The sequence below is a fragment of the Camellia sinensis genome, chromosome 8, assembly GCF_055761805.1.
Source record: "Camellia sinensis isolate YWXY chromosome 8, ASM5576180v1, whole genome shotgun sequence".
In the NCBI taxonomy this organism is placed as follows: domain Eukaryota; kingdom Viridiplantae; phylum Streptophyta; class Magnoliopsida; order Ericales; family Theaceae; genus Camellia; species Camellia sinensis.
Window position 1 is genome coordinate 39,205,622 of NC_138968.1, and position 142,309 is coordinate 39,347,930.

The 142,309-nt window shown below is 39.0% G+C and overlaps 2 protein-coding genes and 2 long non-coding RNA genes across 5 annotated transcripts; 1 reads left to right on the forward strand and 3 right to left on the reverse strand.

The window, feature by feature from the left end:
- Window positions 1-15,190: 15,190 nt before the first annotated feature.
- On the reverse strand, window positions 15,191-119,479 carry LOC114293359 (uncharacterized). 2 transcript variants are annotated; one of them, XM_082882506.1, is made up of 2 exons: window positions 119,104-119,473; window positions 15,191-15,244 (listed from the first exon to the last, which is right to left on the reverse strand). In XM_082882506.1, the coding sequence occupies exons 1-2, from the start codon at window positions 119,426-119,428 to the stop codon at window positions 15,228-15,230; spliced, it is 342 nt and encodes a 113-aa protein (XP_082738632.1). In that variant the 5' UTR covers window positions 119,429-119,473; the 3' UTR covers window positions 15,191-15,227. The 2 variants fall into 2 exon arrangements, 1 of the variants encoding a protein (XP_082738632.1); XR_014337591.1 differs by lacking the exon at window positions 15,191-15,244 and adding an exon at window positions 115,151-115,353 and having other exon boundaries at window positions 119,104-119,479.
- Window positions 26,518-27,773, forward strand: LOC145796899 (uncharacterized). The gene is made up of 2 exons (XM_082882505.1): window positions 26,518-26,725; window positions 26,807-27,773. Exons 1-2 carry the CDS (start codon window positions 26,654-26,656, stop codon window positions 27,542-27,544), a joined length of 810 nt encoding a protein of 269 aa, XP_082738631.1. The 5' UTR covers window positions 26,518-26,653; the 3' UTR covers window positions 27,545-27,773.
- On the reverse strand, window positions 62,566-65,307 carry LOC114301520 (uncharacterized). The gene is made up of 2 exons (XR_014337587.1): window positions 63,206-65,307; window positions 62,566-63,094 (listed from the first exon to the last, which is right to left on the reverse strand). It is a non-coding gene; the product is annotated as an uncharacterized LOC114301520 (long non-coding RNA).
- Window positions 65,476-69,246, reverse strand: LOC114301223 (uncharacterized). Its single transcript, XR_014337588.1, has 2 exons — window positions 68,985-69,246; window positions 65,476-66,696 (listed from the first exon to the last, which is right to left on the reverse strand). It is a non-coding gene; the product is annotated as an uncharacterized LOC114301223 (long non-coding RNA).
- Window positions 119,480-142,309: the final 22,830 nt, after the last annotated feature.

Sequence of the window (142,309 nt, forward strand, 5' to 3'; positions counted from 1 at the left end):
TAAACATGGCATATGAAATGCTACAGCTAACAGGTATTCAATTTGGAATTGAAAATACAATACAGTTAGTATGATGCGCCAAGCCCGGTGCATGCAAAACAGATGAATGAATGTAAACATGCTATCATGCTGTATGCTAATTGAAATATGCCCTAATCTAACCATCATAAGCGGGTAAATAAAAGGGAAGAAAGACGTGGGGTTGGAAGACATACATCACACGCACGCACACTTATTACAATTATGCCCTCGCGCAGAGGATCCGAATAAATAATACAGCCCCAAATGAAAGAATAGTACAGTCCAAATATTACAGTCCAAATAATGTACAAATTCCTAATTAATTTACAAATTAACTAAGAAAGCTGTAAACTGGCATGCAAGCCAGGGACTGCCTTGACTCTGATGAATGATGCATGCCCGGGTTGCCTTTGCGCGAAAATCCATGACGATGCCCCAATTAGCCTTTGTTTGCACCTATTCTTGAAATGTGTGCCAAGTTCCGAAAAGTTACTGATTCTTCATTTTGCTGCAACAGAGAGCAGGAAAGGAGCATGGCAATGTATTTTCACAGATATATGCATGCCTCGATCCTCGTGCCACCAATCATGCATATCGATGCATGATGACCGAAGGGTCGAATTGTGCAATTCAATGTAGAATGAATGCACATATAAACACAACAAGAACCTAACTCCATCATGGATAATCCGGAGTGTCGGTGACTGGGAATTGAGACACGTTCCGTCACTCGGAGTACGAAACGTACCTCGTTTCTCGTGCCCGGGCTAACTCCTATCCCGAACACGATGCAATATGCATGACATGCATGAAATGCAACTAAGATACAATCCTAACATACACAATGTTATGGAATGGCATACACGCTACACGAGATAATACACAACCGAGCATACACAATGCTATGGATGAAATGGCATACACAATGCAATAATGGGCTTACACCAACATGAGAGAGCCTCAGCCACACTCACATAGGAGGCCATCAGATGAAAACAAGACAACTCGAAATGCGTGCACGCGTGCACGCAAACCGAGGACCGACCCTCAGGCACCGAAATGCCACTCTAATGAGACATGGCAAAGACATGGAATATGATATGCAAACATGCAAAAATCAGTAGCAAAATGAGGGGAAAAACAGCCCCGAAACAAAGCGAAATGATACCCGATGCATGGAATTTCTCCCGAAACATGAATTTTGGCGCATGAAATGGCCTATAGCTATGCAATGCATGCATAATTTGAACATGAAGTATGAAGAAAGAAGCTAGGCAGCCCCAAGACAAGCATGTTTACAGTTTAAAGCATGGCCAAACAGCAAGCACAAATAGGGCAAAAATAGCACGCAAAAATGGCCCTAAATGCAAGATAAAGAAGCAACTCACAGCTGTCGACCCCAAACAGATTAGGGGCCTTCTACAATATTGAAGAGGGGCCAAAAATATGATATTTTACAGTTGATGGCCAAGCCTAAATCAGTATACAAGTATGCTCAAAATGCCATGCAAGATAGGGCCCAAAAGAGGTCAAAACACAAAGTATACAAAACATTCATCAAACAGCCAAAGACCCATAATGAAACATGAATATGGGGCAAAATAAGACTGTTTTCAGTTATGTAAAATGACCAAAAACAGAAGCATAATAGGCTAATAGATCATGCAAAAATGGGGACCAAAGAGGGATATAATGACAAGTGGCACATGGAGGTCCCAAACAGTGATGAGCCCTTCTTCAATGTTGAAGAGGGGCTCAAAATAAGCCTATCTACAGTTTACACCATGCTCCAAAACAGATCACACACAGGCCAAAAATACTATGTAAGATAATGGCATTCAAGAGGGTATTGAAGCAAGTGCAATATGGGGGGGCTCAAACAGTGTTGAGCCCTTAATGAAATAATAAAATGAGCTCAAAAAAAATGACCTTTTCAGTTTTGGTCAGAGCTCAAAACAGTAAGAAAAGAGGCTAGAAAAAAGTTGCAAAATTGAGCTCAAAAGAGGGGAAATGATGCTTACCCTTGAAGACTACCCCCTGGATGCTTCTTGGCTTGAGAAGTGATACCTCCTAGCTGCTGGAAAGCTCCCCAAACTGCTGGAAATGGAAGTGGTGGAGTGGTGCTAGGTGATGGTGTGGAAATGGGATAGAATTTGAGTGTTTTTTAAGAGCTCTTGGGGAAATTTTTTGTAACCCTTCTCTCAATGCTGGAGGCCAGCTTTGTAGACCAAAGAGGGGGGAAAAGGAGGGAAAGAAATGGGGGGCAAACAAGCCAAGTTTCCCCCCAAAAAAGGTCCCCTCCGGATACAGGTTTTTGGGGGGGAAAAGTGTACAACTGTAACAAACACAACCTGAGGATCATGGCCGGCCCCTTTTTGGAGATGCAGGTGGCCGGCCGGCCACCCCCCATGGCCGGCCGGCCAAGGGTCAAAAGGGCCAAGTTGAATTAGTGGCCGGCCACCACAAATTGCTATCCTCCCAGGTTCCCTCATCACAACCCTGTGGTTCAAAATTGCAAACTGTAAAACAGGAGAGAGAATAGGCCATTTTTAGGAGGGGTTCAAAAGGGTCAAGCAACATTAGGGGCCGGCCACCAACTTTTAGGGTCCTCCCATGTGTGTACATCACAAATATGTGGTTAAAAGTTCAAGAAAATGGCCCAAGGGTGTTCAACATTGGCTTGGAAGTGAGAAAAACGGGCGTCGGAGGGCGCCGGAGGATATATAACTGGTTGCTGAAACAATTGCTGGCCTCCCACCCTTCTACGGCCTTCCTAGTGATAAAACAGAGGTACCTGCCAAAAATGAACGAAAACCGATGCAAAACGAATGTTCGGGGGCTAAAACGCGCAGTTTGGGGCCCCGAAAACTGCCTGTTAAGCACCGAAAGTGGCACTCGACCACGAAGTGGGTCTCTTAGACCTCAGTGTCCCTCAAAAGGGAGTAAATAAGATGCACGCCAAAAACTGGAGCAATAGGAGATGGTTAAGTGGTCCCGAACCGAGGCACACGGCCTGACGGCTCCGAAAATCGAGAACCGGGCTCCGAAATGGGAAAAATGGCCCACAGCCACAAAATGTAGCCCACGGCCACTGAGAGATGGTCTACGGGACCTCTCCCTCCCCTCAGGAAAAGAAACAGAGAAAACCGAGTCTGGTTCGCAAACCGAGGCAAGGCACAGAAGAGGGTTCGGAAATCCGGAGGCAGGGCTCACGGCCGCGACTCTGAGACTTCTAAACGAGCATAATATGCAGTATCACCGAGCGCTCAACTGGTGATGTCTGAGTCTTAAGGTCGGTCAAAAATGGGGTGTCTACAATATGTCAGTAACACAAAAAATAGAGTTGATCTAATAATTTTAATTTATCACATTTATCTCTAAAAAAATAAATAAATAAATAAATGTAACATGTCCAATTTATCATCAAATAATTTGACTTATTTATTATATCTTGTTCGGAAGAGTTTACATAAAACACATTCTCACTTCCTCTCCAAATGGCTAAAAACTTACATATTGAAACATAACTCTTAAACACAACATCATGTAGACATTATTAATATTTATGATTGTGGAGAAGTGGTTTTGGAAATACTTTTCAAATCCTGGGAGACGCTAGTGATCCTTAGCTAGTCACCTGAAAAGACATAAACACTCCGGTCGGGGGTGCCTGAATTAGCACTCCGACGGACAAGTTAGTTTAGACACTCAAAATAGCTTCTCTACTAAGTTTTTTGAAGTGATTCTTACATACCTTTCTAAATCTGTGGTTCTTGTATTTATACTTGCTTTTTGGGCCTCGGGGCCTGAGCCTACTTTTATCCCATTTCCTTTTTATTCATTCGGAGCCACTGACCTCCGTCTATTCGGTTTTCCTAACGTATTCGGCGTCCTAGTCACGTAACATGAAGCCGAATAGTATTTAATTTCTGGGGTATGCATCTTCCGATTGTTCTACTTATTCGGCTCCCACAATTGCCTCTCAAGCACTTCACCGACGACAGTTGGGTGGAGTGCTTGGTTTTGAATTTTGAAAAGTCGGAGCCAAAATTCGGTGGTTGGCCTCATCCTCATGCGGATATCTAATCGCACCCCTCTTGGTTGTCGTGTCGACCTCCCGCCCCCTCGTACGTGTCTATTTATTGCGATTTAAAATTTTGACGTCCTTTCAAGTATGTATTTTATGACACTCATCGCTGGATTGCCTTTTGAATCGTCCCTGAAACTCTCTTCTCCGATATCCTCTTCGTCCTTTGTAAGTTCTCTCCTCCCTTGCTTCGAAGACTCTTTCTAGTTTATTCATTCCTTGGCATATCTTCATAAATTATAGGGTATGGCGAAACATTTAAAAGACCTCCTCTCGTCAGATCGAATTGCTGGCTTTAAACGCCATTTCTCCATTCCTGATGATGTTTGTCTGTTGCTTGTGGCAGACGGCACTCTTGATATAGAGAGGGAGGACAAAACCACGATTGTCTTTCCTCTTTTGTCAATTGCAGAGGGTGGAGTCCGTTTCCCCCTTCACCCGTTTCTTAGGGCTGTGTTTCGCCATTGGGGTTTAATCCCTTCCCAACCTAATGTGAATTTCTTTAGAATCATAATAGGGGTTATAGCGCTCAACCGTCGCCTAAGAATTAACCTTGGCATTCCAGCCATCCGGCATTGTTATGCCTTGACTAAGTCTTCTGGTCAGCACGGGCGTTTCTTCCTTAGGGCCAAGGATATCGACCATTAGCTGATTACTATGCTTTCTAGTTCTAGAAAACGAGTTGATGATGTTATGGTCGTTATCCAGGGTAACTGGGAATTTGGCAATGGGGAGGATCACGTCGACCCTATTCCTAGACGGAGGAGCGAGCCAGGTGGCTGATTGCCTTCTCGCTTTTATTATTTGTTCGTTTTTGTTATAAAGCCTCTTCTTTGAAATGTTACGGCTTGGCTTGTGCAGGGAGCAATTTGAAGAAAGTTCTGTCTTTAACTGACGGCGCCGTTCTTTAGGGTATCGAAGTCTCGCTCAAATATTTTGGCCGTCGAAGTCTTCAGAAACAAGGCAAGGCGGCCCACATTCTGCTTCGTTACGAGCCGACATATACGACCTTCTTGGCGGCGAAAAATATCCCGGTTTTGGAGGGTGAAGATTCTCTCATCGCTCTTATTTTGTCCGACTTAAAAAACTTGAGGCAGGTTGGTTTTGGAGGGTCCGATTCGGAGCGGGATGTAGCTATTGTTACCGAATCAGATCAGTCTGAAATCAAGTCTGACACGGTATTGAATTCGACCGATCCCCCATCCACTTCGGGTCGAGGGGATCTTTCACTTGACGGCGTTTTTCACGGCTTAGAGGATATTCTCACTGCAGACCCCGAAGACATGGTCGGGTTAAGCCTGACAAAACTTGCCAGTAAGGTGAATGCGAAAAGGTTGGCCACGCGGCGAAAAGCGGAGGCCCTTCCGTCTGAAGTACCACCCGCCACCGAATCTCAATTCTCCCTGCCTGTTAGCGAATCAGAGTTCTTGCGCATTGAGGTGGGGATGGTGAAAAATCAAGATACCGAATCTACGTTGATTGTGCAGGCCGACCAAGAAGTTGAGGCAGAGAAACGCCCTGTCGGGTTTGAGGTCGGCTCAGAAGAACACGGCGGCAAACGTCCTTGGTTAGAGGGATCGGACGTGATCGTTCTTTTTGTCATTCAGTCAATGATAAAAAACATGCTGGTTTTTTCTAACGTTTCGGTGCTTAAAGATCTAGAAGTCGCATTCAGCGTGGCTACGTTCGTGTCGTTGCCGTCTGACAAGAAGGCTTTCCGGGTGGAAAGAAATCTGAATACGACAACACTAGCCGCCCAATCGGCACTTTTGGTATATATTCGAAATTAGCTTCATTTAATCCAAATACTGTTGAAGTTATGGTTTTGAATTCTTGTTTTGCAGACCGTCGGATGGATAGCCGATATGGGCCGTCGCCATGGCGACGCCGTCAAATAGATTGGTCATTTACACAAGGAAGTTGAAAGCCAGAGGAGAAGGGCCAAGGTCGAAGCTTTGAGGGCGAACAAGGAAGCCTCAAGGGCCGACGCCGAGATGGAGAGGGCTCGTTGTGCGGATCAATTGAGATCGGGTGCCGAGAAGAAGGCGAACACGAGCGAAGATGCGCTCAAATTGGCCCAGAAGACGATCTCCAAACTGGAGGCTGAGTTGGCTGAAATGAAGGCGACGAAGGAAGCAGCCGACTCGGAGTCTTCCAAAGTATTCGAGGTCGGGAAAAATGCTGGATTCGCGGAGTACGTGGACCAAGTCCCCAAGTTTGAAAATCGGGGATTCAAACATGGCTGGCACAAAGCCTTTGCTGCTGCTAATGCTTCATTGATTATGCCAATACCATATGAGCAAGTGGATGTTGAGCCATTGGGGTCTGATTCCGATAGCTGAACCAGCCGACTGAAATAGTTTTTAGGATGTCGAATGTATTTTTACAGTTTTTAATTTAGTATTTTTTATCTGTTGCTACAGTCATAGTTTTTTGCTAGGCATTTTTATGCGGGCTTGTAGCTTTTTGTTTGGTAACTTGAGTATATAAAATTTTATGAGTTGTGCTCAACCGGCTAAGAAAAATGTTGATGAATGATATTGCTTTCCGTTATGGTTAGATCGGCTGCTTAGCTTAGCTATTTGGCCGATCAGATTAGTAAATCTGCCCTTGCCTTAGCCAGGACGCGAGCTTGGGAAGCCGAATGGGCGTAACTCGTGGGCTGGCTGAGGCACAGATGGATCGACGCTTGCGCTTGAAAACATGGCCGACTAGATTAGTAAATCTGCCCTTGCCTTAGCCAGGGCGCGAGCTTGGGAAGCCGAATGGGCGTAACTCGTGGGCTGGCTAAGGCACAGATGGATCGGCGCTTGCGCTTGAAAACATGGCCGATCAGATTAGTAAATCTGCCCTTGCCTTAGCCAGGGCGCGAGCTTGGGAAGCCGAATGGGCAGCACAGATGGATCGGCACTTGCGCTTGAAAACATGACCGACCAGATTAATAAATCTACCCTTACCTTAGCCAGGGCGCGAGCTTGGGAAGCCGAATGGGCGTAACTCGTGGGCTGGCTGAGGCACACATGGATCGGCGCTTGCGCTTGAAAACATGGCCGACCAGATTAGTAAATCTGCCCTTGCCTTAGCCAGGGCGCGAGGTGGCCCAGCTCGTGGGCTGGACAATTGTCATCCGACTGTTGACGTTTGGGATTACTGACGTTGCCTCGGGAGAGCTGCAAACATTTGAAGGATAAATAGGGCGGGTGCATGCCAGAGGCCCTACTTATTTTCGTTCAGGCAACTTGGGAGGGACGAAGATTGACTGAATCAGACGCCGCAATGAGTCGTACTAGCGAGCCTACGTGCATGGGAAGAAGAATGTCCAAGGATCGGGAAACACAGCAGCTTCTTAGTCATCGAAGCAAATCGCCCCAAAAGGACAAGGAACAATGGGGAAATTCTCCGCGCCCGCGATTGAAAATTGAGCCTGATGCGACGCCACGACCGTTGAGTTTTGTAGTTTTTGTGAGGAATAGACCAATGACGGAGGCAGATTCTATCATTAAAGACCCAGATGTGGCAGTCGAGTTCACTCGACAGATATTCCTGCCGGAAGTCCAATAATCGATGGTCGGACGTCGAGATTTCGAAGTATTTCGATACGACATACATGGAGCCGTAAAAGGACTATATACTGCTTACGAAGTCGGCATGCGTCTGCGAGAAGCGCGTCGTGAAAGTGAGAAAAAGGACGAAAGGAATCGCAGTCTGGAGATTCGCGCAGAAAAAGCTGAGCGTGAGCTTCGGGAGCTGAAGAATGTTCAAACGAGCGCATCGGTGGCGGCCGGTCAATCTAAATTGGTTGTTGCGGAGGGAGTGACCAAACGGACGTCGGGTTATGAAAAGGGATTTTAGGATGGCCTGAAGGTCGGGATAGAAAAGACCAAATAGGACCTTGTTGAGGAGGTCTGCCAATGTGAAAATCGTAGATTCAAGCACGGCTGGATCAAGGCCCTTCAAACCGGGGAAGCTCTCGAAGCCGTTGGCATTGATTCGGCCTCGCCCCTGTATCATCGCCACTACTTTCCTTATTCCAATTTCGACATTGAGAAGAGCGACGATGAGGGTGCCAAATGAATAGACTTCGCGCCGAATATCCACAGAATTTCTTTTATTTTCAACGTTTGTATTTGGTCTTGAAATGTCATGTGTTTAATTAATCGTATTATTTCAACTTACTGGCAAGTTTTATGTTGTGTGGCCTAAATGTTTAAACATGCATTGACCGGCTTGAATTAAGAACGATTCAGTGAATATTTATTCAGCCAATGAAGTGGTCCGAATGCATCTCTCAAAAAGGCCAATCCGGATTCGGAGCCTTAATCGGCTCTAAGGTGTCGTGCACCAAAAGGGGCTTCGAATCCGGAGGCTTTATTTTGGCCAATCACGATACCCACGAAAGGCGCTCCGAATTCGGAATCTTAATCGGCGCTAATGTGTCGTGCACAAAAAGGGGCTTCGAATCCGGAGACTTAGTGTGGCCAATCGTGATATCTACGAAGGGCGCTCCGAATCCGGAGGTTTAATCGGCCCTGAGGTGACATGCACCAAAGGGGGCTCCGAATCTGGAGACTTAATCGGCCCTAAGGTGACATGCACCAAAGAGGGCTCCGAATTCGGAGGCATTATTTTGGCCAATCGTGATATCCACGAAGGGTGCTCCGAATTCGAAGTCTTAATCGGCACTAAGGTGTCGTGCACCAAAAGGGGCTCCGAATCCGGAGACTTAGTGTGGCTAATCGTGATATCTACGAAGGGTGCTCCGAATCCAGAGACTTAATTGGCCCTGAGGTGACATGCACCAAAGGGGCTCCAAATCTGGAGACTTTATTTTGGCCAATCGTGATATCCACGAAGGGCGCTCCGAATTCGGAGACTTAATCGGCCCTAGGGTGACATGCACCAAAAGGGGCTCTGAATTCGGAGACCTAATCGGCCCTGAGGCGACCTGCACCAAAAGGGGCTCCAAATCCGGAGACTTAATCGGTCCTAAGGTGACATGCACCAAAGGGGGCTCCAAATTCGGAGGCTTTATTTTGGCCAATCATGATATCCATGAAGGGCGCTCTGAATTCGGAGTCTTAATCAGCACTAAGGTGTCGTGCACCAAAAGGGGCTTCGAATCTGGAGACTTAGTGTGGCCAATCGTGATATCTACGAAGGGCGTTCCGAATCCGGAGACTTAATCGGCCCTGAGGTGACCTGCACCAAAGGGGGCTCTGAATCCGGAGACTTTATTTTGGCCAATCGTGATATCCACGAAGGGCGCTCCCATTTCGAAGACTTAATCGGCCCTAAGGTGACATGCACCAAAAGGGACTCCGAATCCGGAGACTTAATCGGCCCTGAGGTGATATGCACCAAAGGGGGCTTCGAATCCGAAGACTTAATCGGCCTTGAGGTGACCTGCACCAAAAGGGGCTCCGAATCTGGAGACTTAATCGGCCCTCAGGTGACATGAACCAAAGGGGGCTCCGAATTCGGAGGCTTAATCGGCCCTGAGGTGACATGCACCAAAGGGGGCTCCGAATCCGGAGACTTTCTTTTGGCCAATCATGATATCTACGAAGGGCGCTCCGAATTTAGAGACTTAATCGGCCCTAAGGTGACATGCACCAAAAGGGACTCCGAATCCAGAGACTTAATCGACCCTGAGGTGACATGTACCAAAGGGGACTTCGAATCCGGAGACTTAATCGGCCCTGAGGTAACCTGCACCAAAGGGGGCTCCGAATCTGGAAACTTAATCGGCCCTGAGATGACCTGCACCAAAGGGGGCTCCGAATCCGGAGATTTAATCGGCCCTGAGGTGACCTGCACCAAAAGGGGCTCCGAATCTAGAGACTTAATCGGCCCTCAAGTGACATGCACCAAAGGGGGCTCCGAATTCGGAGGCTTAATCGGCCCTGAGGTGACCTGCACCAAAGGGGGCTCTAAATCCGGAGACTTAATCGGGCCTGAGGTGACCTGCACCAAAAGGGGCTCCGAATCTGGAGACTTAATCGCCCCTGAGGTGACATGCACCAAAGGGGGCTCCGAATATTTTGGCCTTGAGGTGACCTGCACCAAGAGGGGCTCCAAATCCGGAGACTTAATCGGCCCTGAGGTGACATGCACCAAAGGGGGCTTCGAATCCGGAGACTTATTTTGGCCATAGAAGGCTTAATTGGCCCTTAAAGGCTTGGGGCCGAACTTGAGAAAACGAGAAGCTTTGTATTGCAACGGTGGAATATGTACAAGTATCAAGCCCACAAGTCGGGTCAATGATAGAATTAACGTAAATGTGTTAAATTCCAAGGCCGTGGTAGGCTTCTTCCTGACATGTCTGAGAGCCGATATGCCCCTGTTCCTGCGATGGATTCTATTTGATAGGGGTCGTCCCAGTTTGGAGCCAATTTTTCATCGGCCGGTCTCCGGTCGGCTGAAAGTACTTTCTTCAGGACAAGCTCCCCTGGCGTGTATTGGCGTAACTAAACTCGCTGATTATACGATTTGGCGAGCTGCTGCTGATACCGTGCCATGGATGCCAGAGTGCGGTCTCTTCACTCTTCGATCAGAATCAGATCCAGGGCAAGCATCATGTCGTTTCGGTCCATATCAAAAACTTACGATTTCAGAGTTGGGAGGCCGATTTTCAGGGGTAAGATTGCCTGGGTTCCAAAGCATAGAGCAAACAGCGTTTCTCCAGTAGATCTCCACGGCGTAGTACGATGAGCCCACAATACACTCGGCAATTCTTCGACCCATTTGCCTTTAGCCTTTTCCAGTCTCTTTTTGATGCCGTCCAAGATGGATTTGTTAGAGGCTTCGGCTTGACCATTGCTTTGGGGGTAGGCTGGTGTCGAGAAGTAAGGCCGAATGCCATATTTGCTGTATAACTCTCGATATACGCCACAATCGTACTGGGTGCCATTGTCTGAGATGAGAGCTCTCGGAATGTCGAATCGTGTTATGATGTTTCTCCATACAAAGCATTTAATGTCGACATCTCGTATATGTGTTAAAGCCTCCGCTTCGACCCATTTTGTGAAGTAGTCTGTCGCGACGATTAAGAATCGCTTGTTCTCTGGGGCCCTGGGCAACGATCCTACGATATCAAGTCCCTATTGAGCAAACGGCCAGGGGCTGGTGATAGAGTTCAACTCTTCAGCAGACAAATGGGTTAATGGGGAGAACTTTTGGCACTGTTCGCATTTTTTTACATAACTCTCCGCGTCAGCTCTCATTGTCGGCCAATAGTATCCTTGTGTTATAGCTCGATGGGCCAGGGAGCGTCCGCCAGAATGGGCACCACAACTGCCCTCATGTATCTCTGTCAGAAGCTCCTCCACTTTGTCGGGGTGCACGTATTCCAAATATGGACCAGAGAGGACCTTTTTGTAAAGCCCTCCTTGCGGATCCAGATAGTATCGCAGGGCTTTATTTCGCAGCTTGTGTGCTTCTTTTTTGTCCTCTGGGAGTTGTTTAGAAGAGAGGAATGCAGCAATGGGGTCCATCCAGCTTGGTGCGGATTCTATAACGTTGACGTGGATTTCCTCCAAACGGCCAATACTTGGCTCTGGGACGAAACCTACTTTGATGGCCCGTTTGATCTCAAAATTGATGGCGGAGGCTAGGCATGCTAAGGCATCCGCGTGTGTGTTCTGGTCGCGTGTTATTTGGTTCAGTTCGTGATGGTCAAATTTTGCCAGCAAGGAATTGGCCGTTTTCATGTAGGCCGCCATACGGTCGTTTCTTGCCGTGTACTCCCCTTTTAGCTGATTGATTACCAATTTTGAATCACAAAACACAAGTAGACGTCGAGCACCGAGAAGGTGCGCATTCCGCAGACCGGCTAGAAGGGCTTTGTATTCGGCTTTGTTATTTGATGCTTCGAAGCCAAGCTTGACGGCTTGCTCAATTACTGCGCCGTTTGGAGACATGATTACAACTCCGGCGCCACTGCCCCTTTGGTTAGATAATCCATCACAGTATAATTGCCAAATATCCCCGACATAAATTCTCCAGTTCGGCTTTGGTAGAACTTCAGCCTTTGGTCGAACTTTATCAGGTTTGAGGCTGGCAAGCTCGCCGGTGAATTTGGCAACAAAGTCGGCCAACACCTACCCCTTGATTGCAGTTTTAGGTAAAAATTGAATGTCGTATTGGCCGAGTTCAAGAGCCCATTTTGAAACATGTCCTGATGCTTCTGCACTCCGTAGAATTAATCGGAGGGGATAATCTGTTAGCACCCTAATGCTATGTCCCTGGAAGTAATGCATCAGTTTTCTTGCCGCCATGACTAGGGCTAAGATGAGTTTTTCCAGCGGAAGGTAGTGTGTTTCGGCGTCAACCATTGCCTTGCTCACATAATACACTGGCCGTTGCTCCCCCTCCTCATCTTTTAACAGTACGACGCTGACGGCCCTATCGGAAACTGCTAGATATAGGATGAGCGGATCACCAACAGCGGGTGTTGTCAAGAGAGGTACTGAGCGGAGGTAGGTCTTGTGTCCGTTGAAGGCTGATTCGCATTCGGCGGACCATTCAAAAGCCTTACCCTGCTGTAGTGTCTGAAAGAATTGTCGGTAGCGATCTGTAGACCGACTGATGAACCTGTTGAGTGCAGCGGCCATCCCCATCAACTTTTGGACTTGTTTTACTGAACGGGGGGAGCCGAGTTCCAAGATTGTTGTGACTTGCCTCGGGTTGGCTTCGATTCCTCGGTGATTGACGATGTAACCCAGGAATTTGCTAGAGCCGATTCCGAACGCACACTTGGAAGCGTTCAGTTTCATTCTGTATTTGCGTAAGATGCTGAATGTCTTTTCTAGATCAGCTATATGACTCTGTTCTTCTTTGGACTTGACCACCATATCGTCGATGTATACTTCTATAGTGTGGCCGAGTTGCTCTTTGAACATGGCAGTGACCAATCTTTGGTAGGTTGCCTCTGCATTCTTTAGCCCAAAGGGCATAACTTTGTAGCAATAGGTTCCTCTTGGGGTGAGGAAAGTAGTTTTGTCCTGGTCATCTGGATGCATGGCGATTTGATGGTAGCCTCTGTAAGCATCGAGGAAGCTCATGCGTTGATAACGTGCCGTCGCATCGACGAGCTAGTCGATTCTAGGTAGAGGAAAACAGTCTTTGGGGCAAGCTTTGTTCAGATCCGCGAAGTTGACGCACACTCGCCAAGTCCCATTTTTCTTCTTCACCACCACTGTATTGGAGAGCCACGTAGGTAAGTGACTTCTCTAATTGCCCCAGTGTCAAGTAGTCTATTTATCTCCTCAACAACGGCGGCAGTGTGCTCCGCGGTTGACCGTCAGCCTTTCTAAATGATCGGCTTACGTTTCGGATCGACATTCAGATGGTGCTGTGAAACGAGTCTATTCCCGGCATTTCATACAGAGTCCACGCAAAGACGTCACAGTTGTTGAGCAAGAAAGAGATCAGCTGCTGCCTGTCGGCTTGATTCAGAGAGGCGCCGATCATGAAGAACTTTTCTGGGCTGCCATCAATGTCAACTCAGTCTAAATCTTCCATGGCCTTCTCATTTGGATATCGCCTAACATCGTCCAGGATCTCCCGATTCGGCACCTCAATGAAGTTTACTAGCAGTTCCTTTGGCGTTCTGGCGGCAAGGAGATAATATGCTTGTGCCGATTTCTGGGATCCGCGGATTTGCTCAATGCCGTGTTCTGTTGGGAAATGTAACAGTTGATGATAGGTGCTTGGGACGGCCTGCAAGGTATGCAACCACGATCGCCCCCTGATGAGATTGTACGGCGATGGTAGCCTGACGACCAAGAATTCCACGTCCACCGTTCTGGAACATGCTCAAACGGGTAAGCTAATCTTTCCCAATGGGTACTCTGGAGTGGCATTGAAACCGAATAGTGGATAAGAAGACGGAGTCAGGTCTGACTCGCTGAATCCGAGTTTGGTGAAGGTTTTATAATCCATAACCTCCGAGGTACTGCCCTGGTCGATAAGAACGCGTTCGACGGTGAACCGGTTTACGCGCAGCTCAACAACCAACGGATCGATGTGAGGGAGTGTTACACCGATCAAATCAGAATCGTCAAAGGTGATAATTGGCGTTTCTTGGGGCCGCTTTGCTGGCGTGAGTTGCTGTTGGGGGCCTGGATGTGATTGGATCGCATGCAGGCCAGGGCTGCTGGCAGGCTGTATATCATGTGGACGGTGTCAAGACGAAATGCATCATTCGGACGGGCAGGTGTTTCGACCACACTCCTCCGGACGCACTGGTGGAGACGTTCGTCCTTTGCCAACTCCTCAAGATGATCTGTTGAAGCATGGCGACCGTCAGTTTCTTGCTGTCGGGTCCGAGATCGTTGATCATCTGCCCTCGGGGGTCTCTCAGAAGCTTGGCGCACCGTTTGTTTGGATTTTGCTATTTCCGAGGCTAGATCGCGACGAAGGCGTTCGTTCTCAGTGATGATGTTGTCCAACCTCTGTTTGGTTTGCCTAGCTTGTGCCATGGTCGCTTGTATTGTCTTTTGTGTTGGGTTTGGAGATGAGCAGAGGTCCGAGGCAAGTCTTGCTGCGATGGTTTTTGGTCCAAGCGAGTTCGCTGGAATGAGGTCACCTCTCTGTGCGGTCTCGTCAGTGGCTATTGGAGGATCTTCAGTCACGCCTGCCATGAATGTATTGGAGTATTCCCACAGACGGCGCCAGTTGTGGAGAAGTGGTTTTGGAAATACTCTTCAGATCCTGGGAGACGCTAGTGATCCTCAGCTAGTCACCTGAAATGACACAAACACTCCGGTCGGGGGTGCCGGAATTAGCACTCCGACGGACAAGTTAGTTCAGACACTCAAAATAGCTTCTCTACTAAGTTTTTTGAAGTGATTCTTACATACCTTTCTAAATCTATGGTTCTTGTATTTATACTTACTTTTTGGGCCTCGGGGCCTGAGCCTACTTTTATCCCATTTCCCTTTTATTCATTCGGAGCCACTGACCTCCGTTTATTCGGTTTTCTTAACGTATTCGGCGTCCTAGTCACGCAACATGAAGCCGAACAGTATCTAATTTCTGGGGTACGCATCTTCCGACTGTTCTAGTTATGCGGCTCCCACAATGATCACATATATTAATCGATTATGTGGGTTCCTTCTCATGGCGTGGTCACACCTGCATAAAGAAAATACTTAATTAGTGAGCCAATCATATATACATATACATCAAGAGGAATGCTATATAAATATAATTACATAATTATATTGAAATTTATTATTTAAAAAAATATATGCATCAAGATATGTTTGTTGGAAAAAAAATAAATTAAAGTTATCACCATATTATTTTTCTGAAAATTTATGAATAAAATTTTAGTAAGAATATAATTTTCCACAAAGAATATATATTTCCTTTATGCATAGAAGATTAATTATATTTTTAGTCTCCTAATTATAATTTTAGTCTCCAAATTATGTTATTGTGTCATTTTGATTATCAATGTTTGAATTGTGTCAATTTAATCCCAACTTAACTTTGTCAACAGATGTTGATAAAATTAAGGGGTGTTTGGAATGACCTAAATAAGTGTACTTTTTGTTTTTTTACGAAAAAATGTACAGAAAAGTAGAGAGGTGATGTGATGAAAAAAAGATAAAAAGATAAAAAGATGGGTTATTTTGGTGTTGCCAAACTTGACCTAAGAATAAATGTCAAAAATTAGTTAAAATTCACATTTTTAGTATTTAAAATATGCAATATGTGTCACTACGGCGAAAACACACTTCAAAAAAATTACATTTTAAAAGTATGGGGTTTGTGTGATTTTAGTTTCTAAAATTACACATACTCTTATGTGTAAACCGCTTCTATTGTTGGCAACGATAAATCCACAGAAAAAATGTTTCTGTGTCCAAAAGAAAATGATAAGTATTTTTTATTTTTTTATTTCTTTTATCAAATTAATTTTAAATTTTTTTAGAATTTTTTTTTAAAACATGTTTCTAAAAATCAAATCAAATATGGCGATATTTTTTAAAAGTGTTGACGTAATAAGTATTCTTTACAGAAGTAGGAGATAACCCCATAATCTTTTCCTAATTCTGTATCTGTGAGAGAGAGAAAGAGAGAGAGAGAGAGAGATTACTTCCACATTTGAAGTTGTGAGGGACAGTCCTCCCACAACCTTCAATCTTCTTGATGGTGCGTTCAACTCCAATGATGGCAGCTAACTTGGGAGTAACATAGGGGCAAATGCACTCGAAAGGAATATCCCTAACTATACTGCAACAATCAGCTGATGGGTTCTGCCCAAATATCACTGGCCTACACAAGCTTGTCAGCTGCTGCCTCTGCTGCTTGCACTGGCTAGGACTGGTGGCACCACTCACAACTGGAACCTCCCAAACAGTCACCACTGTTGCATTTGTGTTCTCAAAAATTAATTTGTTGACTTTATTGACTGACTAAATAAATTACTCTCTCTCTCTTTTGGTTAGTGTATGTTGCTTTTGTTGTTTTTGAGAAACACCAACCCATGTGTTTGGTGCTGTTTGGGAAGAATAGATTGAGGCTATTATAGTCTCAAATAAAAACTTAGTCAAAAAGTTCACTGTTCAAATCTTTTTTTAAAATATATATAGACTGCACTGTCGGCAGTGTAGGCACAACCTACACTGTCAGCTACACAAATTGTTTCAACAATGAGTAAATTACGATTTTACCCCTTTACATCAATTTAAAAAAATATATTTTTAGGAACAAATTTGTCATTTTAACTTTAAACATCATTTAAACACATTTTTCAATACAAAAACTCAAATAAAATTCATCTCATCTTTCCAAACACAAAAATTAAAATAGCTTACTAAAATAGTCAAAAAATTAAAAAATCTCTAAAATAGCTACTTCCCGGACGAGGCCAGAGTGGGTGGGTGGGTGGGAGCTGGCATGTTTAGATTTTCCATGGCTGCATAGACTATTTTGTGCATGTCTTGGTCATGGACCAAAAGGTCTACACCAACCTCTTAAGCGTTCAAACTAGAGGAAAAATAAAAATAAAAATAAAAGTTTAGTGTAATGGGGAAGATCTAAATTTGGTTTAATTTGGAAAGATTTACATAAGCAACGTTAGCTATTAGTAGAGAATTACAACTAGACAATCATAATCTAACTAATATATAAATCCAACAAAAGTCCCACAATTAAAGAAGAAATTATCAGTATTTGCATTTAGTAAAGATTGATTCTTACCCTGTTGATGGAAGTATATAAGAGTGACCAACTGAGCTAGCCCAATTGATTTATTACTATTATTAGACTTACTGCATTATTTTTGGTATTTATTCAATAGTGATGGGATATTATGACCTATTTTGAAAAGTGGTTTCTTTTTGGCTTAATGATTTTTTTTTTTTGAAAAAACGTACAAAAAAGAAAAAAAAGAGAGGTGATATGATCCAAATAGGCCAATAAATTGACTTTTTTCCTAATTAGCATTGTCTACATGATGCTTCCATTTAATGGGATAATGTTGACTTATCTTTGTTGCATAGTTGAGAGACAAGTGTATTTTGCAGCAGTAATACTATAAATTTATAAAAAAATACTCAAAAAAAGTACTAAGAAAAACACATCTATGGATCACAATCATTCTGAATGAGGCCACATCATACCAATTTTTAAAAAATGGATAGCTATTATGTTTTTAAAAATGGACCATTTATTTTTTTTAGGTAACAAATATGATAAATTGAATAGATTACGATTATTGAATCGATTTATTTTTTTTGTAGATGATATATACTAAGTATCTTATGAAATAAACAATTCGAATCATAGAAATGGAATCTATGATGTGCCCCATAAACCAATAATGCGCTCTCCATTTTAGATTATAGGCCGGTGGGAATTCACAACCCTAAATAATTTGCCATACATAATGACGAAGCAGTATATAAAAAATAATTTTCAATCCTGAGCAGTAGCCAAGATGGGAACTGAATCAGGATTATATGTAATAAGTCTCATGTTTATTTGGTATACTACCTCTTTACTTTCTTAATTTTTCTATGGGCAAATTAGATTGGTAGTTTTAGCTCTTTGTTTTTTTATATCATTTTAGTTCATATGATTTTAATTAATTTAATTTTAAAATTTATATCATTTTAATTCATTTAAAAACAAATGTTATAGTTTTGGACGAAAATATACATGTGAATAGCACATGACCACTTTTTCTATTCCCCCCTTCCTATTCGCCGCCATAAACGCGGCCATCTTCCAGCCACACAAACAAGCACTCCCACTAGTAACCTCGACCCTCCGATTTATTTTGGTAACACGGTTAAAATTCAGTTTTTTTGACTTTTTTATTTTTTTTTAAATTATATTATCTCTCTATTTTATTATATATTTTTTAAAAATAAATTTAAAAATAAACTTTTAACTTAAAATAAATTTAAAAATCAACTTTTAACTTACTTCTCAAAATAGACGCTAACTTAATTTTTCTTTTTTTTCATAGAGAAAAGCATATTAGAAAAGTACCAAAATAAAAGTTAGTATTTTTCAAGCGCACAAGAAAGAAAAAACAGAAGACAAAGTCAAAGATTACAATATAAATAGAATAAGGGGTTAAGTTTTTATTTTATTTTTTATTTTTTTATCCACGAAAGTTAATAATTAATTGTTAGATTAGCACCTTTGAAGAATTGAACTATCACTCTCTCTTTGCAAGTACTTAAATTTTACCCCTATTCTACTCTTAAATAGTGGAACTCAAAACCTCCCTTAAGAGAGATTTGATAGCCAAAGAGCTAGCCACACAGGCTAGACCTCCCCTTAAGTTACGCATAATTGCTCTGTTGGTTTAGTTTCTATCTTTGTCTAATCAAATTGCTCTTGGATGTCCTTTTGTTGTGATGGTGGCTTTTAGCTCTTCTTTTGTGTTGTAATTTCTTTTGGGTATATTGCTTTATCTTTCTTGGCACCATTGAGTGATTTGTACTACGTTGAAAAAGGGTTATCAACTCTAAGCTGGTCACTAGATGACTATCGAAAGAAGAAAAATGCAAAGGTATTGCGATGGATGAAGACCTTAATCATGACAATTGGAGACATCCATTACCACCTGATATGTTTCTCATTTAGACCCACTTGAAGTAGCTCTAATCAAGGATACTCTTGACGAGGATTTTAATTTTGATTGGGACTCGGCTTTGCGGAATCTTAAAAACAGAGATTTAGATGGTTTAGATGTCAATATATTTGATTATGTCCTTCCCCAAAGCAAAGCACAACAATGCCTTGGTCTATACATTTTGGTGTTGATTATGATAAGAGAAGCCCATCATGAAACCAAGATCTGTTCGATGGTAGTAGTAGTAGGATTGGAGGAGATATCCCGAGTGGTAGCGGGATTGGAGGGGGTATATTGAGTGACAACGAGATTGGAGGGGATACATCGACTGGCAGTGGGTTTGGAGAGGGTACATCAAATGGTGCTAAGTTTAAAATGGATGGCACGCATAAGAAAAAAGTGAGATTGGGCAATAGCTTCCTCCTCATTGATTGTAACTTACGTCAAAATCTAAAAGATATTGATACATTTCAGTTCATACACTCACAGAGCTTGTCAGTTGTTAAGGTTCAAACTAAAAGGCCCTTTGAGACTGACATGCAAGTTGACATGTTGCATGTTCCAAATATTGAAGTTCAGCCTATCACACTCATTTCTTGTGAAGGTACACCTCCATTGGTGTCGTTCTTAATTCATGTTTGATTCACAAAATAAATAATGAAGTATTAATAATCTTATTAAATTAATGTAGTATTCACTATCTAATTGGATTAATATCCATTTGATTAATAAGCTCACACATATCCCATTACTAATAATCCTACAAATTTGTTGGATTAATTATCCATTGAATTAATAATCCTAAACCAAAATGTTAAACAAACATAGGATAATTGGGCCCATGACTTAATAATCCCAATCCCATGCTTTAATCCACCCAATCAAACATGTCGGGTGTGTTTGTTTTGAAGGATTAAGGGGTGGGATTGAACTATTAGTGGGGTGAGATTGAACTATTAGTCCGGTGGGACTAATAGTTCATTGTTTGTTTCATTTGTTTTACTCCGGACTAATAGTCCCCCCGGACTATTAGTCCCACAAATATGGGACTATCCTATCTCATGGGGAGGGTGAGATAGAAACCATGTGATTGGTATTCCATGGGATTATTTTGTGAAATGTCCATTTTACCCGCCATGCTATTACTTAGCAAACAATTAGAAAAAGAAAAAATAGTTTTTTGAACATTTATAAATTATTTTTTTAATGTTGTTAATTTAAAATTATATATTAAATAAAAAATTTTAATTATAAATTATGGCCCTATAAATTAAATTTTTTTTAGTGTTGTTAAAAAATTAAATATACATAGTTAAAAAATTAAATTTACATATTAAATTAAATTAAATTATTTTTTTAGTGTTGTTAATTTAAAATTATATATTAAATAAAAAATATAAATTATAAATTAAATTTATTTAAAAATAATAAATTATAAATTATGACCTTATAAATTAAATTTTTTTAGTGTTGTTGAAAATTTAATTTATATATTAAATAAAATTATTTTTTATTGTCGTTAATTTAAAATTATATATTAAATAAAAAATATAAATTATAAATTTAATGTAATTGAAAATAATAAATTAAAATAATTAAAATATTGTGCAAAAAATAAAATAAAATAAATTTTTATTTAATCTAGTTAAAAATAATTAAAATATTAAAGCTATGCTTAATATTGCTATTATTTAGTAAATAATTGAAAAGGATAAAATAGTCATTTGAGCATTTATCTTTCTCCATAATATCCCAAACAAACATTAGATAATTAAAAATAGTCTAATCCAGACATTTAATCCCATGACTAAATAAAAATAAGATACAAATTTAGTCCAACTAAATAATTTCGAGACAATGTATTCCAGAATTAATAGTTCGATAAATTACAATCCTCTCTTATCTAATCCGTCCAAATAAACGCACCCTTAGCGTCTCAGGCTCTGGAAGAGCAATTGCAGCACAAAACTACCCGGAGGAGCAATTGCCAACACAAGAATCCCCGGAGGAGCAATTGCAAGTATTGAACTTTGAGCAAATCGTACATTTTTTGCGGGCGACTCTAAGCAAATTCAAGCTCCTAGGGTTAAGCGAGCTCAAGTTCCTAGACAATGCTTTTAAAGTCAAAATGAATTGTCCAATACTGTTGAATGCCTGCTCCATGCCTCAATGAGGGCCGGCCTTGGGCATGGCCAACCAGGTCAGGGCCTGGACCTTCAAAATAGATTCAAAAAAGGGGTCCTTTTTATTATATTTTAGTATAATATATTAGGTATATTTTAAGTTCAAAAAAAATAAAAAAATATCCAAATTAACTTAAAATAAATTGATCTATTAAAAAATTAAAAGACTCATTAAAAAAAATTGACATTATTATCCATTGAAAATAGAGGAAGGTCCAAACTAATTTAAAATAATTGACTCATTAAAAAATTAAAAGGCCCATTTAAAATAATTAGTATTGTTATTCATTGAAAATGATTTTGCAAAAAAAAACTAGATTATTCAAGTATGTTTGATTTATTTGTTTCTAAAAATGCAAGAAAAGCGAGAATCAAGTGACACTAAGTATTTTTTGTGATTTTGACACAAATTTTTTATCTTTTACATTATTTTTTTTTTCATTTTTTTTTATTCAATGAAAAAAAAATGTGAAGGGTCTCAAAAATTTATTGGTTGATTATCGACTTTGGACCCTGAAAATTTCAGGGCCGGGCCTGGCCCAATTCATGGCAAACAGAAGTGAGGGTCGCAGATTGAAAATAGCATCAACAACCCAAGCCTTTTTAAACCATCTCGACTCCGAGCTTTTTGATCAAACATCTCGAATTGTTCTAACCTTTTCTACTTTAGTTTTGTGTTTTCAGGGTAAGTTGTGTTTGCTAGTTGTGGTCATGGCTTTTAGTCTAGTGAAAAATGTTTGAGGGCCACAAAAAGTGTGGCTCAAATGGCTTAAAATTGTCAAAATGATGTCGTTTTGGCAGTGCAGCTCCCCATGAGGAGATCACTAGGGTGTTCTGTTGTCCGTTCCGAGTAAGAGACTATAACCTGGAAGCTTGTCCCGACCTCCCAAGGCAAGTCTCGATTTAGTCAGGACTCGCACAGCGGAGAGCATTAAATCCACACCAAGTAGCTGATTAGCCATCCTTGAGGTCCAACCTCTTAACCAACAGTGCTTCGTCCAAGAGATTGGCCCAAGAGAGAAATTGAACTTGTGACCTTGGGGCTTAAACCCCAAGACCTTACCACAATGCCACAACCTCTTGAATTTTTTTTTTTTGTGGCCCTCTACCATCTAGTCTAGTTGTCTACTGTATAGATTTTGCCGGTATCTTCTGTCTGTCAGTTGTGGCTTGATGTAACTCTCTGTTATTTCTCTTTTAATATAGAATAATGCTTGGGACCCCCTTTTGGGGGTCACCTCCTCACCCCCCTTGTCACGTGGCGGGTGGTGATTGGAGGAGTAGGAAAAAAAAGAAAAAGAAAAAGAAAATGTAACCAATGAGAGAGAGAGGGGGTCAAAGGGGGTAGGGGGAAAAGGGGGGATGAATCATTGTTGATATATATCATGTTTGACCCAAAAAAAAAAAAAAAAAAAAAAGGAAAAAAGATTGAACAATATTATCAATCTTGAACAAGAATTGAAAACTAGTTTATTTACGTAATTTTCACATGAAAGACAGGGAAGATCTGGCACCAATACTGTGGTAATAATTTAGTGGCTGTAAATTGATTTTTTTTTAATCTTGGTTTAAAATTATCTTTTATAAATATATTTATGATTAATTCTCTTATTTAGCGATAATTATTAAAGAATTAATAAAAATAAATAATACCTCATAATGTAATCTGTAGTAATACAAAATGATAAAAGAACAAGTAATATATATGTATATAGTAGTTGTTACATAGGAGGTGTTTGGTGGAGATTATTTTAAGTTAAAAGTTAATAATCAGAAAGCAAAAGTTATGAGTATCCCTCACCTTACTTCTAAAAAATTACCTTATTTAAGTTATTTCTACCTAATAAGTTATAAGTAGAAGTTATACCAAACAATTTAACACAAACACCTATATTAAAATAAGTTATAAGCAACTTCCATAATTCTCACCAAACACCCTCATAATCAATTGCCATGATCCATGTTCTCCATTTGACTCAGGAGTGTTTGCCATGAAAGATTTTGGTTAAAATAGTCCATAAAGATTAAAAAATATGTGTACGGGGAGGAAATAATTCTCCTCGTATAATCCTGTTGACCAAATCCACGCTTCTCCGTACGACGTCGCTTTGTCACCTGAAAACACAAACGTGAGCTAGCCGGCGGATGTGTGCCGGAAACCTCTCCGATGCCTAAGTCAGAAAACTTGACAAATAGACAAAGTTCTATGTTCTCAGAAAGATTGTGTTCAATTACCTCCTCCAAGGTGATGTTTGTGGGCTTTTATAAGTTTCATACGGCACAATCCTAGTAGGACTTGTATTTCTCCATGCAGAGTCCTTCTAGGATTCATTCTCCTAAGGATAATGCTTATCCTTTTACACCCTCCCCCACTGCTTAAACCAAGTGGGATGGTTTTCTTTATGGCCGAACTTCCATTTGACCGAAGTAAAATTGGCTTTTCTGAGCCACAGAGGGCCGAACCATCCTTAGCTCGGCCTTCTGCTCCAACTTTTTACTTCGGCTGCCTTGTTCAACCTTGATGTGCTTACTTCAAACTTCCAAGTAACAAGTTCTGACCGACCTAACTATTGTAAGTCACGACCGGACTAACTCCGAAACCGGCCTTCTCAGCATTTACCGTGACCGGACTAACACTGAGACCGGCCTAATCTGTGAGTTACCTCCAGACCGGATTAGCTTTATTCTTCCGAAGGCCGAAGTAAATATTTCTTCTTTGAGCCGGAGTAATCTCACCTCCTTGGGCCGAAGTAACCTTGCCCACTGGGCCGAAGTAACACTACGGCTTCTCATCGATGTCTTCACACTTTGGGCCGCAAGGCCCAACTCACAGCTCGGCCCAATTCTTTCCCAAAAGTCACCCTCTCAATTGCCCCTTAATTCCATCTGCATAGCATGATTGGGATTACTTGTCCAACAGCCGAGCTGGCGTCGTTTGAGGCTTTTCCGGCCGAACTACAAACTCTTGAACTTTCAAGCCGAGCTAATTTTACTCCGGGCCCCGTTTTGTCCGGTCAAAAAACGTCTTTCCAATCATAGCGTCTGTAACGCTTCCCATTCCAGTGACACGTGGCAGGTTCTGATAAGCCGTGGCCAACTGTTACGCCGTCCTGCAGAAATTTCGTACAATTCCCGCCTCTTTTTGCCGCCTTTTTTCTCTCTCCCTTTTCACAAAACAGCCTTTCTCTTTCTTGAATCACTTCACCTTCTATTCTTCACTTTCTCTTCTCCCCAGCTTCCTGAGTCTTTGAGTTTGCTGTGTTCGTGCCCTCATTGCCGCCACCGTTTCCGCCTCCAGTCTCCTTTCTCTCTTTTCTGGTAAGTAAATCCATTCTCTTCTCCTGTTTTCGCTTATGTTGCTTTCCATGCTTTTGCAAAACATTTCTTCCATTTTTGCTATACTTCTGTATTTTTACGAAAAAACTAGTAGAACTCATGTGTATATTAACTATTTTGTAGGAAAAATAGTCTTAGATCCAAAATCACCCAGCAACCAGACTAGGATACTGTTTGTGTTATGTATGTAGATAGATTCAGGAAATAACCGAACTAGAACTTGTAGGAATGTCAGTAACCCACTCTAGCCAAGATAGGATCCCCGAGCAAGATTGCACTCACTGAACTAGGTACTTCGGTCTGTAACCGAGCTGAGTTTTTTGGGGCCAATCCGGCTTTCTTAGTTTTAAACCGAACTCAGAAAGCCGCCCCTAAGGGCTCAACCGAAGTAATTTTCCTCATACTGTAACCGATTTAGGCCTTGGGACTAAACCAGCTTTCTTAGTTTTTTAGACCGAACTCAGAAAGCTGCCCCTAGACGTTAAAACCGGTCTAAAGTGCTCAAAACCGAGCTGACAAACCTTCTGAAGAGCCGAGGTAGAACCAGCCCACTAAGCCGAAGTAGGATTTGTATATCTTGCTTATAATTTGTAGCGCGGTCCAATCGATCTGTGCTTAACCCCTTTGTTTTCTACATTGCAGACTTAGGTTGCCCAGGCACTCCTGCGTGTGCTCAACCGAGCTACTGAGCCAAATTTTTCTACCGAAATAATTTATTCGTAATTTACACAACACATGGGTAAGTATAGATATTTAGTCGAAACCCCTGGTGGCATGGCCGAATTTAGGCAAGACTACCAGATCCCTGACGATGTCCAACTGGAGTTGGCCAAGAAAGATGCTACTCCCTGGGACAATGAAGGCTTCGTCCCTTTTACCCTTCAATCAATAATAGAAACCGGATTACGGTTTCCTGTCCAACCGCTAATCTGCGAATTTCTTAGACAGACTAGGTTATGTCCTACCCAACTGTCCACCAATACATACCGTATTATAATGGGAATAGCCGCATTAAATAACCAAACCGGACTAAATCTTGGTCTAGCCGAAATATTCCATCAGTATTCCATCGGCTCAAAGAATGCTGGGTGGGTCTACTACCTCAGAATTCGCCGCCGCCGAGAGAAGATAATTAAGCACACTCCGGACAAAGATCTTAACGATGATGATTTCCTTTGGGTCTCTGGGAATTTTGAGGATTTTCAAGCTCAAATTCCTGGCCGACCTATAAACTGGAAAATGGGAGAGCCTGGTAATTTTACTTCGGTCTTCTGCTTTGTGCGCTATCTCGGTTGTTAAGTCTCTTAGCCGAACTAATACTTGTCCTTTTTTGCAGATTTCGCCCATCTCCATTCCTTGTATAGCTATCCCAACCTCGGAATCTTGCGAGCTGCATTTCGGGTTAAAGAAAGAGACTGGGCCAAGCTTCTAAATTTCAAACCGACCTACCGTTACAGCGGCCGACGGAAAGCAAAGGTAACCGATTTTCTTCTCGAGGAAGACCCAGAGCCGGACCCAACTTTGCCCGAGATAAGACTTGTCCCACTAACCGCTGAGGAAGAAATGGCAAAGAAGAGCAGGCTCAGGGCCCTTCTAACTTCAACAACTAGAGCCGAAGTAACACCAACTACGGAGGTGCAGCCCGCCGTCGTGGCCCTTCCTTCACAACGGCCTTCTTCATCTCGCCCTTCAAAACGTGCCCGATCTACGTCAGCCGAACAACAACTTGTTGGTGAAGTCGAATCCGTCCCCCAAAGTCCTTATCCTGCTTCCCAACCAGAGCAAACTGACCGAGCTCGATCTCCGAAGTGGGCTCCGCCTTTGATCTTTAATGACCGAAACATCAAAGCCACTGACTCGGTCGTGGCTGAAAAAGACCACCAACTGGCCTTTAATCTGGCCAAAAGTGTGTGCCTCCCTAAGGACATGGAGCACCACTTGAAGCAACTGAATACCGAAGTGAAATCAATTCGGTCTGCTTCCAAGTCCATGATCTTGGTAAGTAGCTCGGTCTGTCTTTTCCTGTCTAAATTTTTCCCAACTTTTACTTCGGCTGAGATGAGATTTTTGTTTTGCCAGGCCTTGCAAAAGAACAATGTCACTTATAGGAAAGTCCAAGAACTCCGCAAAACCACAAGGCAGGCGATGGCGGAAGCCGAAGCAAAGTCGGCCGAACTATTACAAGCCGAAAAGAGAGTGGCCGAGCTAGAGGCGGAGAACGGCCGTCTTGCTGGTCTAGTTAATTCGGCGGAAGCGGAGAAGCAGAAAGCTGCCATCATTATGAAGGACAAGTATTTGCGGGAGTTGTTGAAGCTTGAGAAGAGAAAGGACGCCGAAATAAGCGAGCTAAAAGAGAGCATGGAGGCGGTCGACAAGGGGGGGTACAAGCGAGGTTTCAAGGAGGCAGAGGTGGCCTACGTCAAGCAATGCGATGCCGCAAAAGAGCTTTTCTTCAAGTGCGGCTGGAGGGCGGCTGTGGAGAAGCTCGGTCATGATCAACAGACCGAGGTCTTCAACCCTCCAGAGTACTTTATACCGAAGTCCCTTGCGGGGTTCGCGGATGCCATGCAGCAGCAATTCCTTGAAGGTTCAGACACTGACGAAGATTCTGCTTCTGAGGATACTCCGGTTGAAAACGTGGATCAGATAGATCGGCCGGAGTCCAGAGTTGAAGATCTGACTATTGAACAGCCAAATGAAACTGTGGCTCCGGTCGGTGCCACTATTGTGACTGAAGGAGTCCTGCCGCCAGAGACCGGTCTTCCAGCTGACACTGACGCGGCCTTTGATGCCGAGATAGATGAACTTTTCTCTTAAATTTGTACTCTTTTTTTTGTAACCGAACTAAGCCCCCTTGTACTGACTTCTTTTTGAATGAAAATTTTACTGCAACTCTTATTCTGGTTATTGTGTGTATGCTTGCATTTTTACTGTCTTCTATTACTCCAGTGTTGTTTCGGTTTGTGGTTGGTTAAACTTATACTTACCAGCCAACCACTCCTTAACCGACATAATTATTTCGGCTTAGGAGTACTAGGTGTTGTTTAATCCAGCCAACCACTCTTCAGCCTTACACTTACTTCGGCTGAAGAGTAACAAGAGTTGGTTTATTCCAGCCAACCACTCCTTAGTCATGCACTTACTTCGGCTAAGGAGTACAAAGTGTTTGGTTTATTCCAGCCAACCACTCTTCAGCCTTACACTTACTTCGGCTGAAGAGTAACAAGTGTTGGTTTATTCCAGCCAACCGCTCTTCAGCCTTACACTTACTTCGGCTGAAGAGTAATCAAGTGTTGGTTTATTCCAGCCAACCACTCTTCAGCCTTACACTTACTTCGGCTGAAGAGTAACAAGAGTTGGTTTATTCCAGCCAACCACTCTTCAGCCTTACACTTACTTCGGCTGAAGAGTAACAAGAGTTGGTTTATTCCAGCCAACCTCTCTTCAGCCTTACACTTACTTCGGCTGAAGAGTAACAAGAGTTGGTTTATTCCAGCCAACCACTCTTCAGCCTTACACTTACTTCGGCTGAAGAGTAACAAGAGTTGGTTTATTCCAGCCAACCACTCTTCAGCCTTACACTTACTTCGGCTGAAGAGTAACAAGAGTTGGTTTATTCCAGCCAACCTCTCTTCAGCCTTACACTTACTTCGGCTGAAGAGTAACAAGAGTTGGTTTATTCCAGCCAACCTCTAAGTTAGTTTGTCCAGCTAACTTCGAATAACATGTTTGCAATATACTTAAGTCTTGAAAGCTAACTTTTTCAAAGAGTAATTTGTGCCAAAAAGAATTTCTTATTTTATTGAAGGAAGAGAAAATTACATGTTTGAAAAAGAAAAGCTAAAAGTAAAATAACTTGAGATTGGCCGTATTCCATGGCCTAGGGATTGCCTTGCCATCCTTGTCTTCTAGGTGGTATGCCCCTTTGCCTGCTAATCCAACCACCTTATAAGGACCTTCCCAATTTGGCCCTAACTTGCCATCTCCTGGGATTAAGGTGTTTCCCATTACTTTGCGTAGTACCCAATCCCCAATCTTGAATTGTCTTGGATGAACCTTTTTGCTGTATTTTCTGATTAACTCTCGTTGATATGAGGCGATGTGGACTAGCGCTCTTTCTCTTCTTTCTTCTGCAAGGTTGAGTTCTAAGGCTATGGCTTCTCCATTTAAGTCTGGATCAAAATTTTCGCTTCGAATTGTGGGGAGGCCAACTTCGAGTGGGATTACTGCCTCCATTCCATAGGCTAAGGAGAATGGTGTTTCTCCAGTTGATCGCCGAGGTGTGGTGCGGTAAGCCCATAAAACATGAGGAAGTTCGTCCGCCCACTTGCCTTTTGCTTTCTCTAGCCTTTTCTTTAGTCCATCCAAGACGACTTTATTTGATGCTTCAGCCTGCCCATTTGCTTGAGGATATGCCGGTGTGGAATTGTAGAACTCTATCTTGTATTCTTCACAAAAGCTTCTAAAGATCCTGCCGTCGAACTGAGTTCCATTGTCTGAGATCAGTGCTTTTGGTATGCCAAACCGAGTGATAATATTCTGCCAAACAAACTTCTTCACATCTTTCTCTTTGATTGACGCCAATGCTTCTGCTTCTACCCACTTTGTGAAGTAGTCTGTTGCTGCGAGAAAGAATTTTCTGCCCCCTGGTGCTGTTGGGAGTGGTCCTACTATGTCCAAGCCCCACATTGCGAAAGGCCATGGGCTAGTTAAGGGTAGGAGTTCTCTTGCTGGTTGATGTATTTGGTGCGCGAATTTCTGGCATTTTTCACACTTCTTCACATATTTCTCTGAGTCTGCTTGCATATATGGCCACCAATATCCTTGTGAAATAGCCCTGTAAGCGAGCGACCTTCCCCCTTGATGACTTCCACATACCCCTTCATGTATTTCGAATAGGAAGGCTTCTACTTTGCTGGGATGAACGCACTTGAGGTAAGGCCCAGAGAATGACTTCTTGTATAATGCCAAAGATGGAGATAGCCAAAATCGCTGCGACTTTGCCCTTATTTTGTTGGCTTCTTTTTTCTCTGCTGGTAGGATGCCGTCTTTTAGGAACAGGATGATGGGATCCATCCATGAAGGGCCTAATTCGGTGCAATATACTTCTTCTGCTTCGGGGTCTTCTATACTTGGTCTTGGTAAGAAGTCGATGAGTAATGGATGAGGGATTGATGTATCTGCCATTGAGGCCAGGCCTGCTAGCTCGTCCGCTTGGCTGTTTTCCTCCCTGCCAATTTGTTCTATCCTTACCACATCAAACTTCTTGATCTCTGTTCTGACTAACTCTTGGTATTTGGCCATTCTGTCGTCCTTTGCTTCGTATTCGCCAGAAATTTGGTTTACCACCAGCAGAGAGTCACTGTATACCATTAGTTCGGCTGCTTTCATGAAGTGTGCTGACTTGAGTCCTGCGATAAGCGCCTCATACTCCGCTTCATTGTTGGATGCTGGGAAGCCAAGGTTGATTGCTTGTTCTATAACCAGACCGTCTGGAGAGATGAGGACTATGCCAAGCCCTGCGCCATGTCGGTTGGATGCTCCATCCACAAAGAGCTTCCACATCTCTCCAACGAATAATTTCCAGCAAGTGGAAGGATCAGATGATGTCGTGAGGTCAAGAATAGTGTTGTCTTCAAGGTCCATGTCGGCTATCTGTCCTGCGTCCTCTGTTTGAACTGTGGGTGAATCTTTGTTTGTCTCTTCCTTGTTATCCTTAGTATGGTCTGCCTTGGTGCTTGATTGACTACCTTCTACTAGGGGTTGCGCTTTTCCGGCGTCAACTTCCGTCCCTAGTTCGGTTGATGGACTACCTTTCACTAGGGGTTGCGCTATTCCGGCGTCAACTTCTGTCCCTAGTTCGGTTGATGGACTACCTTTCACTAGGGGTTGCGCTATTCCGGCGTCAACTTCTGTCCCTAGTTCGGTTGTGTTAGTCAGGTCGACTGGGCAGATATGATGACTTCCAGGGGTGAACTCTGCGACGAAGTCTGCCAAGGATTGGGCTTTTATTGCGGTTTTAGGTTGGAATTTGACGTCGAATTGTCCCAATTCTACTGCCCACTTCAAAATTCGCCCACTAAAGTTCGCCCTTTCAAACAGAGCTTTTAGTGGAAAGGCTGTGAGGACGATTATGGTGTGGGCGTGAAAGTAATGCGCCAACTTTCTGGATGCCATCATTAATGCTAATGCTAGTTTCTCTAAGGGCAAGTACCTTGTTTCGGCTCCTAACAATGTCTTGCTGACATAAAAGATGGGCAAGTGTTGTATTCCTTCTGCACGAACCAACACTGCGCTAACTGCGTGCTGAGAGACTGCCAGGTACAAAAAGAGTTCTTCACCAGGTACTGGTGTAACAAGTAGTGGTGGGGAAGACATGTACTCCTTCAAGCTTTCCAGAGCTCGGTCGCATTCTTCATCCCACTCAAACTTAGTTTTTAAGGCTTGGAAGAATGGTCGTAGCCTGTCTGACGACCTGCTTATGAACCGGTTGAGTGCAGCCGCCATACCAGTGAGATGCTGCACTTCTTTGACTGAGTTTGGTCTCTCCAACTCCTGGATTGCTTTGATCTGGGAGGGGTCTGCTTCTATACCTCGGTTGGTCACCAAGAAGCCCAAGAATTTGCCCGATCCAACTCCGAATGCGCATTTGGATGCGTTGAGGCGCAGCTTGTGTTTCTTCAGGATCTGGAACATCTCGCCTAGATCTTTCAGGTGGTCATTCTCATCCTTGCTTTTGACCACCATCATGTCGATGTAAGCCTCCATTGTTCTGCCTAACAATGGTTCAAACATTTTGGTGACCATCCTTTGGAATGTTGCCCCTGCGTTCTTTAGGCCAAAGGGCATGACCTTGTAGCAATATAACCCCCTTGGTGTTGTGAAGGATGTGACCTCCTGGTCTGGTTCATGCATGGCGATCTGGTGGTAGCCTCTGTATGCATCCAAAAAGCTAAGTCGGTTATGCCCCGCCGTTAAGTCCACCAGTTGATCTATCCTTGGTAGAGGGAAGCTATCTTTCGGGCACGCCTTGTTGACTGTTTTGTAGTCGACGCAGACACGCCATTTACCATTCTTTTTTGGCACTACCACTGTGTTGGAGATCCATCTTGGGTAGTGTACCTCTCTTATTGCTCCTGCCTCCAGCAGGTTGCCTACCTCTTCTGCCACTATTTTGGCGTGGTGGAGTGCCGATCTGCGTGTGCGTTGAATGACTGGTCTGGCGGATGGGTGGACATTGAGTTGGTGACTGATAAAGTTTGGATCAATACCTGGCATATCGTATGGCGTCCAGGCAAACACTTCGATATTAGAGGTCAAGAATTCAAGGACCTCTAACCTCTCAGCGCTGGATAACGACGAGCCAAGCAGGAAGAACTTATCCGGGTTCTTCTCATCTATCTTCACCTCCACCAAGTCCTCTACCGCTTTCTGATCTGCTGCCTTTCCGACGTCTGCGAAGTGTTCATTACTTTCTGGTTCTTCTACCGAATGAACATATCCTTTGGCAGCTCGGCTTCCGTTTGCTGTGGCGAAGCATTGTTTTGACATGATCTGATCGCCATAGACTTCTTCAATTATTCCGGTGTCGTTGGGAAATCTCATCACTTGGTGGTAAGATGACGCTACCGATCGCATGGCGTGCAGCCATGTTCTGCCCAGGATGATGTTGTAAGTGGAGGGGACCTTCAATACCCAGAACTCCACTTGTTTTGTTACACTCCCTGCTCTGACTGGAAGGATTATTTTGCCGACAGGCCATTCTGGCATGGAGTTGAATCCAATCAGGGGAGAAACTGCAGGCGCTAAGTCTTTGTCTTGCAGCTTTAGTTGCTTGAATGTGTCGTAATACATGATCTCACATGAACTACCCTGGTCAATCAGAATCCGCTTGACGTCAAAATCCTTGACTCGGAGAGTGACAACCAGGGCATCATTATGGGGGCAGTAAATTCGGTCCAAGTCCTTATCCGAAAAGGACATGACATTTGTGGCCTCTGTCTTTCCTTTCTTGTTGGCTGGTTGGGCGCTTCGTACTTCTTTGAAGTGCTCAGCCTTTTTGATCGAACCTCTCAGCTCGCATACATGCTCGGGTTCTACAACTCCATGTATTACATTGATGATACCTTGTGGAGGGGCGTCAATTGGCATTCTGTTGGGATGGTCATTATGATCTTGGGGGGCCGGTTGCGCTCCTCCTTCAATGTATTTGTCCAAGTGGCCTGCTGCCACCAATTCTTCCAAGTGCTGTCTTAGTGGCGTGCAATTCTCAGTTCGGTGCCCCTTTTCTTTGTGGAAGGTGCATCGTGATCTGTCGTCGTAATTCTTCTGAGCTTCCCCAAGCTTGGCTGGCCACTCGACGAAAGGCTCATCCTTGATTTCGCTCAGAATCCGATATATTGGTTTTTTGAACACCGTGGTTATGGCAGTGCGGATTCTCAGCCATCTTTTGTCTGGGTCTTCTCCGTTATCTCGTCTGCCACGCCCGTTTTTGTTACTTCGGTCCACCGTATTAACCTTTGCTGAGGTTTTCTTTTCCGGTACCGCGGCCGCACTTGATTTGGCCTTGGATCGTGCGCCATCTTCTTCTACCCTGATGTGCTGATGCACTCTCTCCATCAGGGCCTCCATGGTGAGGGGTGGCGTCATTGTAATTGAATCCCTTAGTCTATTCCCTACTGGTAGGCCTCTTTTATACTGTGCAATGGCCAGATTGGTAGGGCAGTCTCCAATCTGGTTGAAAGTTTCCCAGTAGCGACTGTTGTAAGATCTGAGGGTCTCTTTTTCACCCATGTCAATGGAGAGCAACTGATCTATCTCCACCGGTGTTTTAGTATTCGTCCGAAACCTCGTTACGAACGCTTCTGCCAGTTGGGCCCAGGAGGCTATGCTGCCCTCTGGGAGCTTTTCGAACCAAGTCAAGCCTAGGTCGCCAAGACTTGACGGGAAGAGTATGCACATTAAGGCCTCGTTTCGCCTGTACACAGCCATGACTTGGCGAAAGTGGCTTAGGTGTGAATACGGGTCCGTCTTCCCTTCATATGTATTGAATTTCGGCTGAAGGAAGCCTGATGGTAGGGGTGCGTTTTCGATCGCTGGGACAAACGGCGAAGTCTGTAGTCTTGCCAATGCCTTGTCCGCTGGTTCGTAGGCCGGTCGCGGTATTGGCATTCCAACCTCGACGCTTCCATGCGTCCGAGGAGCCAACCGTTGTAAGGCCGAAACTCGGTGTGGATCTCTTGCCCTGGCATCCTCCTTGCATCGTGCTTTTTCTTCTAGCACGGTTCGTAAGTCGGATGACCTGGGCAGCTCTGTTTGTCTAGATCTGGTTCGGTGTGAATGTGAAGGCCAATACGTGCTTCCTTCAGTGTACGATCTTTCGGATCTCGTCCTCTCAGACCTGGAGTGACGAGTCCTTGAGGATAAGGAGTGAGTGTCGCCTGTCCTGAGGCTTCTGCTCTCTCCTTGGGAAGGTGTAGTATTCCTACTACGATTCTCTGAGTGGCGAGGGGGCGTCTTGTGCTTGCGCCCCTCTCCTGTCGCCACATCCTTAGTCTTCATCTGGCGTTTCAAAGCCTCCATGTCCGCCGCCATCTTTCGAATTAGTTCATCTTGTTCCTTCACGCGATCTTCCAGGGCTTGAGGATCAATCCTCCTCCTTTGCCTGTCAGGACTTTGAGAGTGACGAGGGCTGTTAATCCGTCTTCCCCTGCCACTCCTCCTGGAGTTATGTTGTTGGGACTCCAGATTTGCCATAGGAGGGACAGAGGGTAATCCTTCTCGCCTTGCACCCCCGTCTGGAGTTAGCCCGTCGACGGCGGACTGTGGTGGTTCTTCAATGTGTGCCATTGATTGAGAAAAGGAGAAGCTTAGTCAAGAGGTTTTTGTTCTTGTCTGTTCTTCCCACAGACGGCGCCAATTGTACGGGGAGGAAATAATTCTCCTCGTATAATCCTGTTGACCAAATCCACGCTTCTCCGTACGACGTCGCTTTGTCACCTGAAAACACAAACGTGAGCTAGCCGGCGGATGTGTGCCGGAAACCTCTCCGATGCCTAAGTCAGAAAACTTGACAAATAGACAAAGTTCTATGTTCTCAGAAAGATTGTGTTCAATTACCTCCTCCAAGGTGATGTTTGTGGGCTTTTATAAGTTTCATACGGCACAATCCTAGTAGGACTTGTATTTCTCCATGCAGAGTCCTTCTAGGATTCATTCTCCTAAGGATAATGCTTATCCTTTTACACCCTCCCCCACTGCTTAAACCAAGTGGGATGGTTTTCTTTATGGCCGAACTTCCATTTGACCGAAGTAAAATTGGCTTTTCTGAGCCACAGAGGGCCGAACCATCCTTAGCTCGGCCTTCTGCTCCAACTTTTTACTTCGGCTGCCTTGTTCAACCTTGATGTGCTTACTTCAAACTTCCAAGTAACAAGTTCTGACCGACCTAACTATTGTAAGTCACGACCGGACTAACTCCGAAACCGGCCTTCTCAGCATTTACCGTGACCGGACTAACACTGAGACCGGCCTAATCTGTGAGTTACCTCCAGACCGGATTAGCTTTATTCTTCCGAAGGCCGAAGTAAATATTTCTTCTTTGAGCCGGAGTAATCTCACCTCCTTGGGCCGAAGTAACCTTGCCCACTGGGCCGAAGTAACACTACGGCTTCTCATCGATGTCTTCACACTTTGGGCCGCAAGGCCCAACTCACAGCTCGGCCCAATTCTTTCCCAAAAGTCACCCTCTCAATATGTATTTATTAAAATAATTAATAAGATAAAATGTCACATTTTACACATTAATTAATTATTTTTTTGTCTTTCAACTATAAAAATAAAAAAATAAAAAAATTCACAAATTATTTTGAACACAACCATTTTTTTTTTTATTTATTTATTTATTTTTTTTTTATAAAAAAGTTAAAGAGCCAACTAAAATAGTTAAGTTCTCAAAGAAGGCCTCCATTTCATACTATTGGTTACAAAAGTGTTGTATCAACAATTTTTTTTAGTACTATTTCAAATTAAAAATTAATTTAAAACTCACAATATTTTAGAAGTTTAAAGACAATTCATTTTTAATTTATTATTTTTCTGGTGATTATATGACTCTAAATAGATGCAACTAAATTAACTACCACATTTGACTTAGTAGTTGTGTTATACATTTTGTAATGTGAGGTCTCGGATTCAACTCTTATAGAGAAGAGTTTTTTTTTTTTTTTGATAACCGAGTGTCTAGCCTAGTTTACTCGCACCTCAACTAATCTCAGGGAACCAATCCCACCGCTCACTTGCGGAGGCCCCATTTAAAGTCAGGGAGAACGCCTTGTATGGACATGGTCCTAAGGAGCTTATTGCTACTAGTAGTGGCAACTTCAGAATTTTTTTTTTCAGGGTGTTCGTTGTGGGTACATTAGGAATTTTTTTTAGTATAGACAGTCAAAAAATTAGGCAATGTTTGGTTTAGTTTTAGAATCATGATTTGAGAATAGAGTTGTATTTTGAATTTGTGAGTTGTTAAATCATGATTTGAAAAGAAAAAACTTGTTTGGTTATAAATTTTGAAAAGAGTTTTGAATTTTTGAAATGTGTTTTGAAATAAGAAAAGTTGTTTGGTTATGAATTTTGGAAAATTTTTTCAAAACTTAATTCAAAAACTTATAACTCATAACCAAATACACAACTCAAAACTCTATTGAAATTCTATTCAAAACTAATAACCAAACTCTTTTTAAAATTCAATTAAAAAAAAATCACTCTTTTTTTTTTTTTTAAATTACTTTGACAAATTAATTTTTATTTTAATTTTTTTTTTGTTAATTTTAAATAAATGGCCAAATAATTTGTCATTTTGGTCTAAACAAATAATTTTTATATTTAAAAAATATCAAAAACAAATATAGTTTTTTTGTTACAAATAATAGGTGGCAACTGCGCGGGCGCGCACACACACACACACACAAAACCTGTTTTGGTCAACTGCCTGGACATCTGGGAGGATATCCGAGCGGATGACCGAGTAGACCCAAAAATTGAAAAACTGTTCGGGACGATGTCTGGGCGAACAACTGGGTAGACCAAAAAATTCAAAAATTCTCTGGTTACCAAACATGTTGTGAAATGGGTTTTGAAATGTAGGGTTGGAATCAATTTTTGAAAACTATATCCCAACAAAAGGTTTGCATATCAGGGTGGTATTATGATTCCAGCCCAAACACAGCCTTAACTGTTTTAAACTTTTCAAATCACACACAAATAAATAAATTAAATTAAATTCTAATATATTGATATTATTGTTTCAAAAATAAAATGTATATGTTTTTATCACTGACATGATCAAAAAAACGAAAAAAGCTCCTTTAATTTAAATTGAGAAGCTATAAAACTCTTGATCAATGTTAATATTCAAGCGGTATACTTATTGGGAATTGTAAAATTACACAATTTTGTCAAAGAGATATTTTGCACAAGCTGAGGAAGAAAAATCCAAAACATGATATGGGTTCACTTCACAAAGTATATATATTACATATATATTGATTAAAGGGTTATGGGTTGGATTGGATTGAGTGGTCAAGAAAGTAGACTTGGGTGGGTGTTCAAGAAGATGGGTTAGAGTGTTCAACCAAAAGTTTTGGACTGCATATATGTATCAAATAAAATAAAAAATTTCAAGGTGTTCAAACACCCAATGGTAGTTGTAAAGTTGTCCCTGGCTGATAGTGGATATTGAACCTGAGATTTAGAGGGAGCACACCCTCAGATCCCAAGTTTTGTCTACTAGACCAACCCCTTGAGGTTTATGGAGAGAAGTTTGATAAGCTTTATTGACATTCTAATTATCTTAAATTAGTAATTTATTTAATGATATAAATATTTATCATATTTATAATTACTCTCTAATTGATTGATTTTTTTTTTTTTTAAAAAAGATGCAAATAAATTGTTGGTGACTTTTCAGGTTTGTGAAGTCTCTCTTGTCTAGAGAAGTCAATGAAGTGTTTTTTGGGGGGTAAAGTCTTTGGTACTGTAAGAATTTCTGCATAATCTGTATATTCAACTTGTGTCTATTTACAAAGAGTTCATCAGTTTATATAGCCTAAACCTACAACTGAAAAAGGAAATACAAAAAAAAAAAAAGAAATTGCCTAATTCCTAATAGACACAAACATGCCATATATACAATATATATTCTCACACCCTCGCTCAAACTCAATGTGTTTTAACAGAAAACACTGAGAGCTTGCTAAGAAGAAACTGAAACCGAGCAGTAGTGTGAGTCTTGGTGAAGAAGTCCGCAAGTTGCAAAACCGATGAGACAAAAGGAAGCGAGATAGAGCCAGATTGCAGATGTTGGCGGACAAAGTGACAATCAATTTCAATATGTTTCGTCCGTTCATGGAAGACAATATTGTGGGCAATCTGAATAGTACTGCGGTTGTTACAATAGAGGGAGGTCAAAGAAGACTGAGGTACACCCCAATCAGAGAGAAGACAATGAAGCCAAACAAGCTCAGCAATAGTGTAGACACCTATTTTTGACCGACCTTAAGACTCAGACGTCATCGTCTGTGCACTCAGTGATTGTGCATGTTTGTGCTCGTTTCGAGTTTCCGGAGCCTTCAGCTGAGCGCCTTGTCTCGGGACCTCTTAACTTTCTCTTCTTGGCCTGGTTTTTGGACCATGCCTTGCTGCCTTTGCCTAGAGGGAGATAGAGGCCAGTAGGCCACTTTTTGTAGCCGTAGGCTACCTTTTCCTCTTGTAGGCCGCTTGTAGTGGCCTATAGACTAGTTTTCGGGGCTTCCGGCTGAGTGCCTTGCCTTGCGGACTCTTGTCTTTCTTCCTTTTGGTTTGTTTTTGAACCAAACCTTGTTACCCTTTGCCTGGAGGGTAGAACAGGGGTGTAGACCAGTTTTCCCCCCTGTAGACCACTTTTCTTCCCTGCCAACCACTTTTGATGGTCAGTCAGCTAGGGTGGGTGGTTTGTGGACCACCTAAGGTGGTCGGCAGCCTGCCACCACCTTCTACTCTCTCTGTAGACCCTCTTCCTGCCTTGCTGACCAGTTTTATTCCCTGTAGACCACTTTTGGTGGTCGGTCAACTAGGGGGAGTGGTTGGTCGACCACTTTAACTGGTCGGCGGCCTTTTTGCATTTTCTGCAGATATTTTCCTTACTAGCTGTGCCAGCTGTTGAGCACAGAAGGCATCCTCCATATACGTGTATGGAGGGATTGCACCAAGCCTCTAGCTTGTCTAACAAGCTTGAGGCATGGAATTCTATATAAGGGAGCTTCCTCCCCCTTGTTTAAGGTTCAGAATTTGTTTAGGGCTAAACATATCTCTCTCTCTCTATATTTCTTCCTCTTTCTCTATATTTGTACTATTTTGTGCCTTAAAAGTGAGTTTTGTTCACACTTTTGCACTAAACACCTAGTGAAACACCTTCACTCTTGAGCTAAGGTTCTTGGAGGTTGCATTTGAGTGATTTTGGCTTGGTTTTGCCTCAGAAGTTGCTGTTCTTGTTGTTCTTCAAAGGTGAGTCCTTTTTTCCCTTTTAAGCTTTACTTTGATTGCATGTTTGGCCACCTTTGCATGTTTTTTTTGGCCTAAGTTTCAACTACAAAAAGTTCTATCTTTAAGTGTTTAAAATGTTTGTTTAAGGCCTAGTTTGAGTTAGGGGTGGTTTACCCTCTTTGGTGGCTTGTTTGGCCTTGCTTTGTGCCATCTTTTAAGGCCTTTGAGGTCATCTTTGTTTGGCCTTTTAGCCACTGAAATCCAGTGGATTTTTAGTGGTAGAAATGTGGTTTTGAGGTCCAAAATGAGAGTGGGTGGTCCCCTCTCCTCTTGTCTTGTTTGCTTGCCTTGTTGGCCTAATGATTGAGCATGTTTTTCTAGCATGTGTTGGCTTGTTCTCAACTTATTTTTGGCCTTATTTTAGCATGGCACAACATTGTTTTGGCCTAGTTGGGTCACCTCATGCATGCTTTTTACACTTGTAGTGTAATCTTGCCTTTTAGCCTTACATGCTTGTCACTTTGGCCTACCATCCTAGCATGTTTTGGCTCCATTCCAGCAGGCTTTTACTCATATTTTGATATGCCTTAGCTCTGTTTTGGGTGGTCTTGATCATTTAGAACTTGCTTTGTATAGCCATAGTGCAATCTTGCTCACTAGTTTTGAGTTTCAAAGTATCTAGCATGCTTTACTTGAGCTGTTTGCATGCTTTGGCCTCATTTCTAACATGATTTCAGTGTGTAGTGTAGTCACACTCTCGCATGTTTCACATATTCAATGCTTTTGGAGAGTTGTGCCTTATGTCTTGAACATGGGCTAATTTGTATGCAAGCTTGCCTAAGCTTTTGGGCTACCATCTCAGTGTGTTTTTGGTCTTATTTTGCCATGATACAACTCTGTTTTTGGTTGGTTAGAGCATCCCTCATTTGCTTCTTACACTTATAGTGTAATCATGCTCATTGGCCTAGCTTACTTGGTGTTTTGGCCTTTTATTCTAGCATATGTTGGCTATGTTCAAGCATATTTTTGGTCTTATTTTGACATGTTTTAGGACTGTTTTGAGTGATCTTGGTCCTTTGGGGCTTGCTTGATATGGCTATGGTGCAAGTGCCTTAGCTAGTCTTGAGTTTTGAACCTTCTTGCATGCCTTATTTGTGGTGTTTATGTGATTTGGCATCATTTAACACTTGATTTCAGAGCATATGACATTGCCATATTCTCATGCATATCACTGTTTGATTGTGTTTGAGAGTTGTGTTGAATGCCTAGTTTGCGAGCCATTGCATGAGCATGTTGTGGTAGCTCTTGGTGCTTTATTTCCAGCATGATTTTGCCACTATTAGGCATGGTGTAGGTCTATCCATAGTTGGTTTGACCTTTCGAGATTGATAGTGCATGTCTCATGTGTAATATGTTTCATTAGCTTTGATGCCTTAGCTTTTAACATGCCATGCATACATTGCTTACATGATAGGGCCTTGCGCATGTCATTTTAGCATTGAAGGTTGATCATCTTGTTTGCGTTGCATGTGTTTGGATTGGACGTTAATCTAAACACGAGGAATGTTGCACGTTTCATACTCAAAGCGATGAAACGTGTAACATTTTTCGGTCGCCGACCCTCTTGATCAAGCATGATGGAGATGGAGGCCCTTATGTGTTATTTGTGTGCATTCATTGACATTGAATTGTGCAAACTTGGCTTCTCGGCCATCGTGCATTGTGATGTTCGGTTGGTGGCCCAAGAGTCGAGTACCGCACTCCCTTGAGCTTGAGAAATGATAGGGAGGGTGGTTGTGCACACATATCTTGCAAATACACTACTATGTCCCTTGTTGTTCTCTATTGCAATAAAGCTGGAGTTTGGCAAATTAACTAGTCGACTGACCTATAAGGGTGGTCAACCGATCAGTTTTTCTGGTCTACAACCATTTTTTCTGGTCTACAGCCCCCTTTTCTGGTCGGCAGCCCACCAGAAGGTCCCCATGTTTGAGCAGAAGCAATCTGGAAGTTAGTACACTTTTCAGAGATCAAATCAAATGCAAACAGAGGCAATTCTGGGCATAGCAATGGATTTTCGAGCGAGGCGATAGAGCATGCATGCACCCCTCGCCCCGAGGACCTCTTTTAACTGCTTTAGCTGTTTTACTTAGTTAGCTAATTTGTCGGTTTTGTACTTAATTAGTTAATGTGCTTAATTAATCGATTTGTTTTGTAATAATTAGTTAGGTAGGAATAGTTAATTAGTTTGGTTTGTAATAATTAGTTTAATTAGCGTAGCTAGTTAGCTTATTATTCGGACCCTCCGTCGAGAGGGCATATTGTTGTAATAAGTGTGCGTGTGTGTGTGAATGTCTTCCAACCCCACGTCTTTCTCCCTTTTACTTATCTGCTTTCGGTGGTTAGTTTAGGGCATATTCCAATTAGCATACCTTATGCTTTGCATGTTTGCATCATTCATTTGTCTTGCATGCACCGGGCTCGGTGCATCATTCAAACTCTATTGTATTTCAATATGCTTCTTTGAATACATGTATCAAATGTCGCATTCATATGCCATCTTAGATAGCCGAGCCTACTTAGTTACATTTTGCATGTGTTGCATTAGGCATTGCTAGCATAACTAGGATCATGCATGATTACTAACTAGTTTTGTTTTGGCTCGGAGTACACTGTAAGTGTTTATGCTTTAGTATCCTTGCATGTGTGTAAGTGACTGCCATGATAGCATGCTTACCATGAGGCTAACTGCTTAAGTGTTTAACTGCATGAATGCCTGTGGATGAAGGCTTCATTGCTTGAATTGGAACAATTCATCAAATGTGCGTTTTAAGCCCACTTGAAGTGGCAAATTATCATGTTTTGAGCCCACTTGAGGGTGGCAAATCCGCATTTTAGCCTACTTGAGGGTAGCAACTTCAAACCATTTTCGACAAACAAACATGAGACGTTTTGTTCCAATTCTTGCGATTGAGTCTATACTTGTGTGCTTGCGCATCACGTAGTAAAGTTAACTAATAACCGGAATAAGAACACATGTGTTTTCAAAAACAACATATCATGCTTAGTAGAGGCCGATCTTTGATCAGGTGAGCGGGGGTGCTCATTTCATGACCTTCCCCCCTCGTACCCAAGTTCCCGAGTCGAGGCAACTTTGGTGATGACGGACACGTGGCCTTAGGCACGAGTCAGGGTTTCCTAAATTTTCCAAAATAAAATATTTAGGTGGCGACTCTGAAATCTGGCAAAGCAGTCCATGTTTGGCACTTCTTGATTAAAATCGATTTTCCAAAACGATTTGCCAGATTTGGACTCTTTGGTGATTTATCAGTCTTACATTGCACTTTGTGAGATTAGATTTAGAACCATGACAGGAGTCTGAACTGTAGTAGCTATGAACCCAATTCGCGCCCTCGTGTGCGGAGCGGAGTTCGGGCGGTCTACAAATAGCATGAGCCGTAACACGGTACTCAGCTTCGGTAGTAGAGCCAACAACAACAGTTTGTTTCTTGCTCTTCCAAGAGATCAAGGAATTGCCAAGAAACATACAAAAAACAGAGGTGGACTTGCGATCATTAACATCACCAGCCTAATCAGAATCAGCATAAGACAACCGCAAGCCCTGAAAGATGGTACCTCGGAGATAGCGAAGAATGCGAAACCAAAGCAGTCTAATGGGTAGAGCGAGGAGCAGAAACGAACTGACTAACCATATGAATAGCATAAGTAAGATCAGGGTGAGTGACAGTCAAATAAACTAAACAATCCACTAGCTCGCGATAGACCGTGAGATCATCCAAAGAGACACCATCAGTAGAGCTGAGCTTCACATTAAGCTCAATAGGTGTATCAGAAACCTTAGTATCAGTAAGACCGGCACGGTGAATAACCTTATTAGCATACTTGGCCAGAGACAAAAAATAGCCCTTTGGAGAAGAGGCAATCTCAATACCAAGAAAATACTGCAATGGACCCAGATCCTTTATTTCGAAGGTGCAGAAGAGATATTATTTGACCTTAGAGATAACAGAAGAGTCAGAGCAAGTGATGATCATATCATCTTCATAGAGTAGGAGAGCAACAAAACCAGTCGAGGTATATCTCAGAAACAAAGCAGAGTCGAAAGCAAAGGATGAAACCCAAGCTCAGTAACGACAGTCTGAAAGCGATCATGCCAAGCACGAGGAGACTACTTCAAACCATACAGAGCACGCCAAAGATGACACAAACCTGCCCAGAGGAGTGGAGAAGACCAGAGGGAGGACGCATGTAGACCTCCTCAGTGAGATGACCGTTAAGAAAAGCATTCTTAACGTCCATCTGAAAGAGAGGCCAATGTTGAACAACAACAACAGAAATCAAGGTACGAACAGTGGTCATCTTGGCAACAGGGGCAATTGTCTCCTCATAATCAATACCATACTCCTATGAGAAACCCTTGGCAACCAAACAAGCTTTGTAGCGCTCGAGAGAACCATTAGAATAAGTCTTAACTTTATAGACCCATTTGCAACCAACCAGATTCTTGCTAGCAGGTAAATGAACCAACTCCCAAGTGTTAGTCTTCTATAAGGCAAACAACTCATCCTCCATAGCTTGAACCCAATTAGGATCCTAACAAGCCTTCGTGTAAGATTGTGGTTATGAAAAAGAATGAATAACAGAGAAAAAAGTACGATACGAAGCAAAAAGATATGTATTAGACCAACCTAACCTATTTGGAGGACGACGCTCACGAGTAGGATATCGGTGTGCAGCAGGATCAGAGTCGTCAGAAGCAGAAGGAGCAACAACAGGCGTAGAGACCATTGGTGGTAGGGGAGCTTGGTGACAAGAATAGACTAAAACTGGTGGAGAAGAAGATGCTGAAGGAGAGCCAAGAGTGACGCAGATGGAGAAGTAAGAAAGGCCGTAGGAGGAACAGTGGATATGTACTTATCAGGCGGGACCTCAGAAGGAAATGGGTCAATGTTAACCAAATCTTCTTTGGAAACGGGAGCAGTGAGAGGGGGAAGATAAAAGTAAGACAGACGTTCGAGAAAGACAGCATGACGAGAGACATAAAGGCGATGAGAGATAGGGTCACAACAATGGTAGCCTTTTTGAGTAAGACTGTAATCTAAAAAGACACACAAGACAGACTAGGCACTGAGTTTGGTCATATCTTTATGGGGAAGGAGCACAAAACAAGCAGACCCAAAGACATGCAGCAGGGAATAATTGGGAGGTCGGGAATATAGAGCCTTATAAGGGGATTGACTGAAGAGTAGGGGAGTCGGCATGTGATTAAGGAGGAAAGCAGCGGTACGAACTGCCTCACCCCAGAAGGATGCCGAAATAGAGGCAGAAAGAAGAAGAGATCGAGCTGTCTCAAGGAGGTGACGGTGTTTACGCTCAATATGACCATTTTGGGCAGGGGTATCAGTACAAGAGGTTTGGTGAATGGTGCCCAACATAGCCAAATACTCACAAAATTCAATTTTAAAGTATTCCCCACCCAAGTTAGACTGAAGGATTTTAATTGTGGGCCCAAACTATGTAGTGATCATAGACTGAAAGGTACAATATATCTGGTTGAAGTCAGATTTAGGAGCCATAAGATAAACCCAGGTATAGCGGGTACAATCATCAACAAAAGACACATAGTACACAGAACCCCTTTTAGTGAGAATAGGAGAAGGGCCCAAGACATCAATATGTACAAGAGAAAAAGGGGAAAGCAGAAATAAAAGTACTGTTATTAAAAGGTAAAGCTGTCATTTTAGCAAGTTTACATCCTCGACACTCATTAATTTGACTAGGAGAAACTTTACCTAATAATCCTAACTGAGTTAAAGACCGCAAGCGGTCAACAGACAAATGACCTAAACGAGAATGCTATAAATAAAACTAACTCGACTGAGAATCTAACTGAAAAGATGAAAGGGCAACAGGGGAGGTAGACAGAAGAAGATACAGACTTTTCACCACATAGAGATCTCCAACTCTACGGGCGGTCCCAATCTGCTTCTTGGACACCTAATCTTGCACACAACAGACACAAGAAGAAAAGATAACATCAAAACCAGAAGCATCAAGCTGAATGATAGAAAGTAAGCTAACAGACAGTTGATGAACATAAATAACAGAGGGAATAGTAACAGCAGACATGACAGAGGATAAGATAGACCCAATAGATTTGACAAACATACCAGACCCATTAGTAGTATTAATAGTAATAGAAAATGGAAGGGGGACATAGTTTTGGAGTAAGGAAAGGTGAGGAGTCATATCATGAGAGGCACCAGAATAAAAAAGCCACACAAAGAAAGAAATACATGAAGAGGACCAAAGTAAACCTAAATGAAGAGAGGTAAAAGCAGAGGCAGATAAGGATGACTGGGAGGTGGACAGAAGATGCTGAAGCTGAGCCATCTGGGCACGCAAAGAAGCGAAGTCAGGATCAGAAACTGGAGCAGATGCAGTATAAGCAGCAAGAGGGCGAAACTATGACTGAAACGGCTGAGAAGACTGAGCAGACTGACGTCCCTTCTTGGGACAGATATACTTCCAATGGCCCTTCTGTGACAACCCTCACCTCTGATTAAGGCTAAACTGTAACTGAGAATGATAAGTAACTGACTAGAATGAAATCCTAAATTGATTGTAGGAGTGTATTGTTTAAATGCATTTCTATCTGTTTGATTTCTGAATGAATCCGTTCATGTTTTAATTTCGAACTGCAAATTGAAGGCCTTATCGGCGGTCGAATCAGAAACTGATTAGTGTTTTGTGCTAATTAGAATTTATGTGATTTTATGGTAGGTTTAATTGAAATTTGATTTGGAATGACTAAATTAGATTAAATGATGTTAAATTACAATAGTTTGAGTTTATTACCTTCTTGCCATTGTAGTGGGCCACTTTGTTAAACATTGTTTGGAGCTTAGTTTCATATCATTTGCTCATCTTTTGAAGACCAAACCGTGGGTGAGAGGAGAGTGAGAGGAAAGAAGTTGAGTTCACCTAGATTGGCTTGAAACTTAGAGGAACTGAAGGAAATTTGCATATTTGAGCTTCCACATCTTGAATTCAAGGCATAAGGTAGAGAAATCATCTTTTTAATTGTGAATTTAAGTTGTTTCTTGCATGGTTCATGGTAAATTAGTGATCTAAGTCAAGAATTGGTTTAAAATGTTGAATTGAGAGTTAATCCTTGCATGCATGTACATGTTCTTGGAATTTGAGGTTGTTTTTAGAAAATCCTCACATGCATGTCCATTTTCTAAGTTGTAGTTCATGAATTCATCATGTTTTTGACAGGATTGACTCATTTGATCATGTGTTAGAAGTTTTGAATTCAATTGAGCACATGCATGTTAAACGTATATCTTGTTCTTGAAGTTTATTTGAAATTCGTGTCTAATTGACTTACCCTTGGGCTTTGATTTTTCAAATTGATTTTCAAAACATGTTATATTATGGGTTTAAAGTGTTTTTCCAGAAAATTAGCCCAAAAGGATCGAATTTGAGGCTTTTAAAGTTGAGTTTTGTGCTTGGGGATGAATCTGGAAATTCCAGATTTTGGACCCACGCCCGAGCGTAGGACTTCACGCTCGAGCGTACACTCTAAGTCGTGCATCTCGACTCGAGCGTGGAAAGTCATGCTCGAGCATGAAATGCATATGCCTAGAAGTTCATGTGCTTTATAGTTCGCTTGAGCGAGGACCTGAGTCTCACGCTAGAGAGGAGGTCGAGCGTCCATCGAACGTGAATTGCATGCGTCCAGTACTTTTCATGAAGTTTGCAGTCCGCTCGAGCGAAGGAAGTCACGCTCGAGTAGAGCTCCTTTGTCTGCATGTCCGCTTGAGCGTAGAAATCCACGCTCGAGCGAGACCCCTGTTTTCTGAAAATTTTGAAAAGTGTTTTAAAGTGCATCCTTGCATCCTTTTTCCATCCTAGGCATTCCTAAGCCATGTTTAAGGCATCTTATTGAGGATATTGATGTAGAACCACACCGAGTCAAGATAGGAACTAAGTTGTTGATTCCCAAGTGTGTAACTTAGTGTGTGTTCGTTCTGTAACTGTGTAGGGTTGGCATCCGAGGACACTCATTAGCTGCTTATAGCCCAATGCTTTGTGAGTAACAATGTTGTAAAGATATGTCCAATCAGGAATATTTTCTGAATGATCAACTGTACTGCTTTCTGAAAAGATATTTCTTACTGAATGAATGTTTGTCCTATTTGTGAACTGTATTCGTGGCATCCACAGCAAATTACTGTTACTATACTGCTACTGCTACTGTTACAGAGATCTCTGTCGGTTCCAATGTTGAAACCACTGCTGTTTATTGTTATGATGGCCATCAACTGACTGTTCGGTCTGTTAAGACCTACTGTACTGTTTTGCTATTGGATGTACCACATATGACTGCTATGGTTTCTAAATGACTGATATGACTGTTTAATTACTGAAAGGACATTCATTCTTAACCTCTTTACACAACTGTTATTCACTGGGCTTTAGCTCACTGTTTATATTTATATGTAGGTGTCTAGGCACCAGATCGGAGCTAGAAGCGTCAGGTTAAGCTCCCGTTTTGTCAAGCCAACCGTTGTGACTCACCTCGAGGTTCCTAGTTCATTCAAGCCAAGGCTGCTTTGGGGTGTTCAGGACCACCCTTTTGTCTCTGTTTTGTAATAAATGAATAAGTTTTGACTGTACAGTTATGTTGAAGGGACTTGGTCCCTAACCTGGATGTTATGTATATGTCTGATATGTATATATGTTTTGTTTATCAATGTGACTTGTGCATAAAGTTTTTTTGCATTCAGACTGTCACAGCTCATTGGACATCTTTTATTTACTGTTTTGGCTTCCGCCAGCCCTTTTACTCTGTATTACTGTCATTACTGTTAAGCAGGCCTTCGGTAATCACGAATTACTGGACGGTTACGGTGCTAAACCTATAGGGGCGGGTTTGGGTCGTGACACCTTCTGATGGCAAAAAACACACTCATTAGAGGCTAGTGGCCCTTTATTGGGCTTCAAAGTGATCTGAAGCTGATGATGTAATGAGGGTGACAACAGAGGAGGCTAAGTAGGAGCTAAGAAGACTGATGGGGACAGAGTCTGACTGGCCATCTTAAGACGAGTTTCCTCGGAAAAGAGCTCACGAATAATAGTATCCATAGAAGGGAGAGGAGACCGATAAAGAATGCCACTACGGATAGCCTCATACTGAGGTGAGAGAGCAGTTAAGAACTGCACTAAATGACCTTGCTCTCGAAACTCAACATAAGCGTCAAGTGCCGTGAGGCTAGATGGTTCCATGAGAGCTAACTGATCCCAGAGGCCTGTCATTTCAATGTAAAAGTCCTGTATAGATTGATCCCGCTGACGAACACTCTAAATAGCTGTTTCCAACTCATACTACTTGGAAAAGTTGAACTGCTGATACACACCTAATAAATAGTCCCACACCTCCTTAGCAGTATTGTATTTGGAAAATATCATTCCAATACGGTCATCCACAGAATTACGAAACCAGGTAAGAACTTGGGCATTATCACAATCCCAAGTGTCACAGGAAGTTAGATATCCTTATTCTTTCGGGTCCAATGAAAGAGGAATAGAACCAGAAACATAGTCCCATTTTTTCTGACCAAGAATAAAATTCTTCATAACACTAGCTCAATAAGCACAATTGGCACCAGTGAGTTTACATCTGACAGCTTGGATTTTGGTGTTCGTTATTGTAATAGATCAAAGAGAAACAGGTCGAAGTATAATAATAACTAACAAGGGGGCCAAGCTGGAAATAAGGGTTTTTTTTTTTAAATCAAATAATCAGTACTAATAATTAAAACACAGAGAGACAAAAAGAGAGTGAACCAAGGGTCATCACCAAACCACAAAGATAGAGAGAGAAATGTATGATGAAGTGCCGAGATGAACCGAGAGAGTCGCGATGCACATCAGATGGGGTGTGATGGGGTACTACCAAGAGTTGCGATCGACGAACAGTGCGACCAAGAGTTACGATCGACGAACCAGACGAAGAACTAGATGGTTGAAGAGTCTTCAAACTAGACGAAACCTTTGAATCAGATGAAGAACCAGATGGAGCAAACCCACTACAACGACTAGGGTTTTGATTTTGCAAGCTAGGGTTTCAAACCTGGCTCTGATACCATGTAAGAGTTTCTGAATAATTTGTATATTCAACTTGTGTCTATTTACAAGGAGTTCATCGGTTTATATAGCCTAATCCTACAACTGAAATAGGAAACACAAAGAAAAGGAAATACACAAACATGCCATATATACAATATATATTCTCAAAGGTACCAGAAAAATGTTGAAAAATTTGTAAGAATTTTAGATCTAGTGTATATTTCAAGTTCAAGTGAATTTTGATCACTGATGTAAAATTTTGAGTATTTTTTTGATTTTTTTTTTTGTGAAATCTTTTTTTTTTTTTTTTGACAGAATATTTGGTGGTTATATCTCCAATTAATAATAGAGGACATATCATCTTTTTTCAAAAGGAAAAAAATAAGAATAAAGTGAAACTTAAAAAAAAAAAAAAATACTAGAGATCTTAAAAAATTTATCAAATATTTTATATAATACTCAAATAAGTATGTGTCGCATATAGTGTGGATTTTACACCAATGTAAGTATTGAATAGAAAATATAGTAATTTGTTTGGTGTCCTTATCATTTTTCAACTTAAATAGATATAATTGAATGAATACACAATCACGCTGTTGTTCTTGACTCGCTTAATAATTTCTCTTGTATGACTTTTTCAAGGTTTGGGTGCCCGTGTGTGTGTTATCACTACAACAAATTGCACTTTTGGAGACGACTGTTGGCGATTAAAAAATTTTTGGTCGCCAAAAGTGCAATTGTTGGTGACTAAAAATTATTTATGTTGGCGTTGGCTTAGGATACAACTACTAAAATATTTTAGTCGAGAAATATTACTTATTTGGCTACTTAATTTAAATTTAGTCTGCAAAAATTGGACTTTTAGCGACTAAAAAGCATATTAGCCGCCGTTAGTCCACATTTTAGGCTACTAATTTTTTATTTAGTCGTCATATATCATTTTTTGCCGACAAAAAAAAAAAAAAGGTTAGTCGCCAAACAATAAGCATATTTTTATGGTCACTCTTTGGCGACCAAAAACTGTTGTCGACAAATATTAGGTTTCGGTGACAAAAAATAAAATTAGTCGGCAATATTTCTTTTATCAGACAAAAATAAAAACCTATCACGAAATAGGACTTTTAGCAGCTAATATTTTCGTTGCCGTTGATTTATATTGGCTACAAAAGAATTTAGTTGGCATATATGGTCATTTGCCGACAAATAGTGAAATTAGTCGCTAAAGGTTGAAATTTTATAGAGGCGCGAACCAAAATATTTGCCTACTAAAAGCTTAGTAGCAAAAAAAGTCAGATTTTTAGCGACTAAGACCTTAGTAGCAAAAAATAATCCGACATTTGGTGACTAAAATATTTTGTAGTAAAATTTTTTTTGATGAACAACAACAACACTTTTGCTAACTACAAGTTTAGTAGCGAAAAATGTGAGACTTTAGGCAACTAAACTTTTAGTAGCTAAAACACAATCACACTTTAGGCGACTAATATATTTAGTAGCTAAAACAACAATAGGAAGAACAAAAAAAAAATTTGGTGACAAAATCTTTAGTAGCTAGATATAAGTAAGGTTTATTGCGACAAAATATTTTTATTTGCTGAAAAGGTGATATTTAATTTTTTTTTCAATACTTTTGGCGACTAAAAAATTAGTCGGCATTTCAGTACATTTGGCGACTACAATAATTTTAGCTGCCAATTAGCCTTCCCGACAATCCTTCAGCGACTACACTTGCAACCAAAAAATTTAGTCGCAAAAAAGTTTCAGCGACTAAAAGATGACTTTTGGCGACTAAAAATTTATTCGCTAAAAGTGTAAATTCTTGTAGTGTATAAGGGCATCTCCAACGGTGCATTACTTTTTTCATCAAATTTGAGTAAAAACTCCCTTTGATATCGCCTGCTCTAACGGGAAGGTTTGGCTTTTTATCAAATCACTGGTTGACCGGGCAGACGATCGGGCGATCGACCGGCCAATGTAAAGTTTTCACAATGGGACAAGCAACAACATCAGTGACCGAAATGATAAGGACTTTTGATCTTCTTGAGAGGACTTTTATAAACCCACCTCCCCTTCTTGTCACATCTCAAATCTCACACAAAACAATCCTCTTTTTTTTCAGCTTTTCATTATGTTCCACGTCTTCACCATTCACTGATCACCAAAAAATAGCGAAACAAGCAACACCTTCTGCTCCTCCCCAAAGCCTCTCTCTCTAAGATTTGGGATGTGTTGCTTGTGTTTTGTTCTATTTTGGTTTGAAAGTATTAGCAATTGAAAACCAACCCAGATTCGAGAAATTGGGTATTGTTTTTTTAAATCTCTGACCAAATTACGATCTGGGTATTCAATTTTACTACTTTTTCTCAATTGGGTTTTCAACAAAATTTGATTTTAATCTTGTTTCTTCTTTTGATTTGGTGACCCATCTCAATTAATCTCTCAATCCCCTGTTTTTCAGAACTATTAGGGTGGTTTTTTTTATTTAAATTTCCGGAGAGTTGGCAGCTTTGTTTGTTGAATTTGGTCGCTATGTATCAAATAACAGCACGAAGGAACAATGGCAAATCAAAAAAAGCTATTGAAGAATCACAAAAATTGACCTAGATGGAATGTAAAAGAGACCAATTGAAGAACCCCGAGAGCCATCAATGGAAGTCAGTTTTTGATCGAGCTTCTATGTCATCTAGGCCTCTCAAGAAGATTAGAAGTCCTGATTGCCAAAACCAGTCTCAATCTTTGGAACTTAAATATTTGTTGTTATCTATGTTTGATTGTTATTTATTTCACAAACCCTTTTAGACAAAAGGTTGCAGTGAATTTTTTTTTTTTTGGTGTACGTGCTATATAGAAAATTAATTCCTATAAAACCATTTTGATTCGGTATATTTCACATTATCTCCAATTTATTGATTGTCTAATGTCATTGATGAATCATGTTCAAGTAGTAGAGTGCTTCTCATTAGACATTTACAAATAACCTATAAGTTTTGGCATCAAGACTTATTTGCGTAACCGTTGTAACTGCTGCTATGACTCCAATTGAGGGGTCATCCGGGAGGTCGACCTTCTAGTGTAAAATTTTTACAAAAATTTGCCTTGAGGTGGTCATTTGAAGGACATCTGGTGGTGAAAATACAATGGTAATGAACAGTGATTTGATGGAAGATACAAAGCATCCTCAGTTTAGTGAAATATTTTGCATATTCTCAATTTGATATAGGTTTGATGAAACCATCGGAGCAGCAAAAAATGAACTTTTTCACTAAATTTGAATTTGGAGATAGATTTGGTGCTGCGTTGGAGATAGCCTGAGGGCCGTGAGGACCTCCCTAGTTAGCAATTATCGGTCTTTTCGTGGGTCCCGCCTTATTTCCTCCATGCTATTAAAAAAAAAAGAGTTAGTTTTAAAATTTTAAAATTTGTCTAATTTATTAGGGGAAATTACAAAAAAAAAAAAAAAAAAAAACCTTAGAGTTTGAACCTTATATCAAAATAAATTATATATTTTTAATTGTATTAGTTTAAAGTCTAATTTTTTTATTTGTTTTCAATCCAAACTATTTACTTATTTTTGTTAAGTAAATTGACAAAAAATAAATATATTAATTATTATATTCAATGTAAGTATACGAAAAATGTCTAAAATAATATTTTTCATTAAGTTTAATAACTAAAATATTTTTTTTCCCCTACCATTCTACTTAACGAAAACAAACAAATAATTTAGATTAAAAATAAATCAAAAAAATTAAAAATTAGATTAATAAAATTAAAATTTCAAAATTTATTTTATTATATGACTCAAATTCTAATTTTTTTATCTATTATTTTTATAAGAAGTTTAAACATAAACCGGAGATCTAAAAATCTAGGAAAGTTCCTTGGCAGCATGCGGCTGGACTTTCTCTCTTAATACGTAGACCTTGTTAGACCTGTGACACCAAGGGTCAATTTTTAATTATGTCGGCGTTAGAATCATTGGTAAATTTGATTAGGTAAATTACACTTTACCCCCTAAAGTTTCATCTATTTTCATTTTGACCTTTTAAGTTTATATTTTTTTATTTTAGCCCTTTATATTTGCAATCATTCTCATTTTGACCCTTTAAGTTTGATTTATTTATTTATTTATTTATTTTTTTCTATTTTGATCTTTCATGTTTGCATTCTTTTTCACTTTAGCCCTACATGTTTGTAATCATTCACACTTTACTCTTAGACTAACTTCCATTAAAAAAAAAAAAAAAATAGAATCTGACCAACACATCAGTTCCATGTGTGATATAAAAAAATTCGCTAAAGATGAAAAAAAAAAAATGAAAATAGATAACAAAAAAATTAATTTTTTTTTTAGTCTTTAGTGAATTTTTTTTTTTTACAAATTTATTTATAAACATTATTACATTATAGATGCATCTAGATTAGATGCTCCTAAAAAAATAAAAACAAATTTAACTAAAAAAGAAAAAAAGTTTACTAAAGACGAAAAAAAAATGAAAAAATACTGGCTCAAATACTTGTATTTTCAATTTTAAAATAAAAAGTTTACTATTGTTTTTTTCATCTTTAGTGATTTTTTTTTCTTTTTTTAGTTAAATTGTTTTTATTTTTTTAGGTACATCTAAGATTGTGCATCTATAATGTAATAATGTTTATGAATAAATTTTAAAAAAAGTTTACTAAAGACTAAAAAAAAATTTTAGTTTTTTTTATTTTTTATTTTATATTTTTTGCATCTTTAGTGAATTTTTTACATCACATATGGAGCTGATAGGTTGGTGATGTGGCAGATTACGTTAGTTTTTTGGATGGAAGTTAGCCTAAGAGTAAAGTGAGAATGATTACAAACATGAAAAGCCAAAGTGAGAAGGATTGCAAACATAAATGGCCAAAGTGAAAAAAATCAAACTTAAAAGGCCAAAATGTGAAGGATTGTGAAGGGTCAAAGTAAGAAAAATCAAACTTAAAGAACCAACGTGAGAAATGGGCGAACCCTTGGGGGGGGGGGAAAGTGTAACTTACCCATTTGATTATTACAAAATGACATAATTCAATATTATGAGAGTCATGACTAAAAAAAAAAAAATTGAATTATAATCAAACATCACAGGTATAATTAAATAACTCTTAAATCATAAGTGAATAATATTATAACCAACATCATAATATATTATAACTAATAATATAGTAAATCACAACTATTAACACAAACATCGTAACCAAAAGTATGTATGATTTTTCAAACAAAATATAATTTTTGATTAGTTAAAAAAAATGACTTTGCATACAAAAAGTATATTTATGTGTACGAAAAAATGCATCCCTCACTATTTTAAATCAATCAAAACTTATAATTTTGTTCATACCCTTGAACAATGTATGAACAAAACCAGATTCTCTTGACGTAAGGTTTGGTGTCAGACATTAAATTGTCATTTTTTTTTTTTTGTTACAGGAAAATCCTCTTACTCTTCCGCAGGTCCAATGTAGCGCCCCTTTTTGAGGAGATCACCAGGGTGTCCTGTTGTCCGTTCCGAGTAAGAGATTATAACCTGGAAGCTTGTCCCGACCTCTCAAGACAAGCTCCGCTTAAGTCAGGACTCGCACAACGGTGGAGAATTAAACCGGGGGAGAATTAAACCCACACCAAGTAGCTGATAAGGCATCATTGAGGTCAACTTCCTAACCAACTGTGCTACGCCCAGAAGATTGGCCCAGAGAGGAGTTGAACCCAGGACCTAGGGGCTTAAACCCCAAGCCCTTATCAGGTTGCCACTCACCCCTGGGTTAAATTGTCATTTCATATTCGAGTTTTCAATGTCCAAAAAATTGAAGAAATTTGAAAAGTACACAGATATAGAACCACACACAAAATAACAAAAATGTTTGAGACACAGAACCAAGTCCAAGCAAGCAACATCAAAGGCGAAATTTTTAAGGACAAAAACCAAACAAGTCCAACTAATAATGTGAACTCTATAATACCTTTTGACCAGTTAATAGACCTGGTCTTCTGAGGGACTTTCTCTCTTTCCTTTCATATTATGATAAACTTGAACCATTTTTTTTTTCTTTACAAAATAATATTTGAGCGGTGTTATATACATAGAAAAAATTTACAAAATTACTACAGAAATGATAATGTGGCATATTGTGGTTTATCCATAATTCAAAATCAGACATTTTGACTGTATTTGTAATTTCTTTTTTGGTTTATCATTAGACATTGATGCATTCATAATTACTAGTAGAATAAATCGTTCCAAGTTTTGTTGTATATATATATATATATATGTTAGCACATTAAATATATTTTTGTTGGATCATTTTAATATTATTTATTTATTTATATATATATTTTGTTCATGAATCTCCTTTTGTCATGTTCATGAATCTCATCTTATTCATGAATGGAGATTAATTAAGTTCATGAACTTTGTGATGAGTTAATTTTTTAGAGACTCTCCATTTTCTCTAAGTTCATGGTCATTATTATTTTTTGGTATATTTTGCAAAGTACTAGTGGCCTATAAATAGTTCTTCTCATCTACTCTTTTCTATACCAACACACCAACTATTCTTTATACATGAGAGATTACTAGCAAAGAAGGGTGTTTTTCTTGGTGGAGCTTTGGGTTCACTATCTTGTGCAGAGTTGGCTTGAACCATACAACAAGTAGTCGGGCTGTTGTATCCTGAAGGGGACAAGTCATAATTTTGTGACTGTTGCATTGGTATTTGGGTTCTTTCTACCGCAGTGGGCTTGATTTTCTTAAAGAAAACGAGATATCTGTGCCTCAGCCTGATCTATTTGTATCTCATTTTCTTTGCATTATTTATCAATAAAATATAATTTTTTCTGATATTTTCACCAACAATTTTAAGGAGATCAACCATGGAACAAGTACCAGAAAAAATAAATGATGGAATTAGAGATCTCAACAAGCTTTTCAAGTTCAAAGGAGTTAATTTAAGAGGTGAAAATGAAAAGTTCTTTTTTATCTCAGCCTTTTGAAAGTTGCATATGCTCTTACCGAGAAGAACCCAAACAAAATCCCAACCGAGGAGATGAATGATGAAGACTATGAGGCACATGAAGCAAAACTGGCTTCCTACAATACAGATGAGTATAAATATTGCTTTTATCTTTTAAATTGCCTTACTGATTAATTTTATGATTACTATGACACCACTTATACTTTGTCTTCTATTAATTTTTGACGTACTCGTTTGTGTCATATTAATAGCAAATATGTGGGAATCATAAGTAGTTTAGGATTAATTTCTAAAATGACAAAAAATTTTGAGAAATGTGAAGTTTGCAGTAAATCAAAAAATACCAAGAGACCTCATAAAAGTGTTGAAAAAAATACCGAATTGCTAGAATTATTTCATACTGATTTGTGTGAGTTTGAAGGAATTTTAACTCAGGGTGGTAACCGATATTTTATCACTTTTATTGATGATTTTTCAAAATACATAAACGTATCTTTATTAAAAAATAAAAGTGACGCTTTTGAGAAATTTAAAGAATTCCTTCTTGAAATGGAAAATCAATTCGGTCAAAAGATTAAGAAAATTAGAAGTAATAGAAGCCGGGAGTATGAATCTCTTGGATTCAACTCTTTTGTTCAGTCATTGAGAATTATTCATAAGACTACTCCACCATATTCACCTTCATCTAATGCCGTAGCTGAAAGAAAAAATAGAACGTTAATTGACTTGACGAATGCTATGCTTATTGATTCAGGTGCTCCCTCAAATCTTTGGGGCGAGACTATTTTGACAAGTTGCCATGTGATAAATAGAGTGCCACACAAAAAGACTAAAATTGTACTTTATGAGTTGTGGCGGGGGCATAAGCCAAATTTAAGTTATTTAAGGATTTGGGGTTATTTAGCTTTTGTGAGGCTTGCAGATCCTAAACGACCTAAATTGGGTGAACGAGCTGCCACTTGTGCTTTTCTTGGGTATGCGTTGCATAGTACAACTTATAGATTTTTTTATACGGAAAATAATATTATTTTTGAATCAGGTGATACTATTTTTCATGAAAATAAATTTCCTTTCAAATCTAGAAATAGTGAAGGTCAAATAATTTCTGAAAATATTTTATCCATGCCTACCCCTTCTACTCTATCTCAAGTTTTTTCAAGAATAAGAAAATTCTCAAATCCAACCAAGAAGGAGTAAACGAGCTAGAGTTGAAAAAGATTTTGACCCTGACTATTATCTTTATAATGTGGAAGAAATACCTATTATGGTGTAAGAAACTTTATCATCACCTGATGCTATTTTTTGGAGAGAGGCTGTAAATGATGAGATAGATTCACTACTTTCAAATAAAACATGGAAGCTAGTGGATTTACCTCCAGGTTGTAAAACTATTGGGTGTAAATGGGTCCTTCGTAAAAAAATTTAAACCGGATGGAACTATGGATAAATATAAAGCGAGGCTTGTCGCTAAAGGTTTTAAGCAACAAATTGATCTCGATTTCTTTGATACTTTTTCTCCGGTTACTAGAGTTACATCCATTAGACTGTTGATAACAGTGATTGCAATTCATGATTTAAAAATTCATCAAATGGATATAAAAACAGCATTTATAAATGAAGATCTAGATGGGGAGATTTACATGGACCAACCCGAAGGCTTTGTGGAGTTTGGCTAATAAAGCAAGGTGTGTAAGCTAACTAAATCCCTTTATGGATTAAAACAAGCTCCTAAACAGTAGCATGAGAAATTTGATTCCAGCATGCTTGAGAATGGCTATAAGAGTAATGAATGTGATAAGTGCATGTATTATAAAACTTGTAAGAATGCACATGTGATTATTAGCCTATATGTGGATGATCTACTTATCTTTGGCTCTAATTTGCATATTATAAATGAGAGTAAAAATATGCTTAATAGCCACTTTGATATGAAAGATTTTGGTGAAGCTAATTTAATTTTGGGAATTAAAATTACCAAGACTAATAATAGCATTTTTCTTGATCAGTCACATTATGTTGAGAAAATTTTAAAGAAATATAACTTTCTAGACTGTAAACATGTTGTTACTCCTTTTGATGCAAGCGTATATTTATCTGTTGTTACAAATGAAAAAAAAAAGTGATTAATCAAAAGGAATATGCTAGCATGATTGGTAGTTTGAGATATGCTACTGACTGTACTAGACCTGACATTGCATATACTGTTAGAGTACTTAGCAAGTTTACTAACAAGCCAAGTCGAGATCATTGGCTAGCCATGTGAAGAATTATGAGATATTTATTTGGTACCAAAAATTATGGTTTCCTGCGATACTTGAAGGATATAGTGATTTCGATTGGAATATTTTGTTAGGTGATTCTCTCTCTACTTCGGGTTTTATTTTTACCTTGGGTGGTGGTGCTATATGTTGGAAGTTTAAAAACCGAACTATAATTGCTAATCTACTATAGAAATTGAACTTATACCATTAGCTTCAGCATGTGAGGAAGCGAATTGGTTGAGAGATTTGTTACATGAAATCCCTTTTTGGGAAAAACCAGTTTCTCTTGTGTTAATTCGTTGTGATAGCATTGCTGCTATTGGTAGAGAGAACAATCGTTTTTATAATGGTAAATCCAGACCTATTCGAAGGAAACACAGTAATGTGAGATCCTATTTGAGTAATGACATCATAACTATGAATTATATAAGATCTTGTGATAATCTTTGGATCCGTTAACCAAGGCCTTGGAGAGAGATAGGGTCAAAAATACATCGAGGGGGATGGGTTTAAAGCCTATAAAATCATAAACCATGTATGAGGATACCCAACCTGGGGACCAAAGATCCTGTAACTAGGTTCAATGGGAAGAACAAATCATATGGTTGTTGTAAAGAATACACTCCGTAATATTTTGTTATCCATCCGTGTGATGTAAGTGCATTTGTCCTGTAATGTTGGGGGATTGAGTTTTTATACTCGTAATGAAATTCTGTAGCTCTTTTTGAGTGGGGTGTGTAAATTATAAGAACATCCTTGACAAATTTCACCCATGTGAGCATGAAAGTGGGGCCGCTTTCTATGAGAACAAGGCTTATTCTCCAATATGCTCATGAAAACTAGGATTAGCACAAGGCCGTAATGTGTTAGCTATTAAAAGCTCATGTCAGCACTTGAATTATTATGTGCGAACAATAATACTTTATTTCCCCAAAATAGTCATAGTTCCAGTTTGAGATCATTACTGACTCTGGAGTAAAGGTTGTTGTTTCACTAATAAAAGTTCAATCCAGAGCACACTTTCATGATGCATACTAGTCTATCTTTGTTTAGTAATCTCTCTTGTCCATGTTGATATTAAAATAAGTGGGGGATTGTTGGACCATTTTAATATCTTTTATTTATTTATATATATATTTTGTTCATGAATCTCCTTTTGTCATGTTCATGAATCTCATCTTATTCATGAATGGAGATTCATTGTTTTGGTGTCCTTTTGTCTTATTCATGAATGGAGATTAATTAGGTTCATGGACTTTGTGGTGGGTTAATTTTTTAGAGACTCTCCATTTTCTCTAGGTTTATGGTCATTATTATTTTTTGGTGTATTTTACAAAGTCCTAGTGGCCTATAAATAGTTCCTCTTATCTACTCTTTTCTATACCAACACAACAACTATTTCTATATTTTAGAGATTACTAACAAAGAAGGGTGTTTTTCTTGGTGGAGCTTTGGGTTCACCATCTTGTGCAGAGTTGACTTGAACCATACAACAAGTAGTCGGCCTATTGTATCTTGGAAGGGACAAGTCATAGTTTTGTGACTGTTGCATTGGTATTTGAGTTCTTTCTACCGCAGTGGGCTTAATCTCCTTAAAGAAAATGAGATATCCGTGCCTCAGCCTGATCTATTTGTATCTCATTTTCTTTGCATTATTTATTAATAAAATATAATTTTTTCTGATATTTTCACCAACAATATTAAAGAATAAATTATATCATTAGTTTTAGTAATTTAAGTGAAATGTCACTTTAATCTTCGTAATTTTAATTTGAATAATTTAAACTATACGTTTTCAGTTTTATTTCAATGTCGTCCCTCCATCATTCACGGTTAATATTTTGGATGAAAAGCAACATAAGCAAAAATTAATTTTGCACCTTCTAATTTTGCACATAATTTTTTTTCCGTTTAAAAATTAGAGTTTATTAGACTTTTTATCCCTAAACTATCATTAAATTATCTATTTAATCCGTGAACTATGTATTGAGTCTAGTTAATCCCTAAAATACATAAATTAAAGTCTATTTAGCCCTTAAACTATCAATTAAAACTATTAAATGTTCAAAGTATTTAATTCAAACATATTTAGTCCCTGAAATAATTACAAAAATAAAATATAAGTCTATAAATATTATAAATTAGTAAAAGACCCTATCAGATTAAAATTTTACTTCAAAAAAATCTTAAATTTTTATTTTGTCTATGACTTGTAGATGTCAATTCTTTTCTTTGTAAGGGTAATGATAATATAATATTTTCTTACTTATCTTCTATAAAGGCTACTTGGTTGCCTTTATCTAGTGATATATATTGGATTTCATTATAATTTCTAATTGATTATCTTTAAGTTTTTTTGCTGAATGCATTTTATAAGTTAATTAATGTATTATTTTATTCTATTATTATTTGTAGCTAAGTGTTATTATTTAATTTATCTAATTTTAGTTTTTCAATATGTTTAATACTCATATAATTTTATTAGCAAGACTGAAAAATCAAAACCGGATTCTAATTTAAATACACAACGAAATAAAACACTTTTTTAAAGAAAAAATAAAAAATTTAGATTTTTTAAAGAATAAAATCTTAATTAGGTGGGTCTTTTACTAATTTATAATACTTATGGGTATATATTTTATTTTTGCAATCCTTTTAGGGACTAAATATGTTTGAATTACATATTTGGCGACTTAATAGATTCAATTGATAGTTTATAGACTAAATAGACTTTGATTTATATATTTTACGGACTTAATCAATAGTTTAGGAACTAAATAGACAATTTGATGATAGTTTAAGAGTATAAAGTGTAACAAATCCTAAAAATTATAATAGTAAGTGATAGATAAACCACATTGTAACAAAATTAAAAATCTAATGATCAAAATATTCAAATTAAAACTATGAAAACTAAAATAAAATTTTACTCAAATTAGAGAAACTAATGAAATAATTTATCCAAAATTAAATTTTAAATAAAAAAGACAATAAGTATAAGATTACTGATATTTATTTTATTTACCATCATCGCCCATAAATTATTATTATTATTATTTTTATTTTTTATTTTTTTGATAATGAGAAACCCTGACACATTTTTGGTGAGAACATGGACTAAATTTCAGATATGTACGTACATCTATTAACCTCAAATCCACCCTTTAATTTGCGCCAACCAGTACGCCAAACACTGCCATAAATTTCTCAATTTTGTTGTCAATATATACCTTATTCCACTTGCAATGAATTATTAATTTAAGAATAAATTATATATACATTTCTAAAATTTATTAAAAATACAAATCCCCCCGCCACATTAAAAAATAACATCCCAATCTTGAAGTTTCCAATCACAAACAAATGACTTCTCCATTGGGTTCAGTCAACTAACAATGTGTATGACATAAAAGCAACATTTTTTTTCCCTAGAAAATATTTATATTAACATTTATGAAGTTAAATATTTTATTTTTTTTCCCTTCTTATTTCACCTTCCTTATTTCTCATTTTTTCAAAGCTTAAAAGTCAAATGCCCCGTTTGATAGAACTGTGAGAAAGTGATTATAGATTATAACTTAATAGATTATAACTTATAGCTGTGAGTATAAGTTGGTAACCTGTTTGGTGTAGCTGTGGGATTATAAATTTAAGTAGCAGAGTAGTGTTTGAGAAATAAGTTGTAAAATAGCTTTTTGCTGTATAATTGTTATATTTGCCCTTATGAATAGGAAATTTGTAATTTTTGTCATTTTCTTCTCTTTAAATTTTGAAAAAGTTATTTCATTAATGGAAGTTGATTAATTAGTACCTAATTTGGTACATTTCATTACCTCAAATTTTTATTTTTTATTTTTTATGTAATAATATTGAGTTGACAAGGAAATAAAAAAACGTCATTGCAATAAAAATACAATAAATTACTATTAAGGCAAGAAAAATAAAACTTCGTAGATATTTACAGAACTCCTAATTTCATCTGCAAATTGACATACAAATATTATGTCTCCTCACTTCCATCTCGTTGTCATCACATGCAACATCATTTCCATTGCGTGCTTGTTGAGACGAATATCCTTCCTCTTCATTAGGTACATAATCCGTGAATCTATCATAAGAGTCAAATGCAATATCGCGGAACTTACTTTGTCGGATGAAATTATGAATTGCCATTGTTGCACAAACAAGTTTGACTTGGGTTGGCCACTTGTAGTTTGGTGGGATATCCTTTATCATCGGACATCTTGTTTTCCAAACCCCGAACATTCTTTTTATTACACTTCTAAGTGATGAATGTGCTTGGTTGAATTTTTCTTGTGCATTTTGGGGGATTGACCATGTTCAAATTGAGCTAGATGGTGTCTCTCTCCTTTGTAAGGTGCAAGATATCCTTTCATGTTTGGATGACCAACATCCACAAAGTAAAACTCATCTATTTTAAAATTCCAAAATGAAATTAAAGAATGCAATTATAAATGTAAAAATAAATATGAAGATGTGAGTGTGGTGCATCCATTGTAGCAATCAAATATAAAACAGTTACCTCCTTGTGGTTTTGAAAAATTAAAACTAGGATTTCTAATTGCATCTAAGAAGATCCGAGTATCGTGTGCACTTCCTTCCCATCCTAGTAAGCAAAATGTGAAACACATATCAATGTCACATGCGGCCATTATGTTTTGAGTCGCATATCCCTTTCTACCTATTAGACGAGCTTGCTTATCTGGAGATATATATGCTTTGATGTGTGTTCCGTTAATTGCTCCAATACAATCCTATTACATAATAGTGAATAAAAATATTTTTAGCCACAGATTATTAGAAATATCCTACCAACATTAATTATATGTAACACCCAAGTTGCGCTTGTAGTTAATTATTTACCTTGAAATGAGAATAATATTTGCGATTGTGTCGGATATATGGATGCACACCATTAGTCGGTTGAGGCGCTACCCAATCAATGGACATCATTGTAACAGTTTTTAACACATTCTTGAATTATTTTGAAATAGTCTCGCCAGAATGTTGAAATCTTTCTTGGACATTTCTGTTTCGAATGTCACCGCCAACAATAAACAAAAATATTGCAACCTGCTCTTGAACCGAGACATTTTGTCTAGTGGTTCAAGGCCACACTTTGTCTGTAACAAATTACACAATTGATAAAATACCTCTCTTTCCATTCAAAAATTTTCAAATATTCTTATCCGATTCCCTTCTTGTAATTCTACCATCCACATCCCTCCTGTTAAACAAGATGTCCTACATGGTTCTTTTATCAAATAATTTGTTGCATATGTCACTGCAACTGTAGCCGCTGTAGCTAAGAGCATATTATTATTTTGTTGGGTTTGCGATGTGTTGCCTTAATCTTCAGTATCTTCATCATCATGGTCATCATTCCATTGATTTTCATCACTGTTACTCATCTTTAAAATACCTAATTAATTAAAGGTTTAGTTACTATTCAATTCAAACAAAAATAGGGTGAGATCAAGAGGGGGCCATATTCCTTACGTGGCAGTACCATATTTACATATTATAACAAAACTTACATGTATTTATGTAATCACTGCTCTTTCATTTATTGGACTAAACATATGGAGAATAGGAATATGCCTCTGTTTTTTTAAATTATTTTATTATAATAGTATTGCTTTTTCACAAAGAAAAGAGATATATATTTTTTCAACATACAAGTTTATAGTAGTACTGCTTTTGCAACATACAAGTTTTTTCTTGAATAAGTGCTAGTACCTTTCTTGTTGATCTACACTGACCAGGCTTTTAAGGGTAACACTACAAACGAAGAAAAAAGCACCTTTACACATCAACATAAGCCATATGTGTTTGGTTCTGCAACTAAAATGCTTAAAACAAGGAAAACATTAAGAAGATATTTCCCTTGATATACAAGCTGTAAAATGTCAATAAGTATTCAAGGTTTACTTTGTGGAAATGTGTTCATAATTCACAACCTTATAGCTGTAAAATGTTAGTAACTCTTTTCACGTTTCCATACACCTAGAACCACAAAATGTATAATGTGAAGACCTAAAAAGAGAGAGCATAAACAACTCTGAAATCATCCATAAGATATAGATACAGACATTGTCCACTAAAAAATGATGATAAAAAATGAATGCAGATGCAGACATTGTCCACTAATTTATTCATTTCTCCACCAATAGATACCATTTTAAAGAGATATCCAGGGATGCATTCCAGTATTACAAAAACAAGGACATAAACCATAGTGTGCATGATGGTTTACAGAATAAACAGATTAGTCTCAACAAGAAATATAGTCACTACATGTTGAATCTGAGAAATATAGATGTGTCCTACCATTATAGCTCAGAACCATGATTCTAACAAAGTGGAGCCCAACTAAGAGACAATAGCCAAAAATTATAAATGCACATGCTGAAACTTGTTTCAATCACAAATAATCAACCAACTACTAATCAACAATCCAACTATTAACGTTGGTAGTAACACTATGCTAAAATGTTAACTTCCTAAAATGTTACCTCCAAATTCAGTAGCAAAAGATTGAAAATACAGCAGCAAAAGATTGAAATTCAAACTATAATGACCTCTAAATTCAGCTCAGCTGGAAAACACCATAATAACACCACCTGGAAAACATCTACATATATATAAAGATCTTTACCATTCACCTATCATTCATATTCAAATTTGAAACCAACCATTCAACTATTCAACTAACATTTCAACCATTGAACTAACATTCAACCAGTCAACCATTCACCTACCATTCAACTATGAAAATGCCACCTACCCAAATATTAATAATAAAAGTCCAACATTTTTCAATATTAATCAAAGTCCAACATAGTCAAATATTAATAATAAAAGTCAAACATAGTCAATAATATCCATCAAAGTCCAACAAAAATATTAATAAAAGAAAAAAAATAATGAGTTCAACACAACAGTCCATCTGAAAAACAATTAGCTGCGATAACCTGTGGTGGTCTTCTCCATTTCAATCTCCAACTTTAGAAACCTCAACCGAACTTTATCCGTTAGAAGACTCATAAAGCACACACTACGCTTGTCTCGTAAGAACAGTATGGCAGCCCATACATACAGCTCATCATCTAGGGACACACCAGGGATGCTTTCCAACTTTGTCAAACATTCTGCAATTGAAGGATATCTTGATGAGGTCTGTGTTGAAGTTGCCGAAGATGACTCAACCACATTGACTATACGATCAAGTGTCTTGTTCAGTAGAGCTGCACCAGTAAATTTCTTCTTTGTCTTGCTCTTGGTTGATGAACCATCAGTGTTTGATGCTCGTTTTTTGTTTAACTCGGAAGGATGAACCACCTCCAAATCATTATCATCATGAAATTCAGCATCATGTAAGGTATGAAATTCCTCCGGCGTCTCATCAGTCTAAGGCATTACCCCTGACCTAAGAGTGTATGCCCATTCTTCTGTAGCAGCTGCATCTGAGAATAGTATGTCTAAGTCGTCAACGAATTGCAACGGCATACGCCGAAATTTGGCAGCCTCAGGATACCTCTGCAACAATTACAAAAGAAAATGTAACAATTTCAAGTAACAAAATTTGGTGTATGTAAACTAAAAACAAACAAAATATGTACATTAAGCAATTCACGTACCTCCAATTTCAAAGTCCACCACTCATCAAATGCAGATATAGGTCCATTCAATGTATCACGGCCTAAGCTTGTCTCGCCCCTTAACAGATTATTCCATAAAAGCCAATCTTTTTTCAACACATCCCAATGATTTTTCATTTGTATTCGTTGGTATGCTTTTCCAGTCATACTTTTAAACTTAGATATGACATTTTCCCACCCGGCCTTATCTAAGTGTGTCCCAGGTCTATGTCCAACCTTGACTTGCTCAACACAAAGCTTAATAAAAATTTCTTTTGATTTTGTATCCCAATGAGCTTTAACGAATGGTACTTGACTTAATTTTCCCTTGTTCTTCCTATTTTGAGATTGTGTTTCCTCTTGGTTACTCATTCTATGAAACAAAAAAAAAAAAATTTAAAACAAACTCATTCATTAGTGCTTGCATTACAACACCTAGATTAATACAAAACAACCATACATGGCAACTATGTCAACATCAACAATTACAAAGCTTAGTACAATAGTTCATGGTAAACTACATTCGCACAAAGACACCGGGTATCTCCAAATGGCACCTATCATCATTTGAAGAGTAATCCAACTGACATAACAATGCAAATCGTGAGCAGGCCCACAACAAGTTGCTTCATCAAAGCATTGGATTTCTCAAGCATTTGGTTCTTCACTTTTAGTCTTACAATCTCCATATTTTGATTTTGATCAAGCATTCTCTCGTTTCTTAGCCTCTCTACCATCGTTACAGATTTTGGGGTACACCACCTCCAAAATTGACTATTTCTCTTCTCACAAATGAAATACAGTCTCCCTTTAGATGGCTTGTCAGACTCGGTAACCCTTATGGCAGCTTTTAGCCCACAATCACATTTCAAAGGCTCATACCTCAAGTCGAAGCTTTCACCACTAGAATAATAGTTACTAGAGGATGACATGCCTCTACATTAATTAGGAAAAATTGAATCCAAATCCTCATTGGTAAGCTAATTGTAAATACATTGCACTTACGAAGTATTGATTGAATAAAATGTTTCTAACATAATGACAATTCGTTTGCACCCATTTGTTCCTACACCAATTTGAAGTGACCAATACCATTTCATTCTGGGAATCCAACAAACATATGTCATGTGTAAATATAAGATTCATCGTGTATATAAATGGAGAGGGTTTGGAGCCACAATATGAATTTCCTCAAATTTGTCCGAATTGTTGGAGAGATCAAATTTGTTACTTTAGTTATGGTTAAATGACTTATTTGTGAATTTTTAAATTTCTTTTGATATTGTTTAATTTTAGATCCTTCTAGATTAGAATGTCTTAAAAATAAAAATTAAACAAAAATACACTAACTTTTAATTAAGTTCACTAAAGATGACAATAAAAAATAAAGAAAATTGACCTTTAATGTGTTTTGTAATTTCATTTTTATTATAACCATCTTGTATGCGTCACATAGTCTTCTCGAATTAGCCAAGTTATAGTAACAAAAATAGTGAAGGTTCATTACACAGTTTCAGTTTCAACAATTCCCAATGCTCATTGCACAGTTTCAGTTCACAAAGTCTCAATAGTAACAATACTATTTTCAGATATGTTAATGTTTACCATAAAGCAAACTCAATAGTAAAAAAAGTAACAAAAATAGTGAAGGTTGGACAAACTTCACAACAATAGTAACAAATTCATCAAACTTCACAACAATAGTTACATTTGAACTCATCAAACTCATCAATACTATTTTCAGATATGTTAATCTTTACCATAAATGATCATAAAACTAGATTATAATCAACAACTCATGTAGAAAAAACCTGATGCAAAGAATGGGAACCAAAAGGAGACAGATTGAAATTATTTATGGGCATAACAGAGGAGTTGTTGCATAATCAGTTTTGGATCAATTTCAATTTTGTAGCAGTTTTAAGCTAAAATATTATTAGTATAGTTTTACTTATGCTTTGTTATGTTTGTACCATTAATGATATTTTTATTTTTATTTTTGGTATATCAAAAAATAATTAATTTTGTGATTCTGGATTGCTAGGCAACTTGCGGGGTACAATTATATTACTAACTCTAGTGCTAAAGTAGTCTTGGCAGTTTGTTTTATTGTAGTTTACTCTTACAAGTAGTAGTCTAGCATTAATCTTTTAAATACATAATGCTGTAAGAATTTGAGAGAAAGTGAAAAACTTTATGAGATGAAACCTAAGGAATTCTAGGTAAGATGCCCAAAAAATTATTTTTGTTTTTCCTTTTTTTCGTCTCAATATGTGAGATTTAAATTTTGTTTTAAGATTTACAACCAGCATGTAACATCTTTGATTTTCATTCTGGAACAAAAGATTCCACAGGGGAACAGATCAATACTTTAATATTAATAATTATTAATTAACCCAGTAGATCACACTATTGCCAATTAAATGAATTGACACAATATATGCAAACTATCGATCTTAAGTTCAATCATCCCAATAGATGCACTGAAGATTATAATTATTAATTAACCCAATAGATGCACTAAAGATTATGCAAATCGGAGAAGAAGAAGAAAGCGAAGAGAGGAATGGAGTGTGATCTGGTCTGTAAACCCCAACTCCATGTGTGTATACATATATATATATATATATATATCACAAACAAAGAGGCATGAACTCTCACCTTTTTGGTGCAGATCAACGGAAACGAGGACGGAAGGAGTTCGATCGGCTGATCTTGGAGATGTTGAGGAGTTCGATCGGCTGTGTTGGAGATGTGGAAGAGCTCGATCGGCTACTGTGGAGGATGGTTTTCAGTGTCGCCAAGAGAGGAACTGAGAAGAGGAGTATGAGGAGAGGAGCGGGCTAGGGCAACAAGAGGGTTTATATAGTGGCAATTCTGTAATTATTGAAATTTTGGAGGGACATTTTAGTCATTTCGTGACCCATGAACAGCTGTGCGCTTAAGCTATAAGTCCATAAGCATGCTCCGAGCAACTTCAGAAATGAGCTGAAAATAGCTTCAAAAAAGTTATAATTTAATTAATTAAGTTGCACTAAACATAACCAAATAGCTTAAATTAAGTCGAAAGCTGAAATAAGCTGATTTTAAGTTTTACCAAACGGGGCCAAAAAGTCACTAAAAAATCAAAAAGTCAACAACTTATATCAAAAAGTCAAAGATTCTCATATTTCTTTACTTTTTGCACTTCTTTTCGTAAAAAAATAAAAAGTCATCCCAAACATACTAGTTTTTTTTACATCATGTTTTAGCTAAAAAGTCAAACAGTTACTAAAAAAGCCTGCTCCCAAACGAAGCCTAATAATATACCACTTTATCCAATCATCGCACCACCATCTCTATCTCGATCAACGCCGGGGTTAGAGAATACTATGGAAGAGTAGAAAGGGATTAGGTAGTGGGTGAATGAAAATGTCCCAAAGGAGAAATTAAAGAGCACATTGTCTCTGCAATGCGGTTGATGGGAAGAGTTGAAATGTTCTTCTGTAATGTGATGAGTGCAACGTTAAAACAAAGATATTACTCCATTACACTTATATGCACTAATACTTTGATCTTAAGCAATGGCTAGATGCTTTGCAAAGAAACACCAATTAAATCTTAACCAATATTAAATTAGGAGTTGAACTGCATATTCAACGATGAAAAGCTGTGAATATTTTTTCAGAATAATTGAAAAACTCTTTATGGCAAGCAATACTGCATATTCAACGATTAAAAGCTGTGAATATTCTTGCAGAATAATTGAAAAACTCTTTATGGCAAGCAATGCTGACAAATTTAGGACCGGCCGGGCGCTCCAGGGGGGGCGCGACTACCACCAAACCTATATCTTTTAATTAAGAATCACAAAAAAGTAGGCGATATAAGAAATATTTCCAGGAGCATTAGCAGGCTTATTGACTCATAACATCCTCTTATTGTAACCATCCTAATCCTTTAGAAGAATTGCTATTATAAAACTATGCATGGGTCCTGAACTCTGCAGAGGGTAAGAAATTAAAGTCCAAATTAAGTATGGACCTAAGTACGGAGGTCGCCTATATTAGATGATTAGGAAAGATTAAAGGAGCATGGGCTAAAGCCCAAGGGAAGTACGCCAACAGTGGGCTGAAACAAGTCTGATTCGCCAAGGGTCCAAACAGACTCCACAAAGGAAAATGCCTAAGTGAAGTTGCAGAGGCAACACTTGCGACGACCAAGTTGTAGAGGCACTTTACCTCAGCGCCGCCATTTACAATATTGTCGATTCCGCCGCTATCTGAAATTGCTGAGGGAAAGAGAAAGCTAACGCAACTAAGTTGCAGAGGTGACACTTGCAACGGCCAAGTTGCGGAGGCACTTTGTCTCAGTGCCACCATTTCAAGTATTGTTGATAGCATTGCCATTCCAAGTATTGTCGGTTTCGTCGCCATCTGAAGTTTATAAGGGAAAGAGAAAGCCGACGCAATTAAGTTGTAGAGGCGACACTTACAACGACCAAGTTACGAAGGAAACACCCTGCTAAGGTGATAGCAGCCTTTGGGAGAAGCTTCCCTTCCATAAGTAGAGGCTAATACTTAGCGCTGATAGCAGACCCTCAAAGTCATTTTTAGCTCGGCACTGATAGCAGGCCCCGAAGTTTACTAGCTTGGCGCTGATGGCAGGTTCCAAGGCTTACTGGTTAGAGCTGATAGCAGGCTCAGAGATACCAGTATACTGCGGTGACCCCGTAAAGATAGGAGTAGGGTAACCCGAGTGTAAGGGACTCCCTTTCCATTACCCAGGTCATGAACCTACCTTAGTCGCACAGACAGGACTAAGGAAGCCCCCTTGGGCTTGGTACTAAGGCACAACAGGCTTGGCTATGGCCTTCGCCCTGGGAAGCTGGGAGTTTGCGGTTAGGTGGCTAAGGGTGGAGGCTTCTCTGAAGTGAAGTTGCATAGGCAACACTTGCGACAGCCAAGTTGTAGAGGCACTTTGCCTCAGTGCCACCATTCACAATAATGTCGGTTCTGCCGCTATCTAAAGTTGCTGAAGGAAAGAGAAAGCCGACGCAACTAAGTGGCAAAGGCGACACTTGCGAGGACCAAGTTGTGGAGGCACTTTGTCTCAGCGCTGTCATTCCAAGTATTGTCGATTCCACTGCCATTTGAAGTTATTGAAGGAAAGAGAAAGCCGACGCAACTAAGTTGCAGAGGCGACACTTATGACGGCCAAGTTGCGGAGGGAACACCCGCCAATATGATAACAGCCTTTGGGAGAAGCTTCCCCTTCATAAGTAGAGGCTAATACTTGGCATTGATAACAGGCCCCCAAAGTAATTTTTAGCTCGGCGTTGATAGCAAACCGCAAGGCTTACTGGTTGGAGCTGATAGTAGGCCTAGAGATACCAGTATACCGCGGAGACCTCGCAAAGATGGGGGCAGGGTAGCCCGAGTGTAAGGGACTCCATTTCCATTACCCAGGTCATGAACCTGCCTTAGTCGCACAAACAGGACTAAGGAAGCCCCCTTGGGCTTGGTACTAAGACACAACATGGCTGATAGCAGGCTTGGCTATGGCCTTCACCCTGGGAAACTGGGGAGTTTATGGTTAGGTGGTTAAGGGTGAAGGCTTCGCTGAGGTGAACACGAACATGGCTGATAGCAGGCTATGGAGTCCTGAGAATGTATGTACTGGCCAAATAGAACTAAGAAGGCAAGTGTAGCAGCAAGGTTTACCGTTGCAAGTGCACTTGTTGAGATTCGAGCTGAGAAGGCAAGCACAATGGCAAACACTCCCGCCGTAACTGCACTTGCTGAGGCTCAAAAGGGAGTTGCAGCGCCAAATACTCCCATCGCAACTACACTTATTGAGGCTCAAAAAAGGTAGTTGCGGAGGCAAATAGATAGTACACAGTACATGCAGGAAGACACATGGCACCTTCAGCCTGGTGGCTCAAGGCAGAATATTCCATGTGACCCTCTGGGACACATGTCATCTATCTATTTGGCCACTTGGTGTCCTCTTGGTACCAAGAAAAAGTCTATAAATATGACCCACTTCCCAGCCTAAGAGAACACAATTTTGGGGGATTTGGGGGGAGATGTTGCCCATTTGTGCACTATCATTGTCTTTTTCTTGAGCTACCTGCTTCACCCTCACCCAACTACTCACTCTCCAACTCCCTAGACAGTTGCTATTGCTCATCGTCCAGCCATTCCACCATTGTTGGACCATTAGCATAGTTTTGCCTCTCTAATCGCCTTTATAACCTTGAACCCCCTTTACATTTCTGGAGACTCAGTTGTCAAGGCTGCTTTGTTAATGGTTCATACCCACAGTGGTTTACACACTTCACTGGAAAAAATGGCAGATTATGAAGTTCAGCAACCCCCACGACAGCAAGGCTCTTCTAATGACAGAGTAGTACATGTTGAGGACTATGACCACAGTGTTGTGGTTAAGGCGGTCTAGTCCAGTCACTCCAGGATATGCAGAGGGAGATCATGGCAGCTTTGCAAACTCTCATTGAGGCTATTATGGCCATGGCATCCAGACCAGCTCCAACATAGGCACATTCGCCTGTAACAGTCCCAAACATGTTCCCCAAGAATCAGGCTCCTATTGAGGTGCCTCCGATGGTACCCCAGGAGAATGGTATAATTACTGATTCAGCTACCCAGGAGCAGACTGGACCATTCCAGCCCACTCACTTTGTTACTCTAGCCAATGTACAAGCTATGTTCGAGCAAGAGCGTAGCAATAAGCAACTACTATCTCTCCTCGACCTAGATATGAAGCCTCCATACTCTCAGGAGATATTGGTTATGCCATATCCAACTGGGTATATAGTACCCAAGTTTATCAAGTTTGATGGGAAGCAAGGCAATGCCAGAGAACATGTGGTGAGGTTCATTGAAACTCTCGGTGTCCATAGTAGTGACCATTTTCTGCACCTTCGGGAGTTCTCCAAATCAATTACCAAAAAGGCTTATAGCTGGTATGTGAACTTGGCCCTCAACTCGATCAAGAGTTGGGAGGAGATGGTGAACAAGTTCCATACGAAGTTCTTCCAAGTCCAAGAGAAAGTTACAACCGTCACGCTCGAGTGAGATGTCCAAAAGGAATGTGAATATTCTAGACTATGTCAAATGATTCTAGGATAAGGTTATTGACTGTCATGAACCAGTGGTTGAGCCCCACTTAGTTAGCATATGTGTGGGAGGTGCCACACGTGACTACAAAATTTTCTTGGTGAGCCATAATCTGCCTACCTTTTCAGCCTTGGTTGAGGCAGCTAGGAACCTCAGTACCACTGGCCCTCTCCATAGATCTCACAACAGTCACCGCTATTCCTGCAGTAGCAGAGTTGCTACGGTAACCTCTCCAGGAGGGAGCCGCTCACAAGGGGAGGAGTCATCCTCTCGGAAGAATGTTAAGGCCTTGGTTAAAGAATGGGTAGCCGATAGTGAACTTACTTTGCCTCCAGTTGATGTCCCTCTAACCAAAAAGGACAAAGAAAGCCCAGATTATTGTATCTATCATAGAGCCACCAGACACCCTACTAGGGACTGTTGGACTTTGAAAATTATCTTTAAGAAGAAAGTTGACGCAAATGAGTTGAAGTTCAAAGATGCAGGTAACCATGATATAAGGAAGGACCATCTATCCTAATCACAAGGAGAAGGGGAATAATGTACACATGATTGGCTATCTTGGGCTTGTGTGCGATCAAGTGCACATGGCGTCCTACTATGATGAGTTAGAAGAAATCGCAACTAGCCAGCTCCTTGAAATAGTACCTGCGGAGGCAAAATTTGCAGAGGATACTCATGCTCAAGCCTTGCAAAATTCTATCAAGTTTCGTACCTTCTTTAACCAGCTGGGGCTGAGCTAAGCCGCTAGGTTGGAATCAACAAAGGCCCTCATCAACATCTCTGAAGTGCACCATACTGAAGTTGCTGAGGCTAAGGAGTATGTGCCTAAGCGTATCCAGGAAGATTATGGGGCCATTACCTTTTCAGAGATAGACAGAGTATACCCGTTTCCTCATAACTGTCCCCTTTTTGTCATAACTTACATCAATGATGTGGAGTTCAAGCGTGCTTTCCTTGATGGCAGACCTACCCAAAAGAAAAGTTTCCATTGCCCCATGTTGACGCACTTGTTGATTCTATCGCGGGCCATCAGATGTTCTCCTTCATGGACAAGTACAGTGGTTATAACCAGATCAAAATGGCACTAGAAGATGCAGAAAAGACAGCTTTCAAAATGCCCTTGGGAAATTTTTTCTATACAGTGATGCCCTTAGGTTTGAAAATGCGGGGGCAACCTATCAATGGGCTATGACTGCAGTGTTCCATGACATGTTACATTATGAAGTGGAAGTGTATGTAGATGATCTAGTGGTAAAGTCTACCGAAGCAAATCGGCACCTCTGCAACTTGGAAATTTTTTTTTTTCAGCGTTGTTGAAAGTTCTGCTTAAAGATGAACCCTCTCAAGTGTGCCTTTGGAGTTACTGCAGGCAAGTTCCCTAGCTTTTTGGTACACCAACGGGGGATTGAAGTAGATAGGGATAAGATCAAGTCAATCATGGAGATGTCACTGCCACACTCTCAAAAAGCCTTGAAGAAATTCCTAGGCAAAGTGTCATACCTTAAAAGGTTCATCCCAGCCCTAGCTGCGATAACCTTTTCCTTTGGAACACTGCTGAAAGGGAATTACAAGTTTGAATGGTTGCAAGAACACCAACAAGCATTTGATATGGTGAAGCAGGCACTTACCTCTCCACTTACAATGATTGCCCCACAACCTGAAAAGCCTCTACTACTGTACCTTGCCTCTACTACTGTACCTTACCTCTACACCTCGGTCTATTGGAGCTCTACTTGTCCAAGACATAGACGGCGTTGAGAAGCCGGTCTATTATATCAGCCACAAAGTCAACGGTGTCGAATCACGGTATACCCCAATTGAGAGGCATTCCTTAGCCTTAATCTTCACCGCATAAAAGTTGCGCCACTATTTTTTTCGTACACCCGATCCAGGTTGTGACCAAGAGTGATCTAGTCCGCTACTTACTGAGCAAGCCTGCTCTGACCGGAAGAATGACAAGATGAATTTTGGCTCTAGTAGAATATGACATCACTTATGTTACTCTCATGGCTATTAAGAGCCAAGCACTCGCAGACTTACTAGCACAATTCCCATCTGGTGAACATGAACTTGCAAAGGTACCTTTACTAGGTGAGTTCCATGTCTTAGCAGCTGCAGTTGAGACTTATTGGGACTTAAAATTTGATAGAGCTTCTGGAGCTAGGAAAAGTGGAGTTGGCATAACACTAACCAGTCAAGAAGGAGAGGTGTTTCATCTATCATATAAGCTTGACTTTGAATGTTCAAACAATGAGGCCGAATATGAGGCCTTGATACTGGGTCTAATTGCTACTAAAAAAAAAAGCCTCTGCAAGTTGAAAATTTGGAGTGACTCCAAGCTAGTTGTCAAGCAAGCAATGGGTGATTTCTCCTTAAAGGAGCCTCGGTTGGCCCCATATCGTACCATAGTTCAAAGGTTGCTCACTCAGTTTGAGGATATCCAAATCCAGCATACCCCTTAAACACACAACCGTTTCCTGATGCCTTGGCTACACTAGGGGCAAAGATGGATATACCAAATGATAGTATAGCCATCGCCATTGAGAAAAGAACAACACAAGCAGTGTTAGCCGAAGAACATACAGAGCAAGATGCTGAGGGATGGAAAGTAGATATAATCCAGTAGTTGAAAACAGGCCAGGGAACAATTAGACCACCAGAACTTACATTATTTCTACTATTTAGAGGAGAGTTATATTTTCGCGGTCCCAACAACCTGCTGGCAAGGTATGTTGGTAGACAAGAAGCAACTTACAAACTTAAGCATATCCATGTTAAGTCCTATGGAGATGAAGATATTAGTCTATACCGTTGGATGTAAAGGCAAGGGTATTACTAGCCAGAGATGGAAAATGAAAGCACTGAGTTGCAGAGGCAATGTGCAAAATGTCAGTTCCATCCTAAAGAGGAAGAAGCCTATTTCTTAAGCAGTGAGGAATAGAGGCATCCGTATACTGACTATCTTGGAAATGGCACACTGCCTGAGAACAAAGCTGATGCAATTAGAGTTAAGAGGCGGGCTCTTCGCTTCTTCCTTGACCAAGGCAAGCTGTACCGCAGAAGCTTTGCAGGGGGAACTTTGGCGTGTTTATCAAAGGACGAGACAAACGAAGTGCTGAGGGAAGCCCACAAGGCAGAACATCAAGGAGCGCAGCGATTATATGGGCACCTTATTTACCTCGGCTACTATTAGCCGACAATGGAAGAATATGCTAAAAACTTTGTAAGGAGATACTAATCCTGCCAGAAGTTTGGGAACTTGATACATGCACCGGCGGTCAAACTACACAACATCAAGACTCCTTACCCATTTCATACTTGGGCATTTGACTTGGTAGGTCCTATAGCACAACAATCTAAAGGCCACAGATGGATACTCCTAGCAACTGAAGTTAGTACCAAGTGGGTAGAGGCTATACCAATGAGGAAGACAGATGGGGCAGGAGTGGCCAATTTTATCAAAGAAAACATAATCTGTAGGTTTGGCATACCCAAGGTGATGTTGTCTGATAATGGGACCCCCTTTGTGAACCGTCATGTGGGAAGATTGTTGGACGTTTATCAGATCAAGCACCACAAGTGTACCCCATACTACCCGCAAGGGAACGAACAAGCTGAGGCAACCAACAAAACCCTCATCTGAATACTGAGTAAAATGATGGATGAAGCAGGGGGCACACGGTCTGAGCAACTCCCCGTAGCACTCTGGGCATATAGAACGTCAAAGAGGAAACCAACTCAGGCAACCCCATTTTTCCTAGTATATGGGTTTGAAGTTGTGTTACCAGTTGAGTTGCCAGTAGCCTCAACAAGAATGGCTATGTCACCATACTTAGTTCCAGACAGTAGGAATAATGACATAAAGACGGCCGAAGAAAGAATAGGTTAAGCCTCGTGGGCAATGAAAAAGTATCATCAATCCACAACTCGCACCTACAATCAGTATGTCCAGCACATAGAGTTTAAAGAGGGGGACTTAGTGTGGAAGACAATGGATGCGATTATGTGGGGACAACCAATCCCCAAGTTCTCACTAAGATGGGAAGGCCCTTACAAAGTTACTGAGGCAAATAGCAGTGGGTACTACAAGTTACCAAGGGTAAATGATGGATTCAGAACTGGTCCTGTAAATGCCACGTATGTAAAGGAATATTTTCCTTAGTTTTGATAGCAAACAGTTTCAAGTCTTTGTTAATATTTCCTAACACCTAGTGTGAAGAAAGTTTTCTATACTTAGTGAAATTTTATCCACATAAAGACTTAGTCATGATAAAGTTTTGTTCATGGCAAGAGTTTTACTTATCTTTAAGCAATGTAAAGAAAGCGATGAAATGAAACTCAAAAGTACTACCAAACAACCATACTTTTCATAAAAGTCAAACTTCTAGAACATGATTATAATGTTTGAAAAGAAGTTATGACAAAGAAAAAAAAAAGTGAAAAGAGAGCTACATCATATCAAACCCTTCATCAAGGAGTCTGTCAAACCAACATCCTAAGGCAGCTGAGCAATAAGAGCAGAATCCTTCTCCCTGAATTGAGCCAGGTTTTGGCGATGTTGCTCTAAGGCGCCCTTGCAATCTCTGATGCTCTCCTCCAAAGAAGCATTCATGGCTAACGTGCTCAAAGAACCCATCAACCACCTGGAGCCTTGCCTTCATCCAGGACAAGTTCAGGCCATTTCTCTCAGGCCCGCTAAGGTTTGCCTCAGCACCTTCCATAAGCCTGCCTAAAGTCATTTGAACTCTCTTGGTGACAAGATCACAGACAAAACCAGCGATAGACTCTAGCAATGCCATTTGCATCATTGCACCTAGAATATTAAAAGCAGTAAAAGTCTCCGCGTGTAGCGCTTGAATGCAGACAAGTATGGGGGCAGCCTCAGTAAATACCCACTAATTCAAGAAGGGGACCCTCCCAGAAGGCATAGAAGATTCTGCCACAGTGCTACCAAACTGAGTCACAAAGGGCATACTTGCAGAATGCCTAACTATCTGAGGCCAACTACCATGTCTTCTGCCCTCAGCAACTCCAGTCTGTGTGACCAACGGAGATTCAACAGAATGAGATAAACCCCCAAAGACAACCTCCATTTGAGAGGGAGGTTCTCAAGGCCATGTGATACATTCACCTAATGGCTATCCTTAGGAGTCTTAGGAACAAAGTCATCACCGTTAACAGAGGAGCAGCCATAGTGTACAGAAAGATCTAGAATAAGGGCAGAGCTAATAAGGTTCAGAACCTCTGGGTTTGGAACACCCTCATCAGGTATCTCATCACCTACAACTTGGGCGTTAACTGTAACTTGGCACTGTTCATTACCATCACCCTCAGCGGGGAAGTTGCCACGGTCTCTCTCCATGACTTGGACCTAACCAACTAGTTCGTTTTCAATGCCTAAAAACATCATCTTGTAAGTCTTTGGCCGAGAGATCAGTGAGGCAATATGGTCCTCATAATCCCCACAAGTTGAAGAAGCCCAATAATTATTGATGGACCACTTGAGCTTTAAGAAGGAATGGCAGAGACATTGCCCCTTTCTGAAATAAAAAATCCTATCACCAAGCTCCTCGTAGTGCAAGGTAAGATCATTTACATTCAAACCAACAAAAAGGTCTTGAGACACAAATTAAGAGGATAACTCAGGGGAGTAAGTAAGGTACAAGTCAACAACTTGTTCAAAAGTTACAGAGGGAAAATGACTACCACAGCACCTGCAGCCACTGTTAACTAACTTGTGGAGGGAACACGTCGCCAAGGCAATGTCAGCCTTTGGGAGAAGTTTCCCCTCCACAAGTAGAGGCTAATGCTTGGTGCTGATAGCAGGCCCTAAGGCATTACTAGCCTAGGGCTTATAGCAGGTCCCCAAAGTCATTTTTAGCTTGGCGTTGATAGCAGACCCCGAAGCTCACTAGCTTGGCACTGATAGCAGGCCCCAAGGCTCACTGGTTAGAGCTGATAGCAGGCCCAGAGATACCAATATACTGCGCAGAAGTTGCAGAGGAAATGGGATCAGAAGTTTTAACGGCAACAACAGTAGCCTCTAAGTTCATAGTCAACTCTGCCAAGCAAGATAAGCCTAGATTGGCCATACTAAACTCAGCCGCGATGTTTTCAACTTATGTAGCAATTTGGGTTCCAACAACCTCAGCATGTGGAACTAGTAGAGATTGGGAAGGAGAAGAACCCATAAGCAACCTCCACATTGAGCGATTCCAGCCTAAGAGATATGTTCACCCCATGATTAGCTCTGGGGGTCCCAAGAATGAAGTCCCCACCACCACCTTCTACTACCTCTGCATCTTCATTAAGGAAGCTCCTTATGACCAATATTATTACCTCTTTCGGTACTAGAAGCCATTATGCTTTGAGTTTTGGACCGACGAAGCAGAAAGCCAAGGAGTACATCATCACCATCATTGAAGTCTGAAGAAAGCCCCTCAATACTGGATGGGCAACCAGAGCCTAAGGGAGTAATAGCAGAGACATTGTCTCTCTTTGAGATGAACAGACGCTAGACAAAGAAAGACACATTTATGCAACCAAGGTTAAAGGAGTACTAAGTGAAGAAATATTACGGGTGAGGTTCACTTAAAGCCTAACATTATGCACGTGCAAAAAAAAACACATGTTCTCCATGCGCAAAGGGGGCAAATATAGAGGGTCAAAAATTAAATTCAAAATTAAGTATGGACCTAAGTGCGGAGGTTGCCTATATTAGGTGACTAGGAATGATCAAAGGAGCATAGGCTAAAGCCCAAAGGAAGTGCACCAACAGTGGGCCGAAGCAGGTCCGATCTGCCAAGGGTCCAAACAGACTCCATAAAGGAAAATGCCCAAGTGAAGTTGTAGAGGCAATACTTACGACGGCCAAGTTGTAGAGGCACTTTGCCTCAGCGCTGCCATTCACAATATTGTCGGTTCCGCCGCTATCTGAAGTTGCTGAGGGAAAGAGAAAGCCGACGCAACTAAGTTACAGAGGCGACACTTGCGACGGCCAAGTTACATAGGCCAAGTTGCAGAGGCGCTTTGTCTCAGTGCCACCATTCCAAGTATTGTCGGTTCCGTTGCCATCTGAAGTTGCTGAGGGAAAGAGAAAGCTGACACAACTAAGTTGCAGAGGCAACACTTGCGACGACCAAGTTGCGGTGGGAACACTCGCTAACGTGATAGCAGCCTTTGGGAGAAGCTTCCCCTCCACAAGTAGAGGCTAATACTTGGTGCTGATAGTAGGCCCCCAAAGTAATTTTTAGCTCGGTGCTGATAACAGACCCCAAGGCTTACTAATTGGAGTTGATTGCAGGCCCAGAGATACTAGTATACCGTGGTGACCCCGTGAAGATAGGGCAGAGTAACCCGAGTGTATGGGACTCCATTTCCATTACCCAGGTCATGAACCTACCTTAGTCGCACAGACAGGACTAAGGAAGCCCTCTTGGGCTTGGTACTAAGGCACAACATGTCTAATAGTAGGCTTGCCTATGGCCTTCGCCTTGGGAAATCAGGGAGTTTGTGGTTAGGTGGCAAAGGGTGGAGACTTCGCTGAGGTTAACACGAACATGGCTGACAGCAGGCTATGGAGTCCTGAGAATGCATGTACTGACTAAATAGAACTGAGAAGGCAAGTGCAGTAGTAAGGCTTACCGCTGCAAGTGCACTTGTTGAGGTTCGAGCTGAGAAGGCAAGCGCAGCGGCAAACACTCCTGCCGTAACTGCACATGCTGAGGCTCAAAAGGGAGTTGCAACGCCAAATAATTCTGTCACAACACTTGCCGAGGCTTAAAAAAGGTAGTTGCGGAGGCAAATAGATAGTAGACAGTACATGCAGCGGGACACGTGGCACCTTCAGCCTGGTGGCTCAAGACGGAATATTCCATGTGATCCTCTGGGATACATGTCATCTATCTATTTGGCCACTTGATGTCCTCTTGGTACCAAGAAAAAGACTATAAATATGACCCATTTCCCAGCCCAAGAGAACACAATTTTGGGGGATTTGGAGGGAGATGCTGCCCATTTGTGCATTGCCATTGTCTTTTTCTTGAGTTACCTACTTCACCCTCACCCAACTGCTCACTCTCCAACTTCCTTGACAGTTGCTACTGCTTATCCTCCAGCCATTCCACTATTGTTGGACTATTAGCATAGTTTTACCTCTCTAATCACCTTCATAACCTTGAACCCCCCTACAAACTCAAACCTTTCCTCTTTTTGCGCGGGGGAAGATGATGTTTACAAATTTGTGAATCTTACTAAATAATAAGTTGGAGAATAGGTATAGAAGTACCAACACTATGCTAGGTAATGAAAAAACTAAACATTTCAAACATCTTGAAGTGAATGCAAATGGGTCTTATAGCTTAAAATTACTAGACTTAATAATTTTCTTCATTATTTTTAGATAGGTAGTGATTTCCTTGAAAATAAAGAAAAAAATACTTCATTCTTTCTTCTTTTTTTTTTTGGAAAATTATTTTCTTTTTGGAAAAACTAAAAAAGATGGAAAAACAAAAAAATTAGTTCCTACATGGATGTTAAATACATTAGCTTCTTGCTACTAGTTACATAGCAAATATACTTTCAGCAACATTTTGCTCCACTATTAGTTATTACTTAACACCACCAAAAGCAAGAGCTGAGAGTGTTCTATTGACAAAAATAATGGGATGGTAAGATGCAATTCCATATAGGCTTTAAATGGACTTATATGAAATTTTAAAACTATGTAATGTGACCCATTTGCATATAGAAATCCCATTTCCAATCAACAACAAATCATATGTATCCAAACAGTAATGTATTTCTATGTATTCATTGAATGGGTTTAGGCCAAAAGCATAAGAGAAAAGGATTGTAAAACCATACATTACCAACATATATGGAGCGTGAATCCACCTCCTCTTTCTCAACCTGAGTAGCAAAACCACTAGAAGTGTCTTCATACATGCCCACAACAATATAAAAGAGAGTAATCAATTAAAGACAAAAATGCAGTCACCAAAAGCAGCAAACCTTGCAAACATTGCATATATAGGTAATATGACAAAATAGATAAATTTCTTTCAACATATACAAATGTAAGACATGAAAACTAATCAATACCAAAAATTTCACTTGATCCTCAAATTCAAGAATGTAGAAAATCATTGTGGATTGCCATACATGCCCATAAGAAATTAAAATAGATTAAGCAATCAAAGATAAAAATGCTATCACCAAAAGCAGCAAACCTAACAAACAATGCATACAAAAGTAATAAGACAAGATAAATCGATTTCCGTTAACACACACACACACACACACACACACACATACACACACACACATATATATATATATATATATATATATTATGACCGGGTGTCTGTGCCATCTTACTAATCCTGGAATCCACGCAAAGCGCCCCCTCCGCATGAATATGTTATTTTGGTGAGATGTTGCCCATATATATATATATGTGTGTGTGTGTGTGTGTGTGTGTTATATACATGATTTGTTGTTATTTTGGTGATCAATGAGTTTTTAATAAAATCCAATCATATTCAATTAGACCCAATGTGTTTTTAACATTTTCTTCTAGTTTTTTCCCCTAAACAAATAATAATATATCTTCTAAAGATGTTATAAGTAACTTACACAATGAATTCTCTATTGTTATTTTATTTATTAAAATAAATGTATTTCAATATTGCATGAGTGTTGTTAGTTAAACCTAATAATTCCATAATTTTTTTATTTAAAAAAAAAAATTGTTTTGAACAATAATCATACCTTTTAAAATGTTTTAGGTTTTAAAATAAATTATTCCAAATAATTTTTCTTATTATTGGGTCATTGTTACTTGAATATGTATGTATACTTATTGTCTAAATATCAACATTGGGGCTATTTGTTGCAACTTAAACGAGCTGATTATGGATTATTTTAATTTGGGAGTTTGCCAAATTGTTTGATGTAACTTCTGCTTATAGCTTCTTAGCAAAAATCGAAGAAATAACTTAAATAAGCTAATTATCTGGAAGCTAAAAGAGTCGTCTTTTTGGTTTTTGCTTTCTAATTATCAACTTTTATGTTACAATAAGTTGTACCAAACAGCCGCATTGTTGTTAAGTTATTGTTACTTAGAAATTGAGAGTTTGTTTTTGTTTACTGTCTTTATTAAGAATGGTTGATACAAAATATCTAAAAAAAAAAGAAAGATAACATGATCTTCTTATGGAGGATTTGGACATAAACATACACTTGTATGTATGACTATATCCTCTGTATGTATGATAAGAAAATATTTTAATTTAATAGGCTATAATCATACATATTTCATATTTACCCTAAATTATAGCCCATAATTAATTTAATACGCTCTAATTACAGGCATATTTCATATTTAAGGTATCAGTGAAAATATTTTAATTTAATAGACAATAATCATACACTTGTATATATGATTGTATCCTATTAAATTACGTGACCATCATTCAAAATAATATATTCATTGATTTAAGCCTAAATATTTAATATTTATAAGATATATTTAACATCTAAGCGTGTAGAAATATTTTTTGAAGTAATTTAGAAAAAGTGACCAAATCTTTATGATTCACAATTCAATTTGCGATTCGGTATGAGGCCATTTCGATTAAGGATTCTGTGGGGACATATTTTGTGAATGACATCACGTGATCAAGGTGGCATCGAAGTGTCAGTCGAGATGCCACGTGTCTTGGTCATGTTGCCGAGGTGATATCGGCTAAGCCGAGGTTATCTGCGGAGATACCGGAATCCGAGATGAGGGGATAAGGGACAGGAGTCCTAGAATGGGGGAGGATCTCAGTCTGGATAAAGATAAGGCTCTTAAGGAGTTTATTTCTATCTAGCTAGGAGTCCAGGATGAAAATTGAGCCAGAGTCTGTTGAAGCTAGGCTTTTACAGGGATCAGGTTGGTGCTAGCTATAAAAGTAAGGCATCCTCGTGGGTCTAAGGTTTGCTTTTTTATATTCTGGCTAGTGAGTTAAGCACTGTTTGTATCTTTGAGAGATAACTGAGTACTGACTTGATCGTCGGAGTGCCCCCAGGTGGACGAACCACCGCCAGAGTCTTATCTTTCTGTAACAGGTTGTTCGGGCGTAATCTGTTTTGCCTGTGTTCTCTTGCTAAGTTCCTGTTTGGCAGTGTGGTTGGAAATTAGCACCCATAATTTGGCGCCATCTGTGGGAATTGTAAGAATAATAGATGGCCAACGACGGGCAAAAAGAAAAGATTGGGGGTGACATCCCTAGTGGGATTGGTAAAAATGCCGATCCTAACGTAGAGGAGGACAACTGTAACGAAGAGCCTCGGGATAAGACTTCTAGAGAAAAAGACATTGGCCAAGAGGGAGACGTACCAAAGAAAGCATGTCAGGGCGGGTATTACAACGGAAGCGACCTCCAGGTATGGAAAGATAGATGCCTGAGGAGGGACGACGAGATGAAGGGGATAGCAAACAAATTGGCAGGCTTGCAATCGGTTGTCAATTTCATGATGCAGAACAACATCATGCAGCCACCGTTCCCATTGGAGGATACGTTGATTCTAGCGGCCAAGAACGATGCCCAGAAAGGGGGACAGGAAGCAATCCCCTCAGTCCCTCAGCACAACAGGGCAATGGAGCACTCGCATTGGCCTTCACGAGAGGTCGGGCGAGGAGAAACGATGAGAGGAGAGTCTCAGAAGACACTTCGTGCCATAGAAACCTACGTCAAAGAACATCGACATGTTTAAGGAAATGAGCTTTGTTTTGTCACGATGAATGAAGGGAGGTTCAAGAGGACTCATAATGACACCAGGAGCAACGCATAAAAAAGGCTTAAATCTGTTGATAGCCGAGCTCCTGGACGGACTAAGGAGGATTTGAGGGATTACCTCTAGAGGAAGTGACAAGATACCGAGGTAACATCTCCTGTCAAGCCGAGAACGCCGTTCTCAATAGAATTGGACAAGTTTGAGGCCCTGAAAAGGTTCCACATGCCGAGATTCCAGATATACGACGGTAAGTTTGATCCCAACTTTCATGTCGGCTTATATTTGAACTCAATGGCACTGTATACTGGGAACGAGCCGTTGCTTTGCAAGATATTCCCCTCATCCTTTGGGGAAAGAACATCAGATTGGTTTCACAAGTTGCCGAAAGGAACTGTGAAAAGTTAGGAAGGCCTGGTCGAGATGTTTGTGGCCAGGTTTGTTACAAACAAATTGCAACCGTTGAGGGTAGACTCCCTGATGGCTTTGAGAATTGTCGAGGATAAAAGTCTCAGAGCTTATGCCAAAAGGTATTATGAGGTGTTTAACTAAATACCAAGGTGCAACCAAGAGGTGGCGGTCATATATTTAAGAACAACCTGAACAATGACTTTCTGCTTTGAAAGTCACTGGCAAAGACACTGCCAAAAAGTATGGAGGAACTTATAGCCAGAATCGAGAAATATGCGAGAGAGAGGAAAACATGCCAGGAACAAAAGCGTCCAAGCAAGAGAAGAGGAACGGCTAACCGAAATAAGGCCGAGGTAATACAAACTTTAATAGATAAGAAACGGGACTGAGGGCTGCACATGCGGTCACTATAGTGTTCCGGATCCCGGTTTACAAAGTCCTGGAAAGGATCAGAAACCAGCCTTACTATAGAGCACCAGAGAAAATTCCTGGCGAATTTATGAAAAGAAGCCTTGGGAAGCACTGTGCCTACCACAATGAGAATGGGCATCTGACTCAGGGGTGCAGAGCCCTAAAGGCACATCTAGAAGATCTGGTAAGACAAGGTCACTTAAGGGACTTAGTAGATGAGGCCAGGACAAGGGAAGAGCAAGCAAGGCAGCCCCAGGCACCAACAGCATCACCTCCACCAGCACTATAACCGTAAGTAGACGGACCTCGAGTGATCAATGTGATTCACTCGAAGGTCAATGAGAACGAGGTACGTGAGGAGACTCAGAGGGTGAAATACTTACAGCATGTGTATCAAGTCCAGCAAAAAAGGCCTAGGGTAGATGAGTACCAGGGACCAATGGTGTCCTTTACTGAAGCCGACCTAGATATAGTGCAGCATACATACAACGATGCTCTGCTGATATCCCTCAAGATTGGAGAGTGCCAGGTGAGGCGCATTCTGGTTAACCAAGGAAGCTCTTGTGACATCATGTATGTCAGATTTTACAAAGAGCTCAGCCTTCACCAAGATTATCTGGAGCAGTCAAACAGTCCAATGGTCGGGTTCAATGGAACGCCGACATGGCCCTTGGGAGCAATAAGTTTGGTGGTGCAGGCAGGCACTAAGAAGGTAAGCACAGAGTTCACAGTAATTGACATCCCCTCCCATTACAATGTTATCTTGGGAAGGCCATGGTTGCACGCAATGAGGGTTGTTCCCTCAACACTGCACCAGCTGTTGCGGTTCCTAACATAGCATGGAATTGAGGAGGTTAGAGGGGATCAGGTGCAGGCAAAGAATTGCTCTATGGTAGTAATGAAATCCACTCGCAACATGCGAGAGGCAGAGACAGTAGAGATTGAGGACAAGGACATGGAGGTCCTGGATGACGTCGGCAAAGAGCCGGCCGACAAAAGTGAGGAAGCCTTGAAGAAAATTCTGGTCCAGCAAGGGGATGAAGAGCGATTCTTCCTCCTCGGCTTAGGCATGGCCGAGAAAGAGGAAAGGGAGTTAGAAGGGTTTTTGTGAGCAAACATAGAGGTGTTTGCTTGGACGCCATACGAAATGCCTAGCATTAACCCCGTGGTTACATGCCATAGACTGAACGTAGACAGGTTAGCAAAACTCGTCATTCAGCGAGCGAGGAGGCCGACGTTGGTTCATGTGGAGGCAGTAGAGGAGGAAGTGGACAAATTATTAGAGGCCAGAGCCATCCGAGAGGTAAACTACCCTACCTGGCTGTCCAACACGGTGGTTGTAAAAAAGAAGAATGGGAAGTGGAGACTTTACTAGCTTGAATAAGATTTGTCCCAAAGACAGTTTCTCACTCCCTAAGATCGACCAATTAGTGGATGCCACTTTAGGACTTAGAAGGATGAGCTTCTTGGACGCTTATAAGGGGTACCATCAAATACCAATGTACCCCTCCAGATGAAGAGAATACTGCATTTATCATCCCAAAAGGGCTGTATTGCTACAGAGTGATGCCTTTCTGGTTGAAAAATGCAGGAGCAACATATCAGAGGTTAGTAGACATTAGATTGGCAAAACAGTGGAAGTATACATCGACGACATGGTTGTAAAGACCAAGGAACTTGAGGATCATCTGGCCGACTTGAAGGCAATCTTTGACATCCTAAAAACATATCGGCTCCGACTCAATGCTTCAAAATGTGCATTTGGAATCGGGTCTGGTAAGTTCTTAGGGTACTTGGTTACTAGAAGGGGTATTGAGGCAAGCCCAGATCAAATCAAGGCCATCATGGATTTGAAAAGCCTAGAGTCAGCAAAACAAGTACAGATGTTGATAGGAAAGGCCGAAGCCCTGAACAGATTCATAAGCAGAAATTCGGATAAGTGTAAACCATTTTTCAGTCTATTGAAAAAGGCCACAGACTTCTTGTGGACAGAGGAATGTGAAGTCACCTTGGCCGACTTGAAAAGATTTCTTACTACAACTCTAGTCTTGTACTTGGCGGTTTCAGAGCATGCAGCGAGTGTAGTGATAATTAGAGAAGAGAAAGGAGAACATATGGCAGTATATTATGTGAGTAAAACCCTAGCGGGCGTAGAGACCAGGTATTTACCCCTAGAGAAATTAACATTGGCTTTAATGATGGCTCTAAGAAGTTGAACCATTATTTCCAAGCCCACAAGATTGTGGTATTGATTGAGCACCCTTTGAAGTCCCTGCTACAACAAGGAGATCTAACAGGTAGGGTAACCAGATGAGTAGTGGTATTGGGCCAATACGATTTAGAGTTCAGACCCAGAACAACAATCAAAGGCTAGGTTCTAGCTGACTTCGCGGCCGAGTTCACACCTGGTGCCATCCCACGTCGAGCTCCGCCGAGCCGCGGCTTAGGATGTCCAGGAGAACAAGAAAAGACCCAACTGGGAATGAAAAACCCCACAGTAGAGTAGAAGAAAGAAGAGAAACTCAAGCCCTGCGACATTTACATTGGCAACTCCTTCTGCCTATTTGTTGATGGGAGTTCAAACTGTCAAGGAGCGGGGGCATGAGTAGTGTTAGTATCGCCAGATGGACGGATGCTAGAACAATCTATTCGACTAAGGTTTAAAGCCTCAAACAATGAAGCAGAATATGAAGCACTGATCGCAGGATTGAAGTTGATAGCAGCAATGGAAGCCAACGAGGTGGTGGTCTTCTGTGACTCCCAGCTTATTGTGAACCAAGCAACATGCGAGTATTCAGCCCAAGATGAAAGAATGATAACCTATGTCAAAGAGGTTGCAAGACTACTAGATTTGTTTCAGGACTACCGACTACAGCTGGTTAGCCGAGATGACAACAACCATGCTGATGCCTTGGCTAACTTGGCTAGTGCAATGAAATCAGAGGAGGCAAGGACAATAATGGTTGATTATTTACTAGGCCCAAGTGTGGAATCACTGATCATAGAGTATGAAGCAATGTGTGTGGAGATAGGACCAAGTTGGATGGTTGCAATAGTAATATTCCTTAGAGATGAGAAACTACCAGATGATCACAAAGAAGCACACAAGACTAGACTGCAGTCGACTAGGTTTAGTCTGACAACAGAAGGACATCACTACAGAAGGTCTTTTACTGGTCCCCTTTTGAGATGTGTGCACCCCTCACAAGTTGAAGACTTCTTGTATGAAATACATGAAGGAGTATGTGGAAACCATGCTGGGGGCAAATCACTTGCTCATAGGGCCATTACTCAGGGGTACTAGTGGCCCTACATGCAGAAGGATGCTAAAGCCTATATCAGAAAGTGTGAGAAGTGTCAAAGGTTCACGCTTTTGATACATCAACCAACAGCATATTTGAACCCAATGTCTAGCCCTTGGCCATTTGCCTAGTGGGGCATAGATCTTGTTGGACAACTACCCCAAGCAACTGGACAAAGGAAGTTTCTACTGGTAGCAACTGACTATTTCACAAAGTGGGTAGAAGCTGAACCCCTTACGAAAATTCGAGCCACTAATGTGAAGAACTTAATGTGGAAGAACATCATCACCAGGTTTGGGATCCCAAGGACAATAATAGCAGACAATGGTACACAATTTGACAGTAAGCTAATCAAAAGCTTTTCTGCAAAGTACAAAATCAAGTATTACTCCACTTCAAGTTTTCCTCAGAGTAATGGTCAGGTAGAAGCATCTAATAAGACTATCTTGGATGGGATCAAAAAGAGGCTGTGTAATAACCCTCACCACTGATTACTGATTAAGCTACTGATTACTGCTAAACTGAGACTGATCATGATAAGTAATTGAACTGGCTGAAAAACTAAACTGATTGATTGGTTGTGCTAGTTTGAATGCATATCTATCTGTTGACTGTTAAATTATTTGTTCATGTTTTATGCTTTAAATTGCAAATAGAAGGCCTTATCGGCGGCCGAATATGAAATTAATTAGTGTTATGTGGTAATCATAATTTATGTGATTTTATGGCATATTTATTTGAAATGTGATTTGGTATGATTAAACTAAATTAAAATAAACTAAATTGCATTGGTTGGATTTATTTGCCAAAATGCCACTTAGTGGCCCACTACATGGAACATTTGAGACTTGCCTTCATTCTATTTTGTATATTTCATCAGCCTTGTTGAGTGTATAATCGGCTAGAGAGTGAGGGAGAGTGAGAGAAGTGAGTTTAACTTGTTTTCACCTTGATTTTGCTTGGAGACTTAGGGGATTTGGAAGTTAAGTGCATAATTGGGCTTCTAGACCTTCAATTCAAGACATAAGGTAGAGCTTTTACCTTCTTGTGTTTGATTTGAGTTACTTCTAGCATGTTTTAGAGGATTGTTAAAGGTTAGAGCCAAGACATGGCTTATAATGTTGTATTGTAGCTTAATTCATGCATGCATGTTGCCATTCTTGAGTTTTGAAGTTATTATTCATGAGATTACTTCATGCATGTTCATCTTTTGATCATAGTTCATGATTTTACCATGTTTTAGAAGAAATTGGCTCATTAGAGCATATAATTGAAGCTTTGAATTGGTTTAAACTCATGCATGTCATGTTTGAGCTTTGTTCATGAAAATTGGTTTGAAATTGGATTTAATTGAACTACCTTTGGGCTTTGATTTCTCAAATTGATCTTTGAAACATGTTATACTATGGGTTTTGTAGTGTTTTCAAGAAAATTAGCCCAAAAGGATCGAATTTGGTATATTAAAACTTGGTTTTAAGCTTGAGGTTCGAATATGGAATTTCCAGAATTTGGACTTTCGCTCGAGCGGGGTTACTGGTGCTTAAGCGGGAAAATCGTGCTCCCAGCACTTTGCACTGTTTTACAGTCTGCTCGAGCGGGGTATTGGACGCTCGAGTGAGGACTTGTGTCACACGCTCGAGCGGGTGTCGAGTGCCCAATCGAGCGTGATTTTCACACATCCAGTACTTTTGCAGTCCGTTCAAGCGTGAAATCTTACGCTCGAGCGGATACTTTTGTTTGCATGCTCACTCGAGCGGGGTAAGTGACGCACGAGCGGGAATTCTGTTTTCTGAAAATGTTTTTAAAGTGCATCTTTACATCCTCATTCCATTCTAGGCATTCTTAGGCCTAGTTTAAGGCATCTTAATGAGGATATTGATGTGGAACCACATCGAGTCAAGATAAGGATTAAGTTATTGTTTCCCAACTGTGTAGCTTAGTGTGTGTTCATTTTGTAACTATGTAGGGTTGGCATCCGGAGACGCGCTCTAGCTTATCTGTGACCCAGAACTCTGTGAGTAACAATGTTGTAAAGATATGTTCGAAAATGAATACTTTCTGAGTGATCAATTGAACTGTTTTCTGAACTGTTTACTATTAACTGAATGAATGTTTGTCCTCTATTCTGAACTGTATTGTGGCATCCTTAGCAACTACTGTTACTGTCACTGCTACTGTTAAGAGATCTCTGTCAGCTCCTAATTTGGAACTTCTGTTTACTGTTATGATGGCTATCATTGACTGTTCGGTCTTTCAGGACCTACTGTTTACTGTACTGTTCTACTATTGGATGTACCACATATGACTGTTATGACTGAATGACTGATATACTGAATCAATTGACTGTTTTCAATACTGAAAGGACATTCATTCTTAACCTCTTTACGTATTATGTTATTCACTGGGCTTTAGCTTACTGCTCAGATATATATATATATATATATAGGTGTACAGGCACCAGACCGGAGTTAGGAGCGTGGGTTAGACTCATTTTTTTCAAAGCCAACCACTGTGCCTCACTGCGAGGTTCCGAGCCTATCAAGCTAAGGCTTCGGGGGTGTTTTAGTTTCCCCCCTTTTTGCATATGTTTTGTAATTACTGTATAGACTGAATGACATCGTACTGTACTGTTCTAATAGGGATTAAGTCCCTGTCTTGAATGATTGTATATACTGTACATACTGTTTTGTTTGTGAATGTGAATCTATATGAAAAGTCTTTTTGCATACAGACTATCACAGCTCATTGGACATTGTCTATTTACTGTTTTGGCTTTTCGCCATGCCCCTGTACTCTATATTATTGTTTGACTGTTAAGCAGACCTTTGGTAATCTTGGATTACTGGCCGGTTACGGTGCTAAACCCATAGGGGCGGGTTTGGGTCGTGACAGAGTGGTATCAAAGCGATACTTAAACCACGAGTTATACCGCACACACGTGTCCAAATGAGCTATAGGATGTCCTAGAGAAGTGATTAGGGCATTACATGAGCATGATAAGTATGTGTGGCTAAGACATGAATATGACTGTTGATGTGATAATCTGTCTAAGTGTGCAACTGCCTATGTTTATAATTGTTATAACTGCCTATAGTGAGATGGACAACGCAAGAAATGTTGACGAAACTGAATCCTCTGAGGCAAGAATGGCAAGATTGGAGAAAATAGTGGAACTACTAACTGAAAGACTAGAACAACAACAGAACCAACAGCCCCCACCTCCTCCAGTACAGCAGAGCCACCTGTTAATGATGACATAATAGCTCTGACACAGAAGTTTAGTAAGATGAAACCGCCGCCCTTTCAGGGAGGCCTTGAACTGCTAAAAGTTGAAGCTTGGGTTCTTGAGACTGAAAAGTTATTTGAGGTTTTTCAATGTTCTGAAGCTCATAAAGTGTTGTTAGCTACCTTCACCTTACAAGAAGAAGCTAGAAGATGGTGGATGTTAATCCGTGATCCAAATACTGTCATGACCTGGGCTCAATTTAAGGAGCCCTTCTTCGAAAAGTACTTCCCTCAGTGTGTCAGGGACAGAAATGTGACTGAGTTTGAACAACTGAAACAAGACACCATGTCTGTCGCGGAATATGAGACAAAGTTCACTGAACTTGCTAGATATGCACCACACATGGTGGACACCGACTACAAGAAGGTTAGGAAGTTTGAAGGCGGCCTTAATGTAGAAATACTGGACAGAATCAATGTGCTAAAGTTACTGAAATATGTAGATGTTCTTGACCAAGCCATTATGGCCGAAGCAAATATTGAAGCTTTGAAACAGACTAAAACACCCGCAACTGAGTGGCGCGGGAAGAAACGGGATTTTAATTTCAAGAAAGGCAGAAACAACCCATTGAACAAAAAGCAAAACTCAGGGTCAACCACCAGTTCCAGTCAGGGAAGTGGTTCTATACCACCCTGCTCTGAATGTGGTAAGAAACACAAAGGGGTTTTTATAAATTGTCAGGTGCTTGTTACAAGTGTGGCAAGGTGGGCCACATGGTCAAAGATTGCTCTTCCACTCCTCAGGGCAATAGTAAAGCTGCAGCCAGTGGCACAGCATCAACTGTGGCACCAAAACCCAACCCTAAAGCGACTGGAAAAGAGCCTATGAGGCAAGGCCGAGTGTTCACACTCGTACCAGGAGATGTACAAAATACCGAGACCGTCGTGTCAGGTATCCTCTCAATTTGTACTTAAAATGCGTATGTACTAATTGATTCGGGATCTACACATTCATATGTATCGCATGCTTTTTCGCAAAAATTGAATAGACCATTGGAACCCATGAATTACCTGTGAGCTGTATTTTCACCTGTTGGGGGATCTATGACTTGTGCTTATATGTACCCTGTATGTGAAATCATTGTTGGAGAGGCACATTTGTATATTGATTTACTGCCATTGAATATAGATCATTTTGATGTGATATTGGGAATGGACTGGTTAACAAAATACCATGCTACCATAGATTGTGTAACAAAACAAGTTGTTTTCCATCCACCCAGACTGCCTGAATTTGTGTTTAACGGAGTAGGAGTAGTACCTCCCCCATATCTGATTTCATCTATGAAAGCTTGTAAACTGATTAGAAAGGGGTGTAAAGGGTACCTATGTTCTGTATTGACTGTACCTACTGATGATAATACTGATGTGAACAATATTCCTATAGTCAGAGAATTTCTAGATGTATTCCCAGATGATCTGCCAGGGGATTTGATTGACAGGGAGATTGAGTTCACCGTTTATGTGATTCCGGGTACACAGCCAGTATCTAAAGCTCCTTACCGAATGGCTCCGACTGAACTGAAAGAATTGAAAGTGCAACTGCAAGAACTGCTAGATAAGAAGTTCATCAGGCCCAGTACTTCACCGTGGGACGCACCTGTCTTGTTTGTGAAAAAGAAAGACGGCTCACTGAGACTTTGTATTGACTACAGCGAACTGAACAAGGTAACTGTGAGAAATAAATATCCATTGCTGCGTATTGATGACTTATTTGATCAGTTACAGGGTGCCCAAGTGTTCTCTAAGATTGATCTCAGATCTGGTTATCATCAGCTGAAAGTTAAACCAGAGGACATTGACAAAACTGCTTTTCGAACGAGGTATGGACATTACGAATTCGTAGTTATGCCTTTTGGAGTTACCAATGCACCTGCTGCATTTATGGACCTTATAAACAGAATTTTTAAACCATTCTTCGATGACTTTATTGTTGTATTTATAGACGACATTCTGATTTATTCTAAAAGTAGAGAAGAACATGAACATCATCTGAGACTTGCCTTATAGACCTTAAGAGAACAGAAACTGTATGCTAAACTGTCTAAATGTGAATTTTGGCTTGATCATGTTATGTTTTTGAGACATGTTATTAGTAGAGATGGCATTTCAGTTGACCCACAGAAGCTTGAAGCCGTGGTAAATTGGCCTAGACCAACAAATGTTACAGAAGTCCGAAGCTTTTTGGGGTTAGCCGGGTATTACAAAAGATTTGTCAAAGACTTTTCCAAAATTGCTTTACCACTGACACAGTTGACTCAGAAAGGGATACCATTTGACTGGACTGACCAAAGGAAATTAGCATTCCAAGAGTTGAAAACTCGACTTGCGACTGCATCGGTTCTTACCCTACCTTTAGGTACGGATGGTTTTACCATTTTTAGTGATGCTTCTCATAAGGGTTTGGGATGTGTTTTAATGCAGAATGAGAGAGTTATTGCCTATGCTTCCCGACAATTGAGACCACATGAAAGAACTACCCGACCCATGATTTAGAACTTGCTGCAGTAGTGTTCGCACTGAAAATCTGGCGTCACTACCTTTATGGAGCATCATGTGAGGTGTATACAGACCACAAGAGTTTGAAATACTTCTTCACACAAAAAGAACTGAATATGAGACAGCGGAGGTGGTTAGAATTGATAAAAGATTATGATCTACAGATTTTGTATCATACGGGGAAAGCTAACATCGTTGCCGATGCACTGAGTCGGAAATCGATTAGAAACTTAGCCTGTTTACTCACCGGACAGAAAGAGTTGCTTTGTGACCTTGAGAAATCTGAAATTGAGATTGTTTTGCGAGAACAAGGTGGAACAATAGCTACTATTTCCGCTCAACCGACACTGATTGAAGAAATTAAAGAAAAACAGCAACATGATGACTTCTTAAAGAAGATCATCGAAGAACGAGAATCCAAACCGAGACCGGATTTCAAATTTGAGAGTAATGTGTTGAAATTCCAGGGGAGACTGTGTGTACCGAGTGATTTTGAACTGAAAAGAAGAGTTCTGCAGGAGGGCCACAATTCAAAATTGTATATCCATCCAGGAAATACGAAAATGTATCAAGACTTGAAGTTAAATTTCTGGTGGCCGGGAATGAAGAAAGAAATTGCTGATTTTGTATCAAAATGTCTTCATTGCCAACAAGTCAAAGCCAAACATCAATGACCCTCAGGCTTACTGCAACCCTTACCAATACCGGAGTGGAAATGGGAACATATTACCATGAATTTCATCATTGGTTTACCTCACTCCAGTAAAGGTATGGACTCAATTTGGGTTATTGTTGATAGACTAACTAAATCTGCTCATTTCTTACCTGTCAAAACAATTTATAATGCGGACAAATTGGCTATACTCTATATTGATGAAATTGTGAGATTGCATAGAGTGCCTGTGTCCATTGTTTTTGATAGGGACTCGAAGTTTACATCGAGATTCTGGCAAAGTCTGCAAACTGCATTGGGTACTGAATTGAGATTGAGTAGTGCATACCATCCTCAAAGAGATGGTCAGTCGGAAAGAACCATTCAGACTCTAGAGGATTTACTGCGGATGTGTGTTTTTGATTTCCAGGGAAACTGGGAAAGTCATCTACCATTGGCTGAATTTGCCCACAACAACAGCTTCTATTCAAGTATTGGTATGGCGCCTTTCGAGGCATTGTATAGTAGAAAATGTAGATCTCCGATTTGCTGGGCAGAAGTTGGAGATGGGCCTTTGCTTGGGCCCGAGATTGTGTATGAAACTACAGAAAAAGTAAAACTGATCCAACAGAGACTGAAAACTGCATAGAGCCGACAGAAAAGTTATGCGGATGTCAGAAGGCGAGACAGAGAGTATGAAGTAGGTGATCATGTTTTTGTGAAAGTGACACCAATGAAAGGCCAGACTCGTTTTGGAGTTAAAGGCAAGTTAGCGCCGCGATATGTCGGACCGTATGAGATTATTGAGAAAATTAATCCGGTGGCGTATCAAGTAGCGCTTCCTCCTGAAATGGAGCACCTGCATAACGTGTTCCATATTTCAATGTTGAGGGAATACTTTCGGGATCCTTTCCATGTGATCGAGCCTACCCATGTAGTGTTAAGTGATGACTACACTTATGAAGAACGGCCTATACAGATTGTGAACAGACGGATCAAGAAGTTGAGAAACAAAGAGATCCCGTTAGTGAAAGTTGACTGGCAAAACCACGGTGGCGTGTATGCCACTTGGGAAAGGGAAGATGACATGGCCAAGAGATATCCTGAACTATTTCCACTGAATCCTGTTTTCTTCCAGAAAGAAGGTAATTTGAGTTTGGAGGATCAAACTCTTTTTAAGGAGGGGAGACTGTAATAACTCTCACCACTGATTACTGATTAAGCTACTGATTACTGCTAAACTGAGACTGATCATGATAAGTAATTGAACTGACTGAAAAACTAAACTGATTGATTGGTTGTGCTAGTTTGAATGCATATCTATCTGTTGATTGTTAAATTATCTGTTCATGTTTTATGGTTTAAATTGCAAATAGAAGGCCTTATCGGCGGCCGAATCTGAAATTGATTAGTGTTATGTGTTAATCATAATTTATGTGATTTTATGGCATATTTATTTGAAATGTGATTTGGTATGATTAAACTAAATTAAAATAAACTAAATTGCATTGGTTGGACTTATTTGCCAAAATGCCACTTAGTGTCCCACTACATGGAACATTTAAGACTTGCCTTCATTCTATTTTGTACATTTCATCAGCCTTGTTGAGTGTATAACCGGCTAGAGAGTGAGGGAGAGTGAGAGAAGTGAGTTCAACTTGTTTTCACCTTGATTTTGCTTGGAGGCTTAGGGGATTTGGAAGTTAAGTGCATAATTGGGCTTCTAGACCTTTAATTCAAGACATAAGGTAGAGCTTTTACCTTCTTGTGTTTGATTTGAGTTACTTCTAGCATGTTTTAGAGGATTCTTAAAGGTTAGAACCAAGACATGACTTATAATGTTGTATTGTAGCTTAATTCATGCATGCATGTTGCCATTCTTGAGTTTTGAAGTTATTGTTCATGAGATTGCTTCATGCATGTTCATCTTTTGATCATAGTTCATGATTTTACCATGTTTTAGAAGAAATTGGCTCATTAGAACATGTAATTGAAGTTTTGAATTGGTTTAAACTCATGCATGTCATGTTTGAGCTTTGTTCATGAAAATTGGTTTGAAATTGGATTTAATGAACTACCTTTAGGCTTTGATTTCTCAAATTGATCTTTGAAACATGTTATACTATGGGTTTTGAAGTGTTTTCCAGAAAATTATCCCAAAAGGATCGAATTTGGTACATTAAAACTTGGTTTTGAGCTTGAGGTTCGAATCTAGAATTTTCAGAATTTGGACTTCTGCTCGAGCGGGGTTACTGGCGCTTGAGCGGGAAAATCGTGCTCCCAGCACTTTGCACTGTTTTACAGTCCACTCGAGCGGGGTATTGGACGCTCGAGCGAGGACTTGTGTCACACGCTCGAGCGGGTGTCGAGTGCCCAATCGAGCGTGATTTTCACACATCCAGTACTTTTGCAGTCCGCTCGAGCGTGAAATCTTACGCTCGAGCGGGAACTCTGTTTTCTAAAAATATTTTTGAAGTGCATCTTTGCTTCCTCATTCCATTCTAGGCATTCTTAGGCCTAGTTTAAGGCATCTTAATGAGGATATTGATGTAGAACCACACCAAGTCAAGATAGGGATTAAGTTATTGTTTCCCAACTGTGTAGCTTAGTGTGTGTTCATTCTGTAACTGTGTAGGGTTGGCATCCGGAGACGCGCTCTAGCTTATCTGTGGCTCAGAACTCTGTGAGTAACAATGTTGTAAAGATATGTTCGAAAATGAATACTTTCTGAATGATCAATTGAACTATTTTCTGAACTGTTTACTGTTAATTGAATGAATGTTTGTCATCTATTCTGAACTGTATTGTGGCATCCTTAGCAACTACTGTTACTGTTACTACTACTGTTACAGAGATCTCTGTCAGTTCCTAATTTGGAACTTCTGTTTACTGTTATGATGGCCATCATTGACTGTTCGGTCTTTCAAGACCTACTGTTTACTGTACTGTTCTACTATTGGATGTACCACATATGACTGTTATGACTGAATGACCGATATACTGAATCAATTGACTGTTTTCAATACTAAAAGGACATTCATTCTTAACCTCTTTACGCATTATGTTATTCACTGGGCTTTAGCTCACTACTCATATATATATGTAGGTGTACAGGCACCAGACCGGAGCTAGGAGCGTGCGTTAGACTCCCTTTGTCAAAGCCAACCACTGTGCCTCACTACGAGGTTCCGAGCCTGTCAAGCTAGGGCTTCGGGGGTGTTTTAGTTTCCCCCATTTTTGCATCTGTTTTGTAATTACTGTATAGACTGAATGACATCGTACTGTACTGTTCTAATAGGGATTAAGTCCATGTCTTGAATGATTGTATATACTGTACATACTGTTTTGTTTGTGAATGCGAATCTATATGAAAAGTCTTTTTGCATACAGACTGTCACAGCTCATTGGACATTGTCTATTTACTGTTTTGGCTTCTGCCATGCCCCTGTACTCTGTATTATTGTTTGACTGTTAAGCAGGCCTTCGGTAATCTTAGATTACTGGCCGGTTACAGTGCTAAACCATAGGGGCGGGTTTGGGTCGTGACAGGCTGGAAGCAGCAAAGGGAAAATAGGTGGAAGAGTTGCCTAATGTACTCTAGAAATATCGGACTACGCCGAAAAGATCAACTAGGGAATCCCCATTTGCCATGGCTTATGGCACAGAAGCAGTCATCCCACTGGAAGTCGGTATCCCAAGGATCAGAACTCAAGGAGTAGAGAATGGGACTAACGAGGCATTCTTGGCCTGAGATCTAGACCTACTTGAGGAGAAAAGGGAGAGAGCAACAATTCGACTGGGGGCATACCAGTAACACATTGCTAGGGCTTATAATAAAAAGGTCAACCCCAGAGAGTTCAAAGTTGGGGACCTGGTGCTAAGGAAAGTGGTCGGCAACAAGAAGGATCCTAGGGAGGGTAAGCTAGGCCTAAACTGGGAGGGGCCTTATAGAATCATCTCGGTTGCCAGCAATGGGGCATATCGGCTTGAGGACAACAAAGGCAAAGAGTTGCCAAGACCTTGGAACACTTGCAACTTAAAGTTTTTCTATCATTAGACTTTTCTATTTTTCAAAAGACATGTCATAATTTTCTTAGCCGAGGTAGTAATAAAATTTTTTAGCCTAATTTTTTAAGAATGTGAAATTTGTGTGATAAGACTGACCAGTCATTTGGCGATGTTTCTGATTGAAACATGACGAATAACTTAGACTTATTATATGGTAGAGTTGAATTATATTTACATATAATATAGTTAAACTAAGTTGGCGATGTTTCTGATTGAAACATGACGAATAACTTAGACTTATTATATGACAGAGTTGAATTACACTTGCGTATAATAGAGTTGAACTATGTTGGCGATGTTTCCGATTGAAACATGACGAATAACTTAGACTTATTATATGGCATAGTTGAATTATACTTGCATATAATAGAGTTGAACTAAGTTGGCGATGTTTTTGATTGAAACATGACGAATAACTTAGACTTATTATACGGCAGAATTGAATTATATTTGCATATAATAGAGTTGAACTAAGTTGGCAATGTTTCTGATTGAAACATGATGAATAACTTAGACCTATTATATGGCAGAGTTGAATTATACTAGAGTTAAACTAAAAATTAAACATGGAATGGAACTAAGGGCATTTTAGTTAGGTTAACAGAGAAACCAAGGTTGAGAACCTCAGCTAGTCTTTGTTTGAATATGACTTCGGCGAACGACTATACACGCTTAATATGAACATAAGTGAAACTTAGGTTCACATTAGGGGGCAAGGAGCTAGAGAAAAATGAAGAATAAGCTTGAAAATTTGAAGTGCTTGATTTGAAGTGCTTGAGACTTATTGAAATTTTATAGACAAAATTTACAAGTTAGAATGGGCTTAACATTTGTTGAAATTTTAGAAAAATTTACAAGTTGAAGTGGTCCAAGGTTATAGTGGAAAAAGTATCTGAGATACATTTTACCCGAGGTAACCAACCAGGTTGTCAAAACTTAGAAAGGGTGAAGTCTTAAAAGAAGGTAACATATGGAGATACAAGAATAGCACTTGCAAGAATATTCTTTACTTTTGAGTGTTAGCCGAGGTATTCCAATGGTTGGCCAAGGAAAACATTCATGGTTTATATCTGAGGTGTTATATCCCGAAGTTATTGTGCAGTCAAGGCATACTTTGAAGCAGTACATAAATATTCTAAGTATGAAAGTAGTAAAACTTCCATAGAAGGGAAAAAGGCATTCAACACTTAGAAGAAAAGAGAAGACTTGCAAAAGACACTTCGGCCTAGCAAAAGACAACTTGCATGGAGTACAAAAAGGGCACATTAGCCAAACTAAAACTAACATTGTTCAAAAGCTAAAAGGAAAAAGTACAAAGTATAGAAATAAAAGCTTCTAGTTAAACTACTCGGCGTCAGTGGCTGGCTGTGTTTCAGCCTCAAAAGACAACTAGAAATCTTCTCAACAGTCTTTTCAGCCTTGAGCTTGGCATCAATTTCTTAGAGAGTTTGATGGAGGCTCTTCTCGGTGGTATGCACCTTGGACGTTCTCTTCTTGGGACAGGCACTCTTGGAGACCTCGTCCTCCTCATCCTGAGTCAAGTCTAGGACTTGCTCATTCAGAGTTGGGGACTTGGCCCCAGTAGCTACTATTCCACCAAACTTGTCAGCTTCAACATCCTTCTCTGTCTCAGCCTCGTCTTCGGATTGACTTGAAGTAAGAGGGAGTGGTAAAACAAGGCGGCTGGCATCGTATAGTGGCGAATCCTCGGGAACAGCCAATTCCTTCAGGGCAGCCATCTAACCAAAGGTGTAACCCTTGTTGCATGCTTATTTAACTTGCTTTTTGTATTCATCGCGGAAGTCGGCTGCCCCCTCGGCAAAAGCCTTCTTGTCTGCCGCCTTGATGTCGGCCTCCTTTGTAGCCAGAGCTATTTAAAGCTCGGTTTGGGCCTAGGCCTCTTTTTCCTTGGCCTTCTTTGCCTCAGCCTGAGCAACCTCTGCAACATTTTTTGTAGCCTGGGCGTGGTCCTCAGCTATCTTCAAAGAAAGCTCAGCAGCCTTGGCTTGATCCAATAAACCTCGGATACGAGCCTTATATTTATTTAGTACAAATAGGAGCTTCGCTGCCTCATTTGTTTTTTGGGTCAACTCTTTCTTGAAGTCAGCAGACTTGACTGTAAGAGAGTGACCCTGCTAGATAGCCTACAAGAATACAAGATTCGTTAAGTATAAAAACCAGAATTGAAGTTAGATTAAAAATTACAAGTGTTGAGACTTACCAAGACACAATGATGTATCATCATGGCGTAATTTTCATACTCCGAAAGCTCGGTCATCCGGTTGATGTCGGCTGGGAGTAGAACAACGGTGGATATGGCAGCACCAACCTCCAGGCTATCGAGCGCGCTGTCCTTGGCTAAAAGAGGAAGGTGTAAGATTTCAAAAGAGAGTGGTTGATATGGGTTTGGAGGACCTCGGTTAAAACCCTAAACAAGAACTGGGGCAAGTGTTTTTCAAGATGTAGGGGAGTTTGTTTCAAGGTTCCTAAAGTGTGTGATTTCTCTATCAAAACGCAAGCCTAAATCTATATGGAAACACGAATCAATGGCAAGAATCTGGAAATAAACAAGAAAAACAGAAAAGAGCAATGATTCAGACTCAAGAAAACCAACAGAAATTCAAGAACACTGTGTAAAGCGTGTGCAAACGTGCAAAAATCAAAGAACAGTGGCAAAATTGCTAAAACATCATGTGAACAGTTCGTGTGTGCATATATAGATTCAGAGACCGATTGAACAACATCGAATCGCAAACAAGCATGTTTTACACCCAAGTGGTTCAATAGTAAAAAACGGACAGATGATAAAGGGGGAAGCGTATTCAAAATCATGGAAGATTGAAACTGAAAATAAAAAAAAGAACGAAGAACTCACCAGTTAGGTCCGAGGTTGAGGTTCACCGGAGTCAGACGGCGGAAATAAGTGGAGCAGAATGGAGAAAGCTTTGCCAAAAGAGATGAACGGAGTACGGTTGTAGAAAACTCGAAGAAACAACAATGGAGGTTGGGGTTTGGTTAGAGAGAGAAAAACTTGAACGCAAGGGGAAAACGAAGAATGTAAAAGTGAAGAGACGGAGAGAGAGTGGGATGTTTTGTTAAACCACGAAAAGGCGGCAAAGCTTAAATGATATTCTTAGGACAATGTGTCTGTTAGGCAGTGTGCGCAGAAGCGACGCGACCTGATGGCGCATGTCAGGTACGAATCAATGAGAAAAGGACGCGTGGATATAATGGTTGAGAAAACCGTGCGTGACAGCTCATGCGCAGATAGAACTCTTGGAATTCTTGATTTAATAAAGCAAGAACCACAACTAGAGGAACGGTCCTGGTTAAGGAACTTCAAGAACTTGGTTCTTGGTTCTTGGTCTTTAACAAAAGTGGACTGTAGAGTCTTGGTCATGTCAAGCTGACATGTGATGATCCTGGTCATGAAGGATGGAGTAAATCTTAGCCGACGTGCTATGTGGATAAACGATGTAGGTTTTATCACCTCAGGATACCGAGGTAGTAGAACCTAGGGGGCAGTTGTGGGGACATATTTTGTGAATGACATCACGTGGTCAAGGTGGCACCAGAGTGTCAGCCAAGATGCTACGTGTCTTGGTCATGTTGCTGAGGTGATATCGGCTATGCCGAGGTTATCTGTGGAGATACCAGAATCCGAGATGAGAGGATAAGGGATAGGAGTCCTAGAATGGGAAAAGACCTTAGTCTGGATAAAGATAAGGCTCCTAGGGAGTTTATCTCTATTTGGTTGGGAGTCCAGGATGAGCATTGAGCCAGAGTCCATTGAAGCTAGGCTTTTACAAGGATCAGGTTAGTGCTGGCAATAAAAGTAAGGCATCCTCATGGGTCTAAGGTACGCTGTTTTATATTCTGGCTAGTGAGTTAAGCACTGTTCGTATCTTTGAGAGATAACTGAGTACTGACTTGATCGTCGAAGTGCCCCTGGGTGGACGAACCACCGCTAGAGTCTTATCTTTCTATAACAGGTTGTTCGGGCGTAATCTATTCTGCATGTGCTCTCTTGCTGAGTTCCTGTTTGGCAGTGCGGTCGGAAATCAGCACCCACAGATTCGAATCCCAATTTGACAACTATGGTAACAGACAAGAACTTTACAATCAGAACACGATACTAATAATTTTAAGAACTTAACCATACACACACTCAATGTTGTGTGTGTGTGAGAGAATATTGTGTTCTTTCATTGTTGCGGTTCGAAACTCTGTGTTCTTCCATTGTTGTAGTTCAAAACTATGTATTCTTCCATTGTTGTGGTTCGAAACTTTATGTTATTCCATTGTTGCAGTTCAAAGCTTTGTTTTCTTCCATTAAAAGATCATAGGGGCAAGGTTGGCATCATTTTTGTTTTGCAATTGCATGTAGGTATGCGTTTGGTAAGTTTTTTATGTTCAATAATGTTTGGTAGGAATGAACGTTCAGGATTGTTCAATAATTGATTAAAGTTGGATTCAACTTTCCCGTTTCGAGATGGATTGATATGGTATTATATATCAGTATGTGTATGCTTATTGGTTGGGTATTTCAGTAATGTGAACGTTCATATCTACTGAAGTAATTGTTGTTGTCGATTATCAGATTTTAATGTGTTGAAATTGGTGTTGTAATCAATGTTATTATTCACATTCAGCAATAGTCATACAAGCACAAACAACAATATGTTATGTTGGTTACAACATATTGTGTATCTTAACAATTTAACATAGAGATGCAAATGTTTACATCAATATTGCATTTACCGCAATGCACACTAAGTCAATGGTTATGTGTACACAATAACAAGCAACTATCAACAATGTGAATGTTGTTCACAATGTCTCTATAATACTAAAACAACAAGACAACATCAACAATCAATTACTCACAAAACACAATCAATTTTAATATTCACATTCAAAAATAATCATACTAGCACAAACAATAATGTGTTATTTTGGTTATAAGCATAGTGTGTACACAGAAATATGAATGTTCACATTAATTATGTAATACAAAGAGGTAGTTGCACCCAATGTTAATGTTCACACACACACACAACATTGAGTGTGTGTATGGTTCCATGAGATGTTATTTACTAGTAGTATGCATTTATAATGTGAAAGTTTACATCAACATTTATTTGAGATATAGGCGATTTAGAAGGTAAAAAATTTAGGATTTTGGAAATGTGAGAGATTTTTTCCATGGAATAAAGAAGAGATTTTCTCCATAGAATGAGGGATTGTTGTTACTTTTTAGTGTATTATTTTCAAAATAGAAATATGCGCAAAAGTTTGGAAGGGTGTTTTGGTCATATTACTCCAAATAGAACCTAATGGAATATTTAAAAAGATGGGTTAAATGGAACATAACACTAATGAATAAGACTTTTGAAAAATAACCTATATATATAATATATTTCTCTTCCCTTATCTCTCCGTAGCTAACAATTGAATTTTGAAAATTATAGGACTTATGTCACAAAATTTCAAGTGATAACAAAGTTTTATAATGTACCAAAATAAGAACATTTTGAAGGATAATACATGGTTCATCCGTGACACGTCTAATCATTAATCTAAGAACTTCTAGACATTTGTGTATATGAGTGGAGAGTTGTGGTAATTTCCATAAATTAGTGAGGAATTTAGGGAAACAAAGGGAGGAATTATCATGTTAAGAGGTGATTTCTACAATGGATGAGCTGGCAATAGAAAATTTTCCATATTTATGATCAACTTAAATGTTGTCCTTCCTTAATTGTCAAGGAAATTAAAGGAATTAAACAAATGCAACATTATTCATAACAAGATTACACCAAATGGGCATTACCTTCATAGTATAATATAGATATGGTTTATAAAGCTAGACACAAAGACACGAATGATGCACATAAAGATTCTCCAAAAAGGCTTATAATCCAAAAAAAGCCCAAGCATGTATAAATTGTAAAATTGGTTTTATTTTTTTTATTTGGTTTGATAAATTTTGTATGTGTTTAACGTATTACCCAAATACCTGATTATCAAACAAAAAAATTTATGTATGTGTTTAACATAGAATTAGAGGCACAACATCCTTTCATATTTAGCTTAATTCCTTTGATTTTCTTGAACTTTATATACTACAATGTATATGATCAGTGCTATAATGCTATTAAGAGAATCACCATTTGCTTGTGTAACCTCAAACTACATCAGAATCCAATAAAACTGGAATAGCATTATTAACAATAGTTGTCAACACTTTGGGTCTTTTAACAATTCTTCATCAATTATAATCCATATGTTATAATTGAACAATTCATCCAACTTTGCTGAACTAAGACCACGGATTAGTCACATAAATCTAGAACAACGAGATCAAATGTCTAGATTTTCTACTCCAACCCCAAAGCTAGATTTTCCTCATAATTTTTTTTCTAGTTTGTTGTCTATACAAACAAGCATAACCAGAGATTGAATATAGAAATCACATCAAACAAATAAAAGGATCCCAAATACTTATACTCCCTCAATTCCAAAATAATGGTCCCTTTTGGGGAATTCAACTTTTTTTGGTAGTACAATTATTGCACTTTAAAAAAGTTAATTTTTTAAAATTACCCTTTAATGGTACATTTTTTTGGAGAATATCACTGTCATAATTGTAATTTTTATATTGTTTATGAATTTAAAAGAAGGGAAAAATAAGAAATTTATATTATTTTTGTACTTGATTTTTGAAGAGGGACTAATATTTTGGGACAATGAAAATTGGAATAAGGGACTAATATTTTAGGATGGAGGGAGTATATATATATACACACACACAAAGGGAGAAAGGACCTTGAACGGCGCCCATTTCTTTTTCGACTTTGGCCTACATTTCACGAAGGGCGCCTGCTTCTTCTTTTATCTCCTTGAGTCTCTTCTTTATGTCCTGCAAGTCCTATTAAAACACCAACAAAATAGATTAGGGCAAACTACATGTGTGTGTGTGTGTGTGTGTGTGTGTGTGAGAGAGAGAGAGAGAGAGAGAGAGAGGACCTTGGAGTTAGATTCCTCCTCTTCAGCCCTAGACATCTCGACATCGGCATCCATCTCTCCTTCATCAGGTATTTCTCCTCCGTACACATCATGCTCTTGCTCTTGTTCTTGACACTCCATTTCTTTCTCTTTACACGCTCTCAACACACACACACACACACACACACACACACTCTCTCTCTCTCTCTCTCTACATATATATAGAGAGATGTATGTATGTATGTATGAGCTAAAGATTGTTTGAGCTCTGTGTCAAGTTGTTTTTGGGAGCTTCTATTTGCATACACCACTTCCTCTTTCTATACATCTTTCTTAGTTCACACACCTAAAAATATATATATATATATATTTACTCATTACACACACTTTCATTCCAATTATACCCCCATATTTAAAGCATACACACACAACTTTCCAACACACTCAATCCACCCACCTTCCCTCCCCTCCACCCACCATCGCAACCCACACACCCGTCCAACCCCTCTGCCCACCACCCCTGGCCCCTACTACTACCACCATCGTCGAACACTCGTTGTTCGTTAAACCATGGTCGAAAATAACACATCGATTCGACCATCAACATCCGAACAAAACACACTAGTTTGACCTTTAACATACGAACAAAACACATTGGTTTGACACTGTACTTTCGAATCAATGTGTTTAGTTCGAAGGAGGCAAAAAGTAGAGGTGGCGGCAACTCGCTTGGCGGCCATACACAGAGAGAGAGAGTTGCAGATGGTGGGGAGGGTGAGTGAGATGCTGCAGAGGGGCACAGGGTGAGGAAAGGGGCTTTGATGGGAGAAAAGAGGGATTAGGGAGAGTGAGCGACGAGCAACGAAGATGATTAGCGTAAGGGTTTAGTTGAAGAAGAAAGGGATATTTTCGTAATTTTATTTTAGAACGAAGATGTAATAAAAAAATATATCATTAAATGTATGGAAAGAGAGAAAGTGGTGTGTGCAAATAGAAGCTCCTGTTGTTTTTTAGGTTTCTCTCGGACAAGGGCAATATAGGGTACGGATTGAGAGGCGGGTTGGTGATCAATGGAAAGGAGAAGATGGTAAAAATGTAATTTCAACAATTTATAGGGGCTATTCTTTAATTTATAACAACTAGCCCAGCCCAGGTTCGAAATGGGTCACACTTGAGTTTTTTAAGTTTCGTCTTTTTATAACAATAAAGCCCAAGATTTGCAAACCAAACGAACTCAAACAACGTTTGGCCCGAACATTGCAGGGATTATCTTTTTAACAAGGTCCAAAAAAATAAATAAATAAATAGTACATAAAACAAAATGAAATTAAATAGAAGCCATTGTGGTCAACCTACTTTAAAGAGTTAGGATTGATTTTTTTTGGCACAAACACGAATATAACACAATTCGATAATAGGAATAATAACAGGGTTGTATTAAGGTTAAACACATGTAAATCAAACACAATCCATCTAATCCATGTAAAATCTGTTTCAACAGGTATATAGGAACTCATTCTTGACTCAAAGGTAATCCAAATACAACCTAAAGCTAGTAACCATAGAATCTTAAATGTTTTATTGTCAATCATTAGATTAGATTTAGATCTATATATAAGTGTAGGTTAAATACAATTCTAAATCTCTAATATTATGCCAATTATGAAAGTTTAAGCCTCTCTCTCTCTCTCTCTCTCTCTCTCTCTTCAAAGTTCAATCAAAACAAATCTCAGAGATTAATTTTTGGTTCTCTCACCATTTGCACAGTGTTTTACAACATAAATGAAAATATAAAAATCATTACAATCTGATTGAATCAAAATTTTAAGAGACAAAAAAACCCTAACAATCCATCTTTTTTCTGCCTCTCCTCTCTTATTTGTTTCTCCTCCTAACTTCCTAAGAAGATCCTAACCTCTTCTTCCTCATTTCTCCTCTTCTTCTCAATCGACCTACCACTACCTTTATTGTCACTGTAGCCACCACCATAGCCACTACTACTGTCGTTGCCACCACCCCGCTACTACTACTATCGAAGCCATTGCAGACAACCACCATGACTTCCTTCTACCTACTTTCTCAATGGATGACCATTTATTCCTCTATCCACCATCTTCAAGAGCTTAGGTCGCCATCCCACTACCTTACAACTCTTAATCCGCTTCCTAGCCCTGCCATCCCTTTCTGTTCAACCTAATCTACCATTTACCTATCTCTAGCCTCAACTAGATCTAAAAATCAGAAGCAAAGTAGCTTCAATGGTTAAGACAAGGAATGGTAGATAATTAAATAGATTAAAGACCACCATATATGATCCCTCTCTATACATATTAATATTTTCTCTTTATTTGTGATTTTTAAGATTTTGTTTGAGATAATAATGGGAGAGAGTGGCGGTAATGGATGTTGGTGTCCAGTGAAGAGTTGTGTTGTTTGGTGGCGGCAAGTGGTGGTGTTTGATAGTGGTAAGTAGCGGAGGTAATGAGAGGAAATGGGAAGAGAAAAGAAGGATGTTAGGGAAAAGGTAATTTCATTAATTCACATGGGAAATCCACCTATTTGTAATTATTTTTAATCTACCCATCTTTCTGCAATTATTTTTAATTGCCCTCTTTTTATTTCTTTTATTTTTGCAATTTTGATTTTTGAATTTGAAAATTAAAAACACATTTGACACAAGGGATTTTTATTGATAAATCCCATTTAGAAGTGTTTTAACCCAAGAAGTCCAATAATGAATTTTTTAACCCATTTAGTCCCATGTATATATAGTTTTATTCCATAAAGTCCATTTTTTTAATTTACACTATTTTCTTGGACACTTATTCCCTTATATTTAATTTTGATACCCTTATAAATATTTTTTGAACGGTTAGCAATTTAATGATGTGAACATTCATACTTTAAAATTCACATTGGTAGGAATGTAAAATTGGCCCGTGGACGGCCCGAAACCCGCCCTCGAGCCGGGGCGGGCCCGACCCGTTGACAATATGAATATTCACATTGAAATATTAACATTCACATTAATAGGAATATAAAATTGGCCCGCGTCCGCCCGCGACGATGCGAAGCCCGCCCGCGGCCCATGGCAGGCCGGGGCGGGCCCAGTCCGACCTGTTAACAATGTGAATATTCACATTGACATGTTAACATTCACATTGATAAGAGTATAAAATTGGCCCGCGGCCCAGAACGGGCCCAGCCCGGCCCGTTGACAATGTGAATATTCGCATTGACATGTTAACATTCACATTGATAAGAGTATAAAATTGGCCAGCGGCCCAGGGCGGGCCTGACCCGGCCCGTTGACAATGTGAATATTCACATTAACATGTTAACATTCACATTGATAAGAGTGTAAAATTGGCCCGCAGCCCGTGGGCGGCCCGAAACCCGACCACAGCTCGAGGCGGGCTTGGCCCGACCCATGTAAATGTGAATATTCACATTGACATGTTAACATTAACATTGATAGGAGTGTAAAATTTGCCCGCTGCCCGAAGCTTTTTCGCTACCCGGGATAGGCCCGGCCCGGCCCGTTGACAATGTGAATATTCACATTGACATGTTAAAATGCACATTGATAGGAATATAGAATTGGCCCGCGGCCCGTGAGCTGCACGAAGCCCACCCACGGCCTGGGGCAGGCTTGTTTCGGTCCGGGCCCGAGCATGTTCGAGACCCTAGGTTAGGGCCTAGGTCATCACTTTGAAGCCCGGCCCAGCCCATTGGCCCGCTTAAGGCCCATTCAAGGCTCGGTCCGAGGCCCGGCCCGCGCCGAGGCCTAGTGTCTTTTTTTTGTGGAAAATAATAAAATTTTGGTAGAAAAAATTAAAAAGAATTAAAAAAATGGCCAGGCCTTCCCCGGGCCGCACACGGGCCGTGGGCGGGTTTCGGGCAGCCACGAGGCACGGGCTAATTTTACGCTCCTATCAATGTAAATGTTAACATGTCAATGTGAATATTCACATTGTCAACGGGCCGGGCCGAGCCTGCCCTGGGTCGCTGGCCAATTTTATACTCTTATCAATGTGAATGTTAACATGTCAATGTGAAAATTCACATTGTCAACAGGCCGGGCCGGGCCCGCCTCGGGCAGTCCACGGGCCATGGGCGGATTTCAGGCAGCCACGAGGCGCGGGCTAATTTTACACTCCTATCAATGTGAATGTTAACATGTCAATGTGAATATTCACATTGTCAACGGGCCGGGCCGGGCTTGCCCCGGGCCGCGGGTGGGCTTTTGACCGCCCATGGGCCGCGTGCCAATTTTATATTCTTATCAATGTGAATGTTAACATGTCAATGTGAATATTCACATTGTCAACGGGCCGGACCGGGCCCTCCCCGGGCCGTCCATGGGCCGCGGGCGGGTTTCGCTCTGCCACGGGACGCGAGCCAATTTTACACTCCTATTAATGTGAATGTTAACATGTCAATGTGAATATTCACATTGTCAATGGGCTGGGCCCGGCCCGGCCTGATTCGAATTTTTCCGGGCACCCACGAGGATCGACATGGGCTAGGCCCCTACACATTGACGATATGAACATTCACATTGACGGTGTGAACATTCACATTAGGGGTATTTTGATAATTATGTCACCCATAGGACTTATTGAAACATAAGAAAATAATGTGAACTAAATGGAACATAAGTAGATGAAAAGGGTATTTTGGTCTTCTTATCTCAAATAGGACCTAATGAAATAGTCAAAAAGAATATGGGTTGGATGGAATAAAACTTTTAGAAAGTGGATTTATCAAAAAAGCTCCATTGACACAAATTAGAAAACTTCAATAAATACATAACTTTTTTTTTTTTTTAAAGAAAAGACTTTTCAGTTGCTGTTAAGTTTCTATTCAAATTTTATTTTATTTTATTTTTTTGTATCTCTTGAGTTCTACTTATCTTTAATTGCAAAATAAATAAATAAAAATAAATTAAATATTTTAAATCACTCTTTAATTTAAATTATTAAATTTCTTTCAATTTAATCATTATTTCTACTATCAAATTGAGTGTTTACTTTACTATGATATAAAATTAAGAAAAATTAGTTTAAAGTCTCTTTCCCATTTTTAGTAATGAAAGAGATGCACAATATTATTTTGTAATGTCTAAAGATCTTCAATCCCACACTCATATATCATAGAGAAATTTGACTCTCTCAAATCAAACCTCATATCTCTCTCTCTCTCTCTCTCTCTCTCTCTCTCTCTCTTTAGGAATCTTCATATAACTCCTTCCTAGTGCTTTCATCATCTTCACAACTAGCTTCCCTCCATTGAATGTGCTGCGGCCCAAACCACAAACGATAGATTTCAGTGTTAGGATAAAGCATCCACCGCAACAATAATGAAGGACGAGCAGAATTGCCGCGTGGAAAATATAAGTTTGGAAACTTGGATCAAATGTTGTCTAGTCTCCGGTGGAAACACCTCGTCTAGATTTCTTAGGGAATCATTGTGACTTCCATTCACCTTCCATGTGTGTTTGTATGTATGTATATATATATATATATATATATCCACAATTTTTGGGGGATTTGGATTTGAGAATAAGATAATATGAGAATTGATTATGGATTCGTGAGGAACTTATTGTTTCTATTTTGTTTCTTGTCATCCATATATGTAGAGTATAGCGGTAGATTGGACTTGGATTTATTTAAAGCTAGATGGTTGTTGTTGTTGAATGCAGAGAAAGTGGTAAACAAATCAAAGAAAATTATAAGTAAATAAGAGAGAATTTCTCTGGTTTGGACCAGAGAAATTCTTTGGATTGAATTTTCTCTGGATCGATTTGAGGGACCTTAGACATTATGAAAATATAAAATGTCCTTTATGCTATAAACTCTTAATATCATGGATCCTAAAAAAAATCCCCATAAAATTATCAAATATATTTATTTAAGTTACATTTTTATAATGTGATAGGGTAAAAATTATTATTTTTTGATTACTTACAATGCAACAATTAAATATTTTTAAAATACTCGTGATGGCTAACTCAAATAGTAATTCCATAGGTATATATAGGGTTGTGTATAGAGTTATCCGAATCGCATAACTCGAATCGATCCGCATACAAATAGGCGGTTTCGTAGACACAAAACAGACAGATGCAGTTTGGAATATGGGATTATTGCGGGTTGTGGGTTTTACCCACACCCACAAGAATCCACCTGCACTTAGACTTTATTTTATTTATTTTTTATGATCGAGTTTGCGAGTTTGCAAATATTTTTGTTTTATTCAATGGGTTTGAATTGGATGAAGTTTGACAACAATTTATTGTTATTTTATTATTGCATTTTGAATAAATGTAAAAGTTAATGAAGAATTACTTTTAGGTAAGTTTAAGATTTTGAATGATTTTATTTTAATTGTGTTATTGGGCAGTGAATGATTTTGATAATTTAGTTTAGGATTTTGAATGATTTGCTTGTATTCGGAATTGATTTTGTTGCGTTTTTAATTTTATAAGTTTTAATTCATTAATTATTAATATTGAGCATTTAGAAAATGACCCAAAACAAATATTTACAAAACGGAAAAAAAAAGGCCCAAAAATAAATTTTTAAATAAAAAAGTTCAATCCGCAAACCATTCGTACATCCGCGAACCCTATTCGTATAAATTGCAACCCGCACTGCAGACAATTATAAATTCAATTTTTCTCAAACCGCACATATACAGCCGGATCTAAATCAGAAATGACATTGTCCTAAGTCGAACCGCAAGCACTCCTAAATATATATGCCACTAACAGGTTATAGGTTCGAGTCTCTATTTCGACCTGAGACTATCATGTGGTTTTATTTTACCTCGGGTAATGACGCTATGTCCGGATTCCTTGTTATCATTATTTTTATGTCAATGTACCTATAGGTGGTACACATAAATAATTCAATTTAAAATAATCAAATATATTTATTTAAGTTATAATTTTATAACAAAATAGAATTAAGATTATTCTAGATCATCGCATACATCAAAAATACATTACTTCTATATAAATATACACATAAATAATTTTGGGATAATTATAAAAAAAGTTCTCAAGGTTTTAACCTTATAACAAAATAAACTCCGAGTTTTCAATTTTTGTCAATTTAAATTTAGTTTTTTTTTTATTTTCAATTTAAACCATTCACCTATTTTCATTAAGTAGGAAGAAAAATATTTTATTCATTAAACTCAATACAGATACATAAAATGTCTAAAATGCATTTTTCATTGAGTTTAATGCTGAAATTCTCCTTTCTTTCATTAATTTTACTTAATAGAAATAGACAAATAATTTAAATTGAAAATAAATTAAAAATTTAGAATTTAAATTGACAAAATTAAAATTTTAAGATTTATTTTGTTATAAGACTCAAATTTTAAGAGTTTTTTTAATAATTGTCCTCATAATTTTTTAACATTTATGAAATATTATTTTAATATTTTTTATCTAGTGCATTGTACAAGTTAACTACTAGTTTACACATACAAAATCAAACCACAAGATGGGATCACCAGAGTGTTTACACTCGACGCTCTCATCATCAATAAAGGATAAATTACAAATACATTCTCTGAGATTTATTGAAATTACAAATTATTTATTGTGATTCTAGAAATTACATTATGCTCCATAAGGGTTTTAATTTCATACCAAATATGTCATTTTATTAATAAATTATCAAGTTAATTAACAATTTTTAATAACGTTAAAATTTTATTTCAATTAATAATTCAAACAATTTTATTATTGTATAGGTAAACAGTTAGAAATTTTACTTTTTCAATTAATTCTATTAAATAAAAAATTCTGACAGGGATGTATTTGTAATTTTCTAAACCAAATGGGACAATTCGTATTTTAAGTAAAGTTTAAGGATGTATTTGTAATTAACCCTTTATTTGGAGATAGATTTTATTAAATCAATATGTATATTTTTCTTCTTCTTATTTTTATTGTTTTTAATTCTATCCGTAACCAATACCTTGATGTTGAAGGAAAGAAGAAGAGGGCCCAAACGCCTCAAATCCAAATTGACGAGAGGGCTTAGTGTGGTCTTTTGAAGTTGACTTGACTTACTTTTCTCTCGTTGAATATCTGGAAAAGAAAGTATTATTTGGATGGTTAAATTTATTATGAGTATTATTTTAATGATTTTAATAATTTATTTTGTAAAATTTTATATATATATTATTGACACAAAAAATAAAATTGATCTAATAATTTTAATTTATCACATTTATCTCTAAATAAATAAATAAATGTAACATGCTCAATTTATCATCAAATAATTTGATTTATTTATTATATTTTATTCCGAAGAGTTTACATAAAACACATTCTCACTCCCTCTCCAAATGGCTAAAAACTTACATATTGAAACATGACTCTTAAACACAACATCATGCAGACATTATTAATATTTATGATCACATATATTAATCGATTATGCGGGTTCCTTCTCATGGAGTGGTCACACCTGCATAAAGAAAATACTTAATTAGTGAGTCTATCATATATATATACATCAAGAGTAATGCTATATAAATATAATTATATAATTATATTAAAATTTATTATTTAAAAAAAAATATGCATCGAGATATGTTTGTTAGAAAAAAAAATTAAAGTTATCACCATGTTATTTTTGTGAAAATTTATGCATAAAATTTTAGTAAGAATGTAATTTTCCACAAAGAATATATATTTTCCGTAATGCTTATAAGATTTATTATATTTTTAGTCTCCTAATTATATTTTTAGTCTCCAAATTATGTTATTGTGTCATTTTGATTAAAAAATACTTGATGACTCGAATTTGTGTAGTCTGAATGACTCGAATATACCAAAACGACATCGTTTTATCCCCAAAACGATGTCGTTTTAAGACATTCGAAACATTCGAGTCATGAAAATTCGAGCTACTAAGTATTATTGACTTTGATTATCAATGTTTGAATTGTATCAATTTAATTCCAACTTAACTTTGTCATCAGGTTCTGATAAAATTAAGAATAAATGTAAAAAATTACTTAAAATTCACATTTTTAGTATTTAAAATATGTAATATGTGTCATTAATGTGAAAATACACTTAAAAAAATTACATTTTAAAAATATGGGGTTTTTGTGATTTTAGTTTCTAAAATTGCACATTTACTCTTATGTGCAATGGCTGCTATTGTTGGCAACGATGCATCTACGGAAAAAATGTTTTTTTATTTCTTTTACCAAATTCATTTAAAGTTTTTTAAGAAAAAATTTCTAAAACATATTTCCGAAAATCAAACCAAAATGGCAATATTTTTTGAAAGTGTTGAGGTAAGCAATATTCTTTACAGAAGTCGGAGATAACCCCATAATCTTCCCCTAATCTATACTATATATTAAGTAAAATGGGGTTTTTAACCCCAAGCCTTGTGAGAGTTTCAATCTCCCAATCTAAATTTTCTAATTTTTTGATTTTTTTTTAAAAAAAATCTTAACATTTATTAACTTCTCCCAACTCCCAAGTCTTACCCTCATAATAACACTTTAATGCATTAAAAACAAGCATAAAAAAATTCTTTGAAATCCAACACATAAATTCCTTAAAAAGTCCCAACACATATCACTACAAGAAAAATCATCTTTGGCGACTAAAAGGTCCATTTTTAGTCTCCAAAAGTCGCCTTTTTACCTTCCCCGACTAAATTTTTTAGTCGCCAGTTTTGTAGCGAATAAACGGTCGCAGAAGGTTTTGGCGACTAAAAAAGTTTTAGTCGGCAAAAAGACAGTCTTTAGCGACCAAAGTTTTGGTCGCCAATACTCAATTCCACTGTTTAAAATTATACATTTGGCGACTAATCTTTTAGTCGCCAATAGTTGATGGAACGCCGACCAAACTGTTTAGTCGCCAAAACAAATACTTTTGGTGACTAAATCTGTTTTTAGTCGCCAATAACTATACATTTGGCTACTAAACTCTTTTAGTCGCCAAAAGTCTTCACTTGACTTTTGGCTGCTAATTCCATTTTAGTCGCCAATTGTGCTACTTTCAGCGACGAAAATTTGGTTTTTAGTCGCCAAAATTACTTTTCCTTGTAGTGTATGATTATTATCCCTCATAATAACACTTTCATGCATTAAGAACAAACATAAAAAAAATTTCGTGAAAAATCTAACACATATGATTATTATCAAAATAATAAACTTTAATATAATATAAAAAAAGAAAAAAAGAAGACATTAAAAAAAAATTAAAAATTACAATTCACATATATAGATAATTATAAACACAATCCGTGCATAGCACGGGTAATATGCTAGTATTATATAAGGAAAATGGAGTTTTTAACCCACAAGCCTTGTGGGAGCTCCAATATCCCAATCCTAATTTTTAAATTTTTTGATTTAAAAAAAAAACTTAGCATTTATTAATTTCTCCCAATCCCCATGCCTTTTGGGAGATTTGGTCAAAACTCCCTCATAATTAAACTTTAATGCATTAAAGACCAGCATAAACAAAATTCTTTGAAAATTTCAACACATCTATCTATCTATATTATATTATCTATATCTATATCTATATCTATATCTATATCTACATCTATCTATCTATATCTATATATATCTGTACTATATATTAAGTAAAAGGGGGTTTTAACCGCCAAAGCCTGTGGGAGTTTCAATATCCCAATCTGAATTTTTTAAATTTTTTATTTAAAAAAAAAACTCAACATTTATTGATTTGGTCAAAATCCTCTGATCAGTATTTATTAACTTTTTCCAATCCACATGTCTTTCCACATGCCTGTATTTATTGATTTGGTCAAAATCCCCTAATCAACATTTAAAATAAAAAAAAAAACTCAACATTTATTGATTTGGTCAAAATCCTCTGATCAGCATTTATTAACTTTTTTCAATCCACATGTCTTTCCACATGCCTGTATTTATTGATTTGGTCAAAATCCCCTGATCAACATTTAAAATCCCCCATACAAATAGTTATAGATACAATCTGTATGTAATTACTGCAGTACCCTTTTCAACTTCTCTCATACACTATGGTTAGTGATAAGATTAAGATTGTTAAATTATTTTTATAAAAAATCTTAAAAAACCTAATTTATATATTAAAAAAATTTAAAATAAATATAAATGTCTACAATTATCCCGTGCATTGCACGGGTGATGGGCTAATATAATATAAGTAAAAACATTGTGGCATGTTTGAGCCTTAAAGTTCTAACTCTATTTTCATAAATTTTTAAGTTAAAAAATTATAAAAATACACATGTCAATAAACTACTGTTCATTTAATAAATATGGTAATATATTTAAACATTTAAACTTAACTTTTATAAAACATTTTATATGGAAATCAAATCAAACATTTTTATGTTTCAAAATATCGAAATCATAACATTTATTGATTAATAAGATAATATATTCCTTAAAATCATAATGCTTTTTAAAAAATAATTTATCAAAAATTTATATTATGAAAATGCACATGTTATAAAATGATAATATTTAATAAATATTATATTATAATATCATGAGCTTTTTAGTTATATTAATAGTTCTTTCTTATTTATTATTATTTTATTTTCATTTAGTTTAAATATTTTGTCAATCAATATGGTTAGTGATTTAGTTTTCTATAATTATAATCATCAAATCTCCAATGAGCAATAATCTGACCAGAATATTTTATAATAGGAAGCATACATGATTTGAAATTATCACTTTATTATTTATCGACAAATTAAGCTATAATTATTATTTGCAAGTGATAATTTTTTCAAATATATTATTATCTGTCGGAATTTTAATATCTCAATCTGAATTTTCTAAATTTTTTATTTAAAAAAAAAACTCAACATTTATTAATTTGGTCAAAATCCTCTGAGCAGCATTTATTAACTTTTTCCAATCCACATGTCTTTCCGCATGCCTGTATTTATTGATTTGGTCAAAATCCCTTGATCAACATTTAAAATCTCTCATACAAATAATTATAGATACAATCTATATATAGTTACCCTTTTAAAGTTCTCTCATACACTATGGTTAGTGATAAGATTAAGATTGTTAAATTATTTTTATAAAATTTTTTAAAAAACATAATTTATATATTAAAAATAATCTAAAATAAATATAAATATTTGCAATTATTTCGTGCATTGCACGGGTGATGGGCTAGTTCTGTATGGATGTGAGAGAGAGAGAGAGAGAGAGATTACTTCCACATTTAAAGTTGTGAGGGACAGTCCTCCCACAACCTTCAATCTTCTTGATGGCGCGTTCAACTCCAATGATGGCAGCTAACTTTGGAGTAACATAGGGGCAAACACACTCAACAGGAATATCCCTAACTATACTGCAACAATCAGCTGATGGGTTCTGCCCAAATATCACTGGCCTACACAAGCTTGTCAGCTGCTGCCTCTGCTGCTTGCACTGGCTAGGAGTGGTGGCACCACTCGCAACTGGAACCTCCCAAACGCTCACCACCACTACCACCACCAACACTAGTACCCAAACACATGAACTCACCTTCCTCATCATCTTCTCTCTCTCTCTCTCTCTCGGTTAGTGTATATTGCTTTTGTTGTTTTTGAGAAACACCAATCCATGTGTTTATATAGAGTGGGTGGGTGGTGGGGTAGGGGGGAGCTGGCATGTTTAGATTTTCCATGGTTGCATAGACTATTTTGTGCATGTCTTGGTCATGGACCAAAAGGTCTACACCAACCTCTGAAGTGTTCAAACTAGAGGAAAAATAAAAATAAAAGTTTAGTGTAATGGGGAAGATCTAAATTTGGTTTAATTTGGAAAGAATTACATAATAAGTAAGGCTAGCTATTAGTAGAAAATTACAACTTAGACAATCATAATCTAACTAATATATAAACCCAACAAAAGTCTCACAATTAAAGAAGAAATTATCAATATTTACATTTAGTAAAGATTGATCCTAACCTTGTTGATGGAAGTTTATAAGGGTAACCAACCGAGCTAGCCCAATTGATTTATTTGTATTATTAGACTTACTGCATTATTTTTGGTATTTATTCAATAGTGATGGGTTATTATGGCCTATTTTGAAAAGTGATTTCTTTTTGGCTCAATATTTTTTTTGAAAAAACGTACAAAAAAAAAAAAAAAAAAAATAGAGAGGTGATATGATCCAAATAAGTCAATAAATTGACTTTTTTCCTAGTTAGCATTGTCTACATGATGCTTCCATCTAATGGGATAATGTTGACTTACCTTTGTTACATAGTTGAGAGACAAGTGTATTTTGCAATAGTAATACTATAAACCTATAAAAAATACTCAAAAAAAGTATTAACAAAAACACATCTATGAATCACAATCATTCTAGATGAGGCTGCATCACACCAATTTTTAAAAAATGGATGACAATTGTGTTTTTAAAAATAGACCATTTATTTTTTTTTAAGTAACAAACACGATAAATGGAATATGTTATAATTATCGAATCGATCTATTTTATTTTATTTTTTTGTAAATGATATATACAAAGTACCTTATAAAATGAACAATTCGAATTATTAAAATAGAATTTATGATGTGCCCTATAAACCAAAAATGTGCTCTCCAATTCAGATTATGAACTGGAGGGAATTTACATCCCTAGATAATTTGTCATACATAATGACGAAGCAGTTTATAAAAAAAATAATTTTCAATCCTGAGCAGTAGTCAAGATGGGAAATGAATCAGGATTATGTGTAATAAGTCTCATGTTTACTTGTGACACTACATCTCTTTACTTTCTTAATTTTTCTATGGGCAAATTAGGTTGGTAGTTTTAGCCCTTTGTTTTTTTTATATCATTTTAGTTCATATAATTTTAATTAATTTAATTTTAAATTTTATATCATTTTAGTTCATTTAAAAACAAATATGTTATAGTTTTGGACGAAAATATACATGTGAATTGCACATGACCACTTTTTCTATTGACTCCAGCACCACAATCACAATCACAAGCAAATACCATTATCTCTTGCCCCCCTTTCTATTCGCCACCATAAATGCGGCCATCTTCCAGCCACGCAAACAAGCACTCCGACTAGTAATCTCGACCCACACAAACAAGCACCCAATTTCTTTGGCTTTTTGATTTTTTTAAGTTATATTATTTTTTTATTTTTTTACATATTTTTTTAAAATGAATTTAAAAATTAACTTTTAACTTACTTTTCAAAATAGGTAAAGAATTGCTAACTTGATTTTTCCTCTTTTTTTCATAGAGAAAAGTATATTAGAAAAGTACCAAAATAAAAATTAGTATTTTTCAAGCTCACAGGAAAAAAAAAACAGAAGACAAAGTCAAAGATTACAATATAAATAGATTAAGGGATTAAGTTTTTGTTTTATTTTTTATTTCTTTATCGGTTAAAGTTAATAATTAACTGTTAGGTTAGAACCTTAGGAGAATTGAACTATCACTCTCTCTTTGCAAGTGCTTAAATTTTACCCCTATTCTACTCTTAAATAGTGGAACTAAAAACCTTCCCTTAAGAGAGATTTGATAGCTAAAGAGCTAGCCACACAGGCTAGACCTCCCCTTAAGTTACACATGAATTGCTCTGCTGGTTTAGTTTCTATCTTTTGTTGGAAATGGTAGAAAAATTTTGGGTAAAATCAGAATTTTTTCTCAAGTTTGGTCTATTTTTTAGGTGGGCCTCGAGCGTCGATTTACTCGGGCCAAAGTGGTAATGCGTTCTATGCCGCGTTGTGATTCACGTGGTATATTTGGTTGCTCAAAACCATTACCGAGTGAATGGGAAATTGAAATCAAAGTGTACTCCATGGAAATGTAGTTTTGGTAAAAATTCCTTAAGGTTGTAAATTGGCTTGTCCCACATTGATTTGGTGGGAAGTTTTGAAAGGGTTTATAAGGCTTAGGTGAGATACTTGGGGTGTGCCCCAAGGGGTACCCAAGTGTTTTACAGGGAGAGGTTATGGACTAGACTCATTGGACCCAAAAATCACCACACGCGAGCGCCGCCGCCGTCCGGGCTGGCTGGGCTTAGGCGCGGGTATGTGGTTGGGTTGGGCTTGTTCAGCCAAAAACATTTGAATTTTATTTTATTTTTTGGTAAAATAAAATCCAGAATTCAAATTAAACTGATTTGGATTTTCTGTACATCCAAACAGGGCCCTTCCCGTTTTCAAACAGAAATAAACTAGTTTGGAATTAGTGCACACCCAAATAGGGCCATTTCCGATTTTTGCTATCTGTTTGAATTATTAACAGATTCAAATCTGTTTGAATTCAAAACCAACAGGTATCATACCTGTTCAATTTAAAACCAAGAGCCACCTTTACATCTATAAATAGGACCACCCTCATTTGATGTTATTCATTCAGAAATTTCGTATTTCACCTCTGCTTATTCTATTCTTCATTTTGTTGCATTTTATTTCTGAAAGAAAGAGTGTAAACACTTAGTCTGTTCGTAAGGCAAACAATTTGCAGTGCTGCTATTGTTTGTGGTAGATCATTTCATCCTGGGAGATAGACATCCAAATTCTGAAAGCACTGTGGAGAGGACGAATCTGTCTTAAGGACATAGTGTCAAACACTGGACTTGATCAGAAAATAATTCGAACAAATTAAATCAAGTAAGTTATTTAATTTATTTTCAGTGTTGTTTTTATTTATTAAAATCAGATTTAAATTTTATTTTTGTAACAAAATAAAATCTGTTTTTATTTATTTATTTTTATTTCGAGTTTGATTTTTGTAATCAAACAAATTCTCTCATTTTCTTTATTTCTTTAAATTCTAATTGTTGTTGTGTACACAACAGAATTAAATCTTTTAAATACAGTGAAGATTGTCCTACATCTTTGTCTCATCAAATTGCTCTTGGATGCCCTTTTGTTGTGATTGTGGCTTTTGATTCTCCTTTTGTGTTGTGATTTCATTTGGGTATATTGTTTTATCTTTCTTGGCACTATTGAGTGATTTGTACTACGTTGAAAAAGGGTTTCCTTATCAACTCTAAGCCGGTCACTAGATGACTATCAAAAGAAGAAAAATGCAAAGGTATTGCAATGGATGAAGACCTTAATCATGACGATTGGAGACGTCCATTGCCACCTGATATGTTTTCTCGTTTAGACCCACTTGAAGTAGCTCTAATCAAGGATACTCTTGATGAGGATTTTAATTTTGATTGGGACTCAGCTTTGCGGAATCTTAAAAACAGAGATTTAGATGGTTTAGATGTCAATATATTTAATTATACTGGCATTTTTATTATTTTTTTGCTTTTTTTTTGGTTACTAAAAACTTGTTTGGTTGTTTAAGATTATAAATTTGATTACTTTAAAATAAGATTTTTAATTAATTAATTAATATGTATCTAATTTTGTTGTTGAATCCAAAAAAATAAAAAATAAAGCGAATAAAAAAAGAGGTCAAGTTGGGTTGGGGAAAACCCAAACCCATTAGGAGATGGGGAGGATAGTCCCCATGGATGATGGGAAATGGAGAGCAGAGAAAAATTATAATAGGAAAATGGGGATGATGAATTAATATTGGCCCAATTACCCTCTATTGCCATCCCTACTTTCAGTTTGAACCTTAACAACTGACAAGCTCTGTGGGTGTATGAACCGAAATACATCAATATCTTTTAGATTTTGACATAAGTTACGATCAATGAGGAGGAAGCTGTTGCCCAACCTCACTTTTTCCTTATGCGTGCCATCCATTTTAAACTTAACACCATTTGATGTACCCCCTCCAAACCCACTGCCAATCGATGTACCCCCTCCAATCTCGCTGCCACTCGATATACCCCCTCCAATCCCGCTACCACTCGGGATATCTCCTCCAATCTTACTACTACTACTACTACTACTACTACTACCACTGAACAGATCTTGGTTTCATGATGGGAATCCCTTATCATAATCAACCCCAAAATGTGTAGACCAAGGCATTGATGTGCTTTGCTTTGGGGGAATGACATAATCAAATATAATGACATCTAAACCATCTAAATCTCTATTTTTAAGATTCCACAAAGCTGAGTCCTAGTCAAAATTAAAATCCTCATTAGAAGTATCCTTGATTAGATCTACTTCAAGTGGGTCTAAATGAGAAAACATATCAGGTGGCAATTGATGTCTCCAAATGTCATGATTAAGGTCTTCATCCATTGCAATACCTTTGTATTTTCCCCAAAGGAGCAATTACAAGTGTGGATGTCGATTTCTGACCACACAACCAAACGGGGAACTCAGCTGGAGAGCACCAGCAGAATAGATTAAGCCCGAACACCTGCCAACAAGAATATGAGAATACCACGGTGGTTTGTCCACTCAGGGGTACTCTGACGATCAAGTCAATAATGTTATCTCTCACAGATATCAATACTAGTACTTAAACTTCAACAATGAAAGTATAAAAACATCTCAAATAAAGCATCCCTTAGACCCACGAGAGTGTCTTACTTTTATAATGATCATTGTTTAACTTCCCCTAAAATGGGACTCTATTCTTTACAAGGATAACATTTATCACAACTCACACTTTTCAGAGTAAGATGAACTCCTTCAAGAGTCTCATCTCTATCCAAATTGGTAGCTTAATGTCATCTAGGACTCTAGTTCTCTATCCAAATATCTCGAATTTCGATATTATCGCATCATATCTCGGCACCATAGTCCGTCACGTGGACTATCTAAAAATATGTCCCCACAACTGTCCCCTAGGTTCTATTACCTCGGCAAGCTGAGGTGATGGAACCTATACATGTACTTCCCCGACCGAGATCGTGACTCGTTGGCACCAAGAAACAAGGACCCAAATGTCCACTCGTCAAGAATCAAGAACCATGAACCATGAACCATCATGTTTCATTTCATCTAAGTCCAACATCTCGATAGAGATCGCACTACTAGCAGAGATCATGACTTTCTAGTTCAAGAACATCAAGATCCTAGTATCAACTAATTAGAAACCAAGAATAAACAAGTTCTTTCCCTATTCAAATTCAACATCTTAACCAAGATAAACATCTCAACTGAAATCATCATGTTAACCAAGATCACCATCTCAACCGAGATCGTCATCTCAACCGAGGTCAATATCTCAACTGAGATCGCACTTCTCAATCAAGATCATCATGAGATTGGAGCGTACCAATCACATCTCCATCATGTCGCATCAGTTCTGCTCCCGCCGTCTGACATCAACACGAGCACGTCAGGACTGGAAATCATAACTTTTTTTCCATATTTTTCTAATTCCAGCAAAACCATTTCATCTTCCTATTTCGTCTCTATCTATATCCCTATACTCTCTTTCTCTTGGCCTCTGCAAACCATCATCGCTGTTCTTGAAGCATTCATTACTATGAAGACTCCCTTTGTGCCTGGGTTCAAACTCTACCAGCTGAACTAGACTAACAACCAAGCAATTCATCAGCTGCTCCACACATCAACCCACCAAAATAAAAATTAGTATTTTTCAAGCTCACAGGAAAAAAAAAACAGAAGACAAAGTCAAAGATTACAATATAAATAGATTAAGGGATTAAGTTTTTGTTTTATTTTTTATTTTTTTATCGGTTAAAGTTAATAATTAACTGTTAGGTTAGAACCTTAGGAGAATTAAACTATCACTCTCTCTTTGCAAGTGCTTAAATTTTACCCCTATTCTACTCTTAAATAGTGGAACTAAAAACCTCCCCTTAAGAGGGATTTGATAGCCAAAGAGCTAGCCACACAGGCTAGACCTCCCCTTAAGTTACACATGAATTGCTCTGCTGGTTTAGTTTCTTTGTCTCATCAAATTGCTCTTGGATGCCCTTTTGTTGTGATTGTGGCTTTTGATTCTCCTTTTGTGTTGTGATTTCTTTTGGGTATATTGCTTTATCTTTCTTGGCACTATTGAGTGATTTGTACTACGTTGAAAAAGGGTTTTCTTATCAACTCTAAGCCGGTCACTAGATGACTATCAAAAGAAGAAAAATGCAAAGGTATTGCAATGGATGAAGCCCTTAATCATGACGATTGGAGACGTCCATTGCCACCTGATATGTTTTCTCATTTAGACCCACTTGAAGTAGCTCTAATCAAGGATACTCTTGATGAGGATTTTAATTTTGATTGGGACTCAGCTTTGCGGAATCTTAAAAACAGAGATTTAGATGGTTTAGATGTCAATATATTTAATTATACTGGCATTTTTATTATTTTTTTTCTTTTTTTTTTTGGTTACTAAAAACTTGTTTGGTTGTTTAAGATTATAAATTTGATTACTTTAAAATAAGATTTTTAATTAATTAATTAATATGTATCTGATTTTGTTGTTGAGCCCAAAAAAATAAAAAAATAAAAGCGAATAAAAAAAGAGGTCAAGTTGGGTTGGGGAAAACCCAAACCCATTAGAGGATAGGGAGGATAGTCCCCATGGATGATGGAAAATGGAGAACAAAGAAAAATTATAATAGGAAAATGGAGATGAGAAATTAATATCGGCCCAATTACCCTCTGTTGCCATCCCTACTTTCAGTTTGAACCTTAACAACTGACAAGCTCTGTGGGTGTATGAACCGAAATACATCAATATCTTTTAGATTTTGACATAGGTTACGATCAATGAGGAGGAAGCTCTTGCCCAACCTCACTTTTTCCTTATGCGTACCATCCATTTTAAACTTAACACCATTTGATGTACCCCCTCCAAACCCACTGCCAATCGATGTACCCCCTCCAATCTCGCTGCCACTCGATATACCCCCTCCAATGCCCACTCGGGATATCTCCTCCAATCTTACTACTACTACTACTAGTACTACTACTACCACTACCACCATTGAACAGATCTTGGTTTCATGATGGGAATCCCTTATCATAATCAACCCCAAAATGTCTAGACCAAGGCATTGATGTGCTTTGCTTTGGGGGAATGACATAATCAAATATAATGACATCTAAACCATCTAAATCTCTGTTTTTAAGATTCCACAAAGCTGAGTCCTAGTCAAAATTAAAATACTCATTAGAAGTATCCTTGATTAGATCTACTTCAAGTGGGTCTAAATGAGAAAACATATCAGGTGGCAATGGACGTCTCCAATTGTCATGATTAAGGTCTTCATCCATTGCAATACCTTTGTATTTTCCCCAAAGGAGTAATTGCAAGTGTGGGTGTTGATTTCTGACCACACAACCAAGCGGGGAACTCAGCTGGAGAGCACCGGCATAATAGATTAAGCCCGAACACCTACCAACAAGAATATGAGAATACCACGGTGGTTCGTCCACTCAGGGGTACTCTGACGATCAAGTCAATAATCTTATCTCTCACAGATATCAATACTAGTACTTAAACTTCAACAATGAAAGCATAAAAACATCTCAAATAAAGCATCCCTTAGACCCACGAGAGTGCCTTACTTTTATAATGATCATTGTTTAACTTCCCCTAAAATGGGACTCTATCCTTTACAAGGATAACATTTATCACAACTCATACTTTTCAGATTAAGATGAACTCCTTCAAGAGTCTCATCTCTATCCAAATTGGTAGCTTAATGTCATCTAGGACTCTAGTTCTCTATCCAAATATCTCGAATTCCGATATTATCGCACCATATCTCGGCACCATAGTCCGCCCGCGTCGTACCTCAGCTAACAATCTCGGCCACGTGGACTATCTAAAAATATGTCCCCACAACTACCCCCTAGGTTCTATTACCTCGGCAAGCTGAGGTGATGGAACCTATACATGTACTTCCCCGGCCGAGATCGTGACTCGTTGGCACCAAGAAACAAGGACCCAAATGTCCAGTCGTCAAGAATCAAGAACCATGAACCATCATGTTTCATTTCATCTAAGTCCAACATCTCGATAGAGATCGCACTACTAGCAGAGATCATGATTTGCTAGTTCAAGACCATCAAGATCCTAGTATCAACTCATCAGAAACCAAGAATAAACAAGTTCTTTCCCCATTCAAATTCAACATCTCAACCAAGATCAACATCTCAACTGAAATCATCATGTTAACCAAGATCACCATCTTAACCAAGATCGTCATCTCAATCGAGATCAATATCTCAACTGAGATCGCACTTCTCAATCAAGATCATCATGAGATTGGAGCGTACCAATCACGTCTCCATCATGTCGCATCAGTTCTGCCCCCGCCGTCTGACATCAGCACGAGCGCGTCAGGACTGGAAATCATAACTTTTTTTTCCATATTTTTCTAATTCTAACAAAACCATTTCACCTTCCTATTTCGTCTCTATCTATATCCCTAGAGTCTCTTTCTCTTGGCCTCTTCAAACCATCATCGTTGTTCTTGAAGCATTCATTACTATGAAGACTCCCTTTGTGCCCAAGGTTCAAACTCTACCAGCTGAACTAGACTAACAACCAAGCAATTCATCAGCTGCTCCACACATCAACCCACCATCTCAATGGCAGTGAAAACACCAAGATAGTGACAATCTTGCAGCTAGAACCAGGAATAGGAAACCCCGAGGTCCTAAGCTCCCAGCCTTAGACCTTGATAATTTTTCAATCACCTTATCTGTGAGTAACCATCACCGGAACCAACGACGACATGTCTCGCCGAACTCTTGTCGTAGAAGACCTTCTTGTTGACATCCCTGATGTCATAACTGTGCAATCCACTCTATCTCCTTATAGTCAATCCAACATGCTCACGCCTCCAACAACTTAATATCTCGAAAGAGAAGCACATGAAGCAAGTGGACCAAGTTACTGCTGCCAAAGCCGAGGCCATTGCTAAGGCCGAAAAAACAAGTCAACATGGCCTGCAACAAAGCTACTATCTTGACTAGATGACAGCCCTCAAAAAGATGTCTGTCCTCGAGGACTTACCCCTTCGTGGTATGGGTCAACTCAATGTCCCTTTTTCTCAATTTGAGGATAAGGCTGAAGAAGTAGAAAAGGCCGACGACGAGGAGGCCGGAGACAAGGAAGAGGCTGAGGCTGAGGTTGCCGAGAAAGAATCTGAAGCTGCTACTGAGGCCAAGTCCCCAACTTTGAATGAGCAAGTCCTTGACTTGACTCAGGATGAGGAGGATAAGGTTCAAAAGACCACTTCTGAGGCCGAGGTCGAGACTGCCAACAAGAGCCTAGATGACACACTGCGTGAGATCGACACCGAGGTCCAAGCTGAAAAATCTACCCAGTTGTCTGCCGAGGCTGACACAACGCCAATTACCAAGGCAGGAAGACTGTGGAAAATGCATGAACTTTAGTTTTTCCTCTTTTTGTACTTTTCCTTCTTACTTTTGGGCAGCTGTAATCTTTTGTTTGAGAAATGCTAGCTTTATATTTGGCCGATGTGCCCCTTTTGTCTTTATAGATGAACAAGTAATCTCTTATGCCAAGCCGAAGTGCTTTTTTGTATCTGAACAAGTTTCTTTTCTGAATGCAAGTCTTATATTTTCTTTCAAGTGTTGAATGTATGCCTTCTTTTCTTCTATGCATGTTTGCTGCTTTCTTTCATGTTTTTCATGTTTCCAAACTCAAAATATTTTTGCATTTCTTCAATGTGTACCTTAACTGTATAATAACTCCGGGATACAATACTTCGGATAAACCTTGACTGTTTGCCTTGGCTAACCATTTTCATACCTCGGCTAACATTTTAAAAATAAAAATATTTTTACAAGTGTTATTATTTTTTTATCTCCATATGATATCTTCTATTAAAACTTCACCCTTTCCAAGTTTTGACAACTTGGTTGGTCACCTCGGGTAACATGTACCTCGGATACTTTATTCATCATTGCATCGGCTAACTCCAACTTGTAAATTTCTCCGAAATTTCAACAAGTGTTAAGCCCATTTCTGAAAATTTCAACAAGTATCAAACTCTAAGTTTGTTCATCACTCTAGCTCCCTGCCCCCTAATGTGAACCTAAGTTCCACTTAAGTTCACATTAACCATGTGACTATGGTCTTTTGCAGAAGTCAAATTCAAACAAAGGCTTCCCGAGGTGTTTCAACCTTGGTTTCTCTGTTAATGAACTTACTTCCATTCTGAGTTTGACCCTGCCGATATGGCAAGTCCAGGTTAATTTAACTTAGTTTAACTCCATTATATACAAGTATAATTCAACTCTACCATATAATAAATCTAAGTTATTCGTCATGTTTCATTCAGAAACATCGCCAACTTAGTTCAACTCTATTATATGCAAGTACAATTCGACTCTGCCATATAATAAGTCTAAGTTATTCGTCATGTTTCATTCAAAAACATCGCCAACTTATTTCAACTCTATTATATACAAGTATAATTCAACTCTACCATATAATAAGTCTAAGTTCTTCGTCATGTTTCATTCAGAAACATCGCCAACTTAGTTCAACTCTATTATATGCAAGTATAATTCAACTCTGCTATATAATAAGTCTAAGTTATTTGTCATGTTTTATTCAGAAATATCGCCAATTTAGTTCAACTCTATCATATACAAGTATAATTCGACTCTGCCATATAATAAGTCTAAGTTATTCGTCATGTTTCATTCAGAAACATCACCAACTTAGTTCAACTCTATTATATACAAATATAATTCAACTCTGCCATATAATAAGTCTAAGTTATTCGTCATGTTTCATTTAGAAACATCGTCAACTTAGTTCAACTCTATCATATGTAAGTATAATTCAACTCTACTTATATGATAAATCTAAGTTACTCGTAATGTTCACCATGGGAACATCACCATACGACAATTTAGTCTTATCGCACAATCATGGATTTCAACAACATTTTCACGCTTTTTTACATAGGCTTCGACATCTTTTTGCATATAGGGTCACCAAAATTCCTATAACATAGCTCTGGGGCAAGGGATTTGCCCCTGCATGGATCTCGTGTAAAAAGTCTTCAACCTGGGAAGGATGTACACATCGCAATAGAGGTCCAGTAAAAGTCTTTCTGTATAGATGGTTTTCTGCCAAAAGGTAGAACCTGGTCGACTTCAGTCTGATCTTGTGTGCTTTTTGTCTTCTAGGATTTGGGATCTGCTCATTTAGGCTGAGTTCTTGTCTTCTCGGACCTACTCATCTAGACGGAGATCTTGTCTTTTGGGATCTGGGATCCGAGATCTAGAATCCGGGATCTACTCACTTAGGCTGAGCTCTTGTCTTCTCGAACCTAATCATGTAGGCCGAGATCTTGTATTCTCGGATCTGGGATTCCGAAATCTAGAATCCGGAATCTGCTCACTTAGGCTAAGCTCTTGTCTTCTCGGACCTACTCATCTAGGCCGAGATCTTGTCTTCTAGGATCTGGGATCCGAGATTTGGAATCCGAGATCTGCTTCACTTAGGCTGAGCTCTTGTCTTCTCGGACCTAATCATCTAGGAATAGATCTTGTCTTCTAGGATCTGGGATCCGGGATCTAGAATCCAGGATCTGCTTGCTTAGGCTGAGCTTTTGTCTTCTCAGACCTAATCATCTAGACCGAGATCTTGTCTTCTAGGATCTGGGATCCGAGATTCAGGATCAGGAATCCGGGATCTGCTCACTTAGGCTAAGCTCTTGTCTTCTCGGACCTAATCATCTAGGCCGAAATCTTGTCTTCTAAGATCTGGGATCCGGGATCTAAAATCCGGGATCTGCTTACTTAGGCTGAGCTCTTGTCTTCTCGGACCTACTTATCTAGGCCGAGATCTTGTCTTCTAGGATCTGGGATTCGGGATTCGGGATCTAAAATCCGGGATCTGCTCACTTAGGCTGAGCTATTGTCTTCTCGGACCTAATCATCTAGGCCAAGATCTTGTCTTCTAAGATTTGGGATTCGGGATCTGGAATCCGAGATCTGTTCACTTAGGTTGAGCTCTTGTTTTCTCAGATCTACTCATCTAGGTCGAGATCTTGTCTTCTAAGATTTAGGATCCGGGATCTGGATTTGGAATCAGGGATCTACTCACTTAGGCTAAGCACTTGTCTTCTCGGACCTAATCATCTAGGCCGAGATCTTGTCTTCTAAGATCTGGGATTTGGGATCTAGAATCCAGGATCTGCTCACTTAGGCTGAGCTCTTGTCTTCTCGGACCTACTCATCTAGGTCGAGATCTTGTCTTCTGGGATCTGGAATCCGGGATCTGCTCACTTAGGCTGAGCTCTTGTCTTCTCGGACCTACTCATCTAGGCCGAGATCTTGTCTTCTATGATCTGGGATCTGAGATTCGGGATCTGAAATCCAGAATCTGCTCACTTAGGCTGAGCTGTTGTCTTCTCGGATCTAATCATCTAGGCTAAGATCTTGTCTTCTAGGATCTGGAATCCGGGATCTAGAATCCGAGATCTATTCACTTAGGCTGATCCTTCTATACTTGAAAGTCATCTCCTTGGGGGCGCTCATGCCCCCTATCTTTGCATCCCTTCTAAAAGGGTCTTCATTCTATTAATGTCGACACATTCTCCATTTTCGCTAAACTAGTCATTGCCGACATGTTGATCTTGCACGATGATAGCTACCTATTCTAACTCAGTTCCCACAGACGGCGCCAAATTGTGGGTGTTGATTTCTGACCACACAACCAAACGGGAAACTCAGCTGGAGAGCACCGGCAAAATAGATTAAGCCTGAACACCTGCCAACAAGAATATGAGAATACCGCGGTGGTTCGTCCACCCGGGGGCACTCTGACGATCAAGTCAGTAATCTTATCTCTCACAGATATCAATACAAGTACTTAAACTTCAACAATGAAAGCATAAAAGCATCTCAAATAAAGCATTCTCTTAGACCTACAAGAGTGCCTTACTTTTATAATGATCAGTATCCAACTTCCCCTAGAATGGGGCTCTATCCTTTACAAGGATAACATTTATTGCAACTCACACTATTTAGATTAAGATGAACTCCCTCAAGAGTCCAATCTCTATCCAAATTGGTAGCTTGATGTCATCTAAGACTCTAGTCCTCTATCCAAATATCTCGAATTCCAATATTATCGCACCATATCTCGGCACCATAGTCCACCCACGTGGCACCTCAACTAACAATCTCGGCCACGTGAACTACCTAAAAATATGTCCCCACAACAGGTATTGAACTTTGATCAAATCATACATTTTTGTGAAGACGACTCTAAGCAAGTTCAAGCTCCTAGACTTAAGCGAGCTCAAGCTTCTAGACAATGTTTTCAGGTCCAAATGAATTGTCTAATACTGTTGAATGCCTGCCCCAATTCATGGCAAACACAAGCGAGGGTCGCGGATTGAAAATAGCGTCATTGTGGGTACCTTAGGAATTTTTTTTAAGCATAGACAATCAAAAATTCAGGTAGTGTTTAGTTTAGTTTTAGAATTATGATTTGATAATGGAGTTATATTTTGAATTTGTGAGTTGTTGAATCATGATTTGAAAAGTGAAAATTTGTTTGGTTATAAGTTTTGAAAAGAGTTTTGAATTGGATTTTGAATTTTTGAAATGAGTTTTGAAATAAGAAAAGTTGTTTGGTTATGAGTTTTGAAAAATGTTTTCAAAACTTAATTAAAAAACTTATAACTCATAACCAAACACACAACTCAAAACTCTATTGAAATGCTATTCAAAACTCATAACTAAACTCTTTTTAAAATTCACTTCAAAAAAATCACTCTTTTTTAAAATGTTTTTTTATTTTTTAAAAATTACTGTGACAAATTAATTTTTATTTTTTTATTGTTTTTGTTAATTTTAAATAAATGGCTAAATAATTTGTCATTTTGGTCTAAAAAAATAATTTCTATATTTAAAAAATATCAAAAACAAATATAAATTTTTTGTTACAAATAACAGGTGCCAACTGCGCGCGAGCGCGCACACACACACACCAAAAAAAAAAAAAGAATGTTTTGGTCAACCGCCCGAACATCTGGGAGGATGTCTGAGCGGATGACCAAGTAGACCCAAAAATTGAAAAATTGTTCAGGAGGATGATCGGGCGAATGACCGGGTAGACTCAAAAATTCAAAAACTCTTTGATTACGGAACATGTTGTGAATTGTGTTTTGAAATGTAGGGTTGGAATCAATTTTTGAAAAGCATATCAGGTGGAATTATGATTCCAACCCTAAACCAAACACAGCCTTAATTGTTTTAAACTTTTCAAATCACACACAAATAAATAAATTAAATTAAATTCTAATATATTGATATCATTGTTTCAAAAAATAAAACGTAGATATAAAAATTTACATAAATATATTTTGTTTTTATCATTGATATGATCCAAAAAAAAAAATGAAAAAAGCTCCTTTAGTTTAAATTGAGAAGCTATAAAACTGTTGATCAACGTTAACATTCAAATGGTATACTTGTTGAGAATTATAAAATTATACAATTTTATCAAAGAGATATTTTGTACAGGCTGAGGAAGCAAAATCCAAAACATGATATGGTTCACTTCACACGATATATATATTACATATATATTGATTAAAGGGTTATGGGTTGAATTAGATTGGGTGTTCAAGAAAGTAGACTTGGGTGGGTGTTCAAGAAGATAGGTTAGAGTGTTCAACCAAAAGTTTTGGATTGAATTACATATATGTATCAAATAAAATAAAAAATTTCAATGTGTTTGAACACCCAATGGTAGTTGTACAATTGTCTCCAGGTGCTAGTGGATATTGAACCTGAGATTTAAAGAGAGCACTCTTAAATTCCAAGTTTTGTCTACTAGACCAACCCTTTGAGGTTTGTGGAGAGAAGTTTGATAAGCTTTATTGACTTTCTAATAATCATAAATTAGTAATTTATTTAATGATATAAATATTTATCATATTTATAATTACTCTCTAATTTATTGAAATTTTTTTTTAAAAAAAAAAAATGCAACTAAACTGTTGGTGACTTTTCAGGTTTGTGAAGTCTCTCCTGTCTAGAGAAGTCAATGAAGTGTTTTTTTGGGGGTGAAGTCTCTTTGGTACCAGAACAATGTTGAGAAAATTGTAAGAATTTTAGATCTAGTGTATATTTCAAGTTCAAGTGAATTTTGATCACTGATGTAAAATTTTGATTATTTTTCTGATTTTTTTTCGTGAAATCTGTTTTTTTTTTTTTTTGGTCAGAATATTAAGTGGTTATCCAATTAATAATAGAGGCCATATCATATTTTTTCAAAAGGAAAAAAAAAAAAGAATAAAGTGAAATAAAAAATAAAAAAATACTAGAGATTTTAAAAATTTTATCAAATATTTTATATAACACTCACATAAGTACGTGTCCCATATAGTGTGGATTTTACACCCATGTAAGTATTGAATAGAAAATATAGTAATTTGTTGGGTATCCTTATCATTTCCCAACTTAAATAGATATAATTGAATGAATACACAATCACGCCGTTGTTCCTAACTCGCCTGATAATTTCTCTTGTATGACTTTTTCAAAGTTTGGGCGTGTGTTATCACTGCAACAAATTTCACTTCGGCTATCACTTTTGGAAACTAAAAAATTTTTAGTTGCCAAAAGTATAATTTTTGACGACTAAAAATTATTTTTGTCGGCGTTAGTTTAGGGCATAACGACTAAAATATTTTAGTCGATAAATATTACATATTGGCGACTAAATTTAAATTTAATCGGCAAAAACTATACTTTTAACGACTAAAAAGCATATTGGCCGCCGTTAGTCCACATTTTAGGCTACTAATTTTTTATTTAGTCGTCATATATCATTTTTTGCTGACAAAAAAAAAATGTTAGTCGCCAAACAATAAGCATATTTTTATGGTCACTCATTGGCGACCAAAATTTGTTGTCGGCAAATATGAGGTTTTGGTGACAAAAAATAAAATTAGTCGGCAATATTTCTTTTTTCCGACTAAAATAAAAACTTGTCGCAAAATAGGATTTTTGGTAACTAATATTTTCATCGCCGTTGATTTATATTTGGCTACAAAAGAATTTAGTCGGCATCTATGGTCATTTGCCGACAAATAGCAAAATTAGTCGCTAAAGGTTGAAATTTTATAGAGGTGAGAATCAAAATATTTGCCTACTAAAAGCTTAGTAGCCAAAAAAGTCAGACTTTTAGCGACTAAAAAATTAGTAGCCAAAAAGAAAATCGGACTTTAGGCGACTAAAACCTTAGCAGCCAAAAACAATCTAACATTTGGCGACTAAAATATTTTGTAGCCAAAAAAATTTTGATAAACAACAACACTTTTGCCGACTACAAGTTTAGTAGCAAAAAATGTGAGACTTCAGGTGATGTACGAGAAAGAAATAAACCATCTTATATAATCATGTTGATCAAGTCTGCGCTCCTCCGTACGACGTCGCTTTACTCCCTGAAAACACAAACGTGAGCTAGCCGGCGGGTGTGTGCCGGATACCTCTCCGATGCCTAAGTCAGCAAAATAGACAAATAGACAAAAGCTCTGTGTATTCGAGAATCAAAGTTGTGTTACCTCTCCATAGGTGATGTTGTAAGCTTTTATAGGTTTCGCGTGGCACAATCCTAGTAGGACTCTTATTCCTCCATGCAGAGTCCTCCTTGGAATCACCTTTCTGAAAAACAATGCTTATCCTTCAACACCCCCCTCACTGCTTAAACCAAGTGAGATGGTTCTACCACGGTTGGATGTCAATACGACCGAGATAACATGACCATGCTAAAGCCGCAGACTAGACCGAGCTCCTACTAGTTTGGTTCTTCCTTTCACTGTGTGTACCTCGGTTTGACTTATTCCAACTGTGTCATCTAAGACCGGACTAATCACATCGAGCTTGGACCGAGCTAACCAATAACAAGGTTCTGAGGAAAGCTTAACATACATCGGCCCAATATAGTATGACCGAGCTAAATGTCACCATGCCGACCGTGGTGACCGAGCTAACCACCAAGCTCCTTTGGACCGGACTATCTACAAGGCTCTTCTGGACCGGACTAATTACAAGGCCCTTTTACTCAGCCCTTCTTACCGTGGCCCACAGAATGGCCCATTACCTAGCTCGGCCCAATTTATATATAAATTACCCTCTCAATTGCCCCTTAATCCCATCTGCGCAGCATGACAGGGATTATCTGTTACCAGCCGAGCTAAAAAACACTTTAGCCTTCCAACCGAGCTAAAAAACTTTAGCCATCTAACCGGGCTAAAAACTTTAGCCTTCCAACCGAGCTAAATTTACATCGTGCTACCAATCTGTCTGGTCAAAACGTCTCTTCAATCTCTAACTGAATCGATTTCCATTCTAAAGGCACGTGGCAGACTCCGATTAGCCAAATGCAGCTGTCACGCTGTCTTCGTACTCCGCGTTTTTTGAACAGTCCCGCCATTCTGCTTCCTTTTCCACAAAACAAACCCTACTTTTTTTAATCATTCGCTTGCACTATTCACCTTTTTGCTCTCTTGTTTTGAGCCTTCATTCTTCCTCATCATTCCATCTGTGAAGCTCGTGTTCTTGCTGATACTACCCCCATCTTCAGTGTTTTTTCCTTAAACTGGTAAGTTGATTCGAATCTTCTTCCTTTCCGTTAATTTTGCACGTCTAGTATGTTTATTTGTATGTTTTTCAAAACATATTCCATTTTTGCTTAACTTTGGGTCTTCTGAAAAAGAAACCTTGCAATATAGCCACTGTATACATGAACAATCTAAACAAGTTTCCCTTTGATCCAAAATCACACTCCAACCGAACTAGGATATTGTTTGTTCTATGTTCTTGGCTGAACTAAGAAACCGAACTAAAACTTTTGCCATACCTGTAGTTTTAATAGATCCTAAATACCATCTGTTTCAAGTAGCCGAGCTAGCGCACTATCTTAGCTTTGCGCAATACCGTGCTAGAAAGCCTTAACTACTGACCGAACTAAAATTTGGAGCTAAACCAGCTCCCATAGTTAAAAATCGAACTAAGAATGCTGCCCCAAAAGTTCAACCGGGCAAACAGCCCCTTGCTCAAATCAAGCTAAGACCCGTAGCACCTCACATAGCCGAGCTAGGACTTTACTTATCTTGCCTTTGTTTCTTTTAGCACGGTCCAGCGATCTATGCATAACACCTTTGTTTTTCACTTTGCAGACTTAGGTTGCCTAGGCACTCCTTTGAGCGCTCAACCGAGCTACTCTGCATCATACTTCGACCAAGCTAATACTCCTGTTTAATTTATTTATAACTTAAACCACAAATGGGAAAGTATAGGTTCTTAGTTAACTCACCAGGTGCCATGGCTGAATTCTGAAAGGATTATAACATCCCTGATGATGTTCATCTCACCTTCGCCGACCTAGATATCACACCATGGGAAAAATACGGCTTCGTTCCCTTTACCCTTCTGTCCATAGTAGAAACCGGACTAAGATTCCCTGTACAGCCTCTTCTCTGCGAATTCCTTAGGCAAACCAACCTTTGCCCAACCTAACTTTCCACCAATTCTTATCGTATAATAAATGGTATTGCCGAGCTAAACGGCTGGGCTGGTTTTAATCTCGGTTTAGCCGAGCTCTTGTATCAATATTCTATAGGCTCTGCCGAAAATGGATGGGTCTATTGTTTAAGAATAAGACGCCAGCGTGAAAAGATAATAAAGGATACCCCGGACAAAGATGTGAACGATGATGATTTTCTTTGGGTATTTGGAAATTTTGAGGACTAACAAGCCCAGATCCCTGGCGACAGAATAAATTGGAACAAGGGTGTAGCCGGTAAAGTTACCTCGGCTTCATTCTATGCCTTTTTTTTACTTCAATTTTCTCATCTAAAACCGCACTAACTGTTGTTTTCCTTCATGCAGATTTAAACTTTCTCAAGTCCCAATACAGCTACCCTAATTTGAACGTTCTTCGCGCCGCGCTGCGATATCCAAACCGAAGTTGGACCGAGCTACTGGATTTTGAGCCGACCTACCGATATAGCTTTAACAAAAGACTAAGGTAACTGACTTTTTGTTGGAAGCCTCTCCTGAACCGGACCCAAACTTGCCCCAAATCAGATTGATCCCTCTAACCGCTGAACAAGAGATGGCCAAGAAACGAGCTGTAAAGGCACTCTTGACCGAAACAAACCAGCCCGAGGTACCACCAGCCAATCAGACTCAAGAGACCGTGGTGGCCCTTCTATCCCAATAACCCTCATCATCACGTCCCAATAAGCGTGCTCGGACTTCCACAACCGAACCACGCTTTGTTGATGAAGAAGGTCCCATCCTTCCGCCAAGCCCTTCACCGAACCCACAACCGGAGCGTTCCGACCGAGCTAGCTCTTCCAAGTGGGCTCCCAAGATCACTTTTCAGAACCGTGCTATACGGGACACTGACTCAGTGGTCGCTGAAAAAGACCACCTAATGGCATTCAACCTGGCCAAGAGCGTTTGCCTTCCACCCGACATGGAGCACCATGACCACCTAACCGAGCTGAAGGCCCTTCGCTCGTCCACAAAATCCATGGTGCTAGTAAGTAACTTCCTTCTATCATTCTAATTTTTACAACTTTCTGCCTGGTTTTACTTAAGAGTTGCTCTACCATCCTTTTGTAGGCTATACAGAAGAAACATATCGCTCATAAGCGAGTGTTGGAACTTCAAAAAATAACAAGACAGGCTATGGCAGAGGTAACTGAAAAAATCGTCGAGCTAGAAGAGGTCAGGAAATAGATAGCCGAGCTACGAATCGAGAATGGTCGTCTGACCGATCTTGTTAGCTCGGCTGAGGCGGACAAACAAAAGGCTGCAGCCGTGATAAAAGACAAATATTTGCCTGAGCTGGCCAAGCTTGAAGGGAAAAAGAATGTCGAAATAACCAAACTTGAGAAGCAGCTGGAGGATGCGGAGAACCGCGTTTCAAAGAGGGCGAAGCCTTGTACATCAAGCAATGCGAGGCTGCGAAGGATCTGTTCTTCAAATGCGGATGGAGGGGGGCTATGGCGCAGCTCGGTCATGGATCTGAGACCGAGGTCTTCAATCCTCCTCCATGTTTCATACCAAGCTCTATGACGGAGTACGCTGCTGCCATTCAGCAAAAATTTCTGGAGGAGGATGAGGATGAGGCTCCAGAAGACAACACTCAGCCCGGTCGCCAGTCTACCTCCACCACTCCATAGGTCTCCATCCCACCTTTGCCTGCTGATGCGGTGCTCTCGACCAAGCCTAACCAAGGGGTGCTTGCCACAACCGAGCTACCCTTGGGTGAAGACCGGATTGTTCTTGATGCTGACTTAGAAGATCTTTTTGCTTGATTTTGTACTTTTCTTCTTTTTGCTTTTGGACAAAAATAAAATTGTAAACGGGCTGAGGCCCCTCCTTTGTACTTGATTTGAATCTTCAATGAAAGCTTCTTTTATTTTTCTACTGTTATCTCAGTTTACATTCATGCATATGTTTTTCTTTCTAACTATAGTCAGAATGAAGTATAGCAGTTTCCAGCCGAGATACTTATCTCGGTCTTAATCTTGATACCTCTTACCATGCCAGCCAACCTCTTCAGCCTAGGTCTTTACTTCGGTTGAAGATTATAACAAGCCTTGCTCCTCACCTCGGTTGAAGAGTAACAAAAGTTGGTTTTGTCCAGCCAATCATTCTTTCAGCCTTGCTCCTTACCTCGGCTGAGGAGTAATCAAAAGTTTGTTTATCCAGCCAATCATTCTTTCAGCCTTGCTCCTTACCTCGGCTGAGGAGTAACAAAAGTTGGTTTATCCAGCCAATCATTCTTTCAGCCTTGATCCTTATTTCGGCTGAGGAGTGCTAAGTGTTGGTTTTTTCAGCCAACCATTCTTCAGCCATGCCTTGATCCTCATCTTGGCTGAAGAATAAGTGTTGGTTATTCCAGCCAACCTCTAAGTTGGTTGTTCCTGCCCACTTAGAGTAAGGTGTTTGGTTATTCCGACCAAGCGTCTTGCAGCCTGGATCCTTATCCTGGGCTTAGAAGGGGTGTTGGTTATTCCAGCCAACCTCTAAGTTGGTTATTCCTGCCAACTCAGAGTAAAGTGTTTGGTTATTCCGACCAAATGTCCTGCAGCCTGGATCCTTATCTTGGGCTTAGGAGGGGTGTTGGTTATTCCAACCAACCTCTAAGTTGGTTATTCCTGCCAACTCAGAGTAAAGTGTTTGGTTATTCCGACCAAACGTCCTACAGCCTGGATCCTTATCCTGGGCATAGGAGGGGTGTTGGTTATTCCAGCCAACTTCTAAGTTGGTTATTCCTGCCAACTCAGAGTAAAGTGTTTGGTTATTCTGACCAAACGTCCTGCAGCCTGGATCCTTATCCTGGGCTTAGGAGGGGTGCTAGTTATTCCAGCCAACTTCTAAGTTGGTTATTCCTGCCAGCTTAGAGCAAAGTGTTTGGTTATTCCGACCAAACGTCCTGCAGCCTGGATCCTTATCCTGGGCTTAGGAGAGGTGTTGGTTATTCCAGCCAACTTCTAAGTTGGTTATTCCTGCCAACTTAGAGCAAAGTGTTTGGTTATTTCGACCAAACGTCCTGTAGCCTGGATCCTTATCTTAGGCTTAGGAGGGGTGCAAAGTTGGTTATTCCGGCCAACTATGCTTACAATGTCCCTAACTCACTAAAACAATCTTTTACAGAATGAAACAACTGTGCTGAAAAGAGGCTACTTGTTTTATTGAGAAAGAAAAAAGAAAATTACAAATACTTAGAAAAAAAGCTAAAAATAAAATAGTTTGAGATTGGCAGTGTTCCATGGCTTGGGAATGGCTTTGTTGTCCTCATCTTCCAAGTGGTATGCCCCTTTTCCTGCTAATCCGACCACTTTGTAAGGTCCTTCCTAATTGGGCCCCAACTTGCCATCTCCAGGTATCACGGTGTTTCCCATTACTTTGCGCAGTACCCAATCTCCAATCTTGAATTGCCTTGGGTGCACTGTCTTGTTATACTTTCTGGACAACTCTTGCTGGTATGAAGCAATGTGAACCAGTGCTCTTTCTCTTCTTTCTTCTGCAAGGTCGAGCTCCAATGCTATGGCTTCTCTATTTAAGTCTAGATCAAAATTTTCACTTCTGATGGTGGGGAGGCCAACTTCTAGTGGTATTACTGCTTCCATGCCATAGGCCAAGGAAAATGGTGTTTCGCCAGTTGACCGTCGTGGTGTGGTGTGGTGTGGTAAGCCCATAAAACATGGGGGAGCTCCTCCGCCCACTTGCCTTTTACTTTCTCTAATCTTTTCTTTAGTCTATCCAAGATGACTTTGTTTGATGCTTCCGCCTGGCCATTCGCTTGGGGGTATGCTGGTGTAGAATTGTAGAACTCTATCTTGTATTCTTCACAGAAGCCTCTGAAAATTTTGCGTCGAATTGAGTGCCATTATCAGATATCAGAGCTTTCGGTATGCCAAACCGAGTGATGATATTTTGCCAGACGAACTTCTTTACATCTTTCTCTTTTATTGATACTTGTGCTATTGCCTCCATCCATTTTGTGAAGTAGTTTGTTGCTGCGAG

Excerpts from the sequence above, each read along its gene's own strand:
- LOC114293359 (XM_082882506.1), bottom strand. The coding sequence starts at position 119,428 with ATGATGAGGAAGGTGAGTTCATGTGTTTGGGTACTAGTGTTGGTGGTG.
- LOC145796899 (XM_082882505.1), top strand. The coding sequence starts at position 26,654 with ATGGAGCACCACTTGAAGCAACTGAATACCGAAGTGAAATCAATTCGG. Across the intron at positions 26,726-26,806 it reads CTTCCAAGTCCATGATCTTG|GCCTTGCAAAAGAACAATGT; the intron begins GTAAGTAGCTCG and ends TTGTTTTGCCAG.